The sequence below is a fragment of the Danio rerio genome, chromosome 5 (assembly GCF_052040795.2).
Source record: "Danio rerio strain M-AB ecotype USA chromosome 5, GRCz13ab, whole genome shotgun sequence".
In the NCBI taxonomy this organism is placed as follows: Eukaryota; Metazoa; Chordata; class Actinopteri; order Cypriniformes; family Danionidae; genus Danio; species Danio rerio.
The window spans coordinates 37,722,198-37,838,351 of NC_141025.1; the positions used below are offsets into that span (position 1 = coordinate 37,722,198).

Sequence of the window (116,154 nt, forward strand, 5' to 3'; positions counted from 1 at the left end):
TATGGCACCAAAGTCCCTTGCTTATTTTGCCAGAGTACAATTCCTAGGCATTTCAGCTTATATAGTAACTTTCCATCAGTCTTAGTACACAATGTACTTATCAATCTTTAAATAGGGAAATTATTGAAACTGTTTTTTTTTTTTTAGGTTTTTGAGAAAGATGCTAATGGTCTAATCAATTGGATGATATATGCTAAGATAAGCTAAAAGTGCTAGCTCCAGAGTCCAGACCAAGAGATCAGCTGAATGAATTAAAATGGTAAAACTCAACTGTTTAACTCTAGGGAACTTGTGAAATAGGGTATATGCACACAGATTTTCAATTTCAGTCAGCCAGCCTCAGCGCTGTTAAAAAATTGCCACATTTAAGATTTGATTTCTTTAAAAATCAGCGCTCTTCGCTGCCTGTTAGATATACAATATGAAGTGGATCTCAGACCGCATTAGCATCAGCAGCATTAGCCTGCTGGTACTGAGCACAAGCGGTTACAAACTCTTTTATTTTGTTTTAGGCCTGAACAACTAAATGAATGCTTAAGTCTATTTAACTGAACGTATTGTAATTACATTACAACATCCATGCTGTAAAAACAACTTTGTTAAATTTAAAATAGTCACATAAAGCTTTCACAGAAAGTTTATCATTGGCTGAAAAACACTGGCTGCATAGCCCATTAGCTTTTTTAAAAAACTGTAGTATTCCTTTAACAGCTGATCATAGCATCAGTTTCCATTTTGTCCAAAAAAAGAGGCTTAGTAAGAGTTAAGACAGCCCTGAACACTGCTATGATGTTTATTTGTCCCAGCCACAGTTAATTATTCGGTAAAACACATCCAGACTTTTTTACTAAAGGCAAAATCATTAATTTCAGTCAAACGTGCTGTTGCCTTCATCCACTCACACAAACAAATAATCCAGCACACAGAGCACAGAGACAAATGCTTTCTGAATGCTAATGCTGTCACAGATCTGTGTTTATACTGGGTGTAAAGCTTTCAAAAATGCAAACTGAGCAGACCTGAGGGAGATCTGCTGTTTCTAGGTTTTTGCTTTTCTAACTTTCACTTTTTTAAAGATAGAGATATGAATGGTCATGTTGACAGAAAAGGACCAGGAGTTTTACATGCAAAACAGTTTTATGTGTAAACTGATATGCACAAAGCTTTCCCTGAGTATTTTCACTGTGTAAAGGGACCCTTTTGATAATTTCCAAAGGTAAAATATGTATTCATGGCGTGGGAAAAAAAACTCTGTAGAACAAGAGACTTTAGGGTGGGAAAGTGTTTTTAAGGTAAGTTGCTCATTTTATAGGATTGTAAGGCTTTTTGATTGCAGGACTATTTCTGTTTAGGTATATATACAGTTGAAGTCAGAATTATTAGCGCCCCTGAATTATTGACCCACATGTTTATTTTTTTCCACAATTTCCGTTTAACGAAGAGCAGATTTTTTCAACACATTTCTAAACATAATAGTTTTAATACCTATTTTCTAATAACTGATTTATTTTATCTTTGCCGTGATGACACTTCTATACAGCTTAAAGTGACATTTAAAGGCTTAACTAGGTTAATTAGGTTAATGAGGCAGGAGAGGGTAATTAGGCATCAACTGGGAAATATTTAAAAAGTTTAAAAAAAAAATCATATACTACCGGTCAAAAGTTTGGGGTCAGTTTTTTTTCTTTTCTTTTTTTTTTTTAAAGAAAATTATTCTGTTCATCAAGGCACCCTTTATTAAATGTAAAAAAAGGTTACATTGTTAAATATTTATTAAAATGTGTAAATAACTGCCTTCTTGTTGTATGTCACTTCAAATTAAATTATTACACCAGACATAATTGTTTTATATTACTATTACCAATACCATCAATATTAATAATAATAAATAATAATAACAATATGTATATAAAAATTAGAGTGATTTCTGAAGGTTCAAACACATGTGCCATAGGTGAATTGGGTAAGCTTAATTGGCTATAGTTTATGTGTGTGAATGAGTGTGTATGGGTGTTTCCCAGTTCTGGCTTGTAGCTGGAAGAGCATCCTGTGTAAAATATATGCTGGATAAGTTAGCAGTAGTGATGACCACTAATGAATAAAGGGATTAAGCCAAAGGAAAATTAGCGAATTAATTAATATATAAAGATAAGCCATTTGTTTTATATAAAGCGATGTAGTAATAATAATAATATTAATAATTAAATATTTTTAATTAATAAATAATCTTGTTTACATGCTAACAACAAGGGCAGGGTGCACTGGTGAACTTACATTAGACACTTTAGATGAGAATTCTAATATGTTTAATGATATTTAAAATTTTCAGGTGAAGAATTTAGTTTAGGGAGAGCTAACTTTCTAAACGGTTCATTGGCATCTTTAATTTCTTATATGGTAATAGAATATAAAAATACATTTTGAGATCACAAACTGCAAAAGAAGGCTTTTTCTATTATTTATTTACATTTTTAATTTTGTTTTAAGCCATGTGATAATAATTAGTATTAGATATTTAATTCAATCCAAAACTAGATTAAAAACCTTTTTAGTAAATACACACAATATATCAAATAACAGTATGATGCATGAGTGTGCTCCATTTAGGTGAGTGGGCTTGACAAGCCACACACTCCTGTCTTAATGCACCAGACATTTCGTTAGAAACACTTTAATGCTTTACATGTTTGTTTCTATGACTGCTATTTTCATTTATAGCCCGTCTTTTTTTGCATTGATATTTAATATCTCTTCTTTAAATACACTATGAACAGCAGCTAATTGTTTTCTTTGTTCTTGTTTGTTGTCTTCATCCTGAAGCCTCTAGATATGCAACGCCATTGGTGTGATCCAAGTCCTGTAAATAGATGATGCCAACCATCTTCTAGAAGACTCTAGAAGAAGTGGAGAGCATGAGACTGATTCCTGAAAGACCCAGTGACAGACGAGTCTTCACATAGATTTTGTAGGCCAGCCTGAACTCCCACCTGTGGCCTACTCACACCTGCAGCTTCTCCACAATGGACATCCAGTGTTCTCCAGCCTCTGGCGCCTAGACTGCAGCTCTACACAAGAAGTTTGGCCAGAGGAGAAATGGTCGTGCCCAACTGACACTGGTTCTTTCAAGGTTTTTACCTTCACTTCATCAGTTGGTGAAGTTTTGTTCCTCACCACTGTCGCCACTGGCTTGCTTGGTTTGGGACTTGTGGAGCAGTGCATCGATGGATTTGCTCTTCAGTGTTTGGACTTTCAGCAGTGAAAATTAAACCACACTGAACTGAGCTACACTGAACCTAAACTCTAAAAACTAGACTGACACAGCTTCAATTTACTAGAACTTCTATGTGAAGCTGCTTTGACACAATCTACATTGTTAATGCGCTATAGAAATAAACATGAACTGAATTGAATAAGTTGGTGGTTCATTCTGCTGTGGTGAACCCTGATAAATAAAGGGACTAAGCTGTATGAGTCGTTTTTTATCTTAAATGACATTAAACTGACTCAAAACAAAGCAACAACCTAAAAACTAAGTTTGTATGTACGCCTGTATGTATATAACCCGCCCGCGTTAAAACAACTCAACTGGTTTATCACACCTGAGTCCAAGCGGAGCAGTAGTCCAGTTCTCTGATCTCTGCTGACCTCTAGAGTGAGTCGTCGGAACTCCAGCGCAGAGGACAGACCGGATACAGAAAACAGGAACAGACGGAGGCCGAGTTGGATCTTAAATACGCTTTGAGAAATGGCGGCTGCTGAAGACACAAACAGTAACGTTACACAAAACCCCAGCGGTTCAGATGCTCCTAAACTGTCGGATTTGCTGGACAGGGGCTGGAAGCTATTTGAAGAGGTGGACACCACGAATGAGCCGAGCAGCTCCAACCCGGTGCAGGTGAAAGTCAAGCGCGCCATCATGCAGCTGGAGGAGGCGACAAGGATGGTCAACCAGCTGAACCTCTTCAGGTAACTTTCACACACACACACGAGAGAGAGAGAGAGAGAGAGAGAGAAAGAGAAAACACACTGACTACATCCCACGAGACAACGTTAAATATAAGCTTGTAATCACTGTAACGGTCAAATCTCTGCGAGTGACCGAGCGCTCATGCTGTTGTGGTGGGCTTTATATTCTGTCTAGTCATCTGTTGTCAGTTTAAACAGTGGATGTGTTCTGTGTTACACTAGCACACAGAAAATTGCATAACACTTAACGTATGCCATTACATGTACTGTCGTTAATACAAAACTAGACCAAGTAACTTACTACAGTATTACTCAGCTGTGTGCTCTGTTTTACACAGAAGAATTGACCGAAGACGTGGTGATGGTCATCTTCTTTGGTTTCATTATTTATTTACACATAAGTAGGGCCAGAATTTAGCGCAAAACGTCTGTACGTTAGATTTATGCGGAGTTTGGTAGTATCATAACTAAAAACTTAATATGTGAAATAAAATTTTAACTTTTATGTAATGTTTACTATGCAATTTCAATTAAATCCACTTTGGTAAACAAAGCAAGTCTCTCATATAATAAATCTACTAAAAGACACAATGCCAAGAGGTTGTCAATAAAAGCACTTGATTTGTTTAAAATGTCTTTCTCTTCTTCCTGCAGCCGTAATGAGGCGCTGGAGGAAATCTCTACTACAGATCTGAAGTATCTGCTGTTGCCGGCTCTGCTGGGCGCTCTCACCATGAAACAGGTGAACCCCAACAAGCGACTGGAGTACGTGCAGGCGGCCCGTGTTTACTTCATAGACTTCCTCAAGAGGTGCAAGGACTATGACATATGTAGTTTTCAGCTGCCCAAAGACTGCGAGAACACAGCAGACACTCCAACTGAGGAGCAGAGCAGTCCAGCAGTCCCAATGCCAATGTCTCAGCCAGACCTCATCGCCATGGCAACACAGAGACAAGCCAAAATTGAGAGGTGGGTTGGTAGGATTGGGTAGCATGTTTGTTTTTGACCAATATTAAAAAAAAACAGTAAAGGGAAATGTACAATTTAAATCACCTAAATACTTTTTAAGAAATGATTTAGATCATTTCTTAAAATATTTATCTAAAAATGTAAATATATTATTGTAATGCGAAAGGAACTTGAATTTAGGCATGGTTTAGATTCTGACGGTACAAAAATATCACAATTTAGGATTTCACGGTTTTGCATATATATTCTTATATATTCTTTTTAATATATTCTTTTTAAATGTCTGGGTAAAAACAACAACTTTTTCCTCTTTGAACACAAAATATTTAATTTGAAGAAAGATTTATAATATTTTGGACTCTCAGGCTAAATCATTCAACTAAATCATTGACTTCTGCTGTCTTTATACATTTTAAAAACACTAATCTCTTTGAAACTTTACATTAACTTTAAGAGTAGGGATGTATGATATATCGTCGGCCATATCATTATCGGTCAATAATTATTCGAGAACATTTGGGCTGGTTTCAGCTCCTCAGTTCTTTCATTTTGATTTATTTAAAATATACTTATGTAAATCTGTTAATTATTTCCCTCTTTGTTGTTTAACCTATTATGTTTATGCAACAGTCAAGTAATTGCTTAATTAGCTATGAGAAGAAAAGCAAATCATTTATTTTTGGCATGCTGATTTATGTGAATTTATGAATATAGGTCTATATAATCACCTGGAATTTTGAAATTACTGCTTTTTTTGGCTATTCAGGTTATTCAGTTCATAAGATCAGTTTACACTTTTATTAAGTTTTGAAATAAAATCAGTTGTTGACAGTTTAAATATATAACATTTTCAAATACTTGTATTTATCGGCTTATAAATATCAGTTATCTGCCTCTAAATCTAAAGAGTTATCAATTATCTTTATCGGCCCAAAAACCCATATTCTTGCATCCCTATTGAAATGCCATCTCTGCATATCTTTCTTTTCTTTGGATTAAAAGTAAGCATTTGCACTTTTCAACACTATAGCATGCTGGATGTTTGTTTATAAGCGATTTGTTTTTCAGATGAAATCACTGACCAAGAGCTTTTGTTGTGGAGATACTGTTGCAAAAAATAAAAAATAAAAACTAGACAAAATAGTCATAAAAACATGTAAAATAAAAATACAACAACTTTCATAAAGCATAGGAACGGTATAACAGAAAATATTAGTGGTTTTAAAACCTTGACTATTTCAAACCACTGTAAACCTTGATACCCGTTATCTTCTGATGCCTAGTTGAATTGTCAGCATATTGTTATTTACTTGTTAGTTGTTACATGTTCCTTCAGTAATCATTATAATATAATAATGTATAATATTCTTTTATTTTGTTATTTTATATTAAGAAAACCTGTAAATTTGCATCAATAAATCTGAATTGCATCTTATAAACTCAACAATTGAGAGAAAGTCAAAATTGTTTCACTTTTTTAGTTTTTTTTTTGTTTTTGAGAGTAGAATTTAGGGTATAATTTGTAAGCAAATATGGGTTACTTGGGTTTTAAAAAACTTATTTTTGACCAAATAAAACAGTAAAAGTGGAAAACTGCTAATTAAATAATTAAATAGTTCAACTAAATCATTGACTTCTGTCTTCATTAGTTTTAAAAGCACAGATTTCCTTACAAGTTGAAAAGGCGTCTCTGGATATTGTTCTTTTCTTTGGATATAAAGGAAAGCCACTGCACTGTTCAGGTCTATAGCAGGCTTGGTTTATAAGCAATTTTCAGATGTCTGAATCATGGACTGACCAATAGCTTTTGATGTTGAGATGCTTTCGCCCCTAAAAGCGAAATAAAATAGTAAAAAAAAAACTTACATATAGTGTAGGAACGATACAACAGAAAATAGTAGTGGTTTTAAAACCTTGACTATTTTAAACCGCATTGAACTTTGATAAAGGTTATTGCCTCATGCCTAGTTGAATTGTCAGCATCTTTACTTCTTACTGTTACATGATCCTTCAGAAATCTTTCTAATATGCTAATTTAAACACATTTTCCTTCTTTTTTGTTATCATTTTATGTTAAGAAAACCTGTAAATTTGCCATTTTGAGAAATTAAGCTCTGAAAAAATCTGAGATGCATCTTATGAACTCAAAACAATAGTGAGAAATTCAGAATTACTGATGCTTTTTCTGGTTTTAACATTGTTGCAATGAGTTCTATGAAAAATATGAACAAACATTTAAACATGTTACATCATAAGTCTTCAATTTTATACTTTTAAGCAAAATAATATGTTTTAGGCATGAGCTGATTAATGTTTCAAGGTTTACCGTGGTCTGAAAAAGTCAAGGTTTTAAAACCGCTAATGTTTTCTGTTATACTGTTCCTAAGGTAAATGTAAGGTTTTTTAATGTGTTATATAAATATTGTGTTTAAATGTGTTTTTGAAACTAAAAAAGACAGCATTGGTCAGTGATTTATTTGAATTATTTAGCCTGACATATTTACTGCTCCAAAATATTTTAAATGATTCCTAAAATAAAATGTATTTTGTTCAATCTGGAATTATTATCATTATTATTATTATTTTACACATTTATTTTTTTCACCCAGAACTTTTTTTCTTAATTAATTTTCTTAACTTAATTCAAGAGCAGTAATCACAATACCATGATACCGTGCTATCCAAGGTTATCATACCATCAGAAACTTATACTGGCCCATGCGTAAACTGTATAAACTATTGATTTATTTTATAGATTTAAAAATCACTAGTCGTGTAACGCTTGTGTAATGTTCATGCTTGGCATATTTACTCTGTAAGTTGTTTCCAGGTTTAAGCAGCGTAAGGACACAGAAGCCAAGTTGAGTGAGATCAAGGGACTGGTGGAATCCGGTTCTGCTGATGAAGATGTGGTGAGGGATTTTTACCTGCTGCACGTGCGCAGATGGATCACGTTAGCAATTGAGGAGATCGACTCCATCAATGTTGAGATAGAGATACTCAAACGCATGGAGCTCTTCAAGCAGGTACTTCATTCCCACAAGATATTACATTTGATTTGATGCAGTTACATAAATCTACTGTTTTTCCTGAAATGTTTTAAAGGTTAAGTATGTCGTTATTAATGCGGATTTATGGATCGTTTTAAACATCCTTTATAATTTCCCCTTACACACATCGTGGACTTTTGTACAAAAATACATGTTTTAAAGTAGGAATGCACTGATGTGAAAGTTTAGAAGTTGCTTATAATACTGATTTGGCAAAAGATATTTTGTGCATCCCATTTTAAGATCATCTTCATCCTGAGAGTAATCCTGAGATCCTGCCTGCTAGGGTAGACACACCCCAAACTCTTGCTATTGGTCGAGCAAAAAAGTGATTGACAGAATTGAGCACAACAGTCTGATTGTGTTGGTGTTTACACTTTTAGGGGACAAATCCATGAGCGTATCTATGGATAAAAAAATCCTTGTAGTTTTAAATACAAAAGCCTTATGTACTTTTAATATTTACTAATGAAACTTTTTGCATTTGTTTCTTCAGAGTGCCCCCCAGCCTTCTCCACCCAAAAGACCACCCATGAAGCCTTTTATCTTGACCAAGGATGCAATGCAGGCAAAGTACAGTGCATTCGTGGTGTATCTGTGAGAGTCAGTGCTCTAGCATGGGCACGTTTGCATCAGATGTTTGTTTTCTGAATGTATTGCAGAGTGTTTGGCGCAGGGTATCCCAGCCTTCCCACCATGACAGTGGACGATTGGTATGACCAGCACAGACGACAAGGATGTTTACCAGACCAGGGCATACCACGCAGCACAAGTGCTTAATACACACTTTATATATATATTTATAACCTCTTAATACACTAGAAACAGAACTTAATTCTGAAAGGAGAACTGTGTTTTATCCACAGCAGATGGTGATGCAGAGGAGGAGGAGCGAGCTGAAAGAGAGCGGAAGGAGGAGAACGATGATGAAGAGGCACTGCAGAAGGCACGAGACTGGGACGACTGGAAGGACACGCACCGGAGAGGATATGGCAACCGCAAGAACATGGGCTGATCTGCTCTCTCGCAAACGCACACATAAATGTCCATTCGGTTTCCACAACAAAAACTCCCAATGCTGCCAATATGTGACATGGACACAACGGAGAGTGGCACTTTAGTGGCTAGTTGGTATTTTTTTCTAAAACAAGTTCGCGTATTTGACGTCCTTTTTATATGTCTCTTTATGAATCTAAAATTGTGGTGAGCTTAATGGGTTAGTACAGTCAGAAATGAACATTAGGTTATGAAATACACTCCCGTTGTTCCAAATCCGTTTGCTCATCTTTGGAACCCAAATTAAGAAATGTTAGGTGAAATCTGCATAGAGTGTCGTGTTTCTGACTTGTTCAAAGTTTAGTGAAACACCAAAAAACATTTTCAAAACAGACCATTCAGTGGTTCAGCCAGAATACATGAATACTTTGTGTGCTCGTAAAACCAAAATAAAGACTTTATTCAGCAGCTTCTTCTCCTCAGTGCCAGTTTACTTTCATTATATCAGTGCACTAATGTATACTCCGAGTATGTCAAAGAGACACAAAGTAAAAAGCACAGCGCTCTCATGAATGTGCACAATATACTGACCCTGAGAAGAAACTCGATGTATGTTTGATGTGCACACAAAATAATCTTGATAATATTCCAATCGAACACATATGGTCTGTATTTTTTCTGGACTTTGAACAAGATGGGAGTGTTGATGAAACAACTCTGATTTCTTCCAAAAAAAACTAAATGATAACTAAATGTGTGTTCTGAAGATGACTCTCAAGGGTTTGGAACAACATCAGGATGAGTAATTTAAAACCGAATGTAAATTTCTGGGTGAACACCCTTTAAATGAGACTTTTCATTGCTTCATGTCACTCTTTCCTGTAAGATTAAAACGTTTGCCTTTTCATGGATGTTGTTTTGAGCAACATTTCTATAGAAGTGTTTGCTGTACAGTTAAGGGTCAGAAGGACGTCTTCACCCATGTAGTTACACCGTATGTGCTGATTGATTTGGAGCTAGCTAAGACTGCATGTTCTTTAACTATTAGCAGATACTGCTAGGCCTCGTTTTCTTGGTTTCAGATGAGCTAGAGTTATCAGAACCAGCATCAGCACTTGCATGGATCTGACCGTTTCGTTTGCTGAAGAAACTGTGTGGGAAGTTTTATGCTGAATCTATTTATTGCATTATCTGGCAATTTCACTGTTCTTTTGGAAAAACTCTGTAAGGTCAACCTCTAGTAAACAAACACAAAAGCACCTTTCAACAGCCTTTTCTACTCACTTATTTCTCACTGTTACCTTTTGAATTATGAATTGCATTGAAATTGAATCATAGTATACATTTTAGAGTATTTTATTAAGTAAATTCATACCAAAAAGCTAATATTAATTACACACTCTTGTGTTGTTCCAAACTCCTGAGACCTTCATTCATCTTTGGAACATATATGAAGATATTTTAGGTGAAATCATCAAATCACAGGATGTTCTTTGGAAAAAGAGTAGGGGTTTAACCCCGGCATACTGGCCAAATCTGCCCACTGGCCTCTGTCCATCATGGCCTCCTAACTATCCTCTCATGATAACTGACTCCTCTCCATCAATCAGCTGGTGTGCGGTCTTGCGCAATATGGCTGCCATCGCGTCATCCAGGTAGATGCTGCACACTGGTGGTGGATGAGGAGATTCCCCCCATTGTGTAAAGTGCTTTGTGTTCAGAAAAGTGCTATATAAATGTAAGGAATGATTATTATTATTATTATTAAATTTAAATTACTCATAAATCTTGTGACTTGAATTCATATTTTGTGACAAAGCCAACTCTTAAAGTTCACTTTTTAATTGTTTAAAATCCTCAAACTAGCGAATTGAAAACCAAATGTTTTCTTTTTTCCTAGTAATTTAAGACTTTTTATTTTTGTACAGGAAATGTAAACGTAAATATCATTAATCATAATTTACAGAAAAAAAATAAGGACAAATTGGCACTAAAGGGAATTATTTTATCAGACAACAGCTAAACACTTTACAAACCAACAAGAGCAACACAACACAATACAGCTCCCAAAAACAACGGCAAAATTGATCATCATAAGCTATTTTTCTGAGTTCTAGTATTTTAGGCTTAATTGAGGTCGTGGAAATCCAGTGCGGATATTTCCTTGTTCAGAGGATCCAAAAAGCGGAGCAGGAGAATAGGGCGGATTTGGAATCTGTTAATAAAAAGCAGAGGATATATCCTTGAAGACCTTTGATCGTCCACAGTAAGCTCATTTCCTGAATCTTATCACAACACTATTTCTAAATCACTATATTGAACCATCATAATACCAGCAAGTGCTCGCTGACTTGATGGAAAAAAAACAAAGTGGAGCATCTGAATGATAACTAATCTTGTGTCATACCTGATTATCATACGTGTACGACGGGGCAGTTGATCTGTAATCACTTTGGCGGTCAGCAGAAGAGCCAAGGTCTTCATAGGGGTTTCGGTTGGCTAAATCTCTAACATAAGGGTTGCTAACAATCTGACCTCGTCCTGCACCATCACTGCAATCACATCAATAAACAACAGACACACAAACATGGAATACTAAAATTATCATCTATTGTCTTGATATAATTATATGCATATAAGCATTTTGGAAGAGAATCTTGTGAAATCAATTTAGGTTGAATTATTACCCACCTATATGGCTGTACAGGACCTCCCATTGGAGGATCGCGCATCCCACTGTATGAACAAAGTAACATTTAACAGATTCTTCATGATCCAAAACAAATATAGTCAAATTCTTCAGTCTCACAAGCAGATCTTCATGCAGCACCTTTTATTATATGCTAAATGGGCCAGATTATTGCCAGAAAGTTGTTGAATCACTGAAGAACAACAAAGAAGGATTTATTTAAAGAGTAAGTTCACACCAAAATGCTAATAATAATATTAATTACACACTCTTTAGTTCTTTTAAACTCCTTTGACCTTTATTCATCTTTGCAGCACAAATGAAGATATTTTAGATGAAATCTGGGAGCTCCCTCATCCTCTATGGACAGCGATGGTATCGACTTGTCCAGAAAAATGTCAAAACGCATGCTCAAAACAGACCGGATGCCTTCAGTGGTTCAATCGGAATGTTTATGCACAAAATACTGACACTGAAGAGAAGAAACAGTTGAATATAGTTGTTATTTTTGTTTTATGTGTGCACAAAAGTATTCATGTAGCTTGATAATATTCTGATCAAACCACTGAAGGCGTATGCTTTGTTTTGAGGACGTGTTTTTAGCATTTTTCTTTCTAACTTTAAATAACTCAAGACCATTGTTGTCTATGGAGGATGAGGGAACTGTCAGATTTCACCTTAAATATCTTCTTAATTGTGTTAAGAGTGAGTGAGTAATTAATAACAGAATTTTCATTGTTGGGTAAACTAACCCTTTACCTCCTAAATTTGTGTATGTTTACCTGTTGAGCTGACGAGGTCTTCCATCAGTCACATTGTCAGCAGATGGATGCCCAGTGTTGGATGCACTGAAGAGTGAAGAGAGCAAATCATTTAAAATTCAAATAAATATTCATTATTAATCAGAATGTGGGGTCGCCACAGCGGAATGAACCCCCAACTTATCCAGCATATGTTTTACACAGCGGATGCCTTTCCAGCTGCAACCCATCACTAGGAAACAACCATATACTCTCATTCACACACATACACTACGGACAATTTAGCCTACCCAATTCACATATACTGCATGCTTTTGGACTGGGGGAAACCGGAGCACCCGAAGGAAACCCACGCGAACACAGGAAGAACATGAAAATTCCACACAGAAATGCCAACTCATCCAGCCGAAGTTCGAACCAGCGACCTTCTTGCTGTGAGGCAGCAGCGCTACCCACTGAGCCTCTTAACCGCCCAAATAAATGATATACACCAGATAAAATGCAAGATGCATCTGTAAGGCTGAATATCAGGGACCAAGTTTTCCATATTCATTTGTTTGAGAAAACATATATTTGATGCTTCTTTATGAAATATATTTCATACGTTTGCACAGAACAACTAAAACATATTGAAGCAATTAAGAAATATACTTAACAGAAAAAAAAAGATGTGTGATGTTCAGCATAATTTATTCATTCATTTTCTTTTCGGCTTAGTCACTTTATTCATCAGGGGTCACCACAACGGAATGAACCGGCAACTTATCCAGCATATGTTTTATGCAGCGGATGCCCTTACAGCAGTAACCCAACACTGGAAAACACCCGTTCACATTCTTTCACACACACACACACACACACACACACTCATATTCTACAGACAGTTTAGCTTACTCAATTCACCTGTACCCCATGTCTTTGGACTGTGGGGGAAACCAGTGCACCAGGAGGAAACTCACGCAAAAATGGGAGGAAAAACTCCGCACAAAAATGCCAACTGCCCCAGGCGGGGCTTGAACCAGCAACCTTCTTGCTGTGAGGCGATCATGCTACCCACTACGCCACCGTGACACCCAAGCATAATTCACGAGAATATAAATGCTTAAAGCGACAAGCACACACAACATCAAAATACATGAGTACAATTGAGTTTGTAGTTGAAATCCACAGGTACCAATGGATAAAGTGTAATTAAACACATTTATGTGTAGATTTACACTTTATTTGCATCTGCGGAGCAGCTTATTTGCAACATTCTCTAGAATTTTTTCCTTTGTGTTAAACAGAAGAAAGAAGCTAAAACAGATTTGGAACAAGTGGAGGAAGAGTAATTATGACAGAATTGTACCTTTCGGGTTCAGAAATAATTTAGAAGAATTATTGATATTTCAGGTATTTTTTGTGCAAGTTGAGTGGTCATTCTATAGATAAAGAGATGTTTAAATACAGTTGAGGTCAGAATCATTTGCTCTTCTGTTAAATTTTAATTGTTTTATATTTTCCCCCCAAATAGCTAGGTGGTTCGCCATCTCCAGGTTGGAGGAAAGTCCTTACCCCAGGTGGAGGAGTTCAAGTATCTTGGGGTTTTATTCACGAGTGAGGAAAGGATGGAGTGTTACATTGACAGGTGGATCGGTGCAGCGACAGCAGTAGTAATGCGGTTGATGTACCGGTCTTTTGTGGTAAAGAAGAAGCTCAACTGAAAGGCAAAGCTCTCGATTTACCGGTCAATCTACGTTTCTACTCTCACCTATAGTCATGAGCTTTGGATCATGACCAAAAGGACAAGATCTCGGATACAAGCGGCCGAAACGAGTTTCCTTCACAGAATAGCAGGGCGCACCCTTATAGATGGGGTGAGGACCTCTGTCACCTGGAAGGAGCTCGGAGTAGAGCCGCTGCTCCTCCACATCGAGAGAAGTCAGCTGAGGGGGCTCAGGCATCTGTTTCAGATGCCTCCTGGACGCCTATCTAGGGAGGGGTTCAGACATGTCCCACCGGGAGGAGGCCTCAGGGAAGACCCATGCTGGAGGCAGTCTCGCGGCTGGCCTGGGAATGTCTCGGGATCTCCCTAGAAGCTGGAGAAAGTGTCTGAAAAGAGGGAAGTTTGGGGTTCTCTCCTTGGACTAGTTTTAATAACTCATTTCTAACAACTGATTTATTTTATCAGTGTCATGATGACAGTAAATAATATTTGACTAAATATTTTTCAAGATATTTGTATTCAGCCTAAAGTGACATTTAGGCAAGTTAGGGTAATTAGGCAAGTCATTGCATAATGATTGAAAACAATGTTTAAGGGGGCTAATAATATTGACCTCAAAATAGTTTTGTAAATACTAAAAACTGCTGTTATTCTAGCCGAAATAAAAACATACAAGACATTCTACATTCTAAATCTTATAGGAAATACTGTGAAAAATTAACTCTGTTAAACATAATTTGGGAAATAATTGGAAAAAAAAACAAAATCATCAGGAGGGCGAATAATTTTGACTTGAACTGTTTATACAGACTGCACTATGGCAGTGCTAGTTGTAGTGCTATCTAACTGTATATTAAACCTATTTGATTCTCCAACCAAAATGTTATCTATGCTATTTGATTGTTTATTTTAAATGTAACATTATTTACAACCTGTAGGGTCGAGCAGGAGCTCCCATTGACTGATCGCGCATCCCATTGGATATGCTGTAAAGACAATGAGATTCATCAGTACCATCCATTATGTACAACAATTATTAATGCAGTGAGTTTTGGTTTTAATATATGAGAGATGATGCACAGATGGCTGGTTGAAAAAGAAAATGTTCTCATTAATGTATGGATCCTCAGCTAAATACATAGGCAGCAGTCATTAAATGTGCACATTGTGATTGTAAAAGATCTGCAAACAGTATTGTCTCAAAAAAGAAAGTATTGATCGAGAATTGGCTGGAACTAGTCATCTACAACAACAGCACATTTATTATATCTCATCTATAGACTGAGACATACTACTATAAAATAATCACAGAGAAAAACCCCTGTTTGTGATGATGTTTTGGATTAATCAGCTGCTTCAACGATGGAAACAGCAATATGAGATATGTGAAAGTAGCACACATGAACAAAGTGATATGACAGCAAACACTGCAAAATACTGCCATTGACTGAATAACTGACCTGTAGGGCTGAGCAGGACTTGTCATTGGAGGATCACGCGACATGCTGCCGAGACAAAATTGAATTCAGTTCAAATATATTTGTAAATTGCCTTTCACAATAATTATTGTTACAAAGCAGAGCACAAATCTCTCTTTTAAATTCATATTTTAATAGGAAGCTATATACCATTATATTTGTGCATATACATTAAATTAGTCAGTAGTGAAGCCAAATCTGGAGCTTATCTAACAAAATGACTAATGATAACAGTCTAAAAACTAGTACAGCCAAATGTATATGTTATAGAAAAATATTAAATACATTTAAAAAAAAAAAAGAGGAAAAATCAAGAGAAGCAAAACAATGCAATATTTTGCTTGAATTTAATTGTATTCTTTTTCAATTTCTAAATATTTATAGTGACTTAAATCTTATTTTAATAAATATATCTGTTTAATAAATCTATTTAGTTTAAATGTGCCAAAATTCATTGTCTATATTCACTGAGAAATGGAGAAGATATTCATTTTTAAAATGGGGTGTACTCAATTATGCTGAGCACTGTACGTTTCCCAAAAAACTGGTATCTATTCTTTTCTCTTTACTTTTTAAAGAAAAGAAATAAAAAAATAGACATAAAAAACAGAGAACAAAGTGGTTGTCATGTGGATTACAAAATCAAGTCAAAATACATTTGACATACATTATCACAAATTGTTTACAATGACATATTCAGACCATTTTTCCAGTACTTGTTACACTTTTTTGAATCAACTCTTAGATTAAAAGTGAGTCTCTCCATAAAGTGCATTCCTTTACAAATCATATCTATTGAGCCCTTGCTGGAGGATCAGCCTGAAACAATTCTCAAGTTATGGCTTTTCTGCTACTTACCAAAAGAATTTGAATTAAGTATTTGTCAGTAGTTGGAATAATTTCTGGTATTTTCCCAAGGTATAATGTAATAAATAGGTAGTCCAATTCTTCTCCAGTTATCTTTGTTATTTATGTTGCCATTTTATACCGTGAAAATGGTTTGCCTTTGAGGTTCCACATTGTCTCCAACAAGACACTAAACTTTCAACACCTATGCGCAATGCAGACAGTTTATGAGTTATGAAGAACCTCTATATCTATACTTTTCTATATTTTTCTTAGGTAGTGCAATATGATTTGTGGTGCATTCACACATAATAACTTGTGTTGCCTTTTTGAGTCCTTATGCCATGTTCAAAAGAAAGTGTCTGGTGCATATGGAGAGGAAATCATGTGTTTCCTACAGACAGTTTGTTCAGCCCACTCACAGAGATTGCACAATGTTACATAATATTTTGAATGAGGTTATCTGATCTTTACAATAATTTATATCAAAACAAAACAATTAAAAGACTACTTTTACATGTTTTTCATTGTTTTGTTGCCAAAATGCTATAAATACAATAAATTATTAAACAAATTACATTTGCATACATTCATAAACAAGAAGACGAACATAAAATGGGACTATGATGTTTTATGCAGGGACACCCTAGATAAATAGGGCAAAACTATTTTGTTTTATTCAGTTGAAATAAGAACAATGTGTCAACAGCCAGAAAAAGAAAGATATCTATATACACGGTGATTCAAAACGAATACCACAACTTTGAAAATCGAGAGCTCTGCAAAGAAGAAAAGGAGAGCTATTAGCTCTTTCTGTCATTGATTTAAAGAAGCTCTGAAGTTTCACATTGAGGAACTAAAAGAAGGAATAACTGCAGCTGACTGTAGTGTTACGCCCAGGACGCTACAGAGAGTGTAGAATGAGTTTGAGTATCGGTTTGACGTCACTCCAGTGTCTGGAGGGGGTCATATTGAACATCTATGAACTTGTTTTGTACTGAAAAAAACTTTGTTAAGTACTCTTTACATTGATTAATTACAGTTCCATTATGTTTCTTTGATTAAATAAAGTTATTTTCAAAGGTATTCTTTCTGAAACACACAGTATAGAGGAAATGATATAAATCATGTGAATAATATATGATATGATAATATATATCTATCTGTAAAAACTTTAGAAATATATATATATATATATATATATATATATATATATATATATATATATATATATATATAAATACAAACGTAAAGTTTAATTTAAGTGAGATTTTCTGCCTCATTGAAAATTTCTAAACATAGAAAAAATGAGGTTTCCTTGTAGAATCTTGCCTTACCAAAAGCACACCTTGGTTTTTAGCAACCCAGGATGTTATTTATTACTTTTCCACTCAATCATTTATTTAAAGTTACAAATTAACCTTCATAGGAATTCCTCAGTCTATTAATTATAAACACCATAAAATAAAAAAATAAACTTAGAAAAGATTGAATGTTTTCTTACTTATTTTTTAAGAGAAAAGGGTTCTGACTGGTTGCTGGTTCTTTTTAAAATAGATATATATATATATATTTGATGACTGAATAATTGCAATTGACCTTTATTCCTTTAGAGTGGGGTTGTTTAACACATAATGATGATGTGATGTTTCACTTATAATTACCACAGGCATAAAATAAATAATGGCTTAAATAGCTTTACAACAGATCAATCAAATTTAAATCTCACTGTCACTTGAAGGTGAATAAGGTGAATAAGCTGTCAGTGATCAATACATTAATTTTGAAGAACATATTAGAAAACTATATTCATGAAAACTCTCAAATACAAGTGAAATGCTGAATTTACTGGGAAAGTGTGATGACATTGACATCTTCTCAGACTGAACTATTCCAGATCCAAGAGGAACAAAACATGCATTATTTAGATCAGTGGTTCTCAAACGTTTTTCATCAAGTACCACCTCAGAAAAAAATTGTCTCTCCAAGTACCACCAAAATGAGCAGCATTAAATACAGTAGTGCAGTAGGCCCAGTAAAGCAGCTACAACTCTGCACAGTTAAAAAACATGGCAGATTACATCAGAAATATAGGCTATATGTCATATATGACATATTATATACATCATTTTTGAACAATTTTGAAATGTGTGTAGCATGTACATGACATATTTAATTCCTCCGCGTTCCACTTGAAGGAAGGCTGCGTACCACTAGTGGTACACGTACCACAGTTTGAGAACCACTGATTTAGATTATTAAAAGGAGTTTTATGGCATTTCATATGTGTGTTAGTGCAGGCATAATAAATATGTAGACATAATTAGTCATATATAAACGATTAAGTAATTAGACACTCAAATATGTATTAATGATTAATAAAACATTCTTTCATAGGAAGGTTTAAAAATATGATCAGAGAACAGATAAACTTCACCTATAGGGATGGATGGGCATGGCCTTCAGGGGAACCTGGTCTTGTTGTGCTGGTCTCATGTTAGGAGGAGGTCGACCCTTTAATAACAGGACAAAAGGCAAAAAATAAATAAATACATTCACATTCGAGAAAATACTGCTGATGTCTTGAAAATGTCTAATGCTCAGTTTATATTGTGCTGCTTTTATGACTTCCAAAGGTATTGCCAGTAAATCTGATTGAGATTATAGCAGTTCTGTGCTACTGATATGAATCATTAACTATTTTAACTCGGAAGGTACACATTACACTGACTTACATTCATATCAGATGCAAAAGCAATTCCAGGAAACAGGTCCTGCTCTTTGGAAGCTGCCTTCATCTGTTCACTGAACATGTATAAACAAAAAGAGACAGTGATTATTTGTTTGACGTAACACATAATGAATATAGCATCACGGCCTGTAAGTCATATATTTTAATCATACTCATAAAGTCAGATAATGCAGAAGAGGCAGATAAACATTTACCAGATGCTATTCAAAAACAATAAAGCTACATTAAACCAAAACTAGCTTTGTTTATTAGTCACTATTAGATGAAATGGCTGTTTATTCACTGCATCAATATGCTTTACTTGCTTAAAGTAAGTCTCGTTTCTGATCCAAAAATCTAAATATTCTTAAATCAAGAAGCATTTTCTAGACAAGATAAAAATATTGTTTTTTTTTTCAGAAATAATCTCAAAATTAGGTAGGTTTTTTCTTAAAACAAGCAAAAAATATACCAACGGAGTAACTAAAATAATCTTGCTTTAAACTGAAAAAAGATTACTTATCCCATTCTATCTGAAAACAAAATAAAATGCTTTACTTGTGAAGAAAATGCTTCTTGATCCAAAGGTTCAACACACCCTGGAGTATTTATATTTTATTTTTTATATTTATATTTTATTATTTATTTATATTTTAACAGATTAGTGTGTTGAGCATCATTTAAGACAACATTAGCACCTGTTAGCTTTAATGGTGGGGAAAACTGGATAATTTTGTGCTTTTGTCAGCTAATTTCATCTCTCAAGTTTAAAACCATTTTTGGGGCGAGATGAAAATGGGTGACGTAGCGCGAATCTGCCAGGCGAGTTAAGACATGTCGGTTTCTCATTATTATTCATAGCTGAGTTTTCTTATCCTATGAGTAGACACTGCTCCGTAATTATTCATGACTGCACGTGCTTTTTGAAGGCAAGGCACACCTGCCAAGCTATGATACCGCATCCCCGCATGGACTGCAGTATTTAGCCGTTCATGAAGGGTCGTATGTGTTTGTTATGATCCACGTGGTTTGTTGCATGTTTTTGACCGCAATGCTGTCAGGGCTGATACAGCTAAGCTGTTGGTTTACAGCAGTGGTCACCAAACTTGTTCCTGGAGGGTCGGTGTCCTGCAGATTTTAGCTCCAACCCTAATCAAACACACCTGAACAAGCTAATCAAGCTCTTACTTGGTATACTTGAAACATCCAGGCAGGTGTGTTGAGGCAAGTTGGAGCAAAACCCTGTAGGGACACCGGCCCTCCAGGAACAGGATTGGTGACCCCTGGTTTACAGAAAGCATTTTTGTTGGGAGAGTTGTACAAGAATTGGAGAATGGCAAAATTTGTCTTTTATCAGTTGAGTTCATTACCATTCAGACACATCTATATTTGTGCTGCTATGTTCGCCTATGTTTAAAACCCTCCAGATTACCAGCAGGGCTAATGGTGGAAGTAAATAAGGCAAGAGACCTGCTGCACTGCTATCCACTGTGACTGCATTCAGACCCAGGGATTGAGAGGGGGGAAATCTCCTCATTTATAGTGTTGATATAAACACGATTATCTTTATGATGATATTTCAAATTGTGGTTATGTGTATATGAAATTACCAATAACATTTTAATTTTGTAAACTATAAAATCATGGGTCTCCTCACGGTTTGTGTTTTAAGCCAGTTGACAGTTGTTCGCTTCTCTTTTCCCCCTGCTCTGCTGGACACGCCCACTCCTCCCTCTGCTCGCAGCACTTCACGCCCATCATGTAGCATATTTAAAAAACATTTTGAGACAGACTTGAACTGAAAGAGAGGGGTTTCATGGCCCTTTGAGAACTATTTGATATTTGGTCTATAGACACCAGACAAAACCCCTAAGTAGGTTAAGAAAAGCATTTTTTGCAGCGTTGGCATGGACAGGTCTATAAACAACCTTTAACATCTATATAACTTTTGCATTTGACAAAACGTTCAGTACTTTTAAAAATAATTAAAGAACAATTCACTTGTTTAAAAAATGTTCTCATAGAACATCACCCTCGTTAAAATCCCTTGTTTGGTTCTTCCTGGCATCTTTGTTTTGAAGTGCTCTCACCTTGTGTGGCTGTTGTTTGACTGCACCATCAGCATGTAAACAATTACCCCCACCAACACGGCGAGAGTGAGACCAGGCAGAGACGCCACCAGGGCAAAGGTCACAACTGTCCATCTCTGCGAGCAGTCATCACCGATGTAAAACTCATTTTTGTTATTGTTGCATCTATATAGTGAACAAAGGGGTGAATCTTTCAGAACAAGCTTTACACTACAGTCCAGAGTATAACCGAAACTGCATCTAGAAATAGAAGCTGATTACCGACAAAACGGTTCTTCAGTGAAGCAGGTACATTTGCTGATTTTCTCATCACAGTCTAAATTATTATCCCCACATGGCTCAAAGTCAGCTTTACCTGCACAGGCTGACCAACACATAATCTTAGCTTAGACACAATCAGCTGATACGTCAACATTTTACCATATCCCGAAATTAATTTGAAACACACACTTACGATTTCCAGTCACCCCAGCTGTAAGAAATATGATGAAACACAGAGAAAGACCTTCATCTTTTAGTTCCGTACACAACCACATAAACACACAGCTGAATTCCAGCAGTGGCACTTGCATTATAAAAGCCCTTTGCTCTTTACACCGGTATTTAATTGGCAGTTGTTGTCACTCACACACACCCAATCATGGACACGCACCACTCACACTCACACACACACTCACACTCACACACACACACACACACACACACACACACACACAGAGAGAGAGTGCATGTCAAACTCCTTAAAGTATTTCAAATAGATATTTAATTTAAAACTTCAGCTGTCATGTAGTGTCACTTGTTGAGTTTTTTTTTTTAAAACTGAATAATAAATCAGTTTAAAAAAGTAAAATTCAAAACAATTAAATAAATGCTCTCTGCTGTTCTAGATAGCGTTTATCTACACGTCACAGTGTAGAATATATTATATATATTTTTCCCTCACATATGCCATATTTAGACTAGAAATAATTTCTGCATGTGCTGGATTTATTTATGGTATGCGTTAAAGTATTTTTTTAATGTCTGAAATCAGTGACTGAGCATGGGACAGGTGGTGCAAAAATCTGAGTTCTTCCACCAAATAATAATTTCTTAACTCTTGGTTATTTCCGTAATTGGAAGTTAAAACATTGGTATTGTGCTGCCTAACATAATATTAAAAAAAATGCCTAATATAGAGCTTTTTGTTGTTATTTTAAAAAGTTTTCATTTTATGCAATAAATTACAGCATTTTTATCTTACATTTGGAAGGAATGTACAGTATGTTCAGAGTAATCTGTACAGAAATGTCCCCTAGTATCTTCTAGAACAAAACAAAAAAGCTGTTTAACTCATAACTACCTATACATTGTAAATCCATTTTTAAGGCTAATCCAGATGTCACGTCACCTGACTGAAGTAAATGAAAACAGATTATTAGATACCTTATAACTAGGGCCAGACAGAATCTGCGGACATTTTCTGCTAGTTTATGCAGAATAATTTTTAGAGAATCATAACTAAAAGCTTAATATATGAAATAAAAATAATACATCTTTAACCTTTATTTAACGTTTACAATGCAAATCCAATTAGATAATCTTATTTGGTAAACAAAGCAAGTCCCCTATATAATATAACTACTACAAGAATTTAATACTTGACAAACTGCATTGTAAATAAATCATATGAACATTTTAATATTGCTATTGTTATATCACAATAGTATTAGTGGAATTAATAAAAAAAACTGAATAAATATAAATGAACACATTTACACAAGTAAATAAATACACTTGATGGGCGAAAATTCTGTGGATTTCTGCACTTATTTCCTACTTATTAGTAAATATCTAATTATTTTCCATAATTTTTATATATTTGTATATTAAAAATTTGAGCAGTCTGGACTAGTAGTGTAATCACCAATCAAGATTAAGTAATAAATAGATGAACAAAAAGAAAATGTTAAACATTCAGTCAAAAACTCACTGTATTACTCGTGTTGCTGATGACGTTAAATATGTAAATCTATCATTAGAATTTGTACAACCCAAATTCACTTTTGTCTCATTTTCAATCAATGATTCAGTTATTCTTTCATAAAACTTTTTGTTTTATTGCTAGATGATCATTTTTGAAGAATTATTCAGCAGCATATTTTTGATGGCTATTGGTTAAATAATTAACTGCTGCCAACATCTTTCATTTGAGTCAAGTTAAATGCATATGACAGTGATTGTAAACTTTACCATAAACATCAGCGGTTATATCTAAACTATAAACCGTTATTCCAGTACTTCTGTGTTATTTGACTGTTTGTAACTTCATTACTACCTCTAAAGACTGAATCTCTTTCTTGATTTTTTGCGTATTTTAAACAGATTTGAATGCAGCTATTTGAATTATTAATAAACATATGCAAATGACCATCATTTATAGTTTGTTGCATGGGTGTTGAAATCCTGATCATTACATGATTAATTGTGCAGCTTACACTGAATGCATTAATGCAGGCTAAACAAGTAGTGACAGAAAACACCTTTAATGAAACCTACACCTATAATAATTCACCACAACTTCTTCCGTCATCATATTTTACACTTTTACATCTTTTATACATGTGATTAGAATGACTGGAGAGGCAATCTCTATGTGATCGGTACAAATTTAGGATTAATCTACAAGTAAAAAAATATATTACTCTGCGGGCCACTTGTGTTCCAAATCTGGGTTGTGACCCATAGAAATCACAGATCAACTGTGATCCGTTACACCCCTAGTCTGGACTAATGGAAGATTGTCTCACAGTTAGTGAGTAGTGACCAAACTCACAACATGCCCCTTTTAGATAGATAAAAATTTATTCCTCGCATTATTCATCACAAAAGCAGTCAGAGTCCTTCAAACAGGCTCAATAAGTCATATAAAAATAACATGTAAAGCACAAGGACCAGAACATTACAAATATACAGTTATGTGCAACACCAGCATCAGCACCAGCACAGCAGCGTCTCAAGTGTTAGTTGTCAGAGTCCATGTCGCTGTCTCCTCCGACAGACCTGAACTCTTCACTGTCCTCCTCATCGTCACTGAGCTGTACCTGAGTGAGGACACTCGGGCCTCTCCTGCGCTCATCCTCTTCCTCCTCATCCTCTTCCTCCTCACTGATCCCGTAGACCTCATCTACATCTCGCTCTCCTGTCCTGGGGCTGGACACCTGCCTCTGCATCTGACTGTCTCCATCATCATAGCTGCCAAAGCTGAAACACACAGAGAGATGACAGGACATTTGTTAATAAGAAACTTTTGAGAAAACTAGACTCAAATATTGTCAGAAATGGAAAGTGATTACAATGAAAGAGCCTTATTTGAATAATACCAGCTAGGGTTGGGTATTGTTGCCAAATTATTACTTTAAAACATTAGCTGTACCTAAATAAAGCCTGAACCATTTATTCACTCATATTCCTTTAGCTTAGTCTCTAATTGATCAGAGGTCGCCACAGGAGAATGAACCGGCAAATTATCCAGCATGTGTTTTATGCAGTGGATGCCTTTCCAGCTGCAACCCAGAACAGGGAAAAAGCCTGAACCGAAACTTTAAAAACCTCCACAAAACAAAGTTGAATGACATGGAAGAACTGTTTTTGTTATTGAAAAATAAATGATTTAACTGAATACATTTAACGTATATGTAAATGTAGGTTTATATAAAACCACTTATTTACATAAATTAATAAAACCTTAACTACTAATTTAATACGAATATAAAATTATATAACTATTACAATGAGTTTCTGCAGGTTTTATGAGTGAAAACTTTAAGAACGTTTTTAGACCAACTAAGGAAAATTTAAGGGGTGAAAAAAAGGTAAAACAGTACCGAAATAGGCCCCGCTTTATATTAAGTGTTGCTTACACCTGAGAACTTACACAGTAACTAGAGGTGTAAGTAGTATGTAACTACAGTGTAACAACACTAAAAAAGTACACATCTGTAGCAAGAATTACATAAGTGCATTGTGTAATAACAATATGTACTTGCAGGTGTTTTCCCAATTCCACACCTGTTTGCATACCATGGCAGAATGGCAGAACTAACGCTGCATTAAAGGGTTTCACCTTGTGATACCAGTGTAATTACAGGGTAAAGTCTCAGGAACTGTCCACTCAATATAGTGTAAAATGGTCACAAACATTGTGTAATATATAAAACCTAAGCCTTTATGCAACTGTGTAACAACATCAAACTACTGCCAAAAAAGTATAAGTGTATTTAGAAGTATACAAACACCTTATATGTTGTCTTAAGGTGAATTGTAGAATCACATTAGTAATTCACATTATAAGGGTAGTTTACCAAAGATTGTGATATTAATGTCCTGTTACACATTTGAACTTAGACATACTATTCAGTGTGTTGTTACATGTGTGTAGTTACACCAGTAATACACAAGTAAAGACTATGTACCAGTGTGTACATACACTGTAATTACATATAACTTACACATCTAGTTACCGTGTAAGTTCACAGGTATAAGACTACATAAACTCTGATTCATACATTTAAGTGCAGAGATAACTTAAACGTCTGTTCTATTGTATTTCTACCTCTTTGACAGTGCTGTCAACAAATGTTATAAACTCTTCATGTGCTGCCTAGACATATGTAGTGAAAAAGAGTTGACATACATATGACATACCGTATGGTGATATGAATATTTATATCAATATTGTATATGTATACCAATAGTATATATTTAAATAGATCAATTTATTTACATTTTCCGTTTTACCAGTGGTTCAGCAGTTTAATAGACACCTAAAGTTTTTTACTCAAACAGGTTTATACTTGCAGAAAGATATTGAGAGCTATGTATAAAATCAACGAATAACACCTAAAGTGGTATTTATTTTAAAAAATGATATGCAAAAAAAAAAGATCTAACTTTTAAAATTATTTTGCATAAAGTATGTATAAGGCCTCAATAACTCTGATTCAACCACTTGAGAGCAGAACTAACTTCTCTTTAGACAAATTGTATTTCTACCTCTATAATGGTGCTGTCAACAGACATGACATGTAGTGAAAAAGTGTTGACATATATTGATATAAATATTGATACTTGGTCACACAATTTTTTTTTATCAGTTCAAATGTTCAGCAGTTTAATAGTCGCAAAGTATTTTAATCTGCTGTACATGTACTTGCAACTCTGCCTTATATCGTGATGTTAAATGTGTACAATAAAAATAATTGCAGCACGACTGTTATTTACATCAATCTCTGGACAGCTTCACACACACAGAGCCAGATGGTGGCACCAGTTCATGCAGTGTATGCGTCATAAAATTCAAAAGTGAAAGCCATCATTCTGCATATGGGTAGTGGCTCCCTGACATGCACATTGGAGGATTAAACATTATAATTGTTCAATTGTATAATTGTATAACTGAAATTTTCTTCAGTTAAACAAAGAGAAAACTGAAGTCATTGCGTTTGGGAACAGAGATGAGGTTCTCAAGGTGAATGCGTACCTTGGCTCTAAGGGTCAAACAAAAAATAAGGTCAAGAATCTTGGTGTGACTCTGGAGTCAGATCTGAGTTTCAACAGTCATGTCAAAGCAGTCAGTAAATCAGCATACTATCATCTCAAAAATATTGCAAGAATCAGATGCTTTGTTTCCAGTGAAGACTTAGAGAAACTTGTTCATGCTTTTATCAGCAGCAGGGTGGATTACTGTAATGGACTCCTCACTGGCCTTCCCAAAAAGACAGTCAGACACTTGCAGCTCATCCAGAATGCTGCAGCCAGAATTCTGACCAGAAGCAGGAAATCAGAGCACATCACACCTGTCCTCAGGTCTCTACACTGGCTGCCAGTTACATTCAGAATAGATTTTAAAGTATTATTACTGGTCTATAAATCACTAAATGGCCTAGGACCTAAGTACATCACAGATATGCTCACTGAATACAAACCTAACAGATCACCCAGATCTTTAGGATCTTATAAACTAGAAGTTCCAAGAGCTCAAAGCAGGGTGAATCTGCCTTCAGCCACTATGCTCCTCACTGCTGGAATCAGCTTCCAGAAATGATCAGATGTGCTCCAACATTAGGCACATTCAAATCAAGACTGAAAACACATCTGTTTAGCTGTGCCTTTACTGAATGAGCACTGTGCTGCGTCCGACAGATCGCACTATTATGTTTTTCGTTTTCTTTTTCATTCTTTTATAACCTATTTTAACTCATTTTAATTTGTTTTTATCTGCTTTTAATAATTTTTATTGTCTGCATTTTATGTTCCTAAACTTGTCTTTTTATTCTTGTTTATGTAAAGCACTTTGAATTGCCACTGTGTATGAAATGTGCTATATAAATAAACTTGCCTTTGCCTTTGCATTTTGCCTTTAAATACACAGTGTATCTCACAGACACAAGACAATAAAAAAATCTTTAAGTATAAAGATACAATCACATCCCTGAATGACATCTTGAATGAAGTTCTGAACGAAGCAGAACTACAGCTCATTTGAGCATGGGTAACTTTTCACTTTAAAGTGAAACCTGAGGAAACAATTCCTCACAAAAAAAATTAATGCAATGATCATATGAACTGAAGCTAATTTATTATTTTTTTTTTGTTGCAGTTTTAAGACGTCCAAGTTATTCAAGCCAGCAATAACTTGCATTTGAATGGCACTGAACTGTTTCAGCTCAAAAAAAAAACTAACCGATCCAGGGTTCGTTTGAAAGCGTACCAAGACCACCTCTTCAAGTAGGTCTCGGTACGCTAAAGGCTGATTTATACTTCTGTGTCAAACGCCGGCGTATGCTACGGCGCTGACGCATAGCCCTTCGCCGTGGCCGTCGCTGTCACTGACATGCACCTCTCAAAAAATGTAACTACACGTCGCAACGACGCGTAGCATAAGCTCTGTGATTGGTCGGCTTGGTAGCGCTGGGCGGGACCGAGAGCCGTGCGAATGGCCCGAGCGATTGTTTACAAGTGTGGAGTACCGTGAAGGAGCTCCGGATGCAAAGTTTTGTTTTGTGTTTACCTCATAGTTAAAGTTGTTGCACGTCCGCCGGTTCCTACCTCAAAATGAGCGAGTTTGAGCCACTTGTACATCCCGGAAGTGTTCAGAAAAAGCAAAACAGCAGCGAAGAAACTCGACACAGAGGAACATTTACACCTCACTGCCAACTAGCGTTTTGGAAGTGTTAATGCAGACCAACAGAGACAGCGTGCAGAAGTATAAATGCACAGCCACGCGCGTTGCATGCGCCGTAGGTTACGCCGGTCACCTGGCGCAGAAGTATAAACCAGGCTTTATTTGGTCCGCTTTTGGTGCGCAGTCGTGTACGATTGCTGCATTCTCACCTGCCCAAACGAACCGTACCAGAAGGGGAAACGAACTCTAGTGCGATTCAATCGAATTAAATAAGGCAGGTGTGAAAGCACCCATAGAGTAATTTCTGAAGGATCATAAAGACTGGAGTACTGAAGCTGAATATTATTCTTTAAAATCATTGGAATAACTGATTAAGTTAAATGATAATCTACTTTTGAACAGTTAATTAATAGTGCAATAACATTTCACAATTTTACAATTTGTACTGTATTTTTGATGAAACAAACACAGCTTTGGTGAGCAGGGTAGGCTTATTTTAAAATATTTAAAAATCTTATTGACCTCAAACTTTTGACCAGTAGTGTATGTATCCTGATTTTTAAAAGGTACCAGGTTTTTAGTAGCCAACCCTAGTAGTGTCTTCTCTTTACAACAGTCCTAGTACAGCCATAGCTGTAGTGTTTTTGTGATAATAACATGCTGAATAGACAGAGGTATGAAGAGTAAAAAAAAAAAAATGTAAGAATTTGAATAATACATTAATCAAATCTGAAATCTTGAAATTACTCAAACTATTGAAAGGTAGTGAACTAGCATTAGAAAATGTTTAAACCTGATTTGACCTAAGCTGTTGTGCTGTTCTAAAAACATTTTATGTATGATTTATTCACTGGAGCTAATGAGAGGAGCATGAAGCATGACTAGAAAACTGCTGACCAAGGAGCATTACCAGGAGGCGCAAGAATGGACTGACTTGCTTAAAACAGCCTTGGGTGGAGTTTGTAAGTTTGAGAAGTAATGGACAAGGAATTAGAAAGCAATTCTGAGATAAAAAAAAAGTAATAATTCACAAACCCACATAAGCAAAAAGCGATTTAAGCTATATTTCAGCAATTCTGCTCCAGGTCAAGTCTAAAAAAGACCCTTAGGGATTATAAATTCTCTGTAAACCACAGCTTTTTGGTGCTTATTTACAGTAGCTAATTTATATACAAATTTATCAGCAATAGTTTAATAGATCATTTTAAGGGATGTAAACAAAAACAATGGTCCCAACGCATTTCCTGTTTTACATTTGAAATTTCTATAGCTTCCGAGAATTCAAAAAGAGCCGCATATTGATAAATACTGTTATGATAGCTGTTTTAACAAGAAGTTAAGGTTGAATTGCCTCCTGTTACAGTTCTAAAATAGTTTGATAGCAAGCAGAAAATGTTCATGAGCCAATGACATGACCACATTGAAGTAGTATGTAAGGTTAAGTGTGTATGCAAGTATTCTGACCTGACATTGCTGTCCTCCATATGCGTTAAGCCGTCAGGTCCCTCCCCTTCATATGACATCATACTCTCCTCCTGTTCAAGTCCAATCCGTGTACTCTCTTGATGTCCCAGGTCAGCATCACTATCACTGCCGCTCTCAGACAGTTGGATAGCTTAAATGGAGAGAAGAGAGACTCAATGTTACACACAGAGATGACTTAAAGCACAAATACTCAAGCATAGACTTACAGGAGAATGGATTATCGCCTTCCTCCTCACTGGCATCATCTTCAGCATCTGACATCAGCAGATCCTGGTAAAGCACACTGGCCTGTGCTGGTCGGCTGGAGCCCTCATCATCATCATCGTCATCTTCATCAATGTGCATACGCCTCGGTGGCCGCATAAGGAGCTCATCATCTTCATCATCGTCATCCTCATCATCCAGATCTCCATCTTCAACCTGAAAGTGCTAAAACATTCCAGTGCAGGCATTTAAAACTAAACCATAGCATTTAAATAGCATATTTCCATTTGTTTTTAAAATGCTTGTTGTCTTTGGGGTGGGGGTGGACGGAATGACTGTGACTAAAAGCCACACCATCCACTTGTTAAGTCGTGACGTATCGGTGAAGTAAGAAATACTGTTTCGGGTAGAGAAGCAACGATTAACCGATTTCACTATTAACTGCCCTTAAATTTGCTACGGTTAATTAATCATAAAAGCTTCTCAACACAGTGGAACAAAACTGCTGCAACTAAAACTTATGGCAACTGTGCGCAAGTTCCGAGCTTGTACGCCGAGGCTAATACCCACGCACACTGGATTAACTATGGCTGAGGCTATTTACTAAAGGTTGTTCACAAATTACGTTTTTGGCTCATGCAAGTTCGATATTTCTATATTGGGATCGATGCACACGTGGAGCAAGAGACATGCTTTCCAAGTGCACCTAGTTGAAAAAATGCCGTGAAAGCACAGTGAGTCACATGACAAGAACAGGACTTATCAGCTTCATACTTTGTCTAGAACATACACATTTCTTCTCCAAAGACAAAAAAAATTAAAAAATACCAAACTATTTTGCATCATAGTTGATCAATTGTGCCTTTCAGACAGAGTTTCAGCAGCCTTTGACTACATTTGTTCCCTGTAAAAGGGAAGTACTTAGCTAATATGTAGATTAGACTTAAATTAGACATACTTTTTTTATTTAGTCTTATTTTTATTTATACATTTGTTGTTCTGTCATTTATTTTAAGTGTAAAATTATAACTTATGTTTAAACGGCCAAAATCTTTTCAAATAGTCCAAAAATCACAATTTATTGACGATGCACAAAGACCAGAGAGAAATGTAATATTGTTGGTTTTTTATAATTATTTTGTGCCGTATTCATCGGTTAGAGAGCAGCAATAAATAACACTTTAGAATAAAAGTTTTAAATGTGATTTTCTAAACCAGCAGTGTTTTGAAATTAATGAATGCATCATAAGTGATAACCGTGATTACTCAATGTATAATCGTACAACCAAAATCTAACATCGCTGCATGCCTAGTTTCCAGTTCCAAGCCGCTACTCACTTGAACTGAAAAAATATTCATTTATGACTGCATCTCAGACACAAATATTTTAACAATTTATAAAAAATGTATCACTTTCTGGTCGTTTAATATCAGGCATAAGTATATATATATATATATATATATATATATATATATATATATATATATATATATATATATATATATATATAGAGAGAGCGATTGTGATTTTGAAAAGTATTACAGCGCTTTGTAAATGTTTATTATTACCATTTGCATGAGGTCACACTTAATACTTAATTTTGGCGGATACCATAATTGCAATGATAAAAGAATGTAAGTTGCATTGGTGTTTGTGTCTCATCTATAATTGAATAAATAGCAAAATAAATATGGCCATTGCTGTTTGCTTGCTTTTTGCAGTTAGATTTGAAATCAAATCAACTGTTCACTGTGTTTGTTTGCCTTTTGCCTTCGTAATCGGGCTTAGAAAAAAATCATATTGGTATTTGCAATAATTGGCCTACAGATTGGCTATCTGCTTCCAAATAAAAATATTTATTAGTGTCTTCCAAAATTCACAAAGATTCTTTCAAAACCACTTTAAACAACACTTCAACTTCTTGGAAAGTTTTAGCAAATGTGTCTCTTTCACTTTACACCAGTCAAAATATGTGCACACTTTGCATGTTTTCATTTGTAAAATAACGTGAATCACATTGAGGAAAAAATTATAATTAATTAAATCATACAATAACACGTGAAAAAAAGTAACTGAGGATCCTCTTAATAAAGAACCTTGGACTAAGGGTTTGTGTGTGACTTCTTTTTACCGGAGCAGGTGTTTTCGGTTTGCCGTCATCATCTTCCTCAAATCCTTCTATGTCCACATCAGACTCCTCTTCACCCAATCTGCCTCTGTGTCGACCCTATGAAACATACACACAGAAATAACATTAAGAAAAGTGTAGTGGCACTGTAGTGGACTGATTAGAAAGTGCATGCAGCTGAAGATGGAGAGATGAAGGGAGGAATGGAATTTATTTCTTTATTTATATTAGTTCAGGGTTTTGAATACTGGAGCCTCATTTTATAAAAGATTTTGGTTTAAGCTCAATAAAGAGTAGTACATCCTGAACATAGTTTAATCCTGTAATGAAGATGTGTTTGAAGGCATCAGAAACCATCACAGCACAGGGGCGACCACATATTGAAAGAGCTAAAGCAAGCCAGCCACTAAAACGAATGAAGAGATGGATGGAGAGAAGGACAGATGGATGAGGAGAGGGAGAGAGGAATACCTGCCCCCCTCTTTTCTCAGGGGTGGGAGGGATTAGCGTAGCCTCGGCTAACAGACTAGAGTCTCCCTGCAAACTCACAGACACACTGTTCTCACACACATCAGGCTAAAAGAGAGAAAAAAAAAGAGCGAAAGAAAGGGAGAACGAAAGAGAGAAAAACGGAATCGAGAAATAAATAAAGAGGAAAAAAAGAGAAATAACGGGAGAGAAAAAAGGAAACAGAAATAAAGAAAGATACACAGCAAGACAAAAAAAACAATAGCAAGGTTGAAAGAAAAAAGGCAAGAAAAAAAGAGAGAGAGAGAAAAAAGCCACAGACACAGAAAACAAAGCGTTTGTAATAAAGGTAGAAGGAAAGACAGGAACAATGAGGAAATGTGAATCAAACAGCTGTTCACTTCAGAAGGTTTGGATTATGACAAGAGAAAGAGAGAGAAAAACAAGCTTCTGTTTGGTTTCTGGCAGAGCCACTAATGCTGACATGTTTCATTTCAGCTGCTATAAAATACACCTGCACATAGAGTGCTTGAGATCATAACCTCAGTTTGTGTACCTGCGGTGTATACGGCCCTGGAGTTAATGGATCTAAACTCTCAAGGTCTGCAGCGTCCAGAGCAGCTTCTTTAGCAGTAAGGATGTCTTTCTCCAGCTGAGTCAGGTGTTCATCATACTAATACAAACACATCAAAACATACGTGAAACAACGCACATGAGAGAGTTGAGCATGAAAATGAGAATCAAATATCTGTATAAAATAGAAATCATGCTTCTCAAACTATTTTTAATAAACATATTTGCTGCAATCTATTAAAAAAAATCAAGAACTCATAAAGAATAGAGCTGTGGTGAAGAAATCACACATAATCGATTCTGTAAGATTCAAAATGCATTACTGTTCCCTCTTGAATCAATTCCAATCTTAGTCTTTAACAGCAGATGGCACTCTAGGATAGTTTGTTATCGTATACTCAGGAGCTGTGTATGGACACATTTTATATGTTTTGCCTGTTTGTTTCCAGAACAATGGCATTTTGGAACTGAAAACGCATAAATCTGATAAATAAAAGAACGTTTTTGAAAAAGTTGTGTCTATGTTATTACCAAAATGCGAGTGTCTATGAAAATGATGATGTGTAGATTCAAGACAAGAGTAAACAAACACAACAACGGCAGACTCCTTTTTTAGTGTCTCCAATGGTAGTGTTGCTGTTGCTCAAGGGTTTGCTAGCGCTTCATTAGTAAAGTGTGTATTTACTTCACATTATAGCGTTCTAAAAAATGTTGTTTTGTAAATGTGAAAAATTATTGAACAGAAGGGAAAAACCTTTACGTTTTAGCTATATGACTGCCGTGTAAGCGCTGCCTTAAATACTTAAGGAAGAGCACTTGTGCTTTCAAAATTTGCAAAAATTAATAATTAATAATTTGCAAAATGATTGTCTGAACATCTCATTAAAAACTCTGCTGTAAGTTGCTTAACCTAATACCTAACTTTATTAATGATTATTTTAGGTTCAAGTAGTATTTGTAAAAAATGGATGCAGAGAGATGGATGTTTGTAAAGCATATAGTGCCATCTGTTTTTAAAACTATCCTCAGAATCAATTCAAAAGATCAGTGATGTCAAACTTAGTTCCTGGAGGACCACAGCTTTGCACAGTTAAGCTTTAACCCTAATAAAGCATGCCTGATCAAACTAATGGAGTTCTTCAGGCTTCAGGACTACAGTCCTCAGAGTTTGACACCTTTGATATAGAAAATGATGCCTTTTTGAATAATCTTTATGAAAAAAATATTCAGTGACAAACATATTTTATTGGTCATATGTCGAAATTAGTAGTGTCAAATTGAGTGATATTCTAGGTATCAATGTTTCAACCCCAACTATAAACAGTTACCCCAGTGTTTCTGTATTAATTTTGAAGTTTTGTAACCAGTCCTAACAACACCGCTTGAAAAGACAACAAACATCAAACATAGCATTAAAATTGCATGGGTGTTTGAATCAAGAATGAGAACTTTTAACAACTGAGCAGCTATAGGAGACAACAAAGAGCTCTGACTCTCACACAGACTCACCTCCGCTAAAGTCTGCTTGCAAACGTTCACAATTTCCAGAGCAGTTTTTGTATAAGGACTATCAGGACCTGAGAAGTAGAAAAACAGAATGCAAACGTGAAGTTTTGATGTAATACAAGAGGAAAGAGCATTTTTATAAGTATAAACATTCAACTGTTTCTCACCATTATACTTGACACTGTTGGTGTGAATGAGACCCACATCTGAAAGAAACACCTCTCGATTCTGATACTTGTGCTTGGAGATGTTCTACAAAACACAGACAAATAAACAGTTCAGAGAATCTGACCTAAACTACAACTGAAGTTTACTGTGTCCACACACAGATCTTCCTGACCTTACGGAGTGTGTCCAGATCCATGGGGTTGATGATGACTTTATAATAGTCAGGAACAAATTTCTTGTTAACTGGATGATGGAAAGGCCACGACTAGAAATAGAAAGAAAGACATAAACCAATTAAGAAAAAGCTAATCACTAAATCTGAACATCCAATGAAAATATCAAATATTACAGATCATCTTTGATTTAGTGTTAAAGCTAAGCAGGTTTTTCAAAGTCTTTTCATAATTTCAATTAAAAACAGAAATATACCACACTTTAATATGTGGATTAAAAATGTGTTGCTAAAAAAATCTTAATCACTGGCTCTCCAGACTGTAAATTAAGCACCTCCTCTTTTTTTGTAAATACTGGTTTTATCTAGTTTATTTTTTTGCTTTATTAGTTATATGTCTATTTGTTGTTCAAAGTAGGCAATGAGTAACTAAAAACAATTCTCAATGGATTAATATTAAACAGAGGACTTTGAGTTGAAGTCAGCGATTAGACATTAGTCAGACAATAATAATAATAATAGTATGTGTGAAGTCAACTGTTCAACTAAATCTACAACATATAAAGGCAGAACAAGAAAAAAAAAAAGTCCCTCACGTCAGGTACGGCCATCATCTTCTGTGTGACAATGTTGTCGAGGATGAAAGAGAAAGCAACTTGATCATCGTCATCCAGAAGAGGATTAATGGCTTTCTCCAATCGAACAAGACGCTCCTCTTTCTGCAAAGAGATAGACAAGTATTAGTCCTCAATCCCTCCAGGAGTGTGTGGGTAAAGTGCTAGTAAAGCATTCACTTACCTCTTTGATCTTTTCGTCACACAGACTCAGCATTGCTTGAGCAACAACAGTTAAAGGATGCTTGGCACCTGAAAACACACACAGAAGGAGATTATAATTTTGTACTATGGAGTAAAGACCAAATAAAGATGAATACGGTACAAAAACTTCCCAAGTTTGATTACATAAAAAATAACAACTTTGTATGATGAGTTTTCTTTAATAATAATAAAAAAAATAAATGCTAATTTGGGCACATTTGTAACACAATTGTCTGAGCACTGGATAAAATCAAGTTCAAAATCCAAAGGCTTTTCTAGAGGGAAATTTTGTTATCTCTATTTAGAAGTCCATAATCGAAAAAAAAGAACAATAACAGGCCTAAAAATGATTTATTTTCACAAATTTTGAATAATAATAAAAATAATATTAATATTAATAATATTAATATTAACTACAACAACAACAACATGTATTAGAGCTGCACGATATTGGAAAAAACTGACTTTGCAATATTTTTATTCACTGCAATATACATTGCGATATAAACGTAATTTCAGCAGATAAATTAAATAGCTTGTAAAGAAATCATAATTTTAGATCGGTTGGGATGATTCTGTAGGGAAGTGTATCTGCAAAAAAATTATTTAAAAAAAAGACAAGAAAACTTAGATGCAACAGAGAAACACATGCAAATAATAAACTTTCACACTAAGGTTAAAATTTGAAATTAATCCACTATGTTGTTAACTGTAATGTTTCATCAACTATAATCTTATCATCATCGATATCGATGCAGAAACGATACATTGTGCAGCCCTAATACTGTATGTATATAAAAAAGCATATTATGAATGAACATCTCCACATTCGGAAGACTTTTACAAAGGGCTATGAACACAACTATGAAGTCTAGTGTACGGAAGGATGTGCTGCTGATGTCTAAGATTTCTGGCTCTGTGCAATGAAAAAAGAAAATCTCGTGTTGAGAAAACAGCCATTTTAAATATGTAGTCTGTAACGAAATCTACAGACTCAAATGGATAAAGTGTGACAAAAAAAAAAAACACTCAAGATAACTTTGGATGTTTTGTTTAAATAAAAAGAAATAATAAAAATAAAAACCCAAAAAGGTCAAAACTGACAAGTTCATGAAAAACTTGTATTTTGTACTGCGGCTCTTTTTAAGTTCCTTGTGTTACATACCATTATAAGTAGCACTGTTTTTGAAGATGAGCTCAACGCTTTCTCTGAACTCCTCTCGTGAAGGGTACATGCGCTTGCGAACGTTTTCACGTAACGTCTGCAAATCCATCGGCCGTGTGATGATCTTGTAATAATCCTTGACCACTTTGCCATTGACAGGAGTGTGAAACGGGTACGTCTGAGACACATACATCATAATATTCAGTGTCAGAGCATGTTTGTATTTCAGTAATATAAAGGTGTGAATGTGTCTTACATTTGGAAGATCCCTCATGTCATTAATGATGCTCTCCAGAACCGAAGAAAGCGTGACCATGGGGTCTGTCCTCCTGCGGTGAATAGACTTATGAGGCCGCTGGGAGAAAGAGAGTGGGAGACAGAATAATAAATGATGGTGCAACACTGAGGTACTGCTATATGCTGGTCACTCACAGGTTTTATAGGCACCTGTGATTAACTATTACTGTATAAAAAAAGCACTTAAAACATACTCTTACATTGAGGTAGTCACAGTGCACCGTCGTCCCCACGCGCCTCTTCTTTTTAGGAGGAAGCTGCTGCTTGGGGAACTTCAGAACCAGAGATTTCCTCCGCACTTCATCAGCACTGCAAACACACATTCATAGGATTACAAATACAAATATTTCAGAAGCTGAACATATAGATTATGCAAGTAGGTAACAATACTTTAAGGAAGTTGACTTGCGATGTGACATGCCATTCATTTTCTAAAATTACCTATAATATTTGAAACATTTTGCATACAGTATATTAACAGATGTCTAGATAGAATAGTTTAAATTCATGTAATTTGTTTGTTTTTATCCACTAAACACTTTTTTAGATTCTGACATTTCTCTTTTTCTAATCCATTTTCTAATAATTAGTCATTTTATTACTTTTTTTATTTTATTGTCATTATTGTTATTATTATTATTTAGGGGTGCAAACTAAGCAGAGATTAAAAAGTTGATGGACAGATATATGTCTACATATGTTTATGTAGTTATGTTGCAGCCTTTTGCAATTAGATCTTATTTTATAGATGAAAACAGCAAATTTTGCAGAAATAGGACAAGTTTGCACCCCTGATTATTGTATTTAACTTTGTTTTGTATATATTTCAGTTTGAATAATTTCACTCATTTAAGTAATCCATTGCATTTTATTTTAGCTAGCTGCCAATACCTTTTTTCCAAGTTGAGACTATTAAACTTTTAGTATGCCATGTAATGGGTGGGGCCTCTTCCAATGTGACATCACACATTCTGTGTACATCGATTTATAAGTAAAACAAATTGGAGCATATGCAGGGCTTCACCAGGTTTCACCAAGTCAAATTTAAGACTTTTTAAGACCATCGAATGAAATGTTAGACTTACACTACCAGTCAAAAGTTTGGGGTCAGTTTTTTTTTTTTAATTACTAATTGTATTTATTTTAATAAATAAATAATTTTTATTTAAAATAATAAATTTTAATAATAATTAATACATAATTATTTATTAAATACTTCTTTATTACTTATTGCATGTGGTTTCAAATGAAATTATTACTCCATTAATAATAATAATTATAATAATTATTATTATTATTATTATTATATTATTATTATGATGATGATTCGAGTGATTTTTGAAGGATCACTTGACTGAAGACTGGGGTTATGAAGCTGTAAATTCATCTTTAAATCGTCTCTTTTGATGAAGTAAATGCAGATTTAGTGAGCAGGAGAAATAATACTGGATACTAATACTGTATCAGTTATAAACTGAGTTTAGCTAAAAGATTTATTGAGATGTGTTGTTGGATATGTGTTGAATCGATTGGGTAGCTTTACATTAGGGGTGCTCAACCCTGTTCCTGGAGATCTACCTTCCTGCAGATTTCAGTTGCAACCCTTATTAAACACACCTGTTTGTATTTATCAAGTGCTGCTCAGGTCCTAATTAATTGGTTCAGGTGTGTTTGATCAAGGTTGGAGCTGAACTCTGTAGGAAGGCAGATTTCCAGGAACAGGGTTGATCACCCCTGCTTTACATAAACAAAGAAAATAAATCCCAGTTTAAAATGATTTAAGACATACAAAACAACATTTCATGGAGCTTAAGGCTTTTTGAGGTATGTAATGCTTTTGATACTTGTAAATGTAATACTTTTTAAGACCTGGCGGACACCCTCTTAAGGAATATTTCAATAATGTGTACACACACACACCACAGATACATATTCATGACCACAAAACATACAAAAGGTAATTTTGCATAATATATAATCTTTTTTTCTAAAACCAGTAAATACTGTAGAAAATGTTAACTTTGATGTATGTATTACCTCTCAATGAGTTGCTTTCCAAGCACAATCTTGGTTCCTTCTACTTTAATGAGTTCTTCATTATCATTGTGGATTACAGTTTTCTCAAGCTCCTCTTCCTGCTCCTCTGTCATAGCCACCGGATTGGAGGGGGGAGCATTGGTTTGGTAGTACAGCGGGCAAAACTTGTTGGTTCTCATATGGCCAATTGCACCACAAGCTCCACATTTCAGCTGCACAAAAAGTCCAAAAACATTATAATTAAGTCTGTGAGGGCAAATGTCATGTGCTCTCTTCATTTACAGCAAGACCCTTAATAAAATAGTGCAATTCTAACTTGGTACCTTCAGGTCTGGTCGTTCTTTAGCCTTCTTGGTCTTTTTCTCAGGTGGTCCTTTAAATCGGTCTTTCTCTTGGTTTCGTTTGAGGCGTCGGAGCTGCTCCTGAATTCTGCGCCGTTCCTTTCTCATCTCCTCCCTGTGCTGCTCATCAAACAATGCAAACTTGCGACTGCAAGAGACACACACACACATTAATAATAATGAAGAAAAATTTCATGAAAAACATAGAACATATATTAACTTGTTACATGCAGATTGATGTGTACTAGTTTTGATTATTGAAATTTAGCTATCGTGACAACCTTACCAAGCATACAAACAGACTTACATGAACTCATCATCCTTAGTAGTGCGTATACGCAGATAAGCGTCAATAACAGCCGGTTTGCGTACAGTCTCGCAGCGCACATACTCCTTGCCATCCTCATCACAAAAGGTGCGATAGATTTTCAGCCTTCGCCCTGTTGCTGAGGAGTTCAGACTAGTGACGGAGGAAGCGTCATCATCTTTGTGAGAGCTGGTGGAGAGGGCACTCGCTACAACGCACAAACAGACACCTTTTTATTAGCATGGCCAGACAGAGGGCTGTATTTTAACAATCTATGTGCAAAGTCTAAAGCGCATGGCGCAAAAGCATTAAGGGTGTGTCAGAATCCACGTTTGCTATTTTAAAAACAGAAAAATACGCTTTGCGCCACGGCGTATGGTCTAAAAGGGTTGAGCTTATTCTCTTAATAAGTTAAAGGTGTGTTTTGAGAATAAACCAATCAGAGTCTCATCTCCCATTCTCTTTAAGGGTCAGTTGCGTCGTGGCATAGCGCATTTGCTATTTACATGGCAGACTTTGTAAGTGGAAAAACTGAACACTTCACTAGAGAGAAAACAGACCATCTACAGCGCGAGAATGAGCCTCCTCATTCTTTACTTTCATTTTCACTATCTTTTATGGATAAGGAAACGTGTTGTAGGCTATGCACAGACATCGATTAGACTACATAATTAATTTTGATTAAGCGCAAAGATTTGTTTTAAAACTATTTCTAAATTCAGCTCTAATTTCCAGTAAACGAATAAATGAACAATAATAACAAAGTGTGGTAAAAACGGAGTTATATCCGAACACATGCTATGCCCCATATGGTCCAAAACCGGTCCATCTGGACAGGTGGACAAAATCTAAGCCTGTTTTTAATAAGATATAAATATGCATATAATAAATAATACTGCTAATACTAATAACATTATACAAAAGCAAGTTGTCATGAATAAACTGAAAAAGCTATTTGCTATTTTAACAGCGTGCTGCAAAATGTCAAAATGACACTTGAGTCGAACTGAAACGAGCAAATAACATTTGTGTCACACCTTGCGCCGGGTGAATGGTAGGGCCCAGAATCTGCTGACTTTTTAGCTATTTCTGCCTATAATAAATTTTTTAAATCTTTGGGTTTATGGTCAAATGATTTTGAGAATATGGGAGTTGAAACCCTTAATTTAAAAAATAACTTATCTTTTAAGGATTACAATGCAAATCCAATTAGAACCACTTATTTGGCAAATTAAATTTCCAATAAATTACAGAAGACATTACTTAAAGAATTGTATTGTCCATAAATTATCAAAATATGTGCATGTTATTCAATAATATTCCTGAAATTTATATAAAAGATGAATAAATATTTACATAAGTAAATAAAAAAGATTCAATGCATGGCTCAAAAATGTGCAAATTTCTGCTGGTAAAAATTCAGTGTGAATGTAGTGATTAGTTACAGCGATAGACAAAAATATGGGTGCAGACCATCATCATCAACATGATCTCACACACACACGTACAGCCTTTGCGTCTCTCCTTGCGGCCCCTCTCCCTCTCGTTGTCCTCTCCCATCAGCATTCGCTGCAGCTCTTTCCTCTCCTGCTCTTCTCTCTCTCTGCTCAGCTGAGAGCTGGTCTTCTTATTTTGCAGCATGTTCTCGATGTTCTTGCCCATCTCCTCAAAATCACTGTCCTCCGCTGAGCTGCTGTCTGTGTCTGTCGATAACACCTCTGTGGACTCTAGTACTCTAAAACACAAAGGCACATGGACTGTTTGTGCATGCATACACTGTTAAAAATGCTGGGTTCCACACAATGCCTTTATGTTGTATGAACACAAATCGGTTAAGTTAACATAATTGTTGTTACAAATTTAAGTTGGTTGAACATAAAACAATTAAGCTATGCTAAAAATCTAAAGAATTGTGTTGTTTCAACTCAATTTAATTTGAGCAAATTTATTTAAAGCAGCAAAAATACTTTGAGTGTAGAATACTGTAACATTAAGGCTAGTATACGCTTATTATCAGTGTTTTTCTGCCATTTTCACAGGCGACGAGCTAAACGAATGTGCAAAATCTCTCCCTGACATCATATGACGCATAATGAAAAACACAGACAGAAATTGAAGACAATGTGGTTTTTCCACTTCTGACACTTGCTTGCTGCACAGAAGCAGTAATGACCCTCATGCTTTTTCCTTGTGTATTTATCATAGTGTAACATAAGCTTTTCCACTTCTGTTTAACCTCCTCAATTACAGTACACAAAAAGCTGGGCTGCGTCTGAAATTGCCTACGACTCAGTAGGTACTACACTTAAATTTACTACATGCACGTTAAAAAAGTATGTTCTATATAGTATGAATGAAAGTAGTATGAATGCAACTCGTACTACACATACATACTACATCCACCATTAGTCATTATCAAGTGATAACCCACGTCAGTTGAGTCGCTTCACTGAATTTTCTCGAGTTACATCATGGAATAGTGTAGCCTACTTTTGGAAGTAGGTCATCTGGGTACTTCTCGCCTATTGTTTTTTGCATACTATGAATTGGGACATAATTCTCGGCTCGCATACTTTTTTTTATCATCCTATATAGTAGTGTTTCTCAACCATGTTCAGGTAGGACCACCAGCTCAGCACATTTTCCATGCCTCCTTAACCAAACATGCCTAATTCAGATCATCAGCTCATTAGCAGAGACTGAAAGACCTGTAATGGGTGTGACAGATAAAGGAGACATCCAAAACATGCAGTGTTGGCGGTCCTCCAAGAATGTGGTTGAGAAACACTGCTATATAGTATGAAGGTATGCAATTTTGGATGAAGCACAAAGTCATCAAAGAAAATCTAATTTTTATCAAATCCTATTTGATATGTAATTGCTGTGTGCTCGGCTAGACCTTTTGAGCACCCCCAGGTTGTTTTACTTCAGCAGCAGATCAGGAAACAAAAAAACAAAAGTTGCTTTTAAGCTTGGAGTTACACCAAGGTCCATAAATATTGGGACATTGACACAATTCTAATATTTTTGGCTCTATATACCAACACAATGGATTTGAAATGAAACAAACAAGATGTGCTTCAACTGCAGACTGTCAGCTTTGAGTGTATTCCAAATCAGGTGAACGCCGTAGGAATTACAACAGTTTGCATATGTGCCTCCTGTTTGTTAAGAGTCCAAAAGTAACTGGACAGAATAATAATCAAAAATTAAATTTTCACTTTTTAACACTTGGTTGCAAATCCTTTGCAGTCAATTACAGCCTGGAATGCATAGACATCACCAACTGCTGGGTTTAATTCCTGGTTGTGCTCTGCCAGGCCTCTATAGCAACTGTCTCCAGTTCCTGCTTGTTCTTGGGACATTTTCCCTTCAGTTTTGTCTTCAGCAAGTAAAATGCATGCTCAATCATATTCAGGTGAGGTGACTGACTTGGCCATTGCATAACATTCCACTTCTTTCCATTCAAAAACCCTTTGGTTGCTTTTGCTCAAATTAAAGCTGACAGTCTGCAGTTACAGAACATCTTGTTTGTTTAATTTCAAATTCATTGTGTTGGTGAATAGAGCCAAAAATATTAGAATTGAGTCAATTTCCCAAAATGTATGGACCTAACTGTACATTGGTACCCTTTGTTTAGGCAAAATGTTAAATGCTAGTGATAAGCAGAAGCGAAAAATCAGCCTTTAATCACAATTGTGATATTACATAGCCTTCCTGTTTTTCTAAATGTCATAATCACAAAGACATTGTGAAGTATGATTGTGCAGAGTGATATTGAGGAAACTTCTGCAGTGTTTTTTGAGGTTCTCACTTGTTCTGCAGGTCAAAGATCCTCTGGCACTCCTCTTTGTAACGTTCTTGATGTTCGGCTACAGAGAATCGAGACCCACGAGCAAATTTACTCATTGGTCCTTCCCCTGAACGAGCCTGCTCAGTAGACATGGTCCTCACGACATCGATAACCTCCCAACGGGACAGTTTCTTTATCTAAACACACACATAAGTAAATATATATAAATAAATAAATACATTTAGAGGTAACAGACCATACACTTACCAACATACAATTTTAATATATTTAATAAAAATATCTATGATCTTGTATCTTTTATTAGTTTGTTGGGTTAGTCTCACCTCTTCTTCAGGAACCCCAAACTTGCGAAGCAACTGCTTGGCATTTTTGAGTGATAGGCGTCTCAGATCAGCATCAGTCCCAGTTACTGTCTTTTTCACTGGCTGAGGCTCTCGATCATCCTGAGTAAACATAAAAAAGCAAGAGTGTTGGAGAATGTGGGGGTGTGGAATATTTTTATTCACCTGAAATCTGCCAAGATGTGCTAAATGGTTAGACAGTACACACCTTCTGCTGCGTAGGTTTGTTAGGGACTTTAACATATGAGAATCCCTCTCCACACCCGGTAGGGTCAGCAACCCCTGTGACCTCCAGGAGACACTTGCCCTTCATGGCTGCAATAAATGCCCGAGTTGTGTTCCATGGTGCAGTGCGTACCTGACCAAACCCGGATTTCAATAAAATCAAACCACGAACAGAAATAAAACTGCACAAATACAGTATTCAAATGTACTCCTCATTCTCTGACCTCATCGTCAATCTTCATCTGGAATTCCTCCTCATTCTCTTCCTCGGGTGCAAAGAAAGACTTCTCACCATAACCAGCATCCTGTGAAAGAGAACAATGCACATCAGCTGTTGTGGGTCTCTATTAAAATCGTAGATATGAGGAAATCAAACACGCATGTGCTAACCTTCAGCCTCTGCTCTGCCACCAGCATACTGTAGTATGCACAACACTGCTCTGGGGAGACCATCGCTCTGATCTCCTCTTCAGTCGGAAGCCGGAAATCAGGTTTCAGCACCCACCAGTTAGAGTCCATGCCTGAAAGAGAAGGTTGAAAGAGGCTCAGTATAGGACAGAAAAACAGGTGCAACAGAACCCATTCTGATACTGTATCCTATTTTACATGGTTAACTGGAACTCTTCCTTCCTCATTGATTAGTTATAATCGGGGCTTGACATTAATACCCACCAAATGCAGGTAGATTTCAGCTGTGGCCATTCTGGCTGGTTGAAAATTGTAGTTCACTGAAAAGCAGCACGAGTGACAAAATAACTGTTCACGCAAGCAAAAGAAAGCAGATGAATACTGAATGAGAGGATGATCGCACACACGGAGAGACGTATGCTTTCTTCACCCACTGAATAGTTTTAGTTTCGCGCACGAGAGTTTATAAAACTTTCACGCTCCCGTTTCCTTGAGCAAAGCCAAACGTGCCTGCGAACGCAACTTGTGCTTTCAATTCTCTTTGAAATAGACTGGACAAAGAAATGATGCTCGAGCACTCACAGTCCTGCTGCTTTCAAGAGTTTAAGATTTTTTAAAATATCTTTTTGTAAGCAGCAGCAGCAGTTGCCACTTTCGCCTTTTACCATTCTTTAAACAGATTATTAATGGGCCTAATGTTTACTATGTGCATGTGATCATCCTATAATTAATCGCAAAAGATAATTTTTTCACCTGCTTTCTTTTGCTTACAGTTAATTTTTTGTATTTAAGTTTAATTACCATCATTTACAATAACATTGCTTTAATAGGAAATTAAGTTCCTATTTAGGTAAAGTTAACTCGTGGTCTGGGACCTTTAGCCTGGACAGACTACTGTGCGTATTCATCCATGACAATAGTTGTTTTTAAAATGTCTTTTTTTTTTGTTTTGTTGAATAAAAATAGCATGTATATTTGTATATTAGTTGATATTTGCAGCTAAGAAATTATTATTTATTTATTTTTGGTGTGGCCACAAAAAAAAATGTAAATCCTTAATGTTGAGTCCTAAAAAGTCACGTGAAATAAGAAGTAATTGCAAGGCAACATCGTGAAACCACAACCCATTTGCTCATGCTCATTGAGCAAGGTCATACACAGCACACAAAAAGGTTAAATGAATGAGGCGGTGGACATAACACAAAATCTACATTAAGTAATTTTAGCACGCCAAAGTCAAATTTATACATATAAAATATATTTTCCCCAACAACAAAATTGTGGTCAGTGAAAATGCTGACTTGCTAGTAACGTTGGAAATCGACTAGCCACAGTAGCTGGTGATCCAAAAGTTAATGTCAATTAGCTACTTAAACGAATAGTAACAATTATCTAGGAACAAAAACCATGTTTAAATTAATTGTAAGTAGTTCATTTGAACATTTATGTGCTTCTCATGCCCTATTAGTGATATTTTGTGTTAGGCTTGCTTTACACAAACTACATCTATAATGAGCTTACTTTAGCAATTAATATAAATTATAAAAGGGTTGTAAATAGTGAAACCCATCAAACTTGTTTGCCATGAGATCTTGTCACTCTTACATATTACACACAAAGATTTTGACACTTTGTACGTTTGGATTTCTGTGGTTCTGTGTTGATCCTCTTTTGTGTGGATTATGTGAAACAAGGCTTAGGCAGAATTATGAGAGGTGATGTGCTTCTGAGCACAACTGCTGTTCCTGTCCTACCTTCCTAGGACCAGAAAAAGAACTTCCTGCCTCTGTCACTTGTCCTGCCTGACAAAACACACACAGTGACTAAAAACAAATTTTCTCTTGTGAATACTTCTTGCTGTTCTTTACTCCCAGTCCATTTCATTTCTTTCTTAAAGGTGCAGTATGTGATATTGACGGCTGACGGTTGAACTGGGTATTGCAGTTCAAATTCAAAACAGATGCTCACTAGGGTTGCCAGATTGATGAGAAAAGCAGGAATTAAAATGATTAACAATGGTCATTAAGCTCTCTCCATCTCCCAAACTGATCTCCAACAATTATCCTGTTAATTAAATGTTTTGTGTATTGAAATATCCTGTTGTTAATTTACATTTGGTCAAAGAGTTATCATAGATGGATGCCTGTTTAAGTCAATCTCCCTAACAGATGAAACAATTCATCCCCTCCATTTCATTCACTGAAACAACCAGTGGTAGTGTTAAATCCACCAAGCTGTTTGAGCTATAAAAGTAGTACAGAGGTAAGCCAAATTGGGTTCATTTCAACTGAACGTTTTTAAGAGTGAAAATCTGCTATCTCTGACCTACTTTATTTGCTGGCTTTTCATGGCTGCAATATGCTGTGTTTTCTGCCAACTTGGTTTTTTAAAAATACTATTGTTTAACTTGGCAGGCGGTGGCATCACACAGACCAAAATAAAAACAGACACACTGACACAGAAAACATATTTTCATGTAGCATTGTTGTTAAAGGGGTGGTCCAGAGTGCATTTTAAGCCTTGATTGTGTTTATAAGATGCAAAGCAATGTGTGCTCATTCTTCACTAGTAAAAAAAATAATTTTTTTTAATATATCTTACTTTGATTATATAAAGCTACTCAGCTAACATGAAAACGACTGTCATAATTCCTAGCTCCTCCAAAAAGCCCGCCCCTCTAGAGGCTAAGATTGGTCAGCTAACATAATGTGCTGTGATTCGCGGATTGACTCCACGTCACCAGGAAAAGCATCACGCCTCTACAAGCAGGCGCTTTTGCACTGTGTAAACACTGTCAGTCAGTGTAGCTGTTAGCAGTATCAGTTTGTGAATGAGTCAGACAGAAAATGACACAGAACACACAGCAGAACCTCACGCCTGCTCTCTAAAATAAAATCTATGTGTAAATAAAAAAAGTGTCTTTCACATAAACTCGGAATAAGTATGTGTAAATAATATGAAACATTAACATATATTTTACAAGTTTGTGATTTGAGATGTAGAATGCAGGGAAAGCAGTTGCACAGAGAGACACAGCAGCACTGCTGAAGATGGTGGGTGTTTACAGACGGTTTTTGACAGATAAATATAAATTTGTAGCTAAATTGTTAACAGTGCCAAACAGCATTTCCTGTTGTTTGCATCCTTGTTTACGTCCTTGCTACAACATACCGGTATTGCTAGACGCTGTGCATGTTGTTGATCAATTTTAACAAATAAAAACAAATACAGGTTGTGGCTCACAATTCACAGCTTCTGCTATTATGGTTGGAGCTGCTCCTTCTTTGAGGATTTTTTTGCCGAATCCAGCTCTAAACTGTATATGTGGTATATGCGCATAATGAATTTACGTAACCTCAGGTGCTTTGTGATGTCACAAACCCAAATGTATTTTGTTATAGTCCCCAAACTTTGTTTACTGTAAGCTTTGCTAAGCTAACTCTGTAAAAGCCAGTGTCTCACTTTACATTACACTTTGAGCGTATTAAATTCAGAGATGGTGTTTAGGTTCACACAGCTACAATACACAACAACTAAAGTTTAAAATATGATATTTTAGCGGACCACCCCTTTAAAAAACTTTATGTAGACTTAGCATGTTTCTTTAATCTCTGTTAACATATTATGGTATTTTTATGCTTCAGTAGTCAAAACAAAATACATACAGAACCTATAATAAAGGTGTAATAGCTATAATAAATATCCTAGTTGGTAAGAATTTGCTGAAGGTTAATTTTAGGAATAGATTTAAGATGAATATGCGTGTATGAGAGAGGGTGTAGGGCACCTGTGCGTTTAAAGTCAGCACACAGTTTGAGGCGTTTGCGGATGCTGCTTTCAGAGTGAGATGGAAACGCTTTCTTTATGTCTTCCATACGAATGCGGCGAGGACGATCCTTACTCTTCCAGAACAGACGATAGATGAAAACCTACAGAAAAAGACACTTTTTTTAAAAAAGCGTTACAAAAAAGTTCAGGATTTTAATGTCATAACAAATCCAGGATTTAAAATGTTCTATAGGGATCCCACAGGGCTCAACGCTGGGCCCGACATCCCATTTATAACTGCGTTACTCTAAATAGCATATATAGTAGATACTCCAAATAATACAAACACTAAAGAGTTGCCTCATGCTAATATGTCCTACATATTCCACACTTAAATCACACTTTACACAAATATCAAGCAAAAACATAATGAGAAGGCAAGAAATGGAGTTACCTGAAGAAAATCTCGAATGTGTGTGTTGGCTCGTTTAGAGTTGGGCCCTGGCACCTCATAAAGAGGGCACTCCTGACCCACAACAAATATGTCCACAAGCTCCCGGATAAAGTAACCCTGCCTCGTCCGGATAATGAGGAAATCTGTCTCAGGCATCTTATGAAGGTATATGGGAGCTCTAAACAAGTTATTTTCAAATGCCTGTGACAAAAACAAGCGTAAAATAAAATTCCTACAGTATAAGAGTATTTTATGAAGAAAACAAGATCTTAAAATAGAGGATGACAGAACTGTGCAACTGTGTATGTTACCTGTAGCAGCTGTCCAGGGTGCAATGATCCAAGGAATGGTGAAGTGTGGCAGTAAACGGTCTCTCCATATTTACAGTCAGGTGCGCCTGGGTCTTTACCTGGTTTCTACAGTCAGAAACATTGAGTGCTATAATCAACTTGGAAACGTAAACCCAGACCATGAATTAAAATTATTGAGACCTAAATATGAGTAATGAGACAGAACCAAATTTATGTAAATAAAATGAATACTCCATCTGAAATGTCACTTATAAGTCAGCACTGATTCTCTTAGTGTCTCTTGTGAATTTGACTCACTCTTTTGTAATAGTTCTTGATCTTAGATGCCATGCCAACTTGCATGTGAAGAGGAGGATACTCCTCACTGTATTCAGCCAAAACCAGGTCTCCGTCTTTGCCTGTCAGATCCTGAGCAGTGCGCATAAAGAACATGTCCCCTCCACCTGATGCCTGCCGCTCCTGTTCTCGCATCTAAGAAAGATTTTATAATGATATAAATGAAGGATATATAAATGTAAATATTGCATGCAAACTCACACTCACAATTACACACATGAATTATCAGACAGTTTGCCTACCTTAGCCTTTTTCTTGATGTGTTTGAGAAGTGGTTGGACTGCGTGCGGACCAGGCTGGGACAGTGCTCCAAATGAGTACTTCTTCAGAGAAGGTCGATGGAACTGTCGTAGTTTCATGGGTCCCATGTGAGTGGGGAAGAACGGCTGCCTCAACTCAACTGTAGGAATGGAGTGCTGAGGAAAGAATTGAATGATCAAAGGTCAAAGAACTATTTTATTCATTTGTTGCATTATTTGAATTAAATTAGCAAAACAATAAAATGACACTAACAAGATTTTCTTGTATCTTGAGGAATTTTCTTGTTGATTATAAATTCAGACACACATTTATGTATTTTAAACACTTGACAGAGACTCATTTCACAGAAAGCTGTGCATAGGGCTGTGCAATATGACAACGTATGTTGTATGGACAAAACAAAAAGTGTATCATTTCATATTATGATAATATTGGACCTAGTTTCTGAAAATGTTTCATGTTTTGTTGATATTTATATTACTTCTGTACATTTTTTGCACAAATATGTGTAGGAAGGCAAATTATCATTTACATTTGTTTATATGGCAAAACTTGTATTTTTTACCAAGAAGTTTCATACAGATTCCAAAGGCAGATACTGATAAGATCAAGGACTGGTGTGTGGACTTTGGGGGTTTTACAAAGCAGTCACATGTTGATTGGTCAGTTTGTATGTCTCAGTATTGGGGCTTTGATCACATGGTCAAGATACAAAATAGTTGGTAAACTTTGCCTTGAGTTCTTTGCCTGCTCTGTGCTTTCCCTGCTCTGCTCCTCTCCAGCTCTGGACTCTATCTTCTCTGACTCTCAGGCTCTCCTCTGGGCCTACTCTCTTTGTAGTTTTTTGTAGTTAAAATCCCATCTTTACAGACGCTCACATATAAATGATTAGATACGAGTATATAATTTTAAATGTAAAAAAACAAAATATAAATATATATTTATATATATATAAATATATATATATATATATATATATATATATATATATATATATATATATATATATATATATATATATATATATATATTTTTTTTTTTTGTCAATATATATAAAATCTATTCTAATTGATTGAAATGACAGAAATGGTACTGGATCATGACATATATCATTATCAGAATATATAAGATGACTTGTATCGTGATATGAAAATGTCATCAGATTGTCCAGCAAACAAAAACGCTATCGGCTCATGAGGACCACATTATTCAGATACTGGAAATTAACCAAGGCAGTGTCCTACCTGAATGATGTTTCCGCCAAATGAGCCCCTGAGGCCCTGCTGTTTGGGGTAGTAGAACTCATCATTGGACAGATTCCAGGGATCTTTGATCTCCGGTTGGGACATATTCTAGAGCAGAACAGGAAATAGTCACAAATCACACACACCTTTCTCATCCCTGCTGTTCCTTACTATACATCATCCTCTTTTCCTACCTGTTGGGGTTCATCTTTGATGACGCCAGTCTTTCCCAGCAGAATGCGACTTTTTTTCAATGCTGTCTCTTTTTTATTTTCTTTGGAGGGTGAATGTGAGGTTCTCTCCTCTTTTTCATCTGGGATCTCTGATAATTGTGTAAAATAACAAATGTAAAATAAAAAAATCTCAACATCCCTTAATTCCTAAACAAATCACAACAAATCACTAGAAAACTCTTTGGAAGTTCTAGTAAATAATGGGTTGTCTTGAAGTCAAAAAATGTACAAAAGTAAATTTATCTAAAATAAACATTAAGTAACCATCCACAAGGATTTAAAACAAATATACTAGCATTGATTTAATACCTAGTATGATGTTCTCATCATTGGGGTTAAGGGTGAGAACAGGAGGTGAAGGGATACAGTCCATGTTCTGATCATCCCAAATGATGTTGTCTTCCCAACGTCCATAAACAAGCTCCTCGTTGTCAATTGGGAATATTGAGAACCATGGGGTGTCATCCTCATGAGAAACTGTAAGAAAACAGAAATTGAGTTTCATCTACATTGAAGTATCATCTTCAATATAACCTTATATTAATCTCACAGACAGTGCCAGTTAAGATTCAAACATGAGCAGAGAACAAACAGAAGACAGTACCCTGATGATCATGATTATGTTTGTCTCTCTTGGATCCTGTTATGGATGGAGTTTTGGTCAAAGGAGGAGGGGTTGGGGGCACCAACTGAGAATTACTGCGGCTTAGACCTGGAAAACACACACACTTATTTATTCCACTAAAACTATGACCAGGACTAGTCTACAAACGTGTTCCTCTGATGCAATGTGCTGTCAGCATAGTGAATGTGCATGCGTGATCTTCTCTGTGCTTGTTGCATCATGGATATATTCTCTCACCCTGCTGAGCGTTGTAAGCATTGGCGTTTCGGGTCATGCTAGTAGGCAGCCACCCAGCCAGACTAGCACGCTGAGTTTTAGTGCCCTTGTGTTTTACATCCTCTCCATTCCAGATAATGTCTTCCTCCCACTGCAGTTGGGTCACCATTAAAAACAGCTCATCCTGCATTGGAGCATCCTCATCCGCCTGCAAACACACAAACACAAGTGCACACAATTAAATTGAGTTGTCTCTATTAAAATGTGCTGTACTGGTTCTTTATTGCAAATCAAAGTGCAGTAAACAGTGAAACAAACACAACGCTGACCTTATCTTGTGATTCTTGTGGTGGTTCCTGCTCAGGGACTGGTTCAGAAGCTGGAGGAGTTGCCATTTTTGTCACTGCATCAGTGTTGTCTTCCTGTTTGTCATCTTTCAGCTTAAATCCATAATGAAAGCCGCTGCCATCCTCCGGGACACCAAGCATGTCATACCAAAGCTGTGCTGGACCATAACGCCACTCAGCCACCTTTGGCCTCATCTCAGACACTTTATCACCTTCACCAGACACCTGCATGAACTTAGACTCCACCGGAGCCATCATGGTGATCTACAGAAAACAAGACACACAGAAACAGAGTGTTTTCTTTCTGACACCATCATTTTTTAGGAAGCGTCTAAGTCAGAGGTGTCCAAACTGGGCACTGGAGGGCCGGTGTCCTGCAGATTTTTGCTCCAACTTGCCTCAACACACCTGCAAGGATGTTTCTAGAAAGCCTAGTAAGAGCTTGATTAGCTAGCCCAGGTGTGTCTGATTGGGGTTGGAACTAAACTTTGCAGGACACCGGCCCTCCAGGACCGAGCTTGGACATGCCTGGTCTAAGTGGACATAAAATGCTGACTCAGTTAGGATTACCTCATCATCAGACAGACACTGCTCTGGGGGTGGAGGCGGTGCATACTCATAGTCCCACCCTGATTTTTTCTTAGCCCCTGGTTCAGATGGCAGTGATTCACTGTCACCCGCAGCTGCCATGTCGGACTGTGGCTCTTTCTGCTTTCGTTTTCGCTTCCTGCGGGCACTTCGCCATACAGATGGCATGTTCTTTCCAGGACCAAACAACCGCAAGAACCGTAACACCTGGCAGATTAGAAGGAAACATTAACACTAACAATGAAACACTGCAAACAAACTAATATTTCAACACATATGGGTTTAGCAATCTGACGTAGTAGTATTCAAGCTTTACATTATTTACTAGAGATATTGAGCCAGATTTACTAAACAGTAAAAACAATCTTGACAAATTGTGCAAATGTGATCTACTGACAAATAATAGAGCAAAGGCATAGCAGCTCATTTCCTTAACAGCCAACATAATCTACCAAAAGCAGTACAAATTAATGTAGGGTCACAAGAAGAAGAGAAGATGACAACCAGGGATGAACAAGCAACTAACAACACACCAGTGTTCATTGTCAATGAAAATAAATGTAAAACACGTTCTTTGATTACCCCTTTTTAGGGGTGTCAAAATTAATTGTTTCTGCAGTGCATCGCGATGCAGACGCGGACAATTCGTTATCGGTTCAGTAATAATCATAACCAGTTATAATGAACTGACATCATTTATCTCATATGCGCTATGTCGCGAGGGAGGTGAGCGCGGGTATTAACAACATTCCTGGAGCCAACGCAGAAACTGTGCACAATTTCACTGCGTGTGTGTGTTTTCTGGACAGTTTTTCTCTGACACTTACAACAGAAGCCCCTATTTTTTCAACTCACTCTCACTCTCTCACTCACTGGCCCATTTCACCTGCTGGCGAGTGGGCGGTCTCACAATATCGCTCCCGAGCGAGTGAGCAAGCGCGCACGTGTGTGTTTGCTTGTTTGGTGCTGTCTGTGTTTGTGTATGTGTGTGAATGAAAGACAGTGTGGGAATGTGTGTCTGTGTGTGTGTGTGTGTGTCTGTGTTTATACAGACAGCTTGTTATAGCCTCCCCCCAAAATACAACACTGTGTATGGAAAGCATCGTCAATGCACCGTGATATCGGATTGAACTGAATCCATGGCATGGTAATCGTAACCGAACCGCTACGCCTTTTCCCCAAAACAATGGATATGGTTAGATGCTAACAGAGGTTACAAAAGCATGCAATAACACTGATGAAAAATAACTACATTCAAATGTAGTCTAAAAAATAAAAACAAACCAACATTTATTTTTTTTTGTTCTAATCCGCTGGAGTGCTGCACTTCGCTGTTCATTCATTAAATTAGCAAATCAGAATGAGCACAATCATAGTTTTCAGTAACAGTACTGGTGCTGCAGACCAATCAATGCTATGTCGGTCACTGCATGTCTTTAGTAAAGCCTCACAATGGCTTTTTCATTACCAAAAGAGGGTTTTGCACTGCCACAGACTGTTAGTAAATCTGGCCCAGTGTGTGTTACAATCACCTTTCCAGGTCTGAACTCAGGAAAGAGCTCAGTGACTCCAGGCAGGGCTTTGGCAGCATCTTTTTGCATAATCCCTGCGAGAGGGAGGGTGAGACACCCTGCCTTTTTCCCTGTCCCTGAACCCTGAGAAGGTCGATCGCTCTCACTCTCGCTGTCCGATGAACTGCTGAAATCAACCTTATCACCCACAGATGACGGAGCAATAATGGAAGGCAGGATGATACCATCTCCCTCATCAGTCACTAAGAAAACAAAAAACATAAGTCACAAAGGCAAGACATGACAATAAGAAACCTAAAATTAGACTGATTATTGATCAATCCCAGGTCTCATTTACCACTGCTGTTCTGAGTGGGCGTGTCATCTTTCTTCGCCGTGATTGGTTGAGTAGGGGGAGGGGGAGGTGGCATGAGTTTGGAATCAACATCCTCACAATCAGCATCATAGTCATCCTCGTCATCTGCATATCATAATACACAGATGTCAGTAATTAAAATGTACATATGCATCAGTATTATCTGCACTATTTGGGCCAGTGTGTACCTGTTCTCCGCGAGGGCTGCAGGTTGCCCATGGCCTGTCTGTATTTGCGAGTTTCATCCTCGGCAACTTCACTGATATCAGAGTAATCAACTGCATCTTCAGTGCTCCTCACCCATCCTAAGCCCACACACAAAATTAGCACACAAAGTCAAGTTATCTTGTTACCTTGTTTATCTAAATGCACAGATTGTGTACAAATCTTACACCAATTTTTTAGTATTATTTTTGGAAATTTTATAATACAATAATATAAATTGACAAGAAAGTAAAGTTTGAGAGAAAAAGATGCATGAGTCGGGACTTGAACTTGGGATGCCTGCAGCACCGTTGCCCTTAATGTCGGCGCACTTACCACTGGGCCATCAGCACCAATGAGCTCTATTATGAGCCCCTTTTGACAATATTTAATACGTTATATGTGATCCTATTACGTGTCTAAGAAGTTTCAGCTGCAAATAAAAATATTACACCTGGCTGTAGATGCCAATTTTTGAGTGGAAGCAATTTTTTACATGTCTGTTAAGATACTATGGTTTATATGGCCTATTTAAAAATAAAATAAAACAAAAAAGGGTGCAGTTTTTCTACCTTTACAGGCTGTTGGTTTACAAACACTGTACACGCACTTCACTGTTCAAACAACGTGTAAAAGTGAATTTTACAAAAGATCTTCTTAAAATTACAAGGCATAACAGACCTTCTGCGTCAGTGCTGCTCTGATCTTGCTCTTGCTCGGCTGTTTCCTCCTCGCTGGCTGTGATCTCTGTAATGAGTGAACCCAAACCCAGCGTTCCCAGACCAGCCAAATGCTTCTTTGACTCCTGAGAGAATAGAGCAAGTTGATCACACAACATGGACGTTGGATGTTTTTTAGCCACTAAAGGGTTTTACACTGACATTGACTATGTTTACATTATCAAATGATTGACCCTAATCTGAATAAGACACTTATATGATTTACGTGTTTACATGAGTTGCTTTTTAAATGTTCGTTTCATGATCCCATTTTACATGTTATAGCACATAAATCGCTCAACGTCATTGCATCACCACACTCATTTCCAGATTCTCTCTGGAGTTTTATGTAATTTCAGGTGTTTCCTTTTTAATTTGTCGACTTTAACTGCAATTTGGCACTTTTATTTTCATTCAGGAACTGTTTATTCATACTCCTTGTGACAAACGGGATACTGGATGAGAGTATAAACTGCTGGGAGAGTGTTGTTTTTAAGGAATTTGATACTGCACAATGTATAGGAAAAAAAACTCAGGTTTCTATGGTCCTTCACTAACCCGACAGGTGCAGAAAATAGTGTCAAACAGCCGTGTGTGTATGGAATATGCTTCTGCAAAAAGCAGCAAAAACCTTCACAAACGTGATATGGTGTTTACATGTCTGTACTGCATTACAATTATACGACTAAAATCTGCATTCTCCACATGTCTTAATTCTATTTACTTCCGTTTAGTTCGATTATGACTTTAGTCGGATTAAGGTATTGAAAAATCCCTGTTTACAGGGTAAGAGTCTTAACCATGATTATTGGTGTCCATGTAAACATACTCAGTGTCTTCCAACAACCAAGTCACCAAAAATAGGTGATGTAACTGTAAGTGACATAAGTTTTCTCCAATATCTTGTTATTTATCACAGACTGTCAAACTAAAAAGTAGGACATGAACTTGTTTTAATCTTGGCTGTTGAAAAGGAAGATTTGGAGTGTGCTTCCAAAACAAAATAAAAGTATGATACATTGTTACAGAAACAAACTAGCTATTCATGACATTTTCCCGAAAACATTAAACTTGGCCTGTGATTATAGTTACCTAACAATGCTTTTAGAAAAACAGACTCATAAATGATAGTTTTAGTTGATTGTAAGAAGAGGTTGTGATTGTAGCGGACAAAATGAAAAAGTCTCTCATTTTTCATGAAAGCCTACTTGTCTTATTTGATTTTATTTAAACATCCAAAGAGGAAACCTTCACTATAATTGATAATGAGCATTTAGAATAAAACAGGACACATTTTATTTCACACAGACATTATAAGTTACTTGTGCATCAAGAGCAGGGTTGTACTCTCTTACCGTATCCAGCACACTGTCATCTTCCAGCTGTCCATTCTCGTTAATGTTGCCAAAAAGAAACCCTGTCAAGTGGAAGGGCCGATCCTGATCCTCATCACTGTCCGAGTCTGACATTCTACATTAGCATAAACAAAAGACGATTCCAGTGTTATGGACACAACATTTGCAGTAAAAACTTAAAACATAAATTCACACAGAAAGCATGTTAACGTTATATTGAAACAGCTGATTATATTTTCCAAAACAGCTAACCAGAGTTAAAAATATCAATCTGCAAACATTTTTTAGGTATGAGGAAAATAAACATGAGTTATGGACAAGAATAAAAAAAATATTTGAGTTTACAGTAGACAACATATGTTGCATATTTTCTGTAAATTAAATTCCACAAACCAATAGAAATAATGTTGATCAAAAGGATATGAGTTGGCTCATTATAGAACAATAATTATTGAATTTATTATTTTTTACATTTTTGTATTTATGAGGAAAAAGCTTTGTTATGGATGTGACAGATGTGAAATCGGCACTTGTGAGACTTTGGCAAATCAAATATAACTGTTTGAAAACACTGACAGGGGCATTTTAGGTATTTTACAGTACTGCCTAAGCAAACAACGTTACAAAGGGTATCACTCTTTTGGTGAAAACTTTATTTTTTAATGGTAAAGTTGACATTTGCATGCAATTGCTCAAAACACAACAACATTCACCATCAGCCCACCACAACAGACGAGTCTGTGAAGCAACAACAACGTGAACAAACTGTCACAGTCACTTTGATCTGAACTTGCACACTCAAATTGCAATTTTTATGTTTATATTACCAGTATTTATACAATTAAAGAACAAATAAGCCTTCTGAACAATACAAACACTTTATGCTGGTAAAAACGGCTCTACAATTGCCTTTCTGATGACAACACAGCAAAAATTAGCTATAGGAGGACAGAAAGAGGAGGTGTTTACATTTCCACTTTCTCATCCGCCTCCCTGCCTGTCTGGTACATTTGCTTTCTTTTAACTTTTTTCTTGCTCTTAATACAATGTAATTAATTCAGCATTAATATGAGTACACTTACCTGCTCTCCTCTTGAAGTAAACCGGCACGAAGGCCTCTGGCTCCTCGAGCTCGAGTGGGAATCGGATCCCAGGAGGAGCTTCCTTGCCCCGGCCAGTCAGTTAGCTGTTAGCAGCAAGCAAAAAGGGGCCGCGCAAAGACATGCGCGCAAAAATGATCGCGTTTAATATGTATAAACGCAAGCGTATGTTGTTTAATCAGCAAATAAATACATTCAAATAAATGAAACGGCTTTTTAATGAATAAGCTGCTGCTGCATGCGCGGGCAGAAGCAGCGGTGTGCTTCTGTTTGTTGTGTTCGTCAGAGGATATGATCCAGTTTGTCTGGCTCCCCCTGCAGGTTTAGAGATCCAGCGGCAACGAGTAGACTGCTACTGGCTGGTCTTGTCTTGGAACATACTAGACTGATTCCGAGATCGCTTACATTAGTAGGCGAAAACCAGTATCCCTGCTGAAAAACAGCTTTAGGCGGAACAGCCTGGTTTTAGAATGCTTGTTGGTCCGTTTTCATGCTGGTCTTAGCTGGTCAGATTGGGAAGACCAGTTGGAATGCCCAGCTATAGAAGCAGCTTGACCAAAAAGATCAAAGAGCCAACACTCACCAAGGCAAAAGCTCATTGAAAAACTACAAGGTAGCTACTTGCTCCAGTCACATAAATGTCTTCAGGTTTAAAATCACAGACACACACTGCTAAGTTTAAAAAATTGCAGGTAATGAATTTCTTGTTTTATTAAATGTACATTTACATCTAATACATATTAAACATTGCAAGGAGCAGTCAGTCACTCATATGAGTCAGCACTTTAGGAACCCATTACAAGAATTAACTACACTGGAAAAATGTTAATGATGTGATGATGTTGGCTAAATTGTTTTAAGCAAATTGTTATTTTTTATTTAAATAAACAAATTTAATTGAGTAATGTTCAGCTTAATTTGTTTGTTTAAATTCAGCCCAAATAAATTGTTTACAATCACTTAACTTAAAAAAAAATTGTTAATCCAAGGAATCATCTTTGAATAATTTTTTTTTTTAGTGCAGTAGCTTTTTAACATCGCTACTATCAACAAATTGGCCATTTATTTGTATTCTTAAAGATCATATCCTACATCCCACCTACTTATACTCAACTAGAATAGAAGGCCTTTTATTGTCACTGTACACTTAAACAATTTACATTACATGTGCTATGAGATAAGTGTATCAGTGCAAACATGTAAATATATTCTTTCAATACCAATCACATAACAACACGTTGCAATAGAAATAACTGTAAATTATAAACAGTAGTGCAAAATAGAGGATGAGAGGTGGGTAGGGTGAGGTGAAGTAAACAATTCTGAGGTAGAACGAGAGATATTTACAACATTAGGTTGAATCAAAATAACCTTATGAGTCTATTGAACTTATATTATGTTAAACTGACTTAAAATAGCTTGCGTAACTTATGAAATTAAGTAAGAGCATGGTTAACAAAGTTTAATAAAAATATGCTGTCAGGACTAATTGACCATATAATTTTTACAATGTATGTAAATGTAAGATGATAAATAATAGTGCAAAAATAGGGGATGAGAGGGGGGTAGGGTGAGGTTGAGTAAACAGTTCTGAGGTAGAACGGGAGATACAGTAGAAGTCAGAATTATTCGCCCCCCAGTTTATTTTTTCCTTAATTTCTGTTTAACAGAGAAGATTTTTTTCAACACATTTCTAAACAATAGTTTGTTCTGTAGACTATCAAAAAACTATAGCTTAAAGGGGCTAAAAAAATTTTAATTTATTAAAAACTGCTTTTATTCTAGCTGAAATAGAACAAATAAGACTTTCTCCAGAAGAAAAAATATTATCAGACATACTGTGAAAATGTCCTTGCTCTGCTCATTTAGGTAATATAAAAAAGAAAAAAATTCAAGGGGGGAGCTAATAATTCTGACTTCAACTATGTGAAATATGTAATAGGCCTATGTAAACGTAAGATGATAATAGTTCAAAACAGAAAGGGGAGTAGGGTGAGGTGGGGTGAACAGTTCTGAGGCTAAACGAGATATATACAAGATGTATTCAATTAGATCTGTACCATACAAACCATTAAGATGCAAGCTACGAGGAAAAAAAAACAATTGTTAATGGTTTGTTAATATTGAGAAATAAACCTTAAAATATATGTATAACATAAAAATATGAGTGACGATATATTCTTTTATATGTTATGTCTTACAGATTTTGGAACAGGCGATGCAGTGGCGCAGTAGGTAGTGCTGTCGCCTTACAGCAACAAGGTCGCAGATTCGAGCCTTGGCTGGGTCAGTTAGCGTTTCTGTGTGGAGTTTGCATGCTCTCCCTGCGTTTGTTGGTGGGTTTACTCTGGGTGCTCCGGTTTCCCCCACAGTCCAAAGACATGCGGTACAGGTCTAAATTGTCTGTAGTGTATGAGTGTGTGTGTGGATGTTTCCCAGAGATGGGTTGCGGCTGGAAAGGCATCCGCTGCATAAAAACTTGTGGATAAGTTGCCAGTTCATTACGCTGTGGCGACCCTGGATTAATAAAGTGACTAAGCCAAAAAGAAAATGAATGAATGAAAATCATCTCAAAATCAGAGTGATTTAATGGTCTTTTTCACAAATTCATAATTTATAAACCATCCATGCTTCAATAAATACTGGTGGAACCACATTTAGCGCCTCTAACAGCCTTTCGAAAGAATACAAATTCTCCCTGAGAAGTCTTGCTTTGTTTTTAGTGTCTTAAATTCACAAATTGTGAGTCAAGATTACAAACAACTTAATATCTCGACATCTATGACCATAAAAGTTAACCCTGTGCCAACCAACCCTGGTCTCCTCTACTTACTCGTGAAGCACATCCTGTCCCAAAATAACTGTTAAGCATTCAAGCCTAAACATTAGCTCATTACTCTAAGAACAATGCCTCGACACAAATCACACATACACAGCTGACGGTTTTGTTTATCTGTGCAGCATTGTGAAGAATGTCAGTGAGATGCAGCTGTTCTTTCTTTCTCCAACTTGTACTCTTTCGTTCCCTTTTTCACTCTGCTTTGCCTTCACATTAAGCATCATGAACAAATCTTCGGTCAAAGAACAGGAGCCAAACATAATGTTTTACTTTAAAACTGGTTTATTTTCTCATGCAAGTGGAGGTATATTCTTAAAGATAATGACAGTTTCAAGAAATAAAAACAGCTTTAATACAAAATAAAGCCAATTTTTGGTGCGTTACTGATGTCCTAATCAGAGAACGGTCGAGGAACCAGCCTTTGGCTGTAAAAGAAACGGATGATGTTTATTATACAAAAGGTAGACATTCAATATATAAAATGTAAATGTGGACCCAAATGAAACCTGAATGTTCTGAGTGTTTGTGTACATTAACCACAGCCTGGATGTTCAATGTAAGTTTATCTCTGGCATCAGTTTATATTAGGGCACTTTACAGGAGTGGATTAACATTCATGATAAAATACAAAATGATACAAATATTAGTGGCACTTCAGATTCAATAACGGTTGGGAATTGTGAGGCACACACCAAGCCAAAAGGAAAGATCTTCATTTCTACCCCAAGAGTGATATAAAACAGCTCTATATCCCTTCATTTGCATCTCTAAGAGGAGGCAGGTGAGCTACGGCAGCGTTCTGCAAACTTTCAGCAGCCCTTTCCAGAAAATAGATGTCAACTGGCACCCTAAGTAGCACCCTAGATGAAATAAGCCCAGAGGATAGAGTTTGTGAGATGTCAGGAACGGCTGAGTAAGGGTCGAGCCCCAAAAGGCACGCTGAGGGTTTCCTGATTTAAAAGTCGATCAACCCTAGAAAGGTCAGAGATCATTAACAGGCAGCAACACAGGCAAACATGGCACGTTGTGGTAAGAGAAGGCCATCAAACCTATAGGCCACAGGGACTCTAAAAGGAAGACTGCGAGCCCTCATTGTTTTACTTACTCGGCCAGGGAAAGACAGCACCTTTATAAGACCTCCAGTCACATTTACACTTTGGTGCAAGAAATATCCTCTGAGTGATTCCTAAAGTTACACTGGGGTTTTAAGGCATTATGAGAAGGCAGATGTTGAAGATGCCTGTAGTCCTTTAGACAAATCCACTGCCTTATCTGCCTGACTATGGTGATATGTAAAGTTACAATACAAATACACAATCACTCACACACACACATACACATTTTCTCTCTCAATCACCTCAATCACAGCCTGTGCACCTATTGCTAACTGTAGTGTAGAGATACGGACAAAAAGTGGTAGCAACAACCATTTGCAGAGACCATCACATGACTAACTTACATTCCACCCTTCATAAAATCTCTCTCACACGCACACCCTCACGTTGTTATAGCAGCACACATTTTTTGGTGTGCTTCTTGGCGTTGGGGTAGAGAACAGCCCGAACTGCTTCGTTGAAGACCTCTCGGACGCCCTCCTGGAGAAGGGCCGAGCACTCCAGATATCGCACCGCCCCGATGCTGCGGGCCAGTGCACTGCCTTGCTGTGGAGTGGTCGGACTCATCCCCTGCTCCTTCAGCTTCTCCAGGGTCTCCTTGTCCCCTCGCAGGTCTCTCTTGGTGCCCACCAGCAGCACAGGTACGCCAGGACAGTGGTGGCAGACCTCCGGGTGCCATTTATGCCTGACGTTGGCGTGAGAGGAAGGACTAGCCACAGAGAAACAGATGATGAAGACGTGTGTCTGCGGGTAGGAGAGGGTTCGCAGGCGGTCGTACTCCTCCTGACCGGCGGTGTCCCACAGGTTGAGGCTGACAGCACGGCCGTCCACACAGGTTTGAGTGCTGTAGTTGTCAAACACTGTAGGAATGTACTCGTCTGGGAAGGCATTGGTGGTGTAGGAGATCAACAGGCAGGTCTTTCCCACTGCACCATCACCAACAACAACACACTTTATGGTCTGCATTATGATGCCTGGCACAGGAGTCCCTGAGAAGGAGACACAAAGAGAGTTTACTTCTTAAGTCTAACCATTTGACTAGACTTGTAGATATGACAGTAAAACACCCGTTTACACTGCTATAAAGCGGGTAAATGTGCAATCCGCCTGTACAAAACAACTGCAGATTGGTTATTGCTTCACACGGGACCTCCTGAACTAGTAGAGGCTCAAAACAAAGTAAGAAATCTGTTTGGCTAGTGTGTTAGCAGCTCACTTGCTACATAGAGCCGAACTTTATGAGCTTAAACAAAGCAAAACAGCATAACTATTATTAAAAGTATAACTTTTAGGTAAAACTCACTGTGTTTGGGTGGTCTGGAGAGCTCGCTGAGTGTTTGATTTGAGCTGCTCAAGTTTCCATCATCGCAGCGGCAAAGGCGCTTTGCTAACCGACTAACGTTAGCGGATGAGCCTCACATTAATCAGTTACTAAACACAGGCAAACAACTCCCTGAGGCCTGTAACTTCGCGCAACAGCTTTACAATGCCTAAACACACATTGAAAGTCTCGAAAATCTTTTAAAGGCACATAATTTAAGGTAATTAAAACACAATCTTCTGTGTGAATCGCAGTCCTTTTCTCTCACTGGCTCATTCTTCAACGGGTAACGGAGACGACATTGTGGGACACGCCCATGTCGCAAAGGTCTGTGGGAAATGTTGTGCAACCTCAAAGTAAAAACTACAACAATAGCTATTTGTTGTGTCTTTAATTTTAATGCGATGAATTCCACCTATACAATAATTGTATTAGGCACAGAGTGTACTTTTGGTAGTTCAGTCACAACTAGCTCACATATATTCCTCTGTTGGAGGCTAGAGGCCAAATGTCAAAGTTAGGAATTTTTATTGAATTGAATTTTTATTAGGAATCTGCTTGAGACTTTTTGAGAAACTTGACCCACGTAAAATGCCCCAAAATGTATAATTACAAGTATCTAAATGTATTTATTTAATAACACACACCGAAAAACGTCACAGGTTTAATGAGTATATGTAATGCCTTTACTTGCTCTCTCACCTATAGGCAGTTGTCCTGTTTCAGAATGTGGACTTTAGCCTGTTCCTTCCCTTTTTCGTCTCCTATTATGGCTATCAAAATAGTCATAAATACACAGCCTATTTATAGACCAATAGTTTATTGTCACATAACCCAGAGGCTTTCAATCTTTTAAATGTAACAAACCCCCAAACTCCCATAAATCACATGGAGTGACACCATCCCCATTTAGTTTTTTTGACAGCCACTGTAAAAAAAAAAAAAAAAAAAGTATTTTAAAAGGGTCTAAAATTTTAGGGTGTAAAAAATGTATTTGGAAAATATTAAGTGTGTAATTTGTATTAAGCAACCTCATTCTAATATTAATTTAAACATTTAGTATACTGTTGTAAACCCTTTTCTACTATTACTGTATTTCTTTACCCATTATTTACCTGTTTGTTTATTTTAATTATTTGTATTACAATTTTTATCTACTTCGTCTTCGTTTGTAGTTAGTTGATTGTTTAAATAAAAAAAGTTTAATAAAATTAACAATCAATTTATTTTGTAACAAATATATTTTAATTATCATTATCATATTCTATAATCAAATCTTATCCAATAATCAAAAATTGTGTCTGTTCTTTATTATAAATTTACTCAGGGTCCGTATTAATAAATAAAGCTATGAAGCTATTAATAGCTTTTATTAAAGTTAATAGCCATTAACTTTAATAGTGAGAAATAACTTTTTACTGATCTTAAATACGTTTAGGTTTACAAAACACAAAACTTACATATGTTTATTAATAAGTTAGATGTAACTTAAATGAATGCTGAAGCATGTATTAAACAAACCAACATTACCGGAAAAGTTGACCCCCTATCATCAGTGTATAAAGTAAACGGAAAAAGTAAACGAGAGAAAATGTTGTGTTATTGAAGTACGTATTCACATTTGGGCTAAATGACAAGCATATGACTAAAAATTAGTAAAACATGATCAACGTTTTATTTACTGGTAACGTTAGTTCGTGTGGTTTCAAGGTGCAGCTTCATTCATTTACACTCATCTGTCGAGCTCGTGAACAGTGTAGGTCTGCTATCCGCCTGACGGGGGCGCTACACCACCGCCTCCTTATCGCTCTAACTACAAACAAGACTGATAAAACTTCCCCTAGAATAATGGCGACTTGGGCCAGGTTAGGCGCTACTTTGCGAAGTACAGCCAAAAGTTTCTGGCCTGTCAGAAGTATATTTTACCGTCGTGCAGTTGGAGCGGGTGTGTTGGGCTCTGTTGTAGCAGGAGGATTTATTTACTATAAGAATGAACCGCGATGGAGACTGTGGCCACATATCGTGTACGCGGAGGACGAGAAGGTAATCAAACTTCTCGAAGTAACTGTCAGAAACTTTTCACATTACCTTACTTTTCAACTTCGACTGTTGTTGTCTGAGAAGTTGAAGACAGAATCGCTGCCTGTTTGCTCGTGGGGTTAATATGGCATCCGTTTAGGTTTATGTTTTTAAAGTGTTTCAATGTGGGTCCAACGTATAAGGTACTAAAAGTTATTAAAACTGGTTTGTTACGACGTGATAAACTGTAAGCTTTAGGCTGTTAAATCATCGTATGTCGTCTTCATGAAATGTTTGTTTTACACACATAGTTCGGATAGTATCGCTGATTCCATCAGGTTGTGGGTGGAACTCTGCGTCAGTTTAATGTCACAGCAAACTTCAGCTACTCAGTCTTGTTTCAAAATTTAAATGCATTGTTAATGACTCAATACGCGATTAAAGCTGGAAGATATTCAGGATTTATTTTCAAAATAATACAATGTTTTATCCAAAGCCATAGATATATTATTAAAGGTAACGTACATGAAAACGTTTTTTGGGACAGATCTATCTATCCATCCATCCATCCATCCATCCATCCATCCATCCATCCATCCATCCATCCATCCACACACACACACACATATATATACATACATACATATGCATACATACATATGCATACATCGTATGCATACATACATATTCATACATACATATTCATATATACATATGTATATATATATATATACATATATATATATATATATATATATATATATATATATATATACATATGTATGTGTATATATATATATATATATATATATATATATATATATATATATATATATATATATATATATATATTTTATTTTTATTTTTTTAAGTGAAGTCATCTTTCAGTACTGACCTACTGTATTGTTGTTAAATAGAGAAAACATTCACAAGTAACTTTTTAGAAAATATTTTTGTTCCATCAAGGGTATAATCACTCTCCTTAAAGCTAATCCAGCAAAAAAAAAAGTACAAAAAAAAAAGTTTAATACTTAAAATATAACTGAAATACAGTATTTAAAACTGATAATTCAATTGAAAATCAGGTGAATAACTGCAAAAAGTCCAAAAAAGAAAAAAAAGAACCACCTAGGGATGGGCGATTAGTTGAACAATTTAACCTGATTACAATAAATCAGGGGTGTCCAAACAGTCCTTGAAGGTTGGTGTCTTGCTGAGTTTAGCTCCAACTTGCTTCAACACACCTACCTGGAAGTTTTCGTATGCCTAGTAAGAGCTTGATTAGCTGGTTCATGTTTGTTTGGTTAGGGTTGGAGCTAAACTCTCCAGGACCGAGTTCAGACACACCTGCAATAAATGAACGATTATATACTGCCCTCATAGTTCACTGATTTTGAAAGGTGCATTACTTGATTCAAAATATTTGAAGGAAACACGCAATACGCTATCTGTGATTATTTATTGAACATCAATGTACATTGAACAACTGAAATTAAAACACTCATTACTTGAAACTTCTCTTTTTTTTATAAAAAATAACTGAAAATAAATAAATCACACTTTTGGAAACAAAATTTATTATTTTCTAGTTTTTCATATTAAAAGAAGAAAATAAGCAGCATCTCTTCTCAATAAAATAACTCTTGTAGATAGTGTGAATAATAAACAGTGCATTTCTTGCATCTTCTGTAAACAAATATTTTTATGCAAATAATAATTTTATTGTAATTTTATTTACATATACATTGTCGTATCAAGGTACACATTCCAATCATCATCAGTATAGTGCAAACGTGTGTTGTGTATTGTGTAGTTAAATTTTTTGGGAGATCAGCAGGTATGCGACCGCATGATGAGCCTTAACAGAGCTGGGTCACATGACTCCACACACACAGTAGGATTGTTAGAACAGGACAGTAGGAAATTAGATTGATTGTAGGTTTTGAATTTTGATTATTTTTCGATTAATCGCCCAGCCCTAGAACCACACCTTTTACCAAGCTGGCTATGGGCCTGCTTGAGTATATATTTGAATATCATCAAAGCATATTTGCCATCAAGAAAAAAAAAATTCAGTTAGTTAGTTAGTTGACATTGCATAAATTATATATATATATATATATATATATATATATATATATATATATATATATATATATATATATATATATATATATATATATATATATACATTTATATTTATATACATTTATATCAGCTGCTTTCATATTGGGACATAAAAATGTATTTAATCTTTGGTAGGGCTTAAATTAGAAAATTAAACAACATATCGCATTAACAGAAATAAGTGAGGCATTGGTGAGGTTTGAAGCCTTCAGGTGTGTGTGGGAACAAAACGCCAAGCTGACAGTTAAAGCTTAGCCAAAATTGGGTCATGCAACAAGAAACTGATCCTAGCAACATCAGCGAATCTACAACAGAACAGCTGAAATAGGAAAACATTTAAGGTGTTGCAGTATTCCAGCCAAAGTTCAGACCTCATCCTGTCTGAAATGCTGTGGCGGGAGATGTCCAATAAAAAACACTCCTCTAGAATGATCTGAGAGGCTCGTAAGATCATAGAAAACGATTTCTTTAAAAAAAAAAAAAAAGCGTTATACACAATTTCAGTCAAGACCTGACCCTCCATAACTTGTTACAGTTATGAAAGTTAGTTTGATAAGCAGGAAATGTGCATGTGCCAATGACTTGACCACATTGAATGGTCCATTAGAGGTGCACCCTTTCTTATTGGAATTGTATGTGTGAACATATTACTTGACTTATTTATTCTTAACACACCCTATGCATAGTAGCATATTTGAATCCATCTAAGCACTTCTAATGTCTCCACATTGTAAAACCAGTTCAGCTCTAGATTAAATGAAACTGCACATTTCATGAATGCAACTTATTGTGTGTACTTATTCTCTCTGTTTTTGCATATCTGTAAAGCAAGAGCAGATCATGGTACCACAGATGTCCATGAGGCGCCGCCGGTTTAACCAGTTTGCCTCCATGATATATGAGGATGAGCCATACATGACACCCAGAGACTTCCTCCATTCAGTCTTGATGGAGAAAGTGGACCGTAAGTAACGTCACACCAAACAAACGTTCAGTATAGAACAATTATGAATAAATGATTAAGCAATATTGTGCATGCGTTCCTGTTCCATTGGAATAACAGCTTTAGAGACTAGCTTTATTACTTTCAACTTTAAGATGAAATTTTCTTTTTTCTAAAACATGCATGCTTCAACATTTCAGTTTAAATGTAAGCTCTTATGCAGTCTCTAAAAAAAAAAAAAATAAAAAAAAACTCAAGTCCCTAAAATGCTGACACCTGCAGTCTTCTCCTCTCGCTTGAACTCATTTATGTGAACATGTTTCTGGTTTGAGTGTGCATTCAAGTGAAAATGCTCTTTATCTGAAAGCAATCACCTCTGCCTGTTAGGTCTTGAATTCATAAAGTGAGCTCAGGATCTCTCCAAACTTCACTACAGGCCTCAGATGTTTTTTTGCTGTTAATTTTCATTATGCCGTAAAATTTTGTTAAAAAAAATCCTTGATCATCTTCTCTTACAGACAAACTAAAGAAAAAGGTGTTGACCAAAGCAGTAAGTGCATTTTATTAGTTTGCATCAATGTTGATTCAAACACAAAATATCTAGTTGATGATCCTGAATGTTGTGTGATTGTGTCGGTGCAATGACAGGCTTTTATCTGATTTGTTTGTTGACAGGACTTGGACGAAATGATAAAGGTTGCTTCCAAAGCCGAGGCAGGAAATAACCTGTTCAGAGGAATCGGTGACAAGGGTATTTGTTAAACAAATTAATTTAATTAAAAAAAAAACATACTTATGGTTTAAAAAAGCATTTATTTTTACATGAGCGTTTTGATGAGTTATGTTAACACTGAATATTAATCTTGTCATTTCAGGGTTGATCTCTTACACTGAGTACCTGTTTCTCCTCACTATTATTACAAGTAAGTTTTCCATTGAATGTCATTATATAGTTTCTTATCTGTCTCTAGTCTCATCACAAAAATTAAATATACTGTTACATGAAATTTCACAAATTTTAAACTAATCAAAGAAAAGTAGGAATGTATTCTGTTGATCGAATCATAATATGGAATTGTGCCTATGAAACAAAAACATTTAAACAAAAATCTGCATGTAGTGTGAATGTGTGGCATGGTTTCAATGGTTTCAATTCACATACTTAAACACGCATGATGTTTAAAGTAATTTTTTATTTAGCTAAAAAACAGTTAACTATAAAACTATATAACTTTAAAACTAAAACATTGGGGGGGAAAAATGCAGCAATGGTCTTAAATTATTGATATTAGATTTTAGAGAATAAAAAAATAATATATATATATATATATATATATATATATATATATATATATATATATATATATATATATATATATATATATATATATATATATTGCTATTCCTTTTCTTAATGTTCCGTTTCAGTTGAAAGTACATCAACATACCAAAATAAAAGTCTCAACAATTTCTGCATCACATTGAATTTAAACTTCTGCTATCACATGTTTTATGTTTAAATAAAACAATAGATTTATTAGATCATAAATAAATAAATACCCCCCCCCCCAAACATTTTTTTTTAAAACTTAACAAAAAAAACATTGTCCCACAATTCACAACGGCAATACATAGGGAAAATATAATTCACTTCTTTTATGTTTAAGCACCAGAATTAGTTGTTTTTAACTGCTAGAATACAGTCAGAAGAGTCTCTATAATAGTTTAGGGTAGATCTGTACTGAAAAAAAGATGAGACATTTAATAAAACATTACATTTTAGTTGTATTGTTTTGCAAATATTATAGTGGCCGAGTGAGCTTCATGTTTATTTATGTAGCGCTTTTTACAAATGTAGATTGTGTCAAAGCAGCTTAACATAGAAGTTCTAGTAAAGTTCAGATTTCAGAGTTCAGTTTAGTGCAGTTCAATGTGGTTTAAATTTCACTGCTGAAAGTCCAAACACTGAAGAGCAAATCCATCGATGTGCAGCAGCTCCATAAGGCCCAAACCAAGCAAGCCAGTGGTGACAGTGGCAAGGAACAAAACTTCACCAACTGATGAAGTGAAGGTAAAAAACCTTGAGAGAAACCAGACTCTGTTAGGCACGACCATTATTCATCTGGTCAAACTTTCTGTGTGAAGCTAGGTCTGGGTGCTGCAATTTAAGAAAACACATGCAGTTACAAAAAACGCCGGTAAATTAGAAAAAAGTCTTTATCAGTTTGACAGCACACCTGCTGCAAATCCTCACATCACATTTTTAAAAAACGCAAACAAATTAATAAAACATACTGCATTTTTTCTTAGCACATTTTATGAAAACGTGCTGCATTGTCTCTATTTTCTCACAGTTTTAAACAGCATGCAACACAATGGAAATGTTTCAAGAGGACTCTAAAACGTGACAGCTATTTAGGTTATGGTTATTTAGGCTAATAAGATACAAAAGACGAGAAGGATGTTAAAATAAACAAACAAAAAGAATTACCTTTCAAAGATCACCTACAGCTTCACTGAACAAGAGTCATGGCACAGCAGTGTCCGTCACATTTTTGGGTCCTCTTGAAACATTTCTGCTGTGTTACAATGTTTTTGCAAGTGTTGTAAGAAAATGCAGCCCGTTTCATTAATTTGTTGGCGTTGTGTGAAAATGCAGCAGGTTTTTAAATGTGTATGCATTGCAAGAATTCGTGGCTGGTGTGCTGTCAAATGCATAAAGATCTTTTCTTAATTTGCTGGTCTTTTTTGTAATTGCACACATTTTAAATTGCAGTGCGTTAAGCTCTCTCGGCCACTGTAAAATATACTGACCAAACCTAACATACTGCATATTGTACATGTGCATGTTTACCCATTAATTGCTGTGAAACCGTACACGAGCACACTGTAGTTACTATTACACTACAATTATATCACAGTTATATTTATGATATTGACTGACACGATAAGCAGGTGCATTATGCTCATCAGTCTTCCCTTCCTAGTAGCAACATGCTTTGTGTGTTTGCTCGCTTGAGGGGTCATAGATTTTTCAGTGTTCCAGTTGGTTTAACCAGTTTAACTACGTTGTGATTCCAGAATCTGACACAGGATTTCATATTGCTTTCAAAATGCTTGATATTGATGGCAGTGAGACTGTGGACAAGATGGAATTTCAGAAGGTACGCCATGTGTTCTCCTTCATGCCTCAATGAATACCAAGCGCAAATGTAATTTTAAAATGTTTTAAATGTTAATGTGTATAATTGTATGAAGATAGGCAGATGTAAGAAAGTTCCACAGACTGGACTTGTATGGATTGTGTAAGTTACGATGTCATTAGGGTCTGTCTGCTTTGTTTGTTTCTATTATTGCTGGCATGAGATGAGGCCTATGCGCTGCAGGTATGTGAGAATGGTCGATGCATGAATCGTGCATGATAGAAGCATCAGAACACAGTACATGAATTGGCAGAATTCAGTTTGATTTAGAGGATTATGTTGAGTCCGTTCTCATGGATGTTCTCAGTGTGTCATGTGTTGGAAGTGCAGATGATTCAACACACGCTTGAAAAGAACTATTTGAATAGACGCATCGTTTTTCTTTAGAGCAGATCTACATCCCTGTCACCCCATAACACATGAATACGTGCACAAATATGAGACCCTGTGTATCTTTTCCAGAAGTCTATTGACTTCACTCTCTTTTTGTTTGAAGCTGAAGAAAGTAAATGGACCAAAGAAAGAGCTACTAAGGCAGGGTGGGACAGAGGTGTGTTTGTTCAGCAAATATATAGCGAATCAAATGTTATGTGAAAATCAGAATGCTGTTTTTCTTTCATATTATCTGTAGAAACACTTCTGATTGTGTCATATCAAGTGCGCTTTCATTCTCTCTTCAGCTTTCAGACAATGCTGATGAGGTTGACACTACACTACAAGTGTTCTTCTTCGGGAAAGATGGCAATAAAAAACTCCAGTACAAAGATTTCTGCAGGTAAAGCAACACTCCTTTAAATACACATGACCTGTGGTTAATTTAACATGTTTAGATGTTTGTGAAATTAGAATAGTTTGCCACCTTTCTTAAGTGTGGTTCATTTTTAAACTAATTTCGAGAGGATTACGTGCTTATGATTGATCATGTCTGGTCCCACATCAGCTAAACACGATGCGCCAATCAGACGAATCCTAACTCACTATAAATAACCAGAGTTTCTCACCTCATCTTCGTCTTGAAGAATCCCACACTTCCACCTTCTCCCTTTTTCAGATTGGGTAGCAAGAACGCCACTGGTTTGGGTCTTTTGTGGGTTTTCCCTACGTTTTTCCCACCGTCCAAAGACACGCAACATAAGTAAATTGACTAATCCAAAAGTGGCATCACAGATGAACTCTTAGTCAGTCTCTCATTGTTAAGGTTAAAGAGTTAGGAATTACAAGCAGGGGAGTGTCCGAGACCAACCTGAGCTCAAACTCCCCTCTCGCCCTTCAAACAGGAGGGAGCCCTGGGCTCGAGAATATTCTGAGCTCAGGGGTTTCTCCCGGGACAGCATGCCATTATCAATCATCAGCTGTGTGAACTCTTGAGACTGTAGTATTGTTAGTAATGAGCAGATATGCTGAGCAACAATCTGCAGCCTTTACTATGGTGTTTCTGTTAACTTGTTTGTTTTGTCTGTGTATGCTACAAAAAGAACGTCCCTAGCAATGTTTCCGTCCAAAGATGCGAATTAAACTTGTGTGCAAAACTGAAATATTGCCTAAAACATTTGCAAGTAAAGCACTGTTCCTATCTATTAAGGAGAATAAAATCATTTGCTGCAGTAGGAGAAGCAACTGTGGGCCTTTTTTCTTATAAAATAAAATACTTCAATGCTCCTCACTAAGACATGTCTCTTATGGTCACCAAGGCTGCATTTATTTAATAAAAAACAGTAGAGTTATAAAATATTAACATGTAAGATAACTTGCTGATATAATATGGTTTAGATAAATCTTATTCCATGAATAAAAAAAAGTTGAATGTAAATAATAATTTCCATCAAAATGTTATGATCTTGTGTAGGTTTATGGAAGACCTGCAGGCAGAGGTGCAAGAGGTTGAGTTCACACAGTTTTCTAAAGGAATGAAGACCATGAGGAGGGAGGATTTTGCTGAATGGCTGCTTCATTTCACTAATGAAGAGGACAACGAGGCATACCAGGACAATATGAGGAAGAGAATCCCCACTGGACAGGTAACATGTCACTTTTTTCCAATGAGGTCATTTTATATTTTTAGACAAGTTAGTGGCTAAGATAAAGAGATTTGTGGCATAGAGATGGACAAACTGCACTGTGCATCACTCAATCAGTCAAAGAAATCTGAACTCGGTTTCTACTTGCTGTAGTAGGCGATTTAGAGTCTGAATTAGTCAAGCAGTTATCATTAAAAGAACTTGTTGACCTGGCCTGAATTAGGAGTAGATTATTGTACATTTTGATTAAATTAGTATGTAAATGTAAAAGTAGATGGTACTTGTAATGTACTAAGTGTTATTTGACATTGAATTCATGCATAGTGTAGCACCCTATAGCAGTATTATAATTGAGTTGTTATGAAAGTAAAGTGCCAGTTTTGTTTTTGTCAGAGCATCACCTTTGATGAATTTAAAGAGTTCTGTCTCTTTACCTACCATCTGGAGGACTTCGCCATCTCTGTCAAGATGAGTATTGAGGGCAGCAAGCCTATAGGATTGGGTAAGACTGATCTGGATGCCAATAATTATTTAACTTATTACGATTGGCTAATTGATTGTCTTTAATACAATATGTAGCAGGACATTGTTGATTGAGTCATTGAAATGCATTGCACTCTTGGCCTCTCTGTTGCTCCGTAGCTCAGTTTAAGCGAGCGGTGATGATCGCGACTGGTCACGAACTTTCAGACAACGTTTTAGACACAGTTTTCAAGCTCTTTGACATGGATGGAGACGACTGTCTGAGCCATAAAGAGTTCCTCGCTGTGATGAAAGACCGAGTACATCGTGGCCTGAGGGTGAGGAAACAGTTTAGCCTTTTTAATAATAATGAATTATTCAATTCAATGATTTTATTTAGTTAATTGACAATGTTGTGCCATTAACCAATTAATGAAAACTATTACTTTACTATTACTTATGACTGTCAACAATATAGACACATGGACATTAATTTAAACCCAGTCAAATCTTGTGATAATTGTTAATAGACTTTGTGATTGTGGATTAAGTGGCTCTGCACAGTAATTATTAGACTAATTGTCGTATGCTCCTGTGTGTTGCACAGGTTCAGCCCCAGTATGGTGTTTCGGGTTATTGGAAATGTGTGAAAAGGGAGACATTGGAAGGAGCTCAAGAGGCTCTCCGTAAAAACGGCAGTCCTATCTGACTCGAGAAGAGTGTCTGGCAAGTGGAATGTGGTGTACTTCTGGGGGGAAAAAAAAAGTATGATACACGGTTAATTACCTAAAAGAAGCAGGGCTTGAACATTGTACTGTCATTTTCCATTTAAATGTTTACATGGGTGCAAAGATTTTTGCTTAAAAAGTGACAATGGCGTTGGCCCAAAAATAGTGAATGTGTAAAATAAAAATAATCATAATTGAATAATATTGTGGTGATAAACAGTATTGAAAATATGTGGATTTTTCATTGAATTTGTGAAATACTGTAAGTCTGTGACCACTCCAGCAAGATTACACTGTCACTTCATCATTTCATAGGAAACATGTTTAATCATATTTATCCTTTATTTTATTTGAAGTGTGGTGGTGTTTTTATATATCCTCTTTGTAAAGCTTTTGTGGAAGATAACACTTACCATGTGAGACATGGAAATGTGCAGTGCTGATGGTCCTCCAGGAACATGGTTGAAAACCACTGGTGTAGAGCACTTTTGTACTAGTTTTGTGACTGAACAAATGTGCAATTCCATTTTAAATGGGCTCATTGTAAAAATAGGTTTTCCCCCTTTTTGAGAAAAGGAAAGTACACTGTGAAATACAGTTTTCTTCTTTATTGAAGGATTCGATGTGGTACTTGTGAGGATGGACTGCGAGCAGGTGACACTGCTAAAATGAGCAATTCCTCCATGTTTAAAGTTTCTGTACTGAGAGGTCACTTTAGATTTTCTTTTGGCCTCATGTGTTCACGTGATGCAAATTCACATGTCAGAATTCATCAAACTTTAATTTTGATACACAGCAAATATCTTCACACAGATCTGCATTTCTTGCTTAATGCATTCACATGCATATGAATGGAATGCAAGAGAACAAAACGAAGTCTAGTGTGACATGACTTTGATGCTATGTAATCGGTTATTTTTGGTTGTGGTGTACCATATACATGTTTTTTTTTTTAAGTTTTCAATATAAAAAAACTGTACTATAATTTAGGTGGTGGACATGAAATGCCAGTAATGCATTATTCCTTCATGAATAAAAAAAGCTAAAACGCAAAGGTGTACAAATTGTGTATGTTTTGCATGTTTAAACGTTTACTTTTTATGTTTGTCTTTTAGTAAATGTAGAAAGGAACATATAAAATCTTCAGTGTTGCCTTTAAGAATTATTGTTTTGGAATTTAAGAGCAATCCCCATACATTACAAGTCAAAACTTTGGAAACTCTGGAATCTACTACACTAAGCCACATTTAAAGATCTACTTAAAATGTATAAATACTGTAATTCATTAAGGACAGAAGAAGAAGAAGAAGTTGACCAGAACTGACAGTATCACATTTATGATGAAATATTTCAAATACCCACTGCTACTTTTAAATGTATATTCATCAAAGACTCCTGTTAAGTAAACTGTATTACAGTTTCCACATTATAAGGCAGAAACATTTCAATATTGATAAGAATCTTTATATAAAGCTAATAGTTACTAAACACATCCGATTAAAAGGATTTCTGCGTGAAGGCTTAAGTAATGATGCTTAACAACTCAGGATAAAAAAAGACATTTTAATAATATAGCCACTGATTTGGATCAGTATCTTTTATGTTTATTCATGTTCTATAAATTCTAGACACAACCTTATACAGTACAAACTATTATACAGACTTCACTATTTTAAAATAAAGCTTAGTAAATTCTATCCCTCGGTTTCACGTGGGGGGAAAAATAATCACCCGATTAGTTTTGGTGTATTTTTGTTTAAAATTTGCCTTTTAAAAAAATATCAAACCTTGACATGTTTCCCATTTTGATCGGCTTACTGTATGTAGTATTATAACTCGGTCACTCTTAGTTCAAAAGCAGCTTTATTTCTTGGTCTGAAACTTGGTTGCTGTTGAAAACTTTTGAAGGATGCGGCCCGTGACGTCAGGAGGGCTCAGGCGCTCTGGCTCACAATTGGTCCAGGGATGCTGCGCGAGAGCTCCGACACCGAGCAGTCGCCGCCGCGCGCTGGCCAACACTCCCGCATCTTCACAACAAAATCTCCTCTATTTCACTCCAAAACAAACCGATCGACACCGACAACCGCCAAACACTTCCTCCAAACACCGGCGACGCCGCGCGGAAGTCGGCAGAAGGCGAGCTGGAGCACCGGGGCTTTGGCGGTGTTTTGTGAGGCTGAATGTTGATTTGTTTATCTTTTCGTAGTTTGTCCGCGCGAAGCAATGGTCGCGAGGATCTGTTTGGAGAGGGCGCTGCGCGTGTGCGTGAGGGCTCGTTAAAACACACAGACGTCTCAAGTGTCGCTCGCGCGCTAATGAATAGTCTTGACTGAATGGATTTTTATATTTAGAGCTTTAATACGCCTCTTCTCCCTACGGGAAATAGTGGACGGCGACGCAGAAACGGACGGGCGCCCGCAGCATGGCATTTTTATGACATTTAAAGCTCCAAGAAGCATTCGGGCAGCTCGCAGGGGAGACGCTGACCGGTTTTTATGTGCTTTTTTACGGTTGTCTGTGTGCTAACGCGGTGTTAACTCCAGCCGGTGTCAAAATGATGGCTGGCGGGGAAGTTCAGCAGAACGGGATCTTCTCGACTCCTCAGCACCTCTCACAGTCTCCGCAAATGGACCCGGATCTCTCCGATTCCAGAAAGAGACCCCTGGAAACACCGACCGAGGCGAGCAGCACCAAGCGCTCCAACACCGGAGGTAAGCTCGACAGTTGGCGAGTGTGTTCGGGCAGCGCTCGGGCCTGCTGCTGCTCCAAATAAGTCATGTCAACCGAACCGCGCGAGTCTGCTTGCTCTGTGACACCGCGGGGGTTCAGGGGGGAGTTTTAGAGCAAACTATTTCCCAGTTTGTTCTTTCGGTTTCATTGTAAAGCAATTGTGAGATGAAATGCTTTATCGACGCTAAAGATAATTAGTGCTACAATTAAAACGGGTTGCATCTGTCCCGCCTGACCCCATATGACCCGGTGGGGCGGTGTGCAGTGTAGTCATGGTGGAGGTGGTAGTTGTCGCCCCCGTGGGACTGATGCTAAATTGAGCAGAAAATGAATGAAAGCGAGAAAGCGCACATGCTGCTGTCGTTTAATCCCTATTCATATGTAATAAGAGACTGCGGTCGAAACAAAAGATTAAATTTCCCTCTATAGCCTCATGTGGTGCTCCTAATGCATATCCAAAAAGAGCATCAGGGTCCATTTTTACTTTAGGTAAAAGTTTCTTTTAGGTGATCCTGATTAATGTTAATGAGTTGGCCCAAGCTCTATCCTGCAATTACTTTTGGGAGCGTCTCTGATAGGCGTTACGTGCACAGTTTCTTGATAGATTTTGTGGCAGATCGGATTCTTCTTGAGACTATGAGGGCTGAGTCATTGCGCTTTAAATGATAGCCGACAAGGCCACGTGATCAATAAATATACATCATAGAGCTGCTTTTACTTAATATAGCGAAAAGAAAGTCTCACTAATGTTTATAGCCTACGAAGTGTTTTGTGAGTTTAACTCGCGGGACGATGGTTCCCGCTGTGGAGACCGAGTGCAGCAGTGAGTGTTTTGACACCCCACCGCAGTACAGCGTAGGAGCAGAGAGCGCGCGCGGGTTTTGTGGATTAGCAATACTCTATTTTTCTGCGTTAAGAAACAATGAAGTGAATCTTGTATGTTTGTGAGGATTTACAAGTTGAATTCATAAATACAGTAAAATACTTTTTAACGTTTACTTTACGGCGATTAAATACTGTAAACAAACGTTAGTAAAATTTGCTAATTATTTCTAACCATTTGTGTGGATAATGTATATTTCGTTTTTTACTGTTCAATAACAGTGTGGTTATTGAAATACAATAATACAGTTAACTTTTTTTTATAATTTAGAGTTATCAATGTATGAATCCACTTCTGTACCATCTCTTCAATTCCTCTGCAGACTATGTAGTCAGGCCTTCATTGTATTGAAACAAAGTAGTTAAAGGGGAGCTAGCTGAAGGCCTGTTATGTGCTGTAAAACACACACACACACACACACGTAAAACCTGAATTAGTAATGTGAAACCAGTTACAACCTGCAGTGTAAGTTTATTTTAGAAATACTTATTTTGAATTCTACTACAGTAATGCAGAGCATCAAGCTGGATTTCTGAAAACGTGTTAAAAATGAGGTAAAATGAGCAAAACCATTGACCAAATAAAGGGAAAGACTGTTAATATGATTGACAGTTTGACTAGCATATTTGACGGCTTTTGTCAAAACCTCTGGTTAAACACAGTTTGGGGATCAGTCATTTATTTAGTCAGTAAGTTAGTTATCTCTTTGTTCATTGGCAATACAGACCGTTGATCATTCTGTCCACCTATCTGGCTTTGTTAATTAAAACATAATCCTATCAATGGACGTACCCTTCCCCCTTATGTGACCTTTGACCCGAGTATAGCGACGAAGAGGACGGTCGGTGATTGAGATCCTCTTTATGCCCTCCCTTTTGTAAACAGCCATTGATTGCTGATGCTAATTTCTCCAGTGCACACACACACAGTTACTTTGTGTGTGGCCTCTTACCAGTCGCAATTGAAATGCCATGTTAATGTTGCTAATGGAGGTTTTGGCAGAGCTATTTATGTTGGTGTGTTATTGTGTGGTTCGGTATTAGATCAAAAGGTGCGAGCGAGAGAGTGAGAGCGAGTGAGAGAAGGACACAGGTGCCCTTGCAGTGTGTGGTGACGTGAGTTGACTGTGAATTGGGCAGGTGGTGGAGAAAGGAGGGGCTAGAGAGAGTGAGAGAGAGAGGGCTCATGTATTCTAGAATGTCCAGTGGATGTGTTGAACGTGATCGGTTTGCCTGAACAGAAGCGTCTACACTTCTGCATGCTGCATTTGAGACACCCAGCAGAGCGCGTCGATATAGCTAGTATGGATATATAGAGAATTTATCAAGCTCAGCTGAAAACGCTACTATGCAAATGAAGTATGACCCTGGGACCGAGCTCATACGCCCTCCCCCTGCCGCGTATGCGTGCACCCGCACGCCTGCGCTGGTTGGGTATAGCGTCTCTGGATTTATAGGCAGTAATTTAGTTGGCCGGCCCCTTGGCGCTCTGCGGCAGATCCTTTCTGCCATTTTCAAAAATCTCCCTCTCTCTCTCTATCTCGCGGTGTTTCCAACATGGCCGTCTAAGGAGCCCACCGCCTCCCCGCTTTCGCGCTATACCTCCTCTCCGCTCACGCAAGGTCACTCCCTCGCACTTTCTTTTACTCTTTCTCTTTCATTTCCTCTTTCTCTCCTTCCGCAGCCTCCCTCCATCCTACCTTTTCATATTTCACCCAAACATGAACGAGGCGCTACGTCTTTTATAGTGCTGCGTCAAAGTGGCAAGGGGGGGGGGGGCGCAGAGAAAGAAAGCCTTGGTGTGTATGTGTGTGCGCGCGTGTGTGTGTGTGACGCTGGGGAGGGGTGCGGGGTGATTGGACACGCTAGGTGCCTCTCTGTAGAATGCAGCACAGGGCTGGAGCTCTCGCTGAATATGGATGAGAAGGAAAGCAGAGGGTGATGCAGTAAGAAGATTCCCCCCGTCAGTCCGCCTCTGCCTGAACAATACCAAGCCTCTCCGCTTCAAACACTCACTCACACACACACGCACACACATACACACGCCACACGGCAATTGCATTGCCATCACACACAATCAGAGAAAGAGAGAGAGGGAAATTGAGGGAGAGAGAGCAAGAGAGAGAGACGGGGGCTGACTGCGGGTATGGAGGGGAGGATGCGCTGACGTTGTCCCCCACTCGGATACGAACCTGGGGAAAAAGGTTGACTGGCCACATTCCTTGACGGCAACAGAGCTCCTATGATCAGCCTGCACTCAGGCATCGCTCACCGGTCAAGCCGCTCGGCGTCCATGGCTATCTGAACCCCACCTCCGGCACGCTACAGCAGAATGGGTAAGAGATTCTGTCCCCTTTTGTTGACTTGTTGAATGCATGTGTGGATGAGTTGAGCGTTTCGTTTAGCGTCCTTCATTCTTTCGGCTTTTCTTCTCCTGTCCTCCGTTGGTGTCTCTTCATTCATTCTTTGGGAAGGAGAGGTTCGCTTGTCCTTGCACTGTGCCTAGGACAGGCCCTCCTTTTCACATGCAGAAGTGTGTGCGTGTGTGTGTGTTGCTTGGGGGTGGAGGGTTTTAACAATGCAATCCCTCTTGACCCACTCCCTCTGTGTGTTTGCATGACACCCTGTTCACACTCTATGGTCTGTGTGTAATCATAGGTTTGAGCCCGTAACCATCTGACTGCGTTAGCGGCTGTGTAAGTATGGCTCACTGGCAAACAGCAGCAACAGATTGTATTATTTACTCAGACACTCACTGCTGAAAACCTGTTACACCAGCTTTCCTTACATCATCGCCGCAAGCAGGAGCACACGGGTGAGGAGCGCTCCCAAAGCAATTGCCATTCTCAAATCTCTGCTGCTTGAGAATGGGATCTAGGTTTTCCTTTTAACAACAGGTAAGCATCAGCAGAGCGTCCAATTGGCTCTTTGCGCCTCTGAAATGTCACCTCCAAGTCGTCGTGGAAACAATTGTGAGGTGGCTGTGATGAAGAGATGAAGTTTTCAATCTTTGGCGGCCAAGGTCAAATGGTCCCCACGCCACCACTGCCGCTCAGTAAAAAAAACTGCTGCCGGAGGTTAGCGGTTCTGCAATGGACTGGTACGGTGTACTTCAGTGATTGCGAGAGCACTGATTGCCCTTTCTCCATCCTTTCCGTTTGTATAAACACGCTCACTATTTCCTTATCTTCCCTCCGGCTGTGCTCTTCAAAAACCTCCATCATGGATTCCTGAGCATGTGTCCACTGCGTCCTGTCCTCTTCCTCTGTTTACTGCAAACTGCCCTCATTAAATGGTCCCTCTAACAGTGTCTGCATTCATTCCATTCACACTTGCACCCTCCCATTTAACAGACCGGTCATTGATAAGATCGGGATCTGCCCAGCTGTGTGTGTGTGTATGTGTGTGTTTGCTCGGCTGCATCGTCCATTGTGGACTGGAATCCTATCATTACCTGTCAGTCGTGTGTGTGTGGCAGGGAGCATTGAGTCGGGTGAGGCAATGATGTAATGCGTATCCCACTGCGCACCTGGAGCGCTGCAGAGGACAGGTACAGATTGAACCGCTCTGCACGGATCCATCCAGATCTCAGTCGTGTCCACTAACACCTCTCAAGGGCCCTTTGAAGGGAGCTAGTGTCCTTGTGTGAGCGTTTGTGTGTGACGTCGTCACAAAAAGTATTTGTCGGATGCTGCGCGCTTTATTGAGAACCCCTGAGGTCAGTCAGTCCCAGCGCAGAGAATAATAAATCTCTCACCCTCTGACATTTGCACATATTCATTTAACAAATGATTTTCTATAGAGTGACTGAGCACAGAGCAAAGCCAGTCAGTCAGGGTGAAACCGAGAGAAAAGAGAGGAATGAACAAAAGAATAGCAATGCTGCAGATAACAGCTTTTAGATCTATATAACAGAGGCAGGAATGCAGTTGTATTTCCTGCATTTCTATAGGATTGTGTGCAAATGTGAGTGATTGGGTCGCTTCGTGTTTTTCTGGAATTGTCTTTTCAATTTAAATTCTGCTCGGGTATCTTTCTAACTGTGCACTGCACGTTCAGCTGCGCTTAAGCGACTTATACTGTGTGTGAGCTTGCTTCTTTCTTTCTTTTTCTTTCTTGTTTTTCATCTTCCTTTTAGACTAGATAATGTATTACAACTGAAGCTAATGTTTGCTTTGATCCTGGTGCCATCTACTAACTGGCCCTCCCACTCTTGGCTTGATTATTTATGCCTGGGCTGATAATTACATTTCTCTGGATCATCCAGATTCCCAGATTTTCTACTACTAATTGGATTGTGGGCATGGGCTGATTGATCAAGTATCGACTAGATTGGCTCCACCAATTGCAACACTGTTTGCTGCATTTCTAGAAAAAACGCACACATCATTCCCATTCCGAATGATTCACAGCATTAGCGTACAGGTGATGTATACTTCATGTAGTGGACTTTGGTGTGATTTGGAATGTATCGAGCATACCCATAGGAGAGTCAATCAGAGTTGCTTAGAGACCATAATATTTTCACCCTCTCACTGCCACCCCTCCCCTTTTCTCGTCTCCTCATCTGTCCTCTCCTAGTAGCTGCTTTGCTCTACCACACTCTGGAATAGTCTTTTCCTTTTAGCAGAATATTCCTTTGTTCATTCCTAACAAATCCTTCTCATCCTGGCTTCTTCAAAATATCTTCTTCACCTCTGCATGTTTTTTTATTTACTATTAGCATGTTTGCTCTTTTCCTGCGGTTTCTCCCTCTCCTCCTCTCTGCAGTGGTAAAGGGTCAGCTGCTGGAGATTGGGGGCATTGTGTCTCCAAAATCCATCTTATCTCTCGTTTTTACTAGAGTCTCTGAAAGACACTGATATAATACACAAATACACAATGTACTTTTGTTCATGCTTTCATTTAGTCACTATAAACACTAATGAAACTGACGTAAAATCCCATCCCAGCTATTGATTTGTTTTAGCAGAGCCACATTTAGAGATATTTATCTAGCATTCAACATGACCTGAGCGCTACGATGTTACTGTTATGTCATGAGGTAATGTATTTGAATGTTTAGCGCAAAGGTATTTGATGACTGACATGTTAAAAAATCTTTCCTGATGTGTTCTAACCACATTCGGGTGTTTCCTGACTTCAGGAATGGACTGTGGGCCATATGTTGTGTTTAGGATATGTAATATTATGATGGGAAAGGGAAGCCTCGCACCCCCCCGGGAACCTCTGAGTGACTTATGCGCTGTTGGCTGGGTTCTTCAGGACAAATCTGAGGATTTAGCATCCATATGCTCCTGCGTGAACAGCCTTCCAGGCAATTACCCACAAGCCCAAAGCCTCAGTATAGTGAAGCACTACAGACTGCCTACACACCACCCGTCACACACTCTCACTTAAACCTCTACTTCTGACTGTGACACAGAACCTCCATGCCGAGGAACTGAGAGGTTTGTCGGCTGGCCAACCCTTTGTGTGTATGTATGTGTGTGTGTGTGTGTGAGAGAGAGATGGCAAAGAAGATAGTGAAGGACACAAAACGCAGAGATAGTTTGGTTAAATTTAGACCTCTACCAACCCAAAGCAGGTCACTTTATCTCTGCATGGGGAAAAAGTGGGACAGAGGCAGAATCAGTATAGGAACTCATCAGGGAGAGAAAGAGAGTGTGAAAAAAGTGAAAAAAGAAATACAGAGACATGGAAAAGCAGAAACAGTGAACAACAAAGAACCAAACATGTTCAGTTTTATGTTGTTTTAAAAGGAGTAGCCATAGTGAGGCAATGATGTTGTACTAGGCATGGGCCGGTGTAAGATTGTGACGGTATGATAACCTTGGATAAAAATATCATGGTTTCACAGTATTGTGATTGCTGCTCTAAAATATGTTCTATTTTTAAACGACTTTTCCCCCATTAAACACAATATATTTTATTTAAAGAAACATTTAGCCATAGAATATACAATAGAAATGGTATAACAGAAAACGATGGTGGTTTTAAAACCTTGACTTCCAAATCGGTTATCATGCCATGGCTATGTGGTCTATAGTTGGCTATATACATTTTTTTTAAAATGTAATCTTACTACAGAAATGTTTAACACATCTTTAGAATTTTTCTTATTACCACTATATAAATGGTCTACCTCTGATCTTTCTGTAACGTTAATTTTCATTCTTCCACAGTATTGAAAAAAAAAGCATATCATTTAATTAAATATGGTTATGTCGTAAATATTTGACTGATTTTGTTCACTATATAACATTGGGTTTGTTTTTTGTTTGTGTGTGCAGAGGAGGGTGAATATTTCCTGAAGGTGTTGATCCCCAGCTATGCCGCTGGTTCGATCATCGGTAAGGGTGGGCAAACCATCGTCCAGCTTCAGAAAGAGACTGGAGCTACCATCAAACTGTCCAAATCTAAAGACTTCTACCCAGGTATGGAATCTAAATCTTCTGTCTGGCTTTAATAATGATGGACATCGTTAATTCAGAGTGTAAGCGCTTTTGTTTATTCAAAATTAAATCCTTCTTTTTACTGTACCTTGACTATTCATTATTTAAGTTATTAGATCTGTGTTATAAATCCTCACAGTTAGATCGTTTTATTTACTGTGCAACAGATGGCAGTTAATGGTGCCATGCATAACTCATTCAGACTAAACACTAATGAAAAGCTTTTTTTTTTTTCTTCGTATCAGTAACTTCTTCTCACTGTATAGGTTAGGTTCATGCAGTTTTTGCGGTTATTCTGTGAAAATAAGTGATTAAATGTGAGCTTTTAAGTATTTTTTGGAGGATAAAATAGTTTTATGTGGATTAAAAAATGTTTTGGTCACGATGAAATTACTTAAGACTCTAGAAAATGAGTCTGTAAGTGTTGTGAGTGTTCAGAGCTGGTGGTATATTAATGCGTATATGGCTGTTTACAGATGTTGGCTTGTTTGTGTCATTGACTATAGTACCTTTTCCACTATGTGTCATTAAAAAGCTGCTTTATGTTGTAGTTTGAAAACTAAAATGGGCAGAAAATGACAGTGGAAAATGTGCCCATAGGGAGAGGAAATATGTGAGAGAGTGTGTGTGTGTGTCGCAGCTGTGAAGCGTACAGCTGAATATTGTGAACGTAATTTGTTTGTGAATAGCTATGTTTTCATTCATTAAACACACCCGTTACAACTAAAACTGTCCTGAGACGGCCTGTTCTGCTTTTCACTCTTCCACTAACACATTATCACTTGCGTTCTCACTCGTTTTTGCAGGTTTTATCCCACAAGTTTACCTTTTAGCACCATTTTTAACAGATTTCTAACCGTTTTTTTCTTCAGTGCGTTCATCATAGCAGAGTATCTTACAACCCAGATTGTGCACCATTCTAAATTGAACTACTTTAACTTCCATTTCATATCTTGGATTAGAAATTAAATACAAAGAATCTAAATTATAATTATTTGAAAAATCTGGGATAACTTACAATAGGTAGAAATGGATAGATGGTAGGGCTGGGCGATTTGGCCTAAAATGTAAATCTTGATTAGCTGAACATTTTGACTTGATCACAATTATTGAACAATTTATTTATTTATTTATTAGTTGTTGTTTTTTAGCCTTTATAGTTCTTAAACACGTTTTGTACAGTAAATATGCGCACCTTTTAAAAGTGAGAGATTTTCGAATGCAGCGTGCATTACTGGTTTTTAAAATTGAAGAAACCTACACTGTCTATTATCTTTGATTATTAAAAATCAATGTTGAGCAACTGAAATGTAAACACACATTACCTCAAACCAAATATCATTTTTTTCTTTTCTTTAAATAAATAACTTGCACTTTGAGACAAAAATTCTTTTCAGTGTTTTTTATATTAAAAGTAGAAAATAAGCAATATCCTTTCTAAATAAAACAACGCTTGTATATTCTGTAAATAACATTTTAAACAGTGCATTTCTTGCATCTTCCGTAAACAAATATTTTGATGTAAATATTAATTTGAATATAATTGAAAATATGCCCTCTTAAGACATCTCTGACGCAGCTTCCAATCATCGTCAATGTAGAGCAAAGTACGGCTCAAGAATGGGTCCATCGTCCTACTTGACCAGAGATCAGACGTAGCTGCAGAAGTATAAAACAGAGCAGGGTCACATAACTCCACTTGCAGACGGAAAAAATATTGGAAAAATTTGATAAATTATAGGTTCTGAATGTCGATTTTGATCACTTTTCAATAAATCGCCCAGCCCTAATGGATGGATGGATGAATAGATGAATGTATATAGTTATTCCGATTCAACTCTATGGGCTCTATTTTAACGGTCTAGGAACAAAGTCTGAAGTGCAAAGTGCAAAAGCATTAACGGGGTGTGTGAATCCACTTTTGCTGTTTTGAGGATAGGAAAATACGCTGTGCGCCACATGGTCTAACAGGGTTGAGCTTATTCTCTTAATGAGTTATAGGTATGTTTTGAGAATAAACCAATCAGAGTCTCATCTCCCATTCCCTTTAAGAGTCAGTTGCATCACTCCATGGCGTGTTTGCTATTTACATTGCAGACTTTGTAAGTAGAAAATCGGAACACTTCAAAACAGTTTAGAAAACAGTTAAACAGCATCTGCAGCAAGATTTCAGCCTTTACTTTCACTTTCTCTCTGTCGTGGATAAGGAAACGATGTTGTACGCTCTCCACTGAAGACATCCATTAGCCTACATAATTTATTTTGTTTGTTAAGTGCACAGATTTGTTTCAAAACTATTTCTAAATTCAGTTCTAATTTCCAGCAAACGAATAAATGAACAATATTAACGAAGAGTTACATCCAAAGCCATGTCCTATGCCCCATATGGTCTAAAACCTGACAGGGGGATAAATCTAAGCTTGTTTTTAATAAAACAAATAAAAATATGCATATAATAAATAATGCTAATGATAATAATAACATTATACAAAAGCAAGTTATTGTGAATAAACTGAAAAAAGCCCCCGAGGTGAGGAATGCATGGAGGTATAGTTTTTATATTTATATAAAATAATAATTTTTGTATCATTTTAATCCTTTAATTTTTTTCATTTGTAAAGATATTTCTGTATTGCTGTGCAGGATGCGTGTTTAAGTGAGGTGCTCTACTGACGTGCTATGTGCTGGACGTTAGACCTGCTTTCTGTAGGTCTTTTGCACAGTCTATTTTATTTCCTCAAAATAGCAACGTGCCAACAATGGGCCTTAACACACCTCTTTTCCAGACCAGAACACCCAGGAGTCTAAAAAGTGGCCCAAATGGATTTTCTATTTAAACAACGTGGCGAAAAACGAAAAAATTTGAGTTGCATTGGTCTGAAACTAGCAACACGTCGTGAAAAGTATTGCGCCGGGTGTATAATACGACCCTTTGTGCTTCATTGTTCTAGCTAACTGAAACCAATTTAAAGAGACACGAACATTAGTCCTCAAGTCTTCATTTACTTCACTACACAGTTACCCCTCACTTGTTCAGAACCTTTATGAGTTTGCTTTTTCAAAAAGATTTGAAAACAAAAGATTAGGTTTTTGAAAATGTTGGTAGCTGGCACACATTGACTTCCATAGCCCTTCTGTGGAAGTCGATGGGTGCACTGTAAAAATCCTGGTTGCTTAAAATTTTTAAGCTAAATCAAAATTAACCTTATGAGTCCATTGAACTTATATTGTGTTAAACTGACTTAAATCAGCTTGCTTAACTGATAAAATTAAGTTTGAACATGATTAACTTAGTTTAATAAGTTACAATGAACTAAAAACATTTGCTGTCAGGACTAACTGATCATATAATTTTTTTACAGTCTGCTAGCAACCAGCATTCTTCAAAATATCCTCTTTTTTTTGTCCAACACACAAAACAAACCCCATAAAGGTTTAAAACCACACGAGGGAAAATAAACCATGAGGTAATTTTAGGTGAACCATCGCTTTAATTCTCCTTCGGCTCAGCATTTTGCCAAACCATGAGTACAACAAGCAGTGCTGCTTTGGCACAAACAACAGCATATCCTCAATCATTTTGGTCTCTGATATAATAGCAGCTTCTCCTCCAGACCTCATTTATCTTATGAGACGTTGAAAGGGAAACATTTAAACTCTCTCTGGCTCGCAATAGAGCTATAAAAAGAATTCACCTACAGCTGAGCGCTTTTACTCCAGCCAGCATGTCTTACCACACACACACACACACACACACACCTTAGTCTGCCATAATAATTTCCTAAAACTTATTTAACCACAGACTCATACCACAAACCACACCTTCATGAGAGAACGACTGAAATGAACACTACACACACTACTAGAGCATGTTTTATTTGTATACCTATTGAAGAGCAAATACTGAAACTGCGGGAGAATTTCTGACCAGTGTGTGTGTGTGTGTGTGTGTGTGTGTGTGTGTGTGTGTGTGTGTGTGTGTGTGTGTGTGTGTGTGTGTTTTGAAGTTCAGACACAAACAAGTGATAGTCTAGTGGCAAAAAATAAAACATCACAGCTGAGGAACAAACACTTGGTCAAGTATGCATGTGTGCTAGAGTGCGCGCATACACACACTCAAACACGCACACACTGATATATCTCTGCACTGTTGCCCGGAAACAAACACACACTACCAACAACCAACATGCCCCCGCTTCCCACATCTCCCTCCAAATGAAACAGAAGATGATCATGAGAGTAAATTTAGGACACTGAATGATATTTTCCAACACAAGACTTTGTGTATTCAGGCTGACACAATATGGAGAGGATTGTGTAACTAACTCATTGTAGACTTTATCTGTCTGCTTGTGTTTAACTGGGTCCTGCTTGAACTCTTATACAGTAACAGCAGTATTCTAGACAGGTTGTGCACTTCAGGACAGTTGAAGGCCAGTGGATAGTTGATTGTGTGTGTATGTCTTGAACATTTGTGTGTGGGTCCCACAGGAGTAATGTGGCTAGAGAAAGGTTCAAAATGTATTGCATTCAAAATGAATTACATCATCCAGCCAAAAGTTCATCTGCCTTTTCCCCCTGTGTTACAGCAACCTTCTTCATTCTTTCTGTTAGATGCATGTTTACTGAAAGCAGAAATTGCTTCTTTGAAAATAAATGCAAAATGTGTTTTCATGACCTTAAGAAATATAGTAAGTTCAAACAATAGAGCATGGTGCTCGCAACTTCAAGGTCATTAGTTAGGCTTCCAGGAAATTCATGAACTGATAAAATGTATATGCTTTAAAGGGACAGTTGATCAAAAACTGAAAATTATGTTATTATTTTTATTTATTTATCACCTCTTTGAGTTATTGTTTAAGTGTTGATCACAAAAGAGGATCATTTGAAAATGTTGCAATGAATGTTGTCAGTATATTGACTTCAATATATTTAGTTTTTCTACTATGGTTACCAGTATCTTCTTTAGTGTTCAACAGAAAATGAAAACTCTTAAAGATTTGTAACCACATTTTGGGGTGAACTATACTTTAAATGCAGCACAAATATAAAAAAAGCCAAATACAAACAATGTAAATACAAACAGTGTGTCTAGATAAATATATATTTATTCATGTTAGTCTAATTAAATATGTATTTAATTAAATTAATACTAATTTATGTTAATCTTGACTAATTTGTTTTAGTTATGAATTGATTTATTGTGTGTTCATATTAAATATATGTACAATACCTTTTAAATTCTGGTGTCATTACAATTTTTAAACAATAATACTTTATTAATAATATTATTAAATTATTATTACATTATATATTTATTATTATATATTACTGAATCAATTTTTAAATATAATATTTGAATACTTTTAATTAGTGCTTTATAATAAGAGACAATAAAGTCCTTGATTGTTTCAAAACATGTCTCTCAAGTAAATGATGTTCTTTTGAAGTACTCAAAGAAATCTGAAAAGCATTTATCAACCTTTTCATGAAATATATTAAACAGCAATACTTTTTTTAACCCTAAAGAATAATTAAAAATGTTTCTTGAGCACCAAAACAACATATTTACATTGTTTATGAAAAATCTTGGGCTCTGAATATTACAACAATGACTGTTCAAAATCCTTTGCCATCTTATGAGTTAAAATAAATAAATTAATATTTAAAATCATATTTAAAAAATTCAATTGTAATAATATTTCTCAATATAACTGCTGCACTTTATTTAAATAAAATGATGCAGTAATGCAGCCTTGGTGAGCAAAAAAATGTCATGTGCAATTGTTTTAGGTAATGGTACTGTACATATTACATATATTTATTTATAATAGAATTTTATACCTACACATATTGTCTAAATGCTAACATTGTGTCTTTATATGTGTGTTTGTTCAGGTACAACAGAGCGTGTTTGTTTGATTCAGGGTACAGTGGAAGCTCTGAATGGAGTACATAACTTCATCGCTGAAAAAGTTCGTGAGATGCCTCAAAGCAGTCAGAAGACTGAACCAGTCAGCATTCTCCAGCCACAGACTACCGTTAACCCTGACCGTATCAAACAGGTTAGTTTATGGGCTTGCTGAACTACTACACCACAAACCGAACTACAGTTATCTAGTTATTAAATGTGCGATGAACTGTGAAACATATCTGACTTTGCAGATTTAGAATTAAACAGGCAATAAGTTATTCTCCTGAACCACAGCTCAGTTCATATTATTTGTAATATTCTGGTAAGTTTGCTTATCAGATGACAACACGGACAGTGAGTGTGTTTATATATGCAGTTATAATTGAGTTCTGCATAATCAATCTACGCTGTTCATCAGTACAATTATTTCTGTATTGTTACTGAAATCAATTTCTGAAGTACATGTAAATGTACTTACTGTCAGCTATCTGACAGTGATAAGCAACACAGAAGACAAGGAAAATAAACTAGCCCCAAGGAGGCAGAGGGCAAGGTAGACTGGTGGTTGTTCCCCAGGGAAAGAGTGGCTGAGAGGGGCAGCAAAGTGTGAGAGCAGCGGGTTATTTTTACCTGCTTGATCCTTGCAGAATGAGAAACAGAGAGGGAGTGAGAGAGAGCAGCTGCAATGTAAGACCGGGGATCAACAAATGGCTGATATAAGCACTGACTTAAGAGTCAGACCTTACTCAGTCACACACATACCATTTTACCCTCTTAAACATACAAGCATACAGTTACATTCTGTAAATGTGGTTCTCTTTAAAGATATAGCAAACTTGTTTTACTGTTCAAGTAAGGGCAGAAGACAAACATCTACATAACCACCACAGACACATTTGAGCTTATTGCAGAATCTATTTTTGGGGTTGTGTGCAGTATCATACATGTAATTCTGTTCCTCAATCAAAATGACACTCCCCCCTCCTCCACAGGCTAAATTGATCGTGCCCAACAGCACAGCAGGACTCATCATCGGTAAGGGTGGGGCAACAGTTAAGGCTGTGATGGAGCAGTCAGGAGCCTGGGTACAGCTTTCTCAGAAGCCTGAGGGCATCAATCTGCAGGAGCGCGTTGTGACCGTGAGCGGGGAGCCAGAGCAGAACCGCAAGGCCGTGGAGATCATTGTTCAGAAGATCCAGGAGGACCCACAAAGCAGCAGCTGTCTAAATATCAGTTACTCCAACATCACCGGCCCTGTGGCCAACTCCAACCCAACTGGATCCCCGTTTGCCAATTCTACAGAGGTGTTGCCCAATGCCGCCGCAGCGGCTACAGCCTCCACGCTACTTGGCCAAGCGGGTCTCGCAGGCATGGGTGGTTTTCCTGCGGCCATGTCAAGTCTTTCTGGTAATGATCTGCTTGCCATTACGTCTGCCCTGAACACTCTGGCCAGTTACGGCTACAATACCAATACACTGGGTCTTGGCCTCAACCCGGCTGCTGCCTCTGGAGTGCTCGCTGCTGTTGCGGCTAGTGCTAATCCAGCAGCGGCTGCTGCCGCCAATTTGCTTGCTACATATGCCAGCGAGGCCTCTGGAGGGGGTGGTCACCCTGCTGCCCCTAGTTTAGGGGGATTCTCACTGGGCTCTCTTGCAGCCGCCACAGGGGCATCTAATGGGTACCTGAATCCCTCATCCCCACTAGTGGCATCATCTCTGCTGGGTACAGAAAAGCTGGCAGAAGGTGGAAAGGAAGTGGTGGAGATTGCTGTGCCAGAGAACTTGGTCGGTGCCATCTTGGGAAAAGGTGGTAAGACTCTGGTGGAGTATCAGGAGCTGACAGGGGCGCGAATTCAAATCTCCAAAAAGGGAGAGTTCATTCCAGGCACGCGCAATCGCAAGGTGACCATTACAGGGTCACCGGCGGCAACACAGGCAGCCCAGTACCTTATCAGCCAGCGAATCACGTACGAGCAAGGCGTCCGTGCCACCAACCCTCAAAAAGTGGGCTAGTGATGGACAGGAGTGGGGAGGGGAATGAAGAAAGCGGAGGAAACCAGAGAGAATGAATAGATGACTAAATGAATGAAATCGAGGGAGAACGGGATGGGTTGGAGCGAGAAATATGTCCAAATATTTAAACACAAAATAAAAAGAATGAACTGTGGATAGATAATCTGTTTGGGGAGAAATGTGATATTTTGTGACTGAAATTCTGCCGTATTTTTAAAGTTGTGTTACGTTGTGTAGGTCAGAGTATCGTGTCCTGGGGCACTCAGTGGAGAAGGAGCTCAAATCTCACTTCCTCTCTCTTGGCCAAGGCCTTTTGGATTCTATGTTCTGATTTTGGCTTCCACTGCAAACTCTCATAGTTTAGTTCATACTGATCCACACACCCTGAGCAAGGAGACCGGAGCGTGAAGGTTTCCCTCTTAATATCAGCAACCGTAGTGTAGGTATAAAATGAACAAGAAGATAACTTTTGAAACATTTCCATAAGTACTCTTGGTTTCCCCCTTTATTGTTTTCAATTGAGACATGATCAGAAAACACCTGCTAAAAGCTATCAATTTGCATTGCATTACTAATATCTCTCTGAATATTCTCCATTACAGTCAGTTCACAATCAAGTCTCTTTTAGATTTATCGAAACCTGTGATTCCAGGTTGACCTGAATGTATAAAGACTTCCTGATATTGTTGGGGTTTTTTATATATGTAAATAGAGTATCAAATTGAGATGCTGTCACGATAGATACCCAACCTTCAGCGACAGACAGACAGACGGAGATAGACATCACAGGTCAAAGGTCAGATACGCAGCATTAGGAACAGGAATGTAACATACATACAAGTGCAGTTTAGTCACAGGATCCCACTTTGGTGCTATAAGAAAATGCGTACGAAGAGATTTTGTTGTCATATCTACTGATTTTAGTATTTATGGGAGAGTTTCTCTGAGCCTTCATGAATTATCGGGGGGCATTTTGCGATTTTACTCATGAGACTGAGAGCGAGTGAATATTCAAAAGATCCCACCAGAGCAGAGACACAACAGTAGGATCTTAAAAGCTGTCCGTCTCACTGACTTTTAACTCTTACTACAGAAAACTTTTGGACACACTACCAAGGAATTGAAGTCCTTAGAATCCTGAACTTGAAAAATAATTGGACCTGTTTAGACAGATGTACCTCTTAACTCCTCCTCTTCCTCTGATTGGAGGAGTCAGGCAATGTCTGTGCCTGTTTCATTTGAAAGGAGCTCAGGTTGTCATACCTCATGTTTGCGAAGGAGGAGAAAGATTTCCTGTTTGTATGCAGTGCAGCAAAGTCTTGGGTGCATTACAGATGCCACCTCGTTCACGTCGCAGTTAATCCCTGTTTGCGTTAGGCAGGCAGCAGAGGTGCAGTTGAGGTAGTGAACGAGAGACTAAAATGACACAGCTTTTGTAACCTGTCTGAACTGATTTGAAGGTCGGAGGATGCTACTGTAACGACTGTCGACCTTCAGCCTTCTCCTGTACAGCGGCGTCACTGCGAGGCAAACTCTTGCAGGCTAACTGATCGTAATTCTGCTTCCTTTAAGAAACCAAACTGCAGGCCGTAGCGTCAGACGCACAGTTCTGTTTGCCCAATGTTTCTAAAGCATTGCAGGAGAGTTTTACATGCCCTCCACCTTTTTCCACTGATCAACAGGTCATCGGTTGCACAGAGCGGTGGTGATAGTTCCTCATTAGTTAATTCCACAGTTGTACACTGCATCAAAATGTTTGCTGCTAACAGCATTTTCGGTCTTGCCAGCAATTGGCTCTTGCATGGAGAGTGAGCAGGAGCTCCTGTACAGGGCGAGCAATCGTCTCTGAACCACACTGTGAATCCAGCGGCCTGACACCATCGCAACTATGGAATGTAATGTACATATTTCACACCATTGAGAGTGAGACACGGCGTGACGGAATAAAGCAATGAAACCGAGCGAGCACAAGAATGCGGGCCACGAGGCTCCGCTGTAGGAACGTCTACCTGTAGTTTACCTTGCTCTTTCGCAAATCCGGAGGCTGCCGAGGGTCAGATTCCCCCCACGGCAGCCAGGCCTGTCATTAATTAGCAGATCTCCATTTGAACCCTGGACTTCTAAATATAACAACACTGCACAGCCCAATCTACTGCTGACCTACATACACACTCTAAAAGACATTCATCATCTCCCTCCAACTTCCAGCCCTCTAATCTACTCGCTAGAGGGGAAGCGGAAACGTAGAAAAAGGAGGGAAGGGAGAGAAAGGGAGAGACATGGAGAGAGAGAGAGAGGGCGAGAGAGTAACCTATTTATATCCATTGCATAATTGTGAGGAGTATTAACATTTCAACATCTCTCATGATTGCTGTTTAAATAACCTTCAAAGTTTAACATGCCATTCACTCAGTTAATGTACTCCCGAGCTATGTACTGTATTTCGGTACCACCCGTAAGATATCAGGTTCTCCACGTATAAATCGTTGCTCAATAATGGTTGGAGATCAATTTGTGTACCTGATTTCAGAAGCACAAGCACTTGGTGCAGCAATATGAGGGTAATATGATTACAGACAAGGGAGATTCATTTATACATTTGTAGAAAAGCGGTTGGAATTTGTTGACAGTCGTGGCATTAGGGTTAATCCTGTCTCTCACTCTCTACGTGTCCTCCCTCTGTCTTTGCACTACCTCTTTTTCTTCCGTCATGTCTTGCTCTCTCACTACTTTTCATGCTTTGTTGTCTCTCCTTTCCCCTTTCGCTTTCTTCCCCTCCAGGCTACAGCCACGGATGTGTTGTTTGTGTGTGTGTGTTTTTCACAGAGGGTGTGTGTATCTCCACATGGGCCGATGGGTATTGAGCCCTGTCGTGCACACAGTACCTCTGGACTAATACGCCACATAGTCTAACATTAATACATGTGATCAGATTCTCGTGCTCTCTTCCTGATTGATTCAGTATTCTACCTTAAACTAGCTAGAAAAGGGAATCTGTGCTCTGAGAGAACGCGGAGGTGTGTAAACCAGAGCAAAGAACTCTGGGTGGAAAAAAAAACAAGGAAAAAAAACAATACCTAAGGGAGATGGATGCGATAGCCACCTCAAACTCAAACGATGACCATCGTTTGTGCTCTGTGTTCTCTCTCCTCTCTCTGAGAACTATAAGATCATCTCTGCATTTTTCCTTCATTTTTAAAAAAAATGAAACTGTGGAATCCGTCGCGTCTCATGTTCTTTGTGTATTTTGGTGTAGTTCCTCTAGTTTGTGGTCTAAATGCAGTCTTGCGCTGTTGGTTTCAGTGTGTGATTATCCGTTATACTCGTGTGGATGATGAAAGTGCCAATCAAGCCTGGTTAAGATTAGCTTTGCGATTTGTTTGTGCATTAGAGTTGCTCTCTTTGGAGTGCTGGTGTCCATATCTACGTCACTGATAATTTTAGATCGACTTAAAATGTAAAGAACTATTGGAAGCAATATTGTAGCATGTTGTCAAGTTTTGTGTTTTGTTATGTCTGTTGTATGAGCCTTTGGATTTACTACAAATTTTGAATGAATAGGTTTACATGTACTTTTTTGTAATACTGTAAGTTTAAAAAAAATGAAAAAATGCTGCTATTTGATAAGTGAAATATACAGAAATATTTTAGTTGAGACGAAAAAACGGAAAAAAAAAGAGTCTGGTCTGTTGATTAGGATTGTGCTCGTTTTTCGACAGGGGTATAAACGAGGTGTATCAATATTAATGACATAGACGCAGTAATAATAGTCAACCTGTGCCAAACTAGACCTTCACAGCTTCTCAACATGTAGGTGTGTGATGAAACATTAGGTATCGATAACTTATTTAGAAGCATTGAACAAGTGCCAATCAATCAATATATTTTAGTTCCGACGAAAAGATAATCAGCGAAGGAACAAAAACGGCATAGCGCAATGTTAGCATTGTTTTGACCCCATAGCTGCATAGACAACGAGAATACTTGTTTTATGCATCCATATGGTTTTAATACACTCAGTAGAGGCATCCTGTGCATTCGTTTGACCTGTGGCTTCCGCACTGCTTTTAAGTCATATTGTCTCTGTAGGTCGGCATGGAGTAGGCATACACGTTATACGCATTCATAACACAGCCGTTTATCAAAGTGTGTTTTGTGGATTTAGGTGTTATCTTTTTGCACGTCTCTATTGCATGATATCCAAGTGAATTATTGAGGGGTGGGAAATCAAAACAGACAAACATTTCTAAAAAAAAATACAAAGAAGCGTCTTGTGTCGCTCTGGGACACACTTCTGCATGTGTCGCAGACGGAGCGCTCTTTCTTTCCTTCACTTCATTTGTGTTTCTCTGGTTTTGTGTTTTTCTCGGTCAGATGGGTGTGGTCTTTTAAAGGCCAGTATACATAGGCCTAAGAACTGCAGCGTAACCATGGGAACTGGAGTCAATCAGGAATTCATAAAAGCGAGCAGATTCCAGTTTACGACGGCAAATCGTGTGCATACGTACATGACAGACTCCATCTCTCGGCCTCTAATTTCAGGGGAAAACACCCATGCATGGAAAATGTCATTTAAGTTCCGTTTTTTTGGGCTACGGTCGTGTTTATCCATACATCGGTTTCAGACTTCTCTAGTTTCTCAGCTTGATTCTCCTAACCCCACATGTAATTTATGAATGTATTTACATTTGCATAAACTGAAACAAAATGTTATTTCAATGTTAAATGTCTTTTAGGTGTGATGTTTACGGCGGAGGTTGTAAAGTTCATGTAGCTCGATCATATCTGTCAGTGTTAGGAAGGCCCAGAGCCACATTAGCACCCAAATTCATTTCTCTCTCTCTTCCTGTCTGCTGATGCATCAAATGCACTTTACTGAGCATTAGGTCCCATCACAAACACACACAATGTAACCTTCTACTGGATGCAAAACTGAACCAAGCAACCTGTTTTTAACATGGAAAACTTTGACAGATATATTGTTGTTTTTTCCTGTTGTTGTGTTTCTATTCTTTTCCTCCTTTGGTGTTTGTAAATGAGTTGTAATTTTTTAAAAGTGTCTTTATTTTTGTATTTCTGTTCAGTTCGGGGAGGAGAGGTCAGAAGGAGAGTGTGTGTGTGAGATATCTGTCCTGCATTCCACCATCTCTCCTACTACATTCCCTTCAGTGTCTGTCTGTGTGTGTGTGTGTGTGAGTGAGTGTTTGTCTGTGTGTGAGTGAGTGCGAGTGACAGCGTTTGCACGAATGTGTGTTTGTGAGTGTCTACATGCAGACACTCTTGTTACCATTGTAATTGCCAACTGTGTGAAGCTAAACTGCTTTGAAAGTGAAAGGTGTTATTTTTGATTTTCAAAACTGTACGTTTTGTTCAGTTTAGAGGAATGGAAAATAAATTGCAGAAACCTCTGAAAAGTTTGTGTTTTTTCGATTAATTGAAACAGATTTAATGATGTTTTCACAGATACAATAATCCCTTCACCAATTTTAGGTATTAAAATTAATACTCAAGTCATTTATACTAAACAAAGAACAATTTATAATAGGGATGCTCCGATCAATCGACCGATAATCACATTTAATGACTCGATTGGTACTCGCCAATCTGGGGTGCGTTTCCCAAACAATGTCATAACCCGCAGCTGAACTATCATAGTATGATGCATCATTTGGGAAAAGAACGATGTAGTGATGAGTGTTTCCCAAAACCTGTAGTTTCTCTGTCACAGATCTGTCATTTGAACCACGTTAGTTATAATGTAAAAATGCCCATAATGATGCTCTAAACAGGGTGGAGTAACAACTACTACAGAGAAAAACCCCATACTTTTTTTTTGTGCAAATTATATTGTTTTACACGCACATGCTTTTAAAAAAATCTATATTAGTTTTGGCAAATATGGGCCTATATGTTTCTCTTACAAATATTATTTAGAACATTACATATTCTATTCTAAAACAGAAAATCCCCTACAAAAGCTAATATAATAATATCATATATAAATGAAATAAATAAATAATGAGGCTACTTATAAAGAAATGAAATTTTATATTTATTAGAAAAAGAAAAAAATATTTAATAATAATAGTAACTTTAATAATAATCATGATGATGATTAAGTAGGATATTGTTTATTTATTTATTTTTTTGTCTACTTTTACAATTTGACACATTCAGGCCACTGCAGAAATGTTCCAAGCAACAGTCTCATGACATAAACAGTACAGATACTTAATAAATATTCTACTATAAATTAAAAGCATTAACGTATGCTATGTTTTTTGGGTGACGTCACAAATTTCACTTTTAAATAATAGTTCACCCTTAGCTTTCGTCATGAGCCACGGCTGCATTCAAAATGTCATAAATGTTTTCAAAGTGCACTGTGAAGGGAGCGCAATTGTAAACATGAAAATCGCTACTGAACTGTAAAAATTCTTTAAACACAAATTACACCTAAGAGATGACTAATTATTTTTTTTATATATATAGTTCCTTGTTTAAATGATGTAATGTGAAAAATGAATAGGGCATAGAGGGATAACTGGGTATAAAACACAGCCAGAAACTATGTTTCTAACTACAGTTACAGAGGTGTAGTTGCAAGCGTACAAATTTGCGACGCAGTTTGTGAATGTTCATTGGAATGATGGATTTGGGAAATGCCAAATCAACAGACTATGTTTGTAACAACGGAATTTGCGACCTCAGTTGGTTAACAATGGTTTTCGGAAATACACCCCTGGCCGATCTTATGAACCGATCACAGGTGTTTGTTTATGAGTTTACAAGCAGAGCAGAGTCGCACCTGGGTTATACATACAGCATACAACACTCGAGGAGGTATATGACGTGTGGGGGTGTGAGGGATCGCTAGCTCGCGTCACCACAGCTAAAATATATGCAGATGTGCATAAACTGTTTATACGTGACTAGCAATCGCTCGTCTAGTGTCTCATTCATCCCAACATTTTTCATTTATACTCTTAGCTAAGGGGAGATCTCCACTTATGTATCATACTTGGAGGGAAAATGTGTTTTAAGCATTATAAAGCTTGAAGCTTCAGAATCGGTACTCGACAGCAAAAATTCTGATCGGAGCATCCCTAATTTATAGGTGACAATTAAGCAGCATATATGTATTTCTTTACACATGTTTCACACATTACTTATTGTGTTAATATATAGACATTGTTATATGATTTATTTAACCCCTTTTGTAATATTTTCTTTTTTACTTTAAATTTATTTCATACATATATGTAATACTACAGTAATATCCAACAAGGAAAGTAAGACTGTAGATTTCTGACATGTGGAGACGAGCCATCTGTCCCCATTAGAGAAAAGAAAAATATCAAAAAAGGCAACAGCGCAAACAGGTTTATGTAGTTTGGTCAGTATACTCTCCACAATTAGCACAAAACTAATATATATATATATATATATATATATATATATATATATATATATATATATATATATATATATATATATATATTTATTTATTTATTAGGGATGCCACGGTTCTCAATATAATATTGAACCGTACGGTACGACCTCCACGGTTCAATATGCGCTTGTGAATTGTGGTTTTCTCCGTTTTGCGTTTAAATAATTTATGTGTGACTTATATCTCCCCGAATTGAATGTCTGTGTGTGTAAGTCCATGATCTGAGATGAGGAAACTCCTTCCCTAGAGTAAATATCCAATCACTATGCTCTAAAGTTAGGGGGCGCTTGACCATCATTCCACACCTTAACATTGCGAGCGGCGGTGAAGTGAGGCTGAGGCAACAGTACCAGGAAGTGCTGGCAAAGTGAGGCAACAGTACGAGAAAGCGCTGGCGTCCTTCAAAACTGCGGTGTGAGGTCATTTCGGTTTTGCCGGTAAGCATAATGCCAATGAAAGAAAAAACGGTCAACAAAAAATAATTGTGTGCAAGCATTGTTTTACACGTATAACCATGACTGCACATCTGTAGCGCCATCACCAAGCAATATCACTGTCTGAAGGCAGGATAGCAGAGAAGGTAATAAAGTCCTCCAAATAGCAACAATCCCTCACTGAATCTACCCAACTAGTTCCGAGAGACACCTAAAAATAACAAAGGCAGTGCGGGTGTTTATTGCTTATGATTTGCAGCCGTTTTCTGTGATTGGAGATGTGGGCTTTTGTCATTTTATAAAAAGCACTCGATCCGTGTTACAGACTACAGTCTCGCATTTTTTCAGCACTGAGATAATTAAGATGGTTTATTTATGTTTACTTAAGTACAAATATGTTTATTTGAAACGGCCAGTTTATCTTTATTAACTTCATATGTATGTTTATTTTCAAAGTGTAGGATTTTATGTGTTCCCCAGTTTGTACATGGGCTACCAGGAGCTGAGATTTCAGTGTTCATTTTTTTATACAATACACTAGGAACTAATGTACTTTTCTTGGCTTTTAAGTAAAACAAAATGAGTATTGCAATAAATAATTTTTTTTTTTGTTTACCTCTTACTGCTTCTATTGCCTATAGAATAAAAAAAAAACATGTGTCAAGCCATGAGAACCGAACCGAAAACAGTGTTAAAAAATCAAGATATGTATTGAACCGTGAGCTAACTGTATTGTTGCATCCCTAATATATATATATATATATATATATATATATATATATATATATATATATATATATATATATATATATATATATATATATTTGCATGCATTTCTCTTTCATTCAATAATTTTATTTTCTCAATACATAGATTTTTTTGCATCAATAATTCATATTATTGCATTCATACAATATATAAACAAACTATTTATCCATCTATCCAACCAAATTTCACAAAGAATACTGGATGTGCAACATAAACTGATTTTGAAGCCCTCTTTCTTCTCTATCTCTCTCTTACACACACACACAGCTGGTAATGCTGTGTGGAAGCGACACGGTCCTGCAGTGCTGCAGTTTGACGGCGTGGTTGAAGTGTCATTATGATGAATGGCAAGATCAGTATGAATCATAACGCCTGCTTGTGATGCTGTTAGGTCACTAAAAGCCAAAATTTGTGTGTGTGTGTGTGTGTTTGAGATTCATAAGCAGTAAGAAATGCATAAATAACCTGTATGTAATGAACTGGCACAAATTAAAACTATGAAAACAACTGTTTAGCTGTAAACCTGAGTTTATTATGTATATATATATATATATATATATATATATATATATATATATATATATATATATATATATATATATATATATATATATATATATGTGCATCTTTGTTACTGCTGAGCTGAAGTGGCGACCTGGTTGCCTTGGAAACCTCTTGCAGCCATTCCTCAATTGTCCTGTTCCTGCTCTAACAAACCATCTTCCAGTGCACGCACACGCACACACACACACACACACACATACATCTAATGAATGCCAAACTTAACTCTTTCTAGAGCTTCTCTTTGTTCTTAGAAACGACAAACTTCTGTGCCGGGAATGACTAACATATTTGAAGATGATGTTGAAAAAAGATTAAGGTTTGTAAAGGGATTTACTAGGATAGGTAATGTTCTGTTAACAGAAAACAGTAAATTGTCTCCCTTTTTTAAATTATTGTGTGTTTATGTGGATAAGAAAATGTTAATCATTATAATTAATATATATATATATATATATATATATATATATATATATATATATATATATATATATATATATATATAAAATGGTGAACATTTTTTTCTCTATTAGCACAGATCTTAATGCAATATGTATCCACGAGGTAAGAAATTTAAGGTGATCATCACTTCTTGACCGCCTCAGCAGTTGCCATGGCAATGAGATCGCTGTAAATTGCATTCTCTATGGATGTTCATACGTGGTTTGTTTCCCTGATTATGCCTGTAAACAAAAAAATCACAGGATTGCATCCCAGAATACCATCCTAGATCTCTGTGCTTAGGCTAAACCTTTGTTATGTCAAAAATGTATGATATAGCCAACACATTTGTTGCTACATTGAATACAGGCGTCATGTACATACGGATTGTTTTGATAGTGCATTCTGCAGTGCTGGGAAGCTATTTTAAAACTAAAGAAAATTCATAATAGCTAAACTTCATTCAAGTTATTGTTTTGAAAAAGGAGTGAGCTACAGCAAAACATAATAAATACATTCATAGTGAAATAAATTATTTTATGCAATGATTTATTTATGCTACAACAAAATAATTAATAATTTAAATATACTGTAAACAAACTGAATAAGAGAGAAAAAACAGAATAGATGTCAGCTTTTTGAAAAAGTACATTATATTGTATAACTGCAGATCAACTATCTATAAACTTGACAGCTGTACTGCCCATCCTATTCACACCTTAACCTTTTATCAATATAACTGAAATGTAATAATGTGCACCTTCTTTAAAGTTAGAACATTATTGTGGGACAAATTAACCTGAATTAAAACAGTGTTATAACAAAATAAATACTCCAAAAACAACCTAATATACTTAATAACTGAGGTGAATATAGTACACAGCACAGTGAATCAGTGCACTGATTTTATTGCCTAACATTTAGGCCTTTTGATTGCATGGAGAGGTCTGTTAAAAAGCACCTATTTTCAAGATTTAAGAGAAGTTATTTTTGTCTCCACATCGTGTCTGTAAAGTTTCAGCTCAAAACACACATCAGATTATTTATTATAGCTTTCAGATTATTGGAATTTTTTGCTCTGAACACTAGCTGTTTTTGCGGACTGTGCCTTTAATGCAAATGAGCTAGTTCTCCTCGCCAACTGTTCTTACATCACGTGCCTGTCAGAGTGTGCCTCAATCTTGGACTGCTTCAGATAAACAACCCAGTGACAAACAAGAAGGACGCAGATCTCACGTAACGTTTGTGAGAAATACTACAGTAAGAACTTTCCCAATGATTATTTGATGTATTTGTTGTGGAGTTAATTCAAGCCTTTCTGCAATGATGAGTCACTCACAATGTCATCTCAAAGCTTACGCACACACACACACTGCACATTTAACTTTTCACTTTTTTGCATGGAAAATGTGACAGGAACAAGATATACTTACTGCTGTATGGATATCTGTTATGTTAATGTACAAATAAACCTGATTTAACGTCAACAATTTAACTTCTTTTATAATTGTACTGACACACGGCTGCTGTGATGAATTACAGCGATTTTTCCATCTTTAATGTACTTGATTACATTACGTGGATAATACGTGGATGTCATTCAATTTGGTGGGCAGGGAAACCACACTCATATTTCACATTGCAGTGAGCCTCAATATGGGAGGGTTTTGAATCCTATTTTAACATTAGGAAATTTTAGAAGACCCTTATTGTGTTTCTATTACTCCAGTATGACAGTGGACAAACGACCTACACAGTTCTGTCCAAACAACTTACAGAAGATGATTTTCATCATAGGTGCCCTTTAAAAATGAGTAAATCCGCTCACTAGAATAAATCAACTTCTCAAAAATACCAGAGAGAAAGGATCCCTCAAGATAAACAAGTGAATTTGGACTTCCAGCACTTACATTTACACGCCTTTGTGAAAACTCATGTCCATATGTTAATCCAATCATTGGTAGGATGTCCTACCTGGCTGTCAATATATACGTATTTGTATCATTTCATACCTTTGCGCACTCTGCTGCTTGTACAGATAATAACATGTGGTCATCGTGTTCTAGGATGCTGTGCAGAGCAAATGAGAATACAAGCCAAGGTAATCAACAGCAGCACCTGGCACAGAAAAATGAAGAAAGTCTTAAAAACTGTTACACATAAAATTGTTTTTATTTTTTTTATTTACTTATTTTTCTAATTCCTTTTTTTAATCTGTGTTTTGTCTGTCATTCTGTTGCACTATGGAAGCTGAGAAACAAACTCTTCTTGTGTGTGAACATAGCTGGAAATAAAGCTCTTTCTGGTTTCTAAAAGCTTATTTATCTGTTTTGCTGCTTTTCTACACTGAAGTAAACTGCAGGACGGAAGGGTCTAAAAAATTATGCCTTGCTTGCAGTTTTTCTTTTGGACAGGTAATTATATGGTTTGATTTGTTTGTGGTATTAATGTACTTTGTGTACATTTTTAATTAGATAAACTTTAATTCATTCATTAAAATCAGCTACATTTAGCAATAAGTTCAAGTTAGTATTTGTCTGTCTGTAATAGTCTCTCTGTGAGTGAGAGATGAGGTAATTTACTGTATACAGTAATTAATTTACAACTAATTAACATGAGATTTTATGTCTGGTTTTGGAAGTAGATCCTCATTATCCATAATTAGACTAATAATTTGACATGCTTGTGTTGAACACAGAGCAAGTGTGTTTTTGCAGTGTGGTGTAGTTAATATGGATACAGTATGGCATTGGGCGTTTCATAAACGTTCAAGACTACAGAATAAAAAAAAATGCAGTTTGTTTGATTGAAACGTTTAGAAATAAAAACACTTTCATGACTGAAATGCTTTTCAAAGATGGCCGCCCGCAGAGTGAAATTACTTGCTTTTGTTGACGTTTTTGTAAAACTTCAGCTGGTTCAGGACTTGTTACATAGTAGAAACAGTATTACTTTGTTTTAACATTACCTTGAAACCGAAAACAGTCTTTCACATGGGTCTTTCGTCAGGTTTTACTTCTTCATTGCTAACATTTTGCAGCTGGCGACTAATTAAACAATATCACTCACAGCGCCATCTTGGCCCTCTGGGGCGGGAGTAAAACTGACGATTGCTGTTCAGCAGCAGTGTAACGTTAGTTCGGCTATTTCCAATGTGTTAGGTCTGTGTTTGAAATGTGTTGTGAAATGGGGACAGCTCCAGCCGGGCACACAACACCACAAACTCAAAAACCGGGCCGCCGGTCACTATCAGGACAGTTTATATTGGCGCTTTGCAGACGATACTCTAGATGTGCACTGTGCAGTGCGCGTTCATGTGCCGTTGAGTAGGCGGGGCTTTTGGTCGTCGATGTGCGTCTCATACTAACTACTATGGTCTCGCCACGCCAGTGCAAGAGGAAAAAAAACACTCAAATGTTTCCCTTTTTACTTTTCTTTTTTTGACTGAAATTTGTCTTATATATTTTAAATTCCCTAGATAACTAATCCTTTACTTCAAAATAGTTGTCAAACTGTCATGATCACGGAAGGAATCCTGTATCTAGATTTTTCCAACTTCACTTAAAGATAACCACGACAGCTCTTTTTTCTGTGGATTACCAGATTCAATTTTCACCTCAAGAATAGTTATGGGTGCTAACAAGGTAAACAGTGGCATTTTGATGATAATTACATAATAGATTTAAAAAACAGTTTAACCAAAAATTAAATGCATCTCATCATTTACTCTCTCTCATGTGGTTTTAAACCTTTATGAGTGTCTTTCTTCTACTGAACACAAAAGAAGAAATTTCAAAGAATGCTGGTTGCTGGCACCCATAGACTTAAACTGTAAAGGGGAAAATACTATGCAAGTCTTATTCAAGTTTTACTTGTCACATATACAGTCATAGTATAATATGCACTGAAATGCTTATACAACCGCTCGTAACATTAAAAAATAATGTTGTTAAGAATCTAATTTATGGAGTATAATAAGAAGTGACAACAGAATATTTTAGATATAGAAATAGAGGTCACACTTTACAATAAGGTTCATTAGTTAATGTTAATTAATGCATTTACAAACATGAACAAACAATGAACAATACATTTACTACAGTATTTATTCATGTTAGTTAACGTTAGTTTATGAAAATACAGTAGTTCATTTTTAACTCATGATGCACTAACTAATGTTAACAAGCAAGACTTGGATGTTAATAATGCATTAGTAAATGATGAATTATGATTAATAAATGCTGTACATGTGTTGGTCATGATTAGTACATGTTAGTAAATGCAATAACTAATGAACCTTATTGTAAAGTGTTACCGAAATAGATGTTATAACTGAATTAGAAACACAGGAGAAACCATTTTTTGCAGCATAAAAGTACTTTTTAGTACTTTTAATTTTTTATTGTTTGAAAATGTGTGGAAGTTAGTGAAATGAAATCTTATATTGTTGTGATCACCGTCTTCTAGGCTAAAAGATGAAACCATTTTGAAAGATGTAAATACACAGTGACTGCTAGCCAGTTTTGAGGAAAACACAACACAGCAGGGTTAGTTGTATCAGGATGTTACAATGGGCGAAACAGTGGCGCAGTAGGTAGTGCTGGGTGAGTTGGCGTTTCTGTGTGCAGTTTGCCACACAGAATGAATGAATGTATGAAGGGTGTTACAATTAGGCCACACACTGTTGGAAACCAATTGAACTAACAAAATAATTGTTAACATTTTGAGTGTAATTTTGAAAACTTTTAAAATAAAAATGTTTTTTAATAGAAAAAAAATTTCATTGCTAATAATGCAAATGAATGCGTTGTACAATAATGGATAAATGGATAATAATGCAAATAGATTCAAATGTGTTCATGCAATAAACAAATAAATAAATAAAACGTACTGTGCTGTGTAGAATAAAAAAGAACCCCCCCCCAAAAAAAAAAAATTATAAAAAATTATTATATATTTTTAAAAACCTAACTCTACAAACAAAGATAGAAAACAGTAGAGTTCCTAGTAACCACCACCTGACAAAAGTCTTGTCGCCCATATCCAAGATTTAGGAACAACAAACAATAACTTGACTTCTTGATCATTTAGTATCAGAAGTGGCTTATATGAAAGGTAAAGGCCTCTGGATTACAATAATGTTCATGCCTGGTGACTTAGCTGGCTAATCCTGGAGCACTTTGACCTTCTTTGCTTGCAGGAAGGAGCACTATACTGCTGAAGAATTTGCCCTCTCCTGTGGTTTGTAATGTAATGTGCAGCACAAATGTCTTGATACCTTAGGCTGTTGATGTTGCCATCCAGTCTGCAGATCTCTTGCACACACCCATACTGAATGTAAGCCCAAACTATGATTTTTCCTTCACCAAACTTGACTTATTTCTGTGCGAATCTTGGGTCCATGTGGGTTCCAAGGTCTTCTACTGTATTTGTGATGATTGGGATGCAGTTCAACAGATGATTCATCAGAAAAATCTACCCTCTGCCACTTTTCCAAATGATCAACTAGAGGTCAAGTTATTATTTGTTGCTGTTACAACTGGGATTGACGACAAGACTTTTGTCAGGTAGTGTAGAGAGGAAAATGTGTACATCCTACAGGTGGTTTGTCAACCTCACAAGGAGCACACTCAGAACTACACAATCTACTGCATAACCAGCATGTGTGCAAACGTGCATGAATGTGCATAATGGTCTGTAACTGTCTGTAAATATGTCAATAAGTGTCGTCTACCAGCATTCTTCTGTCTTCTTTTGTGTTTAACAGATGAAAAACTCAAGTTATGGATGAAAAAATTATGGCAGAATTTCCTATTTTGGGAGAGCTAACCCTTTTATTATTACCAACACATGTATAGCTAGAAAACCAAAACTAAAATTAAATGATGGGTTTTATAATACATTGGTTGTTTTGTTGTTCTTTTATCATCCGACAATAAAATACTGGTTCTTCTGTCAAATTATTTGCATTAATAATTACAATTTAACGTTACACTACAGACAAAGAGTTGTCAGCTCTTGTACAGAAAGCATTATTTCAATTTTAACAGACAACTAAAATTAATTTACAGGCCCAGAAGTACCAACTATGTGGGTCATAAAATTAATTGTTTTCTGTTGGTGTTTAGTAGCAGCACATTTCATTATAAAAGACCCAAGGGCTCATTTTCTTTACACAAAGCACATGACAACTTATTAAATTCAATGTATGATGAAAATAAAAGATCAGAGGGGGGCTGTTTTTATCATGAAGAAATCTAGTTAAGGATCCCAGTTTTCTCTCCTTTAGATTTTCAGCATTTGCATTTGGAAATGCAGAAAGTCAGGATTTATCTAGATGCAAAAAACATTTAAAATGCAGATGAAGTGAATATAACGGGTTGGTAGCCAAATGCCAAACTGCGAGGTCTGAAACTCACATATGCCAATGTGTTATTTTCATGTCTTGCTTAATACAGGTCACAGAGACTTCACAGGTCCCACAGGAAACAAGTACATCTTTTCTCTGCACACAACACCTCATTAAAAGCATGTCTTACTCACCCAATAAATCAGGCTTCTGCTCCAGGAGTTTACTGAAGAGTGTATGCTTCACAGACATACATTTTTAAACTGGTTGATATTTCAGCACCTGTTGCTGGAAGATTTAATTGGTTAGCTTGATTATTATTTTTAATATTCTTTTTTTATTCTGTTTATTCTATTTTCAGTTGTGTTTCTTTATTTTTCTTCTTGTTTTTCTTCTTTTTTTCTTAGTTATATTTACAGACACCACTTTTTTACATCATTATATTATCTTTTTTTCTTTTTCTTCTTTTTTCTTCTTTTTAATATGTTATATATTATTACATTCTCTTTTTCTTCTCTTCTTTGTCTTAGTTATATTTATAAACATAATTTTTAAAATTATTATATTATTTATAATATAGGAAAACCCACGCCAGAGGAGAACATGCACGGGAGAACATGCAAACTCCACACAGAAACACCAGCTTAGCCAAGGCTCGAACCAGCGGCCCAGCTACCTTCTTGCTGTGAGGTGACAGCACTACCTACTGTGCCACTGCTTCGCCCATTAATATATTATACTTTTCTTTTTTCCTATTCTTCTTTTTTTTTACATTTATATACATAGCTTTTGAAATTATTCTATGTTTTATTATGTTATCTTATTATTAAAATGTATTTATTATGGAAACAGCAGGAATAATCAATGTATTTGTTAAATTCAGAATGATGCCCTCTTTGATTCATTTATATGCATGTCCCTCTTTGTGCATTGCTGATTACAGCTGGCAATAATGATGCCTTCGCAGTGCACTTTGATGGCAGCCACAAAGAGAATGTGAAGCAGACGTGTTGCATTCTTGGAAACCTGTGTTTTAAAACCATAGAAGATCACGCTGCCATCCTCAATAGTCAACAAATAATCATAAATAGTAGATAGTGTGTGTTTCCTTCAACTATTTTAAAATCAAGTAATGCACTCTTCATTCTAAAATCTCTCACTTGTAATATCTTAACATATTTACTGTGCAAAACTTGCCAGTGAACACATTCATTCATTCATTTTCATTTTGGCTTAGTCCCTTTATTAATCCGGGGTCGCCACAGTGGAATGAGCTGCCAACTAATCCAGCATATGTTTTACACAGCGGATGCCTTTCCAGCTGCAACCCATCACTGGGAAACACCCATATACACCCATTCACACACATAAAGTACACTACGGCCAATTTAGCCTACCCAATTCACCTACAGCACATGTCTTTGGACTTGTGTGGTAAACTGGAGCACCCGGAGGAAAACCACGTGAACAGGGGGAGAACATTTTGTCAGTGAACTTCGTTTGTTTAAGTCTCCTGGAGTGGGTTCTCTTCATTACTTTTTTCCAACAATACTTACAGTGAAAAATAGGGCTCTTTAGATTATTAACATTTATGAAAAAATTACTATTGGAAAAACCTTTTATTAATAGGCAGCTATATTTGAGAAACAAAAAAAAAAAAAGATTGTTTTAATCAATGGCATCACTGTTAAAATCCTATGTGGTTCTTCCTCCTGCAGCTTTATTAGTAAGAGTGTATACAACAACATATAACATTTGACGCTTTCCTGAAATATGACCCATAAAAGCATTTACTAAATCACTGTCCTGCTGCCAGTAAGATGCATATGAATTGTACCCTTTTTATCTACATACAAATGGATGATTTGTGTGCTTCAGCAGAGCATTTCTTCTTCAAACATGGAAACAAACACATTGTTAAAATGTGTATCTTGAATACACTGTACACTGTAAAATCTAACAGTCAACTTTATCAAATGAAATGAGTGTGTTAACTCAAAATTGACTGAAAGTTAATTCTACTCACTTGAAAAGAGTTTTGAACTCGTTGTTGAAGGAAATGAGTTAATTAAATACCTCATTACTTCAACTTAAATGAAGTAAGTTCACAGTACTCGTATGGATTTTTTTTAACTCAAATGGTTTGTAGCAATCGGTGTCTTCAAACGGTTTGAGTTGCCCTAACTTATAGTTTTTCACTACTAGTTTGAGTTCTCTTCATTTATTGGGTTTTACTGTGCTCAAGTTGTTTCGTTTACTCAAATGGATTCAGTTTAAAGTACTCATTAGGATTCGTTTTTGAACTTAAATGGTTTGTTGCAATCGGTTTCCTCAAATGGTTTAAGTTAGCTTAACTTTTTGGGTTTTACAGCATAATGGGGGTTCGGGTGGTTCGAAAAGATCCACCCCTCACAGACAATGGTCCAGAATTTTTCCCATACACAAGCTCATTTATCTTATTTTGACTGGTATGCCATAATAAATTGTGAAAATAACCCTTAAAAGCGGAATACCTGGCTGTTGCTTCAGACTGACTGGGGAAAGTTAAATGTGCTGACCACATTTAAATTACAATAGGCTACAGTTTTTAATTTAAAACTTTAACAGATTTATATATGTTTTTTGAATAATATAAAATGTAATAAATTTGGATTTCAAAAGTCAGTGTTGTTCTCATATTTCTTCTTTATAAATCTTTAGCACGTGTTTTGGTACATCAAAACATGTGGTATGATGACTATCCCACAAGCTGATCCAGCAAAAAAAGTGCTTAAAATGTCACTAAACTGAACCTGTTTAAACCTTAGAATTAATAAGAAGAATAAATGCAAAAGGGTTCACTTTTTATGAATAAAATATCCATCCCTTTCACCAGGCTGGCTATGGGCCTGTATAATCATGTTTCAAAGCCTTTGCCAAATACATAAATGTAAATTTTGTGAATGGGAAATAAACGTGACCCTAAAGGTCCTTATAGTGCATTTTAATAGTCCTTCAGTTTGAACTTCAAAATGGCAAAATGATCTACTTGCACAAATTGTTTTTGAAATCCTGGCATGATGCATTCAGGATGAACGTCAATGATGGAAATAGAAATGGGATGAATTTTGCTGTAGCCAAAAATAGAAAGCATTGCCTAAAATGAGTAATCATTAAATTAGATTACTGATTACAGTTGTCGTATTTTTGCAATTTGTTCCACACTTTATGAGTACAGGCAAAAATATAGACAATCCAGTCCAGCATACAGTGCTGCATGTCTGTAATACATGATTAATGGCAGTACAAAACACATCTCAGGATGAACACTGTTGAACATGCCGCATTGCTATTTCATGCACACACTACTTCATTAGATACATTAAGCGAGTTATACATCATTGCAGCATCTTCAAATCTCAAGGTCATCTTTATTAGTGGATATTTGTGGAAAATGGAATATTACTAATGCAACACCAATCAGGCATGTAAAGTACAACGCTTAAAATAAGACCACAATAATGAGTAATTAGAACATTATTTGTATTATGCAAGCAATTATCAGTCCAGTTTCATCTGGTTAGCAGTGAGACTTGCTTAAAAGAACGGGATGCTGCATCACCTTCATCGACACACAAGGTCATCAGAATTGCATGAAAACCAACTGTAGTGGCAAAATGCGCACAATACAATCAGCCCGTCCCCCTTTTCTCATGGCAGAGCAGTGTCTCGTCTAATCAGAGGAGAGGGATGTTGTGAAGTAATCTGTGAGATTACTGTAGCTCTGTGCGCAGCTTTCTCCTATAGAGGTGTCTGCTTTTCAAAGATAGTTGTAGGGGAGGATCTCATCATTAAATCATGTTGTCAAGGCGACAAGTTTGTGTGGAGCATGGCTTTGAGGAGTGTGTCAGAGCACAGGCGTATTCCTGTCACGATTTCATCACCATTTCAGCGTAACCCTGGCAACCCGAACTCCCCAAAAACCGCAACACTACAACCAGGTAAGTGCATATTACCACATTCACTTACTGCTTTGTCAGAATGATTTACGGTCTCAGAACAGACTGTTTGCATTAGTGTCACAGTTTTATTTGCTAAACATATTTTGGCCATAAAATCAGTCATATTTATCAATGAGGATCATTAAAGAAACAGTTCACCCAAAAATGAACATTTCAGTCACGCTTCATTCGTTCCATTTATCTTTTTTTCCTCTGTTGAACACAAAAGAAGAAATTTTGAAGAATGTTGAAAAACCTGAAAGCAGTTGCATCTATTGTACTTTCTTTTATGGATGTCAATAGCTATCGGTTTCCAATATTTTTCAAAACATCTTATTTTGTGTTCAACAGAGGGAAGAAGTTCAAACAGGTTTGAAACAAGTGCAGTGCAAATTAAAATGTTTGGGTGAACGGTGTGTAACCCACCGATCCTACTGCACTCAGGCCGCTCTGAGCTGGGATCGAACCAGCGATTCTTTGTATGGGCATAAAGACCTAAAGACCATGGCCTCTAGCATCTGTCACTAGAGCACCTTTCGAGGTCAGAGGAGTGAGGTTTACAAGCATAGCAATGTACTAGCTGGCCTCCGTTACACACAACCTCCTAAACCAGTGGTTCTCAAACTGTGGTACGTGTACCACTAGTGGTACGCTGGCTTCCTTCTAGTGGTACGCAGAGGAATGAAATATGTCATGTACATGCAACACACATTTCAAAATTTATCAAAAATGATGTATATAATATGCCATATATGACATATAGCCTATATTTCTGAGGTAATCTGCCATGTTTTTTTTAACTGTGAGAGTTGGAGCTGATTTACTGGGCCTACTACGCTAATGTATTTCACTACTGCTCATTTTGGTGGTACTTGGAGAGACAATTTTTTTCTGAGGTGGTAATTGATGAAAAAAGTTTGAGAACCACTGTCCTAAACCCCACTCCCATCCCGGACGAGCCCCCATGTGTTACCCACCGGTTCTACTGCACCCAACCCGGTCTGAGTCCTTTTTCAAATGTGCATAATTAGTGTTAAGGGCTGGAAGTAAAAAAATGGACCAAAACAATTATGCAAAAAGTCAAAAATTACAAGAAACTGTCACATTTTTTAAAGAATTGGAGTCCTATAGTCGCCACAAGCACAAGTTGTCAGTCAGGTTATCATTTTTAAAGGTTAAAAATCCTAAAGAATGACCCATGGTGTCAAATAAATAAATAAAAATTTGGCTGTGTAAAAAGTTTGAACTTTTTAAGCTAGGGGATAGAGAAAGGAGAGGCACCATTTTCAGTTGTACCACAGTTTGAAGAGTTTGTCTTCCAGAATCTGTCAGTTTGAGAGCTCATTTTTTAGTCTACCCTGCAGGGTCTGTCTCAGTTATTGTTGCTATTGGTATCAGCTCATGATTTTCCCACCTCTTTGCTGTTGTCTGACTCGAACTGGTGACTCAAGAGCCATTCTCAACCTGTCTGTCCAGAAAAACTGTCCATAATATCATGTATTTTATGACACTTCAGCTTGAGACTCTTATTAAGCAGGGGTCATGTTTCGAAATTCCTTATAGCAAAGTCTCTGAGAACTTGACACGTTGTACTTATGAAGAAGAATCCAAGCAGGCTACATTCATTCATTCATTGATTTTCCTTCAGCTTAGTCCCTTTATTCATCAGCGATCGTCACAGCGAAATGAACCACCAACATATTCAGCATATGTTTAACACAGCAGATGCCCTTCCAGCTGCAAAACCAGCACTGGGAAACATCCATACACATTCATTCACACACATACACTAAGGCCAACTTAGTACATTCGATTGAACTATACCTATGTGTGAGGAAACAGGAGCACCCGGAGGAAACCCACGCGAACACGTTGAGAACATGCAAACTCAACACAGAAATACCAACTGACCCAGCCTGGACTCGGTGACCTTCTTGCTGTGAGGCGACAGTGCTAACCACTGAGCCACAGCTCTGGGAAAAAAATGTTGGCCCCTGGAGATTGAAGGGTTCCTGTGGGCTAAATTTTTATTTTAACACCTTACGTCTTCAAACCTTTTCTTCTCAACCCTAGTTTTGGTCATCTTGCTGCTCAGTGAGCATTACTTGTCAGCTTAGTTTTGCAGTTTCTATACAAGATCCTTCTTGTGTGTATTGTCGACTTTTTAGTGCGAGTTAAATCTTGCTTTTAGGGCCATTTTATCTGTAACAACACTGCTTAAATGTTATCCTTTTTGGACTAAAATGATTTTATAATACTTCCAGCCCTCCTTAAAAACTACACATTGCTTATTGATATTGATATACATTAACTAATAGTATTTAGTGAGATCGATGTGGTTGCAATTAGCAAAATGTGTATGGGAAAACTGAACATGGACTTGCATAATAATTATGCGTGCACTGTGAAGGCTGAGCAAATCTCTGAGCGCCATAAATCACAGTGAACTATGGATTACAAACATGTTGTTTATGATGCTTCACATTTTCATGATGTGTTTCACAGTTGTTGGTCTTGCTCAGTTTATGCAACACACACTGCAGTGGCCAGTCTCAACATTGACATGCTGCTCTGTTTCTCTCTCCCTCTCTCTCTTCCTCTGCTTGCAGTGGTCTGGTCAGGAGTGATGAAGGGATATGCAGTCCTGCACTGTGCTCCTGGAGTTGATGTTGTTAGCATTATCACACCTGATCAATAACTATTAATGAAGGAAGCCATGGCTGATTCAAGATGTGGCTCCTGCTCTGCCGTTGCCATGGAAACCAGAGCTGCAGCGCTGCGGGCTCAAATTGGGAGTTGGAAGAAAAAGACGGGAAAGGGAGGGAAAAAAGGAGAGGGAAAGCGAGGG

The 116,154-nt window shown here is 37.0% G+C and overlaps 6 protein-coding genes across 18 annotated transcripts; 3 read left to right on the forward strand and 3 right to left on the reverse strand.

The window, feature by feature from the left end:
• Positions 1-3,722: 3,722 nt before the first annotated feature.
• Positions 3,723-10,250, forward strand: igbp1 (immunoglobulin (CD79A) binding protein 1). 2 transcript variants are annotated; one of them, XM_087251632.1, is made up of 6 exons: positions 3,723-3,966; positions 4,621-4,935; positions 7,766-7,961; positions 8,482-8,558; positions 8,648-8,757; positions 8,855-10,248. In XM_087251632.1, exons 1-6 carry the CDS (start codon positions 3,746-3,748, stop codon positions 8,998-9,000), a joined length of 1,065 nt encoding a protein of 354 aa, XP_087107758.1. In that variant the 5' UTR covers positions 3,723-3,745; the 3' UTR covers positions 9,001-10,248.
• Positions 10,251-10,807: 557 nt separating this feature from the next.
• zgc:158432 lies at positions 10,808-22,989 on the reverse strand. 3 transcript variants are annotated; one of them, NM_001079957.1, is given in 12 exon segments: positions 10,808-11,196; positions 11,389-11,533; positions 11,673-11,717; positions 12,453-12,518; positions 15,069-15,122; positions 15,597-15,641; positions 18,898-18,974; positions 19,196-19,265; positions 21,282-21,446; positions 21,543-21,645; positions 21,736-21,774; positions 21,777-21,838. In NM_001079957.1, coding segments are annotated over 12 exon segments (927 nt in total). In that variant the 5' UTR covers positions 21,793-21,838; the 3' UTR covers positions 10,808-11,094.
• A 1,117-nt stretch (positions 22,990-24,106) lies between these two features.
• Positions 24,107-58,909, reverse strand: taf1 (TAF1 RNA polymerase II, TATA box binding protein (TBP)-associated factor). 6 transcript variants are annotated; one of them, XM_087251986.1, is made up of 41 exons: positions 58,535-58,850; positions 57,453-57,567; positions 56,060-56,183; positions 55,363-55,479; positions 55,157-55,279; positions 54,820-55,061; positions 53,270-53,494; positions 52,682-52,963; positions 52,374-52,560; positions 52,116-52,223; positions 51,821-51,988; positions 51,473-51,600; positions 51,279-51,386; positions 50,016-50,189; positions 49,735-49,908; positions 49,438-49,542; positions 49,127-49,327; positions 48,692-48,833; positions 44,887-45,017; positions 44,721-44,801; positions 44,480-44,629; positions 44,254-44,373; positions 43,931-44,106; positions 41,625-41,851; positions 40,117-40,324; positions 39,792-39,957; positions 39,469-39,680; positions 37,632-37,740; positions 37,391-37,489; positions 37,135-37,312; positions 35,950-36,017; positions 35,748-35,870; positions 35,152-35,244; positions 34,979-35,063; positions 34,815-34,882; positions 33,289-33,405; positions 32,736-32,801; positions 32,268-32,363; positions 30,138-30,360; positions 29,911-30,061; positions 24,107-24,524 (listed from the first exon to the last, which is right to left on the reverse strand). In XM_087251986.1, the coding sequence occupies exons 2-41, from the start codon at positions 57,564-57,566 to the stop codon at positions 24,284-24,286; spliced, it is 5,910 nt and encodes a 1,969-aa protein (XP_087108112.1). In that variant the 5' UTR covers position 57,567; positions 58,535-58,850; the 3' UTR covers positions 24,107-24,283.
• A 2,742-nt stretch (positions 58,910-61,651) lies between these two features.
• Positions 61,652-106,218, reverse strand: rhogc (ras homolog gene family, member Gc). Of its 3 annotated transcripts, XM_087251292.1 has the most exons (3): positions 105,946-106,218; positions 104,990-105,095; positions 61,656-63,495 (listed from the first exon to the last, which is right to left on the reverse strand). In XM_087251292.1, exon 3 carries the CDS (start codon positions 63,470-63,472, stop codon positions 62,897-62,899), a length of 576 nt encoding a protein of 191 aa, XP_087107418.1. In that variant the 5' UTR covers positions 63,473-63,495; positions 104,990-105,095; positions 105,946-106,218; the 3' UTR covers positions 61,656-62,896.
• micu2 (mitochondrial calcium uptake 2) lies at positions 65,649-76,381 on the forward strand. 2 transcript variants are annotated; one of them, NM_001017539.2, is given in 12 exon segments: positions 65,649-65,870; positions 68,802-68,937; positions 69,435-69,466; positions 69,592-69,667; positions 69,792-69,839; positions 71,998-72,080; positions 72,616-72,669; positions 72,800-72,894; positions 73,966-74,137; positions 74,531-74,639; positions 74,780-74,937; positions 75,207-76,381. In NM_001017539.2, coding segments are annotated over 12 exon segments (1,260 nt in total). In that variant the 5' UTR covers positions 65,649-65,675; the 3' UTR covers positions 75,309-76,381.
• nova1 (NOVA alternative splicing regulator 1) lies at positions 77,311-98,734 on the forward strand. 2 transcript variants are annotated; one of them, XM_087251988.1, is made up of 4 exons: positions 77,311-81,275; positions 85,233-85,376; positions 91,293-91,459; positions 92,301-98,734. In XM_087251988.1, exons 1-4 carry the CDS (start codon positions 81,272-81,274, stop codon positions 93,318-93,320), a joined length of 1,335 nt encoding a protein of 444 aa, XP_087108114.1. In that variant the 5' UTR covers positions 77,311-81,271; the 3' UTR covers positions 93,321-98,734.
• Positions 106,219-116,154: the final 9,936 nt, after the last annotated feature.

What these genes read in the sequence shown, in the direction of transcription:
- micu2 (XM_087251883.1), top strand. Translation starts at nt 65,676, where the DNA reads ATGGCGACTTGGGCCAGGTTAGGCGCTACTTTGCGAAGTACAGCCAAA. An exon ending in TGTACGCGGAGGACGAGAAG is followed by an intron (nt 65,871 to 68,801) that starts GTAATCAAACTT and finishes ATATCTGTAAAG; the next exon opens with CAAGAGCAGATCATGGTACC. An exon ending in CAGTACAAAGATTTCTGCAG is followed by an intron (nt 72,895 to 73,965) that starts GTAAAGCAACAC and finishes GATCTTGTGTAG; the next exon opens with GTTTATGGAAGACCTGCAGG.
- zgc:158432 (XM_087251982.1), bottom strand. Translation starts at nt 21,316, where the DNA reads ATGCTGATGGTGCAGTCAAACAACAGCCACACAAG. An exon ending in CTTTTGCATCTGATATGAAT is followed by an intron (nt 18,975 to 19,195) that starts GTAAGTCAGTGT and finishes CTGTTATTAAAG; the next exon opens with GGTCGACCTCCTCCTAACAT. An exon ending in CGTACACGTATGATAATCAG is followed by an intron (nt 11,197 to 11,388) that starts GTATGACACAAG and finishes TTTTATTAACAG; the next exon opens with ATTCCAAATCCGCCCTATTC.
- igbp1 (XM_087251632.1), top strand. Translation starts at nt 3,746, where the DNA reads ATGGCGGCTGCTGAAGACACAAACAGTAACGTTACACAAAACCCCAGC. An exon ending in GCATGGAGCTCTTCAAGCAG is followed by an intron (nt 7,962 to 8,481) that starts GTACTTCATTCC and finishes TTGTTTCTTCAG; the next exon opens with AGTGCCCCCCAGCCTTCTCC. An exon ending in GGGCATACCACGCAGCACAA is followed by an intron (nt 8,758 to 8,854) that starts GTGCTTAATACA and finishes TATCCACAGCAG; the next exon opens with ATGGTGATGCAGAGGAGGAG.
- nova1 (XM_087251988.1), top strand. An exon ending in ATCTAAAGACTTCTACCCAG is followed by an intron (nt 85,377 to 91,292) that starts GTATGGAATCTA and finishes GTGTTTGTTCAG; the next exon opens with GTACAACAGAGCGTGTTTGT. An exon ending in ACCCTGACCGTATCAAACAG is followed by an intron (nt 91,460 to 92,300) that starts GTTAGTTTATGG and finishes CCTCCTCCACAG; the next exon opens with GCTAAATTGATCGTGCCCAA.
- taf1 (XM_087251983.1), bottom strand. Translation starts at nt 57,566, where the DNA reads ATGTCAGACTCGGACAGTGATGAGGATCAGGATCGGCCCTTCCACTTG. An exon ending in TTGGGGTTCCTGAAGAAGAG is followed by an intron (nt 44,107 to 44,253) that starts GTGAGACTAACC and finishes GTGTGTGTTTAG; the next exon opens with ATAAAGAAACTGTCCCGTTG. An exon ending in CAGGGCCGTATACACCGCAG is followed by an intron (nt 32,841 to 33,288) that starts GTACACAAACTG and finishes TCTCTCTTTTAG; the next exon opens with CCTGATGTGTGTGAGAACAG.
- rhogc (XM_087251292.1), bottom strand. Translation starts at nt 63,472, where the DNA reads ATGCAGACCATAAAGTGTGTTGTTGTTGGTGATGGTGCAGTGGGAAAG.